The sequence below is a fragment of the Mobula birostris genome, chromosome 3, assembly GCF_030028105.1.
Source record: "Mobula birostris isolate sMobBir1 chromosome 3, sMobBir1.hap1, whole genome shotgun sequence".
In the NCBI taxonomy this organism is placed as follows: Eukaryota; Metazoa; Chordata; class Chondrichthyes; order Myliobatiformes; family Myliobatidae; genus Mobula; species Mobula birostris.
In genome coordinates, this window is record NC_092372.1 from 195,434,905 (window position 1) to 195,572,385 (window position 137,481).

At 41.1% G+C, this 137,481-nt stretch overlaps 1 protein-coding gene across 1 annotated transcript; it reads right to left on the reverse strand.

Moving 5' to 3' along the window:
* Positions 1-3,740: 3,740 nt before the first annotated feature.
* Positions 3,741-81,494, reverse strand: LOC140195520 (integrin beta-1-A-like). Its single transcript, XM_072253975.1, has 16 exons — positions 81,204-81,494; positions 33,990-34,059; positions 31,259-31,344; positions 27,242-27,458; positions 25,254-25,424; positions 24,926-25,164; positions 24,440-24,598; positions 23,400-23,495; positions 20,584-20,673; positions 20,352-20,492; positions 17,169-17,371; positions 14,923-15,161; positions 13,349-13,571; positions 12,290-12,516; positions 10,309-10,475; positions 3,741-4,889 (listed from the first exon to the last, which is right to left on the reverse strand). Exons 2-16 carry the CDS (start codon positions 34,057-34,059, stop codon positions 4,824-4,826), a joined length of 2,394 nt encoding a protein of 797 aa, XP_072110076.1. The 5' UTR covers positions 81,204-81,494; the 3' UTR covers positions 3,741-4,823.
* Positions 81,495-137,481: the final 55,987 nt, after the last annotated feature.

Genomic DNA, 137,481 nt, shown 5'->3' on the forward strand with positions numbered 1-137,481 from the left:
AGCAGAAGTGGTTGAGGCAGGTTCGATGTTCTAATTTAAAGTTAAATTGGACAGCTAAATGGGCAGGAAAGGAATGGAGGGTTATGGGCTGAGTGCAGGTTGGTGGGACTAGGTGAGAGTAAGAGTTCGGCATGGACTAGAAGGGCCGAGATGGCCTGTTTCCATGCTGTAATTGTTATGTGGTTATATGGTTATTGCGTTGTCTTCTGATCCCATAATCCTCTAATCTTTTTAACACTGTTCCTTGTTATCCTCACCGGTAACAATGATGTTATCCAGGTAACAGTGAGTGCCTGGGCAGGCTTGCAGCACCTGGTCTACAGCTTTTATCAGATAAAACCCTTTGTGTGTTTTAATGGTGAGAAACACTGGACTTTTCTTCCATCCCCATCTGTACGTAGGCCTCAGCAGTCCACTTTGCTCAAGTGTTTTCCTCTGAAAGGTTTGCAAAGATATCCTCTATCTTGGGCAGGGGGGTATTGATCTACTTTCAGTACTGAGTTGATGGTGAACTTAAAATTACCAAAGTACCTGACAGACCCGTTCTTCTTGGCTACTGGGACCACTGGTGCTGCCCAGGGGTTCCACTCAACTTTGGAAAGAATTCATTCAGCCTCCATGCAACCTAACCCACTGCTTACTTTATCATGGATGGTATAAGGAACCGGACAGTCTTTGAAAGACTTGGGTGTGGCATTTTCACTTAACGCTATTTTACCCTAGATATGTTTGAGTTTTCCAATGCCTTCCCTGAACACCGCTGTGACATCATCCAGACCCTTATTTCATTTACCTTCAATTGACTTTATTGCAGAGTATATGGCATGCAAATGGTGGATGGATCTCCAATCAATTTGTGATTATCTCAGCCAATCACGACCCTGCAATGCTGGCCCTTTAGTTTTTTTTTTACCACAAACAGGTGCAACGTGGCTTGTTGGTTGTTTTATTGCTCTGTTATGAATGTCATTCACACTGGAGTTTATTTTTCTCCAGTAAAAGCCTAGTTGGATATCTGCAGGCTTCAGTTCAGTATCTTAGAAATACTGTTCAAATTCATTTTGTGTAATGACTGAAACAACCAAACCAGTGTCCAATTTCATTTTAATTAACTTGCTGTTTGCTTTTGGTGTAAGACATATTGCTTGTCTATTGTTAGTCTTCACATAGTAAATCTCAAGGCTACACGGTCCTGTATCACTCTCTTCATCAGATTTTTCATCAATAGGATGCAGATTAGTGCTCCTTTTGAATCTGTAACTTGACTTTTTATTATCTTTTTCTCTTCCCTGGGCAGTCCATTTATTTTTGTCTGCCCAGCATGGTCTTTGTATGTGTCCTACTTTGTTTCATTTTCTGCAAGTTTCAGCTTTAAACTTTTATTGGTCTGTACATGTGAGCCCCTACCTCAATGGTAACACAATTATTTTGGTCAGGCCAGTTACTGTTTGGACATTGCAATTTTGTTCACACTCATTTTCATTTCTGACTGCAACTCAATTGCGTCTCTCTGCTGTTTCCATTGATACAGCAATTTCAACTGTTTTAAAGCTGTGCTTTAATTAGCTGTTTTTGAATGCTTTCTTGTAAGATTCCACATATTAAACAAACTGACAATGCTCAGACAACTTCATTACACTGAAACAGTCCTCTTCCTTTATGAAACCTATAATGTTGTGAAATCAACAATGGTTTTGGTTCTAAATGTTCCTGTATTACTTTCACGATATCAGTAAAGCTAATTTGGGCTGGTTTGGTTGGAGCAGGTAAACTTGTAAGCAAACTGTTTGCCTTTAAACCCAATGCGCTCAGCAAAACTGGTACTTGTTTCTCATTGGCTATTCTGTTTGCTTTAAAATATTACTCAATTCACTTAGTATACAATATCCAGCTATCTCTTGTTCAAATGAACACGTCTATCTTTCCAATGTAGCCAGCCATTTTGACTTTATTTATTTATGATGATTATCACCTGGTACTTACTGTTTATGAATGATGTCGTCCATTTTCTGCCTTTTTTTAAAACTTGACCGTCTCTGTCCCTTCCCAAAGAAGCATGCGCTGAACTTTTATTTCCAGTTGACTGTTTATCACTCTGCTTTTTTAAACACTTGAATGTCCCACTATACTTCAACAAATAGGTAGTTGCCTTGGGTTTGTTTAACACTTCATTATTCCAAAACATAACAACTAATTGAAAGGGAAAGGGAAACGGAAAAAAAAAACAAGATAGTCCAGAATGGTATCTAGTTTCATTTTCACTTTAAGCAAGGCTCATGCTTAAGACCATAAGACATAGAAGCAGAATTAGGCTATTCAGCTCATAGAGTCTGCTCTGCCATTCCACCATGGCTGATCCCGGATCCTGCTCAACCACATACACCTACCTTCTCGTCATATTCTTTGATGCCCTGAACGATCAGCAAACTATCAACTTCCGCCTTAAATATACCCAAGTATTTGGCCTACATTCCACAGATTCAATAGTCTCTGGCTAAAAGAATTCCTCCTTGCCCCTGTTCTAAAGGTCACCCCTCAATTTTCAGGCTGTGCCCTCTAGTTCTGGATACCCCAACCATAAGAAACACCCTCTCCACATCCACTTTATCTAGTCCTTTCAATATTTGGTAGGTTTCAATGAGATCTCCCCCCATTCTTCTAAATTCCAGTGATTACAGGCCCAAAGCTGTCAAATGCTCCTCATATGTTAACCCCTTCATTCTTGGAATCATCTGCTGGACTCTCCAATGACAACACATCCTTTCTGAGACATGGGATCCAAAGCTGGTGACAATACTCCAAGTGCAGCCTGACTAGTGTCTTATAAAGCCTCAGAATTATCTCGTTTTTATATTCTATTTCCTTTGAAACAAATGCCAACATTGCATTTGCCTTCTTTACCACAGACTCAACCTGTAAATTAACTTTCTGGGAGTCTTGCACAAGGACTTCCAAGTCCCTCTGCACCTTTGATGTTTGAAGCTTCTTCCCATCTAGATAATAGTCCGCACTATTGTTCCTTGTACCAAAATGTAATATCACACATTTCCCAACGCTGTATTCTATCTGCTACTTTTTCACCCATTCTTCCAATTTGTCTAGGTCCTGCTGCAATCGCATTGCTTCCTCAGCATTACCTACCCCTCCACCAATCTTTGTATCATCCGTAAACTCTGCCACAAAGCCATCAATTCCATAATCTAAATCACTGACAAACAATATGAAAAGTAGCGGTCCCAGTACTGAACCCTGAGGAATACCACTAAAAATGGGTAACTAACCAGAACAGGTCCCTTTTATTCCCACTCGCTGCCTCCTGCCCACTCAGCTATTCCACTATCCATGCCAGTATTTTTCCTGTAACACCATAGGATTTTATCTTGTTAAGCAACCTCATGTGTGGCACCTTATTAAATCTTATGAAAATCCAAGTAAATGACACTCACTGCCTCTCCTTTGTCCACCCTGCTTGTTACTTCCGCAAAGAACCTTAACAGATTAGTCAGGCAAGATTTCCTTTTACAGAAACCATGCTGACTTTGACTTATTTTATCATTAGTCTCCAAGTACCCTGAAACCTCATCCTTGATGATAGACTCCTCCTCCTATGCATTTTAACTCATGACGGCAAACATCCCATGGGCCTTTTACAGCTGATCTAGTTAGCACTAGTACATTTTAGTACACATCTGGTTGTGCCAAATATCATGCTGCAGTAAAACAGAGACTCTAAGCCAAAGTATTTTTATAAAGTTGTTTATTTAATAAATAAGTCAAGTGTATGCCAAGAGTGTAAATACTTAAAATAAAAAGGCACTTTAAATCAAGAAAGTGATCCAAGTGAAATCAGTCCATACCTGGAACGAATTAATGCATACAGCTATATCTAGCATGTCTCCAAGTTATTATTTGCTTGCAGCTTATTAGTATGTATAGCTATTGAACATAAAGGAACATTCTGAGTTTGAGCAGTTCCAAGAGAACCTGCTTAGAAATGAAAGATTTGCTCTTTGCATTGATACAAGTATCGAGGCCTATTGGTTACTACAAAATACCTTAAAAAATCTGCAATATTACAAACCAATGAATACTTGCATCCAAATTTTAAAAAAACACTAAGTTTGATCTGTCATGATTTGGCAAAGCCATTGACAATTAAATAAAAAGATTCCACATTTGGCAGAGTAGTGTACGCATATCAAATATTTCAGTTATATGTTTAACACAGTTGTATAATGCTTTAAAAATAAAAGAAACGTACTTTTGCTCAGTTGTCACGATCTAAAGGGGGTAACAAAATACACAGAATGCCAACTAAGAATTTCACAAGTCACAGTACGACCGTAAGATAAATGTGGATTAAAGAAAAGATGAGATTTTTTTTGGGTCTACAAAATTCTCTCAGGCACTCATGTAAATACCAGACATACAGTATATTCCAAATTATTTCTTTTGGCACATAAATTGAGTGGAGATTCTTTTGCTTTTCAAGTTGTTTTACCGGATTAGAATACTGCTCAGAGAATTTACATGATAGCAAGTCTAAATTCTGGAAGAATCTTAAAAAACAAAGCTAGACCAAGGGATAATATTCCATTCCAACACTGGCGTTTTGCACCTCTTCAAATTAAAATGCATTTAAAAAGCAACTAATTTTTGTTTACACTTACTGTACACATTGCAAAATCTGCATAGAAAAACTTACATTATTGGTTAGCAATCACTGCTGTGATCTAAAGCTAATTTGTGACTACAAAAGAAACCCAAACCCATTATCTATATTAAAATAAAAAAAAAACCCTCACAAAAATGAACAAACTCCATCATTTTCCCTCGTATTTTGGGTTGACAATAGTTGTCACCGCACTCTTGTAGATTGGATTTTCACCCTGGAGAGGAAAAAGATAAAATTAACTTTAAATTTCAAAATAGTATGTCATTGGCAAATATATATAAATTATATCATTGGTGATATTAAACCTGATTTTGATTCTGATATTTAGCAATTTAATTGACAAGTACAGCATCTCCCTGGGTTCACAAAGTTTTTACTTATTGGAAGGAAAACGTATTAGGCAGATAGTAGTTTGCCTCTCACTGGTCCCTACTTTTAAGACCTGGCTACTTTTATATTGTCACTTGTTATGGATTATAACAAAACCTAATCAGTAATTAACTCTTTCCATTTATAAGGCATCTATGGCTTCTTTAGTAGGGAAAACTTACTCTGGAATAACAAAAATTAAGCAATGTTAAGCAATCTCCTGACCTCAAATGTTTGTAAGTTTTAGAGGAAAGAAACAACAGAATACCACAGTCTTCAGAGTAAGGTAACTCCTTAAGCTTCCACACAACTGCAGAAGTTTTCAGTTTACTGATCAATTTTATGGCAGAGCAGTAATAGGTCATTTAGCTGAGCAAGCTATTTCAGACCGTGATCAACGAGTTAATCCCACTAACATGTCATTCTTTAACACTGTTGTTAACATTTACATTGCAACTTAGAGACCCTGAAATTCATCTTCTAATAATAGTTTGCATGAAGATGATACAAAAAGTTAGTATTTCAATGCATGTTCTTGCTCTACATCTTACTAGTAAAGGCCTCACTCTTGTTTGCTACGTCTTCTTCTTTCACTATTTATACATACATGTCTATCATGAATGAAACTGTATATTGTGAACTACAAGAGCAGGGGAACCGATCAATTGGATAACTCAAGAGGCAAAATGGTTTGAAAGCCTCCCCTAAGATATGCAACTTCATATTACATCAACATTTTCCGAAGTAAAAGTAAAATATACCGACTCTCATCACAATACAGCCCATTTATCTTGATTTCCAGGTGATCTGACATAGATTCTTCCAAGAACACCATGTCCAAAAGATCTACTGTGATGGTATTATCACTGTGTTCCACAACCATGTAAACTTGGCATCTATTAAGTTTAGTTTTAGCAACTTTGCTTCCAATAATAACAAGATTGAAATAATTTGCTTTACAGATCTGTTTAGTTAAAAAAAACCTTATTATATTAAACATTCTAGTCCTCAGAAAACACTTTGCATTCAAAATCACATATCTTGCCATTCCTAGTTATATCGATTGAGTGCTGTAATTTATTATGTATGCCCTATATACTCATTTGAAGACTGATTGTTTGCTGGCAAGCAGTTTTCGGAATGTTAAAATAATGAAATACCACATACTAATAGCTACAGTCATCTCAACTTTACAGGTGATGTTAGCATGACTCACAATTTAACCAGGAAGAATATTCTGTTCATAGCTGCTTAATTTTGAGAGCTCAATTCTTCTGTCAGTCACAAGTATACAAAATCGTAGTGGTTTCAAAACTACATTGTAACCAGCTTAATATAATTTTTGGCAACTTAACAGTAAGAAGGAATATTTTACATTTCAAACAATCATGTTAAAGCATACTTCAAAAGGTGCAAATTAAACTCCCATTGCAATTCAACTTCTGAAGTATCATTCAAAACCTAAATATATTACTGTAATAAAATCTGAAATCAAATTAACATACAACTTAAATTCACAGCACAGCAGTGACAGGTTAGTTTCAAAGCAAGTTCCTAAGTTCTGAAGCACACTTGAGCCAAGAATTAAATGCAAGTTCACAATATTCAAGTGCATAAAGCAGCATGAAACAAAACAGCAATTACTATAATCATACCATCTTCTACCAGCTTGCACTGAAAAGCACCATTTAAGTAGAAAACAACTTCAACGAACAGTGCCAAGAGACTATATCAGCAACAAAAATTTAGCTTTATGCTAAATTCTAAAGCAAGTGACTTTGGTTGTTGTAGGAGAGCCATCAAACATGGGGTGAAGAGAGAGGCATGCAAGAACAGTGTCAGAAGTACAGTATGCCATCAAGAATGGATAGATCACAAGTGTAATGGTTGGGGAAGACCGAGGATTTGAATAGTGTGCAAGATTTGGAGATTGGGAATCATGGGAAGTTAGTCAAGACTAAATTTTGTACTTCATTCTCCCTCCACCCCACCAAAACAATTTAAATATCCAAAAGCCAAGAGGGACATATATATATATCAATTTATGCTTTATTTTTATATATATATAAATAAATATAAATAAAGCATAAATTGAATGACCAAGTACAGGATGACGGGATGAGATACTAAGGAAGACTGAGAACCAGCTAGTCAGAAAGAAAAAAAATAGAGAATGAAGGTTCTAAAAGCAGAGGGGCTGCTGAAAGTACAGAAATGGAAGCTCAAATTCTGTGAGAGGTTGGATATGGTAGTATAAACTGTCTGGATCAGTGCACAATGGCTGACTAATGGTATAGAACCACAGGTGGAACTGCTCAAAAGTGTTGCAAATTATTCTGCTATCTAATAGAAATAGTTCTTTCTAAACTACATTAAGGTGTTTTAATAATATTTAATTTTACATTTATTCATTAGCACAGCTTTCTTTCTTTTCACTAAATGGTAAATCACACCTTGCCAAATCACATCTCTTGAATCTGAAACACTATTACTTTTTTAAAAAATTCTGGTTCCTCCAGGAATAAGGATGGAAGGAGCAAGGTTAGCATTTATCCCTCATCTGTCCTTGCTACAGAATGGACTATTTCAGACTCAGTTAACACACTTTACCCGAAAGCGGGAGTCCCCAACCTTTTCTATGCCACGGACCCTTACCATTAACTGAGAGGTCTGTGTACCCCAGGTTGGGAACCCCTGCCCTAAAGGATATGAGAACGAGATGACTGTCCCCCTTAGGAGCTGGTAGTTGCACCTGCTTTACTGTTGCTAGCATTTCATTTCAGATTCCGATTTAACTGAACTTAAGATGAAGTGGTAGGATTTTAATTAATTTCTGAACATTTGTTTGAGCCTTTTACCACTAGCCCAATAAGAATACTGCAATGCTTCTGTAACATAACAAATCTTTAATCATCTTTATTGCAGAATTACCAATACCATCATTAGAGAGACTGCAGGAATGTGCAACATTCAAGTTACTGATTAAATAAATGGGGTCTTTCTCACACCCTACAAATTAAGAACATATAGGAGTAGCACAGGCAAACTGCCATTATTACATTCATTTTGCTGTTAGGAGAGCAGATTGCTGAGGATACAGCTATTACATTTTTTTATCAGCAAAAATATTAAGATTGTGATTGAGGAGGAACTCACACCATCCAGCTTACTCTCTTTACCAATGTGTGGTAATTTTAATGCTACTCTCTCCAGGTATGGACAGTGAATCACAGGCTATTGAACCATATGTTTGACTGGTCTCTGTTCTAAAGAAGGTTCAAACATAACAACTAAAACAAACATTTTCAATCTTTTGACTGCATGAATCCTGTATCATTAGAGATTATCACCTACTGTGCCAAGAAAGATATGCTTACATAAATGGAACATTGCCAAAAGAGTAAAACCGTCTAATGGCAAAGCACGTTTAAGTCACACAAGTTATTTAGTTAGCAAAGTGCACAGACCATGCACACAAGGATTTCCGAAGAACCCAGCATTTCCAAAAAAACTAGTGTGAGCAGGTTTCTAAAGAGAATTATAATTCTATTATGTACATTGTAGGGTGAAGCTTGCCTAAGTCACTTATTTTGCTAATTTATTGCCTGTCTCAAGTAATTTGAATACAAGTATGCTCACTGTCTCTGGTTAAACACCACCAAAACCATGCATGTACAAAAAATTTGGGTTCATTTTCCCTTTTGAATATTTGTAGTTGTTTTAAAGGCAAGTCTTCTGTCACTATAACAGTTAAACAGGCAAATACAGAAAAGCAAAGACAAGAAATCATGCAAGAGAAGATGATACAAACAGGTTTAGAGAGAAGCAACTTTGCGCCCATAATTTGGATTCTTGAATTTGTGTATAGGACTCCTGTAAATAGGATTTTCTTGCTACAGAGAAAACAAATATGAAGAATCAGCAAAAAGAAAAAAAAAATTAAAGGTATAAATATTGATTTAGTTGTGCTTTTTACCCCCAAAATTATTTCAGCAGATCTTTCAGAATAACAGACAAGTCAGCAGCTTGTCCACTGCATCAGATAGTAGACCCTGTATTGGTTGAAAATGTGCACACTAAAGATGTGAATTCAAAACAATTCAATCACTTGGTGATGGGAGCATTAAACCAAATTAAATCCCGTAAGCTATTATCTACAGTAATGACAAATAAGCTAATTACATTACATGGAGATCTGAGATGGGGGTGGTTTTACTGATACCAAGTTTGATTTCCATTTGTCTTCACATCTGATACCTACACAGCTAAAATTCAGACCTATATTTAATATTTGAATTACAGAGATGATTTGTAGATTTTCATTTTTCTGTATCCAACAGCTGAAGAGCTAATTTCTGTTCTGTGCAACTCTATGGTCACTTATTTCCAGCACCCTTCAGCTTTCTTCACAGCAGTGAAATAGATGGTGAGGATAGGAAGGTCTCAATTTAAAGGCTACCATGACAGACTCGTTTGAAACATCACGACTGTAGCTCAGAATTTTTAGATATCAATTTCTATTGTTACATAGAGCATTACAACTCAGTACAGGTCCTTCATCCCAATATGTTGTGCTGACCTTTTAACCTGTCTAAGATCAATCTAACCCCATAGCTCTCTATTTTTTTTGTCCATATTTAGACATTATTACTTAAACTTCCTTTAACCTATTCAGAAAGAGAAGCTTTACAAGCTGAATTTATTTCTTAGGCAATTATTTTTCCAGTGTTCATTACTTAGAAAGAAAGGAATAATAGTGTTCCATTTTACAACTTCTTGGATATATTTCATGACCGTGCCTCAACTATCTTCTGTGGGTGAACACATTTCTCCACTCAGTTGTAAGGGGGCTACTTTCTATCCCAAAGCACTGACCACTTTTTCTGGACTTGCACACAATGGAAAGTTCAGCACATTACAAACAGTAACAAGATATCCACCTATCAAGCTGTGCTTTTTTTAAAGGCTGGTGTTGCAAAAGATATTGTGCAACCTAACACTCTAGGAAGTACAATTCTTAATCTTCATATACTGGTTTACACATGATTTTGTTATAAAAGGTAGGTAGTTTGGATAGTTATTAATTAGACATGGCTCAACAGCACATTGACAGATTGCAGCAATGAATTTATGTTCCTAAGAATGAGATCTTAAAAATGAACCAGATTGAGATATAAAAAAATGTCCCACCTTCAAGTGGATTATTCTAAATAGCTTTTTGGTTACTTTCTTAAATCCATGACAAGAACACAAAGTGGACTTACTGTATCCCACTTGGCATTCATTTTCTCTTTCTCGAATTTTGCAAATTCCCTTCGGTCATGAATGATCATCAGTAATTTCCAAATCAGCAACAAGGCAAGGCCTATCAAGACAATACCAGCAACTACTCCAGCTACAATTGGAATGATGTCAGGTGCTTGCGGACATTCTAGAAAAATAAATGAAAAACAAAATATAATGGACTTTATGATCTATATAACATTTATGTTGAGCAATATGGTTATTTGTCTTTACATTGATGACATATTGAAATAATTCACATATACAAGGAAATATAAGGACTGTGAGAAGTTAGGTTTTGGTTCCACTAATTGTAACTTATTTCTCATTCATGCAACAGTCATATCCTTTGGGAATGGAATTTTTTTGAAGATAGCAGAAATTATTGAACGTGGAGGCTAGTGTAGCTTGAAACCAAGGGCCACCACTTCCTTTGCTTTACCTGAAAGAGAGGGGAGAGAGAGCAGAGATGCATGAAATAGATTATATGTACTTGAGGGCTCTAACTATTACGACAGAAGGAAAGAAAAAGTTAAGAAAAATAAAGGGAGAGACCTCAGGAAGCATCCATGTGGAAAATCCTATCATTAGAACACATACTGCAGTAGGAAGAACTGGGAAAATGGAACAGATATTTTGCATGCACTACAATTGCAAGAAATACAGCTGTGAGAGCTGTAGGAGTCTGTCGTTTGGGAACCCTCCAACCTGACGGTAAACAAATTCCCCTTCCCCCTTCCTTTATTCACCACTTTGACCTTTTGCTTCTTCTCACCTGCCTATTTCTTCCCCCCAGTCCCCTCCTCCTTCCCTTTCTCCTATGGTCCACTCTCCTGTACTATCAGATTCTTTTTATTCCAGCCCTTGACCTTTTCCATCTATCGCCGTCCAGCTAGCCTCTTTTCTGTCACCGCCCCCACCTTTTGATTCTGGCGTCTTCCCCCTTCCTTTTCAGTCCTGAAGAAAGGTCTTGGCCTGAAACTTCGACTATTTATTTCCATAGATGCAGCCTGTCCTTCTAAGTCCCTCCAGCATTTTGTGTGTTACTTTGGATTTCCAGCATCTGCAGATTTTCTCGTGTTCACCAATATCAAAGCTCAAACTAAATTTATTATCAAAATACGTAAATGTCACTATACAACCTTGAGATTCATTTCAATATATCTGCTGAAAGAGACAGAAATCCAGAAAAGACCATGCAAAATTGAGAGCAGGTTGGAAATAGGCAGCAGAGGATTTGTCTTTTTTAATATAAAAAATCTCTAGGAGCAAAGGGCAGCCTGGTTCACATATCCCACAAGGACAAACACAACATGGGCCCATTCATGTTCCCATGATTACATTTCTAATCTGATCTGGAGAAAGAGTTGAATCAAAGGAGAAGCTGTTCAATATCGGAACTAAAATGAAGGGGTCAATTTATGGAAGGGATGAAGCTCTGTTCTAAGAAATAGCTTTGAGGCAAGAGTAGACTGAAACAATGGGAGTGCCCAGTTAGGCCTTCTGTGCATTTTAAGAAAGAGGCACCAGTGTGTTGTATGGGATTGAGGGACCACAAGGCTGGAAGCTGTGAGGGAAGATTATCCTAACAAACTGTTAAAGACTTGAAGGACCATTCTGTAGTTTTCTGATCTTTCAGGAGAATGCTGTTGCCTCTTCATTAGGAGTTAGAACAGTTGCTGTCTTATAAAACAGCTCCCAATGAGTGGAACACGAAAATGTCAGTATGTCCTTGATTACAAATATGCATCGATTTGGTGTACTTTCTGTAACTCGGACATTTGTGGGGGAAAAAGAAAACGTTAACAAAGCCTTAACCAACAGTTTCATAACAAATTTTGACTACTCGAAATACCAGATTTTGAATACTTTTTCATCGCTTTGCTAATAATATTTTTCATATATTTTGTGTATTGGAGCACTGAGTCACAGTTGAAAACTTCCAAAGCACACAAGTCTTACCTGGATTTTTGGTAACATGAACTTCTGGAACATTCTGGTCATTAACAGAATAGGAGAAGTAGAACCAGCAGTCATTCTCATCCTTCTCTTTACAGTGAGCAATTGATGGAACTGCTCCTGGTTGTGGCAACTCATCCTGCTTTTCCACCAAAATCACTTCAAACTCACACTGATCACAAGTATCTTTCTTGGGTCCTTTCTGGAAGGCTTTACACTGAACACAATCCCTATTGAACACAGAAATTTTGCAAGTTTATGCATACCCATTCTAGTTAGTCACAGAGATTCAATTCCAGATCAAGTACCTTGGGTAAAAAACTACAATAAAGTTCTACTGGAGAGTTCATAGACTGTTATCCTTAGTTTACCCGTAAATTTGAATTTTTTCCATAGACATTAACTAGCCAACATTCCAAGACATACCAGTTTTAGTGGGAACACAACATTTGGACAGAATGACAAATTGAATGAAATACAGATGAAAGTAATCATGCTTTTCTCCCTTGCATTTTAAAATGGATATTTATTAGGCATCTCTGAAGACATTGATAGCTTACCCTTAGCTCCAAAAATTCATATCGAGAATGCTTCTATTGATACAAACTTGGTTCTCAGACTGGAGTACAATATTTGTACTGTTGCATTCTAATATGCATATAATCCATAAGAGTGGCCCAGGATCATTAAATGTCTATTACAAACTTATCTAACCTTGAAGCAGCAGCCAAGAAAATAGAAAATAATTTGTGAACATGATTTTTTTTCCCCTTTTATTTTCAGTCTTAAAAGAAATATTGTCTTAAGGTTAATCATGAGACAAAGAAATCAAGACTGTAAACATTAAGATTAAATGAGATATGATGGGTATTCTGATTATTTCTGGATTAGTTTACCCCTTTTAATATATGATATTCAAGTGCAGAAGGATTAAGCACTTGTACTAAAATATGGAACAGTTTTACTTAAATGCCACAACTTTTATTTAATATAACACTTAACATGATATAATGCCGAGGCTTTAACACAACAAAAACAGGAATAAAATACCGGAATACCTACTTATGTTCTATACAGACTCCTGGGCAAGTTGGACACATTTCACAGGCCGACCCCTGGAATTTTGGATCAGTGCATTTGCAGCGACCACATTCACATGTACCTCTGCCATTACACATCTGTCCATTCTTTGAAATACATGTTGAATTGTCCACAGAGCAATCACAGGCATTGCCAGTGAAGTTGGGGTAACATTCACATACCCTACACTTACAGATTCCATTTCCTGCAGAGGCAGAGATAAATATTCCTGAATAATCGAGTTTGTGATTTCTGCACTCCCTACCACCTTACAACCCACTCACCCATCCCACCAAAAAACCATCAATTTACTTACGAAGCAGAACAATTAGAGCAGACAAAGTCATTAAGCCCGTCAAAGTCTGTACTGGTTTAATAGAAGAACAATTTGGCTGGTCATACTACTTGCCTGTGTTATAGGTATCAGCTTCACTAAAAATGAATTTAAATACAGTTGGAGATAACAGTAACAGAAAAAAATGGTAAAAGACTTATCATACAGATAAATAAGCATATAGTGCCCAGAGCTGCATACAAGAGCCTAGATGTGGAAAAGTGTTTTTTAAAGGTTCATCAAGGCTTCCTTATTCTTGAACTCTTTTAAAGTCCAGGACTTTATAATTTCTTTTTGGAATACTTTCGCAACTGCTCGCCTCTTTTAAATGAACTATTCATATGTGAAACCAAATCTGTTGTTCTTTTCCTTTTTACAAACTAGAGCGCAAAATAGTGAAATTATAAAATCAATTACTAAAATAAAAGCAATCTTCTGGATAACTGGCAACACAGGAAGTGAATATTTTCAATATAGGAAAAGAAAAAATTTAAAAGATTGTGTGGGATAATATAGTTGCAATCATTTATCTCAACATTCTTCTCAGTTATTCAATGTAATATCTGGTCCAAGATTGAAGCACCGGATGTCACAAGAGGTCATTAATCCCACAAAGTCACAGCATTCACATCAGCACCATGCCTTCAGTTAGTTCCCTGTAATCTATTCTCGCATCAAAAATGCTTGGTCCTTTTGCTTTTCATTTACACTTGTACGGGGGGTGGGTGGGTGGGTGGGTTAGAAGAGCATTTAAATGTTTTTGCAGTTCAGTTTTGAAACAAGGTTCAAGTCTCCAATCAATTAAAGATACTGAAAGAATGCCTTAGAGTGACCACTGCATGAAACAGAAGTACATGGTAAAGTGATACAGACCGTGTGCTGTCCGATGGGATTAGTTTAGATCAGCATCATGGTTGATGAAGACATGGTGGGCCGAAAATGACATTTACTTTCTTTCTCTTTGGCGTTAGGCATAGTTCTAATTCAACACGTGATGAGATTAGGTAGCACAAAAGCATGATGGAATTGACTCCTCTATGAATTGAGATGCTAAAATGGTTCGAGTGGGAAAGCAAATGCCTCATTTCCAAAATGAAAACAGAACTTTTTGCCACAGCAAGAGCATTTGTAACAATATTGTAAACAGAAGTATTCTGTGAAACCTCATTATGGAATGTGAAACATTAATTCATGTAGATCACTTCATGAACTGCATACTTGCCTCCACAAATCAAACCACCAGACCGGTCACAGTTGAAGTTATCACATTCACAATATTTGCCAGAGATGATTTCAGTAGGATTTTCCCTCTTTTTACAGACACATTCTCCACAGATGCAATCACCATTGTCACTGCAGATTTGAGATGTATTATCTTTCCTGCATGAAGCATCCATGTCCTCACTGTTTACCTCATCAGTGCTGCACTCACAGAAACGCCCAATGCGCCCTTTATTACACCTGAAAATTAAGCAGCCTATATTTTAAAAACTGCCGTGATATATTATAAATATTACAATATTTTCATGTATTTCTTCTAGCACCTTTAATGAAAAAAATCTGAACTCTTGCTGTTACATTGTGTGTTATTCAGTGGCACTCAACAAACAACCTACCAAATCTAGTGGTTAATATGGAGTCTGAGAGTGGTGCATGGGTGAGACCTTTGAGCCACCAAGTCAGCACTAACCATTAAGCATCTATCTTTACAATAATTGTGTGCTAAAATATTTTATTCACAAGTTCCGATCAACTACCCTGCCCAAACTCCCACACCTACATTCTACCACTCGTTTATATACTAGGGACAATATAAAGTGGCCATTTAACCTGCCAACCCAAACAGGAGAGGAAACAGGAGCATCTAGAAGAAACTAATGTGGGCACAGGAATAGACAAAGAATAGAGATATACAATTCCTGGGCAAGCACATGGAATTAGTTTAGATCAATATGTTGTGTGCATATATGGTGGACAGATAAACCATCTCCTGTGCTGTAGTTTCTATGACTGTACCTGGGTCGCTGGAAGTACAAAACAGCTTTACTTGCCACAGCACTGTGTATATTAAAATTATCTCACCACACTATTGCACAGCTCTGGTGGAAGGGAGTCACCACGACAGACAATACAAGTCAGCTTATCTGAATACTTTTTCAGACACACTGATATACTGGGGCTGGAATTTATTACGCCCGCAGTATGAGTCACCTTTCCAGATCCGTTGAGGGAAGTTATTAACGAGCCACAAAAGGAGAATTATTAGAAGTACCTCAAGCTTATTTTAGTGCAGGCCATGAGCAAAGATGCTGAAAACAGCATCTAAGAAAAGAGGAACAGAGTTAATATTTCAAGAGGAGGAAACACTTCGCCTTTCTACAGATGCTGGTTAACCTACTGATAAAGATTAGGTTTATTTATTACATGTATATAGAAACATACAGTGAAATGTAACTTGTGTCAAATCAAATCAGCAAGGATTGTGCCGGGCAGCTGCAAGTGGTGCTAACACAGCATGCTCACAACCCACTAACCCATATGTTTTCGGAATGTGCGAGGAAGCTGGAGCATCCAGATGAAGTGCACATAGTTACGGAGAGAACACAGAAACTTCCTATGGACAGTGGCAGGAATTAAACCCCGCTCTTACAAGTGGCATTATAATAGTGTTACACTAACTGCTGTGTGTCCATGCCACCCCACTGTAAAAGGAGTGTTTACAGTAATTTGTATTATTTCAAATTTCCAGTATCTGCAATTTTAAAAAATTTTCATGGGATAAGCTGGATTTCTCCAAAATTTAACTATCTCAGGATTGTGTTCAAATTTACCATGCACCAGATGCCAATGGCAGACATATAGGACATAAGTCTTTAGTACACAAGTGAAAACAGATCAGATTTTTTGCATGAATTGAGAATAAATGTCCCAGGGGAAATTACAGTAATAAGCAAAGAATCATTAGCATACCAAATAGTAATTAGTAACATAGTCACAATTCTATAAATTATAACACTGCACCAAAATTATTTCTTACAGACAAATTCTTGCCTTATTAAATGGATAAATGCAACCTGCATTGTCTGCATTAGCAGTTCCACCTTGAGAGAGATTAATGTTTTGGGTGTGATCCAACGAGCTTGAGCCCCTTCACTTTCTCCTCAGAGTGCATCTGTATTTTTGCTACATCATTAAAAGCTGTTCAAGTCTGCAGTGTGACCATTTTTCCCCTTGCACAGTTAAACAAGAAAAAACTCCCTCCAATATAAGCTGCCATAAACAAGCTTTTTTGTTAAATTCCTGCTTTGATTAACACTTAAAAAACTGAAACGTCTTGAATTTTGACAGTATGTCACATTACAAAATCAAACGTATCAATTAAAATGATTCAGTTGAACTTTTATTCATTAGTTTCTCCACATCAGGCATGCACTTAATTACAAACTCCTGAACAAATTGGTCACCTACCTGCAGGCTCCACATTCAAAGGTTCCATTACCCTGATGACATTCTGCGCTATTTGGCAATCCCTTTTTATGACATTCACATTCACAAATAAATTCCAGATTAACCTCTACTTTTTCATTAAATCCCAGAGGTTTGATTTGAAAACTTGTTTTTTTACCATTATTTGGACATTTTGTTGCTGTGATACTTATGTTGAAGCTGACCTAAAAGACAAACAAAAAAAAAAATGACTTTTCCTCTCTCACAGGGGCCTTTTATTCTTAGGTTTCCTTTAAACACACAGGTTCTGTTGGCTGTGCTCCCTTAAACTGAACAAAATCTAACGTTCCAAAAAATCAAATTAAATGTGCTAAGAAACCAATCAATGGTTCAATGGTTCCATTTAATATCAGGTAATATATACAATATACAACCCGTAATTCTCACTCTCCACGGACATCCTTAAAACAAGAAAAAACCCAAAGAATGACAGAAAACGAAAACTTGAGTCCCGAAGTCTCCTATTCCACTTCCATGCACAAGCAGCATTAACCCTCCCCTCCCCCCTCCCCTACCCCCATTTATTCTTGCATAAATTATCAGCATTCTACCACCCATCATAAACAATAACCTATAAACTAGAAAATCTGAGGATCCAGCACTAAAGTTTCAAATGTATCAGATTTAAGAGTTTTACTGTAGACAGGACTCGTGTCTTCTAAGTGTGAAGTGATGTACTTTGGGAGAACTAATAGGCTAGGACATATACAATGAATGGCACAGCTTCTGAGTTTTTGAGAACAGATTATTAAAGCTGGCCACACAGGCAGAAAAAGCAGTCAGGGAGGTAGCTTTGTTGGCACAGAATACTACCCAGGTTTGTCCTGTTCATCAGGAGGAGAACAAAAATTCAGCCAATTACCACCCATTAGTCTACTCTTGATCATTAGCAAGGTGATAGAAGGGACAATCAGCAGTCCAGTTTGGGTTTTGCCAATGTCAATCAGCTGATCAATTCATTACAGATTTTATCCAAACATGGACAAGAGAGCTGAGCTCCAGAGGTGAAGGGAAAGTAACTGCCCATAACATCAGGACAGGACTGTGTATGTGCATGGGTGGGTGGGTGGGTGGGTGGGAGGGAGGAGGAACGGGGCTGTTATTTTGTTGCCTGTTGTGTTCTACTGAACATTGCGGGCATGCTACAATGTGGCAACACTTCCAGGCTGCCCCCAGCACATCCTTTGGTTGTTAACACAAACAATGTATGTTTCTATGTACATGCGATTGATAAAATGAATCTAAAATCTGTTCTTTCATCAACACTAGGTTAAAATCATGGAACTCTCTCTATTATAACATACCCACACCTCAAGGACTACAGCTGTTCAAAAGGGGCAGTTTTCCACCACTTTCAAGGGCAAATAGGAGTGGGCTGTAAATGACCTACCTGGAATAAGTATAGCAGGATACAGCACCAACAACCTCCGCTATGCGGATGATACAGTACTGATAGCAAACAGTGAAGTAAATTTACAGAAACTAGTATCTACCATCAACAGAGAGCGAAAGATTTGGCCTAACCTTAAACAAAAAGAAAACGGAAGTAATGGTAATACCAAAGCAGCATGATATCCCAAGCTGTAGGACCGTATTGGGAAATGAAATCCTGAAACAAGTTCAAAAGTTCAAGTACCTTGGATCATGGGTAACATCTGATGGCAAGTGTAAAACAGACATAAAAGCAAGAATAGCAATGGCAAGAACAGCATTTACAGAAATGGGAAACATCCTAACGAACAAGAAAATAGCAATTGACATCTGCCTTAGAACTCTCAGCTGCTACATTCTTCCTATATTGATGTATGGCTGCCAGTCATGGACCATCACAAATGCAATGGAAAAAAGAATCAATGCAGTAGAGATGTGGTTCCTCAGAAGAATGCTATGCATATCATATACAGACAGGATAACCAATGAAGAAGTTTCTACAGAGAACGAAAACAAAACGTACATTACTTAAAAAAAATCAGAAAACAGCAATCAAAATTCTTTGGACACATCATGTGAAAAGAGACATCAGAACATTTAGTTGCAACTGGAAAGCTGGAAGGAAAAAGAAGCAGAGGCAGACAGAGAATGAAAATGATAGATGGAATAACATCATGGTTAGAAACGGGGGAGGCAGCAACTACAATTCGGAGGGTCAGGGACGGTGATGGATGGAGAGACATGATCGCCCATGCCGAACGGCAAGGCACCTGAATCATAAATGCTGGCTCAGCCTACCTTCCTTGAATTTCTAAGGACATAGGAGCAAAGATCTAATGGTACAACTTCATAATGAATTGGTTAGGCTATTTATGGAATACTAAGTGCAGCTCTGGTCACGTTACTTGAGGACAGACCAGCCGACAGTGGAGAGAATGTAGAGAAAAATTACCAGGATATTGTCTGGGATTGAGTGTTTCAGTTGTGGAGAGACTTGATAGGTTTGAGCAAAGGCAGCTAACAGCAGACCTAATAGAGGTATAAGAATTCTGAGGGGCACAGATAGGATAGAGAATAGGAAATTAAAATCAAGGATGGGAGGTGGACGGCTAAAAGTAGGAATCTAGAGTTCCCAGCTCATAGGGATGCTGGAATCAGAGGCACAAATGTAAGAATCTGTGCATTTGAATTGGCAGAACATAGGCGGCTACCCAAATGGGATTAGAATAAAAGAATACTCAACAGTCAAGACGGTCATGATGGCAAAAAAAATGTTTCTGCTGATGGAAGTATGCCATCCTTTTACCTGATCACAGAGATAGTAGAAGCAAACAGGAAAAGGACATGATTGGGAAGCAATGTTGATTTTGGTTATGACCTACCAGAATATTGTTTTAGATAATTAGACAAGATGGTAAGGTTGTATCCTCAAATGGCAACTTTTTATAGCTACTGAAAATGGAATATAGGCAGAGACTAACTAAATATATTTTTAGGGGAAGATTCAAACACTATAATCAGACATCATCTATGTGGTGCTTAGAGGAGAGAGGAAAAAAAACAATACGCTTCAAACTAACCTCAAATTAGCTGAGCAAAAAATGAGCTACTTGCTGATTCTCAACTTCTGCATAACTACAAATGTATAGATTTGGTCAGTGATCAAACCTTTTTAGAAAATATTAGCTTCAGTAATAATTAGCAAGACATTACCTCGTCATCAATCTGAATGCCCGAACACTTCCTGCCATCCTCCTTTGTATGAACAGTATTATTCTTACAGAAGGCTGTATATTGCAATGAAACGCCTTCTGGCAATTTATCATTCTCCAGGATAACTTCAGAAGACAAAGCCTGCTCAGACCAAAAAACAGAAGTGTTATATTGTTCTAAAGTACAGAAAAGGAAGGTAAACAAATTTTAAAATTTGTGTGTTAGTACTTACGTGATAAGCATCAAGGATTAACTTGATAACATTACTGGAGTTTGATGAAAGAACACCCACTTCAGATTTTGGAATGAGATTATGGAGTTCCTGTTGGAAATAATGTAACAAGGCTAACTGCAAGTTGTAGGATGACAATAATAAATCAAGAACAATAGTAATAAGAGTCTTAACTTTTTTTCCCCAAGGTAAGAAACACTGAGTTAAATGAATTCAGTTATTGCTTAGAAGAGCTAAATGCAGCAATACCATTCAGTTGGCATAGAAATTAAAAAGTTTATTCTTCAAATAGGTTAAGTCATAGAAAACTAGAAGAGATCCAGAAAAGGTACCATTTAGTAATTCATAACAGAACATAGCTGTAGCTAAAGACCACATCACATTAGTATTTCAGCAGTAGTGTAATGTTGTTTCCACTAGCTTTATTGTTTACACTAACTTTATCTTCTTGTGATTTCAAATATTTCAATTTTATCAAGCTTTAGTTCCAATAATTTGACCTTTTTTTTGCTCTTTAAGTGCATCGGCCAACTCTTTCCTTTGACATGTCTATGTATCTGGTTAACTTGTTAACCAATTAATAGCTGGGGCTCCATTTGCAGTTCCATGTTTTTGACTCATTATACTTGCTCTACATTGGAAATAAGTGCTCATTTCATTTCCATGTTTACTGTTAACTTTTCATATATTAATCCACCTTTTTTCCAAGATGATCACAATTCTGCCACTGCTGACAAGTTACTTTACACTGCATCTTTCTTAGATCTGCTTTAAAATGTAGTCTCTTTTCATGCAGTAACCCCAAGATCAATGTTGAATTTTTTTTACACTGTGGGTTCTGAGGTGGTCAGATACCAATGCTGGTATGGTAGACACTATAGGTGGGGCATAAGGCACATTAGGTATTTACATTGGCCTTCTACGTGTTCCTGATTATGGACACAAGGTTTTCATTTCATTGTGATGGTCCTCCACCACTTGAGAACTAAAATTCTCAAATAGTCAGCCAAAATGCCATATTTTTTCCAAGGTAACTTTAAGCATATCCTTGAATATTTTCTTCAGTCCATTTGATAATTACTTCCCCTACACACCTTGGAAAATAATGCCCATTTCAGAAAACCGTTGCCGTGTATCAGAATGATGAGGCCTGTCTAACTTGACTTACTCTTAAGTAAGGCATCATTATTGAGGATGTTGGGCTGGAGAGGAAAATAACATAGGTTAACTTATTGTTCAGAGAACTGGGAGGATGCTGTGGAGATGACATTGGTGGTATTTTTCTATAGTCTTGAGGTCTTTGCTGTAGGTAATTCATGTTTAGGCAATCTGATAGACCATGAGTTTCGCCTAACTCAGAGCTCCTAAACTTCAACTTTCCTTTTCTTCAATCAGCTAAAGACTGAGGTGACATAATATGGTTTGATTTCTGCCTGTGCAGTAAAATGCCTCTCCTGATTTCCAGATGTGCAATTTTGATAGGGGTTATTCAGTCTGAAATATTAACACTGACTGATTCTTTCCACAGATAATGCCTGACCTGCTGAGTGTTTCAATATTATGTTTTACTTCAGATTTCCAGCATCTGCAGTTTCCAGAATCTTGTGTCAAACCTTTATTACTGTTGCAATAGGGATCAGTTAATAAAGAATATTGGCCTTGGGGATTTTGACTGCAAGACTGACCCCATCTGTGCTTGGGTAAATGAGTCAACAATGACTGAGTTCAATCTCCCAGCACACATAAATGTGTGTATAATCTGCAACATTAGCTCTGAGTAACAGATGCTGTAGATTTAACAGATTCATTTTGAAGACTAGCTCCATTCCCATACTGATTTTAGCTGATTTAAATGATACATAGATCTGAAAATAGTTAGGGTAAAGAAACTATTTTCTCTGACAGAAAATCATTTGAAAATTGGAGTTGGACCATTTAGCAAAGAAACCAAAAGCCACTTTCTCCACATGAAGGATAATGAAAATATGCTGCACTCTCAAAATATTGATACAAGGTCAATTCAAAGGATCAAGGATATTTTTGTTTGTTAAAAGAGGTATAGAGTGAAGATGGGTACATGGAACTGAGGTACAACTCAGACTTGACTGGATTAAATGGCAGAAGGGGTTACTGTTGCTATATTCTGACAACTACAACTTCATTCTTTTTTTGATAAAAGAAACTATAAGTGGCTTTGTCTGCATGTTACAGCAGCACGAATGACTGAAAAATACCTATGGGTGTATGTCCATACCAATATTCCGGCATCAACCTTTCAAAATGGCCATCAGAGATCTCACTTGTAATTAATAGATCCACGAAAACTGCCTAAAGTACCACGCAACACACATAAAAATTGCCAGCAGCATCTCTAGGAAGAGGTACAGTCGATGTTTCAGGCCGAGACCCTTCGTCAGGACTAACTGAAAGAAAAGCTAGTAAGAGATTTGGAAGTGGGAGGGGGAGGGGGAGATCCGAAATGATAGGAGAAGACAGGAGGGGGAGGGATGGAGCCTAGAGCTGGACAGGTGATTGGCAAAAGGGATATGAGAGGATCACACGCCAAGTTGTATATTGTTTTAATATGATTAAAAGTGGCAAGTCACTAAAAAAATGCAAAATATTTCTTCTATAATTATACTTTTGAAGGGGAAATATTAGGTTATTAAAGCATCACGCTCGATTATCAAATTTTCCCTGTGATTAAATGATAATGATGAAAAGGATGCAAGAGTATTTTCACATCATACTCAAAGAATTATTTTGTATGAATGCATAAAATACCGTAGCTGAAAAATATATTTGGAAGCACTTACCTCGTATACACCCTTGAAATCATCAGTAACAGCAAAAATAGGCTGAATATTATTTTCACTAAGTTTCTGTACCAAATGAGCAATGGATGGATAATCCTGCACACAAAAATGTAAATCAGATTTACTTGAAGAGTGACACTTTTTTTTAAAAAGAAAGAATAATCTGTAAACAAGGTAGATAAATCTTCATGTCTTTCAAACATTACAATGATCAATACAAAGATTGGTGGCGTTATGGATCATGTAGAAGACTGTCAACAGATACAGAACAGTCCCAGATATGGGCAGAGAAGTAGCAAAAGGGATTTAAACAGGCCGCTGGTGAGGTGTTGCACTTTGGGAAATCAAATATAAAGGGACAGACAACTGTGATGACTGCACAAGTTGATAGCATATGGCAGGCTTACCTTTACTTATTGAGGCACTGAGTTAAACAGCCAGGAGGTATGATGCAGCATTATAAAACTCTGGTTAATCTGCAGCTGGAGTATTGCATTCATTTCTGGACATCCCATCAGAGAAAGGATGTGAAGGTTTTGGGAAGGATGCCGAAGAGGCTTACCAGGATTCTGCTTGGCTTAGAGGGCAAGTTCTTTAAGGAGAGGTTGGGCAAATTGGGATTCTCTTCCCTGGAGTGGCAGAAGCTGAAGATTATGAGAGATATAGGTAGACAAGTTGGCATTCGATTTCCTCCAGCATTTTTTATTCTGTGCATGTTATCTGTAACCACCACCGCCCCCGCACCAGGGTGACAAAGTCTAATGAATGTCTTGGTTTTAAAAAAGTGGTGTGTGCTTGGAATGCACTGCCAAGTGTGGTAGTGGAGGCAAATACTATAGAGGCATTTAAGAGGCTCCTCAATAGGGACATGAATATTCAGAGAATGAAGGGATACAGATATTGTATAGTCAGAAAGGGCTTTGTTTAGTTAAGGCATTTAACTTCTAGTTTAATTAGTTTGACATAACATTGCAGATAAAAGGGTCTATTCGTATATCGATCTATGATTCACAAGTTCCAGGATCAAAAAACAAACTTACATAGTAATCACTCATGGTGTAGAGACCTTCAGTATTGAGATGACATTTCCCGTCATTTGGTAGAACAATGCCACCCAGTTTACCATCTCCAGCAAAGTGAAATCCTGCATCTGTAGAAAATACCAGCAATCGAGTAACATTTCGCCAACCAATCTTGTCCTGCAAAGAAAATAAAAATGAAGTCCTGAATTCCTATAATTTTTACAATTCTATTTGGTTTATTTGAGGCACAGAGGATGGAAGGAAAGGAAGATTACAGGAGAAAGTAACGAGTACACTAAACAAAGGAGAAAACTACTTGGAAATGTTGGTGAAGTTCTATGACAAGCAGGAGTCAAAGGGAGATCTGTTGAAGTATGCCAAATAGTGATTATCTTTATAAAGAAAACTGAAAATAAAGATATATCATATAACTCGATAAAAATGAAGCAATCCGTAACACAAAATATTACTTTATAATAATCAGGGACAGTTATTATCACTTACCCCACAAACAGCAACCTGCATAATGGCATCAAAACCACCTTCTGGAGAGTCCAGATTTCCAGAAACAGTCTGGTTGCTTACAAGTTCGTTGAACTTTGATCCATCTTCTGTCAATGGTAGCACATTTTTGAAGCTAAATGGACTTGTGCATACATCAGCACCCGGACAAGGATTTTTTCGTTTGGCTGGGGTTGTGCTAATGTATGGCATCACAGTCTTATCCACAAAGGATCCAAACCCTAAATGAGAACAGGTTTAATACAAGATGAAGCATTGTAAGGCAGAAGGAAAGACTACGGCTCTGAAAATAAAGACTGATCATTCTTACCAATTTTGAAATCAGAAGTTATCTTCTGCATTTCATTTTTCAATTCTGTTCCTAACTTTTTAACCTTTTCCAAGTCATCCTTCATGGAAAAAGAGAGGTCCATAAGATAATAGAGATCAATAGGATAATCATCTGCTCTTTTAAAATACAGCGAGAAGGTCTGGGGCTCTCCTGAAGTAAAATTAAGGAATTCCAGTGTCAGAAATGGACATATGAAATTCAAATTCACAATTAATTTGTTTCATATCATATCAACAGCAAATGACAGGATATCAGAATGTCTTTATCCTTTGAAAACTGTACATGTGAAATTTGTCATATAAATTAGCATTTCATCTCAAGTTAGTTACACCTTTGTATTAAGCCCAATTTTGAAATGCATTTTTATTCTTGGACCATAGGTAACAGCATCTAACAAAATTCTACAAAGTTAACCTTGACATAAAGAGTAAAACATTAGGAACATCAGAATAACAATAAGTGGAGGCAAGCCAAGGTAGAAAAGGCATATGAGAATTGGAGTCATCGTGACATAGATAGAAGTTCACTCCAGACAAACGTTATCTATAGAACAAGAAGAGACTATAACATACACAACTATCATTGCAATTCAACAATAAAGGCCTTTGATTCAATTTGGAAAACAGAAATGGATATATTATTGCCTAGGTACTCAAAAGGCTGAGCTACTACCACAACCTTATTTTCAATGTGAAACAGTAAAAGGTGATGCTATGAAGTCCTATAACAGAAATTCAGCACAATCTAATTGAAAATGCAGATGGAATGCATACCATCTTTGGAATACAATCTTAAAACAAGATTTTGCCTGCTGGAGAGTCATTTTATGAAACTATTCAAACAGAAGCTTGCCTATGCTTGTTTTAAGAGGCACACTCTCATAACTTGCTTGGCCTAAATATGGACCAAATGCTGAATTCCAAAAATGAGGAAGTGAAGGGAAGCAAGCTACATATGACTTAATCGAAGAGGCCTGGCAAAAATAAAGTCAATGGGCTTCAAAAATGATTGGAGTCACAAATGAATAAATGAAATAGTTACAATTAACTTCCAACAGTCATCCCAAGACATCAAGTAGAAGCTTGCTAGGACAGTGTCCGAAGCCCAGTTACCTTTAGCTGTCTCGTTGATGACTTGCTTGTAAATGATAGGGTTAGAAATGCAAATATTTGATGGCTGCAGGATATTAAAAAAAAGTGAAGATTCAATGTTCATTCAGAAATTTGATGGCAGAGGGGAAGAAACTGTTCCTAAAATGTCGAGTGTGTGCCTTCATATTTCTCTATCAGCTCCTTGATGGTAGCAATGAGAAGAGGTCATGTCTTGAGTGATGGGGGTTGTTAATAGTGGACGCTGCCTTTTAGTGATATCCTCGATGCAGGGGAGGCTACTGCCCCGATGAAGTTGGCTGAGTCTGCAATTCTGTACAATGGCCCCTGCATACCAGACAATGATGTAACCAAAAAAAGCTAATCTACACACTGTGATGCAGTGTAAGGGAAAAGTCTCTTGCTCATCATAAATAAAGCAGTGAAGTCTTCAAAGAAGAGCTGGGCACACTGGAGCATCAGCCACAAAGCTGGACTGTAACTTTAACAAGTTAGGATGCTTTGAAAATTAAGTTCTACAAAATGTGGACAATACTACCATATATTGAGATATTTGCTGTAGTTACATTTCTCAGATCCGTGAGCCAGTCTGTTTGACAATAAATAGTCCTGTGGCAGGGCTGCACAATGTAGCATTATGCTAACTGTATTCTTGACAGTGATGAATTCTCTGCTGGGATAAAACCATTTCAAAGTCCAATAAATCCTAATATGCTCACCACTTTGCATCCCAAGATAGTGTGTCTTGGATGTATACCTGAATGGAACAGTGACTATCACCTGCAGCCATTTTTATTGAATTTGAAACATTTTCTAATTTATAGCAATTATTACTTTATGTATTTCTTATAGAAATACCTGATCGTAATTTCAGAGTTAGCTTCTGTGGTCGAATCTGTGTAATGTCTTTCACCTCTACCTTTGTACCGCTTGTGCGACCAGTAAGTTCTTTATTTGCGTCTATTTGTTGTGAACCTTTGGGATTTTCAATCTCATCCTCCGAACATCCTTTACTTTTTAAAGATTTAATATCATCACAGCGTGCAGAGTTTGGTTCCCCCTCTTGTAAGAAATCCTACAAAACAAAAATTCAAATCCTTGAGATGCAGATTATGCCTTAAGAGAACTTAAACACCTGTACACTTTGACCTTATTTGATAAAGCACTTCATAATATTTGATTCTATTATCTTGCTTCAACAACATGCATTGCTGAAACTTCAAGGTACATTTTCTTATCTAGATTGACACACATTTAGCCAAGCTTCTGACCAAGTTTCTGTCTCACTGAGATGCCAGCTACTCATGCCTCTTCACATTTTCTACATTCCATCCCACAATTTGTCCTCCAGCAGAAAAACTGCAGCAGCTATAAGCACTGCGTTTCTACACTAGACATTTAAATTACCCCAGCCTCTTCACTGGCGATGTAGAACAGTCCATGCTCCAAGCCTTCCCTGGTAACGTTCCCCGACTCTTGCTCGGTTACATCGATGACTGCATTTCATGCACCCATGCAGAACTCAATTTCATCAACTTTGCTTCTAACTTCTACCCTGCCCTTAAATTCACTTAGTCCACCTCTGACTCTGCCCTTCCCTTTCTTGATCTCCCTTTCCATCTCTGAAGACAAACTGTCGACAGACATCTCTTATAAGCCAACCGATTTCCTCAGTTATCTTGACTATACCTCCTCCTACCGGATTCTTGTAAATGCTATTCTCCTTTCTCAGTACCAAAAAACGGCAGAGATGTCCTCCTTCTTCAAATAGGGCTTCTTTTCCTCCACCATTGATGCTGCCCTCACCTGCATCGCCTCCATTTCCAGAATATCCACGCTCACCCCATCTTCCCGCCACCTTAACAGTGAGAGTTCCTCTTGTCCTTACCTACCAGCCCACGATCCAACATATCACCCTCCACAACTTCTGCCATTTCCAAAGGGATCCTACCATCAAACACATCTTATTTCCCCCTCCCCCCAACCCACTTTCTGCAAGGATCGCTCCCTCCGTGATTCCTTTGTCCATTCGTCCCTCCCCACTAATCTCCCTCCTAGAACCTATCCCTGCAGGCAGTCTATGTGCTACACCTGCCCCACCTGCCCATTCGCCTCCTCCTTCACCTCTAGTCAGGACCCTCTTCACCAGCAAACCTGCTAGTGTCCAGTGCTCCTGATATGCCTCCTCTAGATTAATGAGGGCCACTGTAAATTAAGGGATCACTTCACAGAGCACTCCCTGCTCCATCCACCAAAATGCAGAACTTCCTGATGGCCAAACATTTTAATTCCAATTCCCATTTCAGCTCTGACATTTTGGTTCATGGCCTCATCACTCAGTATGAAGGAGCAACACCTTATATTCTGTCTGGGTAGCCTCTAGCCTGATGTCATGAATATAGATTTCTACTTCCAATTTAAAAATATTTCCCTTTTCCTCTCCTCTTCTTCTATTCCCCTCTCTGACCTTTTATCTCTTTTGAGTTGCCTATCACCTCCCACTGTGTCCCTCCTCCTTTCCGATCAGATTCCTTCCTCTCCAACCCTTTATCTTTCCTCCCCACCCCACCTTTTAACTCTAGCATCTTCCCCCTTCCTTTCCAGTCCTGAAGAAGGGCCTTGATCCAAAACGTCAACTGCTTATTCATTGCTGCCTGATCCGCTAGGTTTCTCCAGCATATTGCTTTGGAGTTCAAGCACCTGCAGACTTTCTCATGTTCATAAATAGGCACGAGTTTAGATTTCTCCCCGACTGAATTTTGGCTCAGATATTCCAAAACCGAATAATAATCTGACTTAATATTACATAGTCAGAGTTCAGGCAATCCTATTTTTGGTTGGAATTGCACACCAGCTGACATATGGGAGATCCTGTTTCATTTTCTTCATTGTCTTTTTTTTCTTATCCAATGAGTTATAGTATTCTCTGCGAAGCATCCCATGTCCACTGAACAGGTGAAAATTACCCACAACTTTCTATTTCACTCTTTCAAATCATCAGATGGAAGCAACCACTCAAATTTATTTTAAAACCATTCATAATATTTCACGTGTCAGGTTCATATCTTAGTAGACAAATGAGAAATTTCAATATGCCAAAACCAGAGGTTTCAGATACAAGGAGAGACTGGATAGGCTGGGATTATTTAGTCTGTAGAGAAGGAAGCTGAGGTGTGGCCAACATGAAGGACATAGACAAGGTGGATAAACACAACCTTTTTCCAAGGCCAGGGGAGTTTAAAACTAGAGGGCATAGTTTTTAAGGTGAGGGGAAAGATTTATATGGGAGCTGAAGGACAGGATTCCCCCCACACCAAGGATTGTGGGTACATGAAATGAGATGCCATTGAAAGAGGCTGGTGCAATTACAAATGCTTAAAAGACAGTTGGCTAGGCTCATAGATGGGAATGGTTTAGAGATATGGGTCAAATGTACGTAGATAGGACAATCTCATCTTGGTCAGCATTGATGAGTCAGGTCAAAATACTGTACATTTCCAAGCAATATAACTGACTATGGCTGTGTATTTAAGCTACCTAACATTCAAAAGGATAGCTCTTCACAACTGCCAGAGTGATGCATGAATTGCAAATAGGACCTTGATATACAAATAATTGTTGTGGACATTGAAAAAAAAGTTTTGTTTGCTGCGCTAGGTGAATTTAATATTTGGAGAGATTTGTGCTTACAATTAGCACAAGTTATGATAGGCTCATTGTGTCACAGATACGTGCCTCGCTATAACACTTTCAGTTCTTTTATTCTCTGGAATTAGTTTCAGAAGCTTACACACATGTAATCAAATGTAGCTTACAGCAGACAACATAGCTTCTTCCAAAATTTATGCATGTCAGACTGAAAAATATTTGGATCAGACCCATTTTGTTTTAGTCCTTTTGTGCTCTATTTCGTCAGCTGATTACAGCATTTTTTTGAAATCCTAAACTTCATTTGATATTTGTTATACCTTCCAACTGTTTCTAATACTTAGGTCTTCTTCTATACATTTCCTTAGAACAAAATCTTGCTCCTTTGGAAATTAGTGTTTTTTTTTCCCATCTCCTGTCTTCACCTCTCCAAAACTGCTGTTTTATGAAGCAGTCTTTGGCACCCTCTCGGAGCAATCACATCTGCCATTACACCTCTCCTATTATCTGCCCTATTACAACTTTCTCTATACTCATCTTTCCCTGCAACTTAAAACTAATTTATCTCACTTCTAATGAAATTGCTTTGTCCTGAAACATTACTGTTTCTTGTTCTGCAAATGCTATGTGACCCGAATGTTTCCATCACTTTTCCTGCTATACATTTTTCCCTTGCTTATACCTTTATGGATTTCACAATTTTTTCCCATTCAGTACAGCTGTAGGTAGCCGTCTGAAAGCTATTGTGTTTGACTTCATCTACCCTTAGAATATATATTTTTAAAACTTTGCCATTATCAAAATTCTTTTAAATAAGCCATTCCTACAAGACACCTTCTGTTGTGGTAATAAAAAGACCCTGAAGGATCTAGTAACTTGGACAAATTTTCCTATTTAATCACAACTTAATCAAACCAAGATTAATTAAGAATACTCTCAATTTATTAATTCCAGTGGAAGATTACAGGATATACAAAATTTCTATAGTTGGTTTTAAAGTTGAATTAGTAAGCACACTGATGTTTAGTAAGTGTTTATTTTAGGAGACAAGTCCATAACCAAGCTGCCTACACTTACAATTGATTTGAGAAAGTTTAGCTGTGTGTGACTACTACCCAACTGTAAATACCCCGTGCCTGGATGATTTGCAGCTTTCTCCCTGCTCTCAAGGGAAATCAAAAGTCATGCAATAACTTCTTCAAAAACTTTTAAAAATGTAAAACTTACAATTTTGGTGCACCATCCACAATTTCTACCGGCTTGTATACATTCTCCACATGACTTTGCACTGGCTTTTAAACACTCACTGGTGTCTGTAAAACAGAAAGAAAGTTTAAGATTTTAATCTGTCTAGCTGTACACTGAAAGTACAACGGTTTATCAGAATCTCTCAGCTGTAGCTATCAAGCCAGATTAAAAACCACTGACAAATTAAACTGTACAAAATAAACATCAGGATTATTTCAGCAAAAACAGGCCCTGCCTCTCAAACTACTTCAACCCAAAATTCATGTCAGCACAGTATCATTAAGCATTCTTATTTACTGATTATCAATGGTTTATTTAAACTCTTTAAAATTTTGTCTCCTTGTTCAACATTCTATTAGACCCATTTTCCCCAGCTGGTTTGTCGTCTTCCTTCATTAATTTAAGCACTTCATTGGATTATCCCTCAAATAAGTTAAAATTTAGAGCCTGTTAAATTTAAATTTTCAGACAGACTCAATATTAATTTTTCTTTGAATTACAAGCTTCAGCCACTTCACAAATATTTGTCTAAAATACAACAATTTTTGAATTTTCTCCACAGATCTTGAAGCAGCTCAATATTAGGTCACATTTCTATCGCCTTACAAGATAGATATTTTATTGATCCCAAAGGAAATTTGTGTCACAGTAGCATTACAAGTGCCTTATAAGATTGTTTTTAAAAACAAATCTTTTATTAGAACCTTGTGATACTTTGATTCATCATCACTTAAAAAGAAAATGGCATAGCTGGAAGTTCTAGACTTGACCTCAGGTGCCGTTTGTATAGAGTTCACATGTTCTCCCCAAGACTACAGGCATAAGAACAAAAGAACATAAGAAATAGGAACAGAAGTAGGCCATCAGGCCCCCGCCATTCAATAAGGTCATGGCTGTTCTGTCCATAAACTCAGCACCATCTATCTGCCTTTTCCTCATAACCCTTAATTCCCCTACTATGTAAAAATCTATCCAACTGCAACTTAAATATATTTAGTGAAGAAGCCTCAACTGCTTCCCTGGGCAGAGAATTAAACAGATTCACCACTCCCTGGGAAAAACAGTTTCTCCTCATCTCCATCCTAAATCTTCTCCCCTGAATCTTGAGGCAATGTCCCCTAGTTCTAGTCTCACTTACCAATGGAAACAACTTTCCTACTTCTATCTTATCTATCCCTTTCAAAGTTTTGTATGTTTCTATAAGATCCCCTCTCATTCTTCTGAATTCCAGAGAGTATAGTCCCAGGCGGCTCAATTTCTCCTCATGGGTTAACCCCTTCATCTCTGGAATCAACCTGGTTAACCTCCTCTGCACTGCCTCCAAAGCCAGTATATCCTTCCTCAAGTATGGAGACCAGAACTGCACACAGTACTCCAGATGCAGCCTCACCGGTACCCTGTATAGTTGCAGTATGACCTCCCTGCTTTTGAATTCAATCCCTCTAGCAATGAAGGCCAACTTTCCGTTTGCCTTCTTAATAACCTGTTGTACCTGCAAGCCAACTTTTTGCGATTCATGAACAAGCACTCCCAAGTCCCTCTGCACAACAGCATGCTGCAATCTTTCACTGTTTAAGTAATAATCTGCTCTTCTATTATTCCTTCCAAAGTGGATGATCTCACATTTACCAATGTTGTATTCCATCTGCCAGACCTTGGCCCACTCACTTAATCTATCTATATCCCTCTGCAGACTCTCCACATCTTCTGTACAATTTGCATGACCCCAAGGTGCTCTGGATTTCTCCCACTTCCCAAAAGCATGGAGGTTGCCATGTTAATTGGCCATTATAAATTGCCCTTGGCTTTTAGATGACTTATAGAACTTAGGGGCAGATAGGAATGTAGGGAAAATAAAATTAATGTAGGATTCGTGTAAATGAGTGTTTGATAGTGCAGACTCAATGGGATGAGGGACCAGTTTCAGTGTTGCACGACTATGAAACTAAGCAAGGAAATGAGAAGAGAAGAGAAAATACAGGCAGAAGTGGTTTCTAGGAAGAGGCCCATTTCAACAAAAGCAGTGACAATGGACAATACAGTCAACAACAGTTAACAAATGGAGATTCTTTACATGGATTTTCAGAAGTTCTTTGATAAGGTGTTGCACACGAGACTGTTAAAGATATTATAGGAAAGATACTAGCACAGACAGAAGATTGGCTGACTGGCAGAAGGCAAAGAGTGGGAATAAAGAGGCTTTTTTTTCTGGTTCGCTGTTGATGACTAGCGGTGTTCCAATGGGTCAGTGTTGGGTTTCTTACTTTTCATGCTATAGGGATGATAGACAACGACTCTGTGGCCAAGTTTGTGGATGTTACAAAGAGAGGTGGAGGAGCAGGTATTGTTCAGGAAGCAGAGCATAGACTTAATAGGTCAAATATCGTCTTGGGCTGTACCTATTATATGGTTCTATAATGTGAGTTGCAGCAGTGCATAGATGTAGTGAAAGGGTTGAGAAAGGCAATGAGGTTGGATCATCAGCATGTATGAGAAGCAGATATTATCAATGACAGTATCCAGTGAACAATAATCAATTCTTGATGGACTTTTCTGAGAAGATGCCATTCAATATCTTAAATTGAGAAAAGCAGATGTAAGCAATAACCTTGTGGAATCACTTGTGTTTTTCGGAAAACTTATTCAGAAATTATTATTGATGTTTTATTGAATATATTAAACAGCAAATAACTAACACTATTTGTGTTACCTGATTGGGCAAGTGCATTCCAGCAGCAGCAGCAAAGCAGTACAGTATGTAGGATACATTTCAAATCCATCTGAAAGAGAAAGTCAGAATCAAAGATGCATTCTAAATCTTGCTTCTGCCTGAATTGTTACTTGAAGCTATTTAGGGAAAATGCCTGTGATAGCATTACCTCAAGTAATCAATTGTTCTGTTAATCAATAGAATGAGACCAGGTAATTGTTGGGAACAGAGGCTCTTCAGTAAAACTCCACTCTTCCATACCAATACAAATTAAGTTTTATTTTCACAATATTCACTTAGCCAAGAGTAATTTACAGGCCTTGTAGAGTTTCAAACTGCAACAGTTAGGTTCCCAAAATCGAATAGAAGGTTATTACTAAATCCAAAACACTTCCCTATTTCTCCAGTGAGAAATACCAACACCTTATCCCAACCGCCATGATTCCTCATGTGACAAGGTCAGCATTCCTGGAAACAAGTTGCAGCAAGGTACTTCTAAACCTCCACCAGTAAGCATCATTTTAAGGAGACATGTTCCTGTACCTCCTCCCTGACAGTAGTACTGGGAAGACACCAAGTTCTGAATAGCAAGGGTCCTTCCTGTGACACTGCCTTTTGAAGATATCCTTGCTGGTGGGGAAACTAGTGTCTATGATGGATTCCACAACTCCCTGCAGGACTCTGTGATTGGAACTGCCATACCAGGTGGTGATACAACCAGTCAGAATGCTCTCCAAGGTACATCTGCAGAAATTTACTAGAAGTCTTTGGTAACATACCAAAGTTCCTCAAAGTCTGAATGAAGTACAGTATAGCCATTGGCATGCCTTTGTGATTGCATCAAAATGCTGGGTCCAAGACAGATTCCTGGAGAGCTGATGTCCAGTTGTTGATACATTAAATACTATATTTCAATGAGGGATTATGCAGTTTTGTCAAATTAAGCTGTGCATTGCTTAGATAAGACAGAAATTAAAACTATACAATAAAAGTTCCTTCATTTTGCTTCAAAGTTATTCAGCTCAATATTATTTCACCTGTATGAACTTCAGTATATTTGACAACCAGTGACAAAATAGTTTCATGTAATTGATACTCATAATTAATTTGATTTTCAAAACTCTTTCCTCTTCAAATAAATCCATCACCAAAACACTTAGTGGATTAGACCTTGGATTCAGCAAGGCATTTGATAAGGTACCCCATGCAAGGCTTATCGAGAAAGTAAGGAGGCATGGGATTCACCAGACCGGCTTGCCCACAGAAGGCAAAGAGTGGTTGTAGACGGGTCATATTCTGCATGGAGGTCGGTCACCAGTGGGATCTGTTCTGGGACCCCTACTCTTCGTGATTTTTATAAATGACCTGGATGAGGAAGTGGAGGGATGGGTTAGTAAATTTGCTGATAACACAAAGGTTGGAGGTGTTGTGGATAGTGTGGAGGGCAGACAGAGGTTTCAGCGGGACATTGATAGGATGCAAAACTGGGCTGAGAAGTGGCAGATGGAGTTCAATCCAGATAAGCGTGAGGTGGTTCATTTTGGTAGGTCAAATCTGATGGCAGAATATAGTATTAATGGGTAAGTCTCTTGGCAGTGTGGAGGATCAGAGTGATTTTGGGGTGTGAGTCCACAGGACACTCAGAGCAGCTGCGCAGTTTGACTCTGTGGTTAATAAGGCATATGGTGCATTGGCCTTCATCAATCATGGGATTGAGTTTAGGAGCTGAGAGGTAATGTTGCAGCTATGTAGAACCCTGGTCAGACCCCACTTGGAGTACTGTACTCAGTTCTGGTCGCCTCACTACCAGAAGGATGTGGAACCCATAGAAAGGGTGCAGAGGAGATTTACAAGGATGTTGCCTGGATTGGGGAGCATGCCTTATGAGAATAGGTTGAGTGAATTTGGCCTTTACTCCTTGGAATGATGAAGAATGAGAAGTGACCTGATAGAGGCATACAAGATGATGAGAGGCTTTGATTGTGTGGATAGTCAGGCTTTTTCCCAGGGCTTAAATGGCTAGAATGAGAGCTCACAGTTTTAAGGTGCTTGGAAGCAGAGACAGGGGAGATGTCAGGGGTAAATTTTTTTTTATTACACAGAGTGGTGAGTGTGTGGAATCGGCTGCTGGTAACACTGGTGGAGGCAGATACGATAGGGTCTTTTAAGAGACTCCTGGATAGGTACATGGAGCTTAGAAAAATAGAGGGCTATGGGTAACCCTAGGTAATTTCTAAGGTAAGGACATGTTCGGCACAGCTTTGTGGGCCGAAGGGTCTGTCTAAGTTTCTATGCTTCTATGTTTGCTTGGATGTTCTGATCACTAGCTCACTATCATTTGTTGAACTATCACTGACTACTAATATCAATGCTGTTTCCCTGCCAACACAAAAACTCAAAGCTTAAGATCTTTATGCAAAATGTATCCAAAGCTGTTGACCTTCTGGAATGAGTTGATTACAGTTCTAAATTTATTTCTGTTCAGCATCTGACAGACTGGAAGAAAACTATAGACAGCATTTTGAGACACAACAGCTCCCATCTCTGGTAAGCTTCTTGGGGATTTTTAGGAGTTGGGTGCAATGTTTCATATTATAAGGCTATTTAGTTAGAAGGCTCAGAAATGTATACATAGATCAAAAAAAACATTCTCAGTCTACCAACTATTCCTGATGTCGTGTTGATAGCAGCCCCACAAAGTTTGCAGACCAGCACCAACTCCTAATAGTGAACCACTACATCATTAGGTGGATTGCATGTTTTATTTAGTGTGAACAAGCTTGGCTTTATATTCACAAAGATGGGCACTATTGCTGTAATGAGTATTTGAAGGATAAATGCGGAATAATTTTGCAATTATTTTCAGTTCGCAAACTGAAAATGAAACTAGGAAGCAGGTTATTAATACTGGACATTAAATCATTTACAGAACCAAAGGGTGGAATGCTGGTGTAACTGACACAGCAGCTTTAACAATCTAAAAAATACATCAAATCACAACTTCAGAGCAAGTTAATGGCAAAAATGGTTATTTTTTTTCCAAAGATTCTAAATACAAGATAAATTATAAAAGGCCAACCTAAATCAACAAACTAAAGAGGTAAATATCAAGTAACAATGTTTCAGAAAGAATTGCTTCTGGAGAAAGAAATAAATTCAATGCTTAATTTTGATCATCTTTCAGACAGAATACATTACAGTCGGCCCTCCTTATCCGCAAGTTCCGCATGTGCGAATTCAACCAACCATGAATCGAGAAAACCCGGAAGTGCTCTTCCAGCACTTGTTGTTCAAACATGTACAGACTTTTTTTTTTCTTGTCATTATTCCCTAAACAATGCAGTTTAACAACTATTTTACATAGCATTTACATTGTATTAGGTATTATAAGTAATCTAGAAATGACTTAAAGTATATGGGAGGATGTGCATAGGTTATCGTGGATCAGGATCGAAAAAAAGAAATGGAAGTTCTCTTATTAAGTAAGTCAGAACAGGTACATCCGGTATTATTTAGTGTCAGTTAGCCAAACGTTTGTCTTAGTATATAGTATATATTTTACCTTTCTAAGCATATAAAACACTTAAGAAAGGTATGTTTCAGCGCTGGGCTCGGGAACTGAAATTCCCAAGTTCGATCCAGTGACAGATCGCTCCTAAGCATGCTCTCCATCCGTGCCGGGTTGATGTGGAGGATCAAAAACCCAAAACCCCAAAACCCAATAATTAAACCACTGCGTTGCTTAGTAATAATTGTAGCTTTCATCGGGGCAGGGCATTTCTCACCTTATCCTTTAAAATTGTTCCAATAGTTGACGGACTGTAACCTAACGCTTTTCCAATGACCGATCGCGTTTCACCTCTTTCCGATCGCTTTATTATTTCCACTTTATTTTAAATCGTGATCGTGATTATTTTCGTGATCAGAAACACTGTGGATTCAGAGCTCCGCCGCCGGGTCCTAATGTCCACCGCACTGAGACAGGTTAAATAAGGACCGGGGTTCTGCTGGGTCCCAAGGTCCACCGCATCTAGACAGGCTGAATAAGGGACTTGAGCATCCACGTTTTTGGTATCCGCGAGGGGTCCCAGAACCAATCCCTCGCGGATAAGGAGGGCCAACTGCACTTACTTCCTTTGACCTATTCTGGTGGTGCAACTTAATAGTCAACTTGTCTTGACAGTGCTTGGTTGGGAGTTCCGGGTTAATGATCCTGCGATGCAAGGGGAAAGTACTGGGCTGGATCATCCAACTGGATGTCCAGATATGAATTAGCCAAAGATGGAAGCTGCAACTTACAGAACGTGCTGTTGATCAACTGACACAGCAAACCCTTTAGTTAGCATTACAGGCTCAAGCACAAGCTGATGTAACATATGGTTCATCCTCTCAAATGACTAAAAATGAAATGGTTGGAGATATTTTGCAATTGTTTTTCGAAACAGGAACAGCTTTGTTCCAAATCAGGAATGGGAGTAGGCCAGCCAGCCCATTCAGCCTGATGTCATTCAGCAAGATCAGAATGTAACCTCAACTAGATTCTATCCTCTCTTGGTAATATTTTGATTTACTGGTTATCACCAACTTTCTTACATTTGCCTTAAAAAAGAACATGAAGACCTTTGAGACAAGTAACCTCAAAACTTTTGCCCGATGTCTTCAATTGATAGCTGCTTATTTTTAAACACACGAATAACCATCCACTCCACAGAAAAAGAGTGCTGGCCTTTCCAGGGCTGTTTGGATTATTGGAAGTGGAAGCTATGTACCAATGCAGGTGCTTGGACATTCAAGTCCCAGTTATGTGGTAAGGAACTTTTGTTCACAAGTTAACTGATTGGAAGATAACATTGAGTTCTGTTGGAATTTGGTGATTGAACTTGAAAACAAATGTACTGGCTGTTACTTGAAAGATCAAGTTACTTTGTGCTCCACCAATTCATTTTGGAGGTAGATGTTGAAAGGTGTTTTGGCAAACTTGGTAATTCGCTGTGGTTTAGTGCCTGAAGTGCCAATTATAAACAGACTAACTTTGGAAGCAACTGTAAATTTTAAGAATCCACAGTACATCAAGCCTTCTACACAAGTGTTTCTGATGGATTTTCTACTCTACAAGATTAGCTGCCCCCTCCCCACGCCATACTTGCTCGGGTGAGGCCAAATGTAAACTACAACAGTAACTCATATTCCACCCAAAAAGTCTATAACCCAAAAGGTATGAACGCTGAATTTTCCAACTGCAGGTAACCTGCACCTAGCATTCCTGTCCCTTTGCTTCCAATCTGCCCAGGTTCTCTCATCCCTTTCTTTGCAACCTTTCAACTACCTGCCCCACCTCCTACCACCATTACCCAGTTTCTTTCCACACATTTCTGGTTTTCCTAACTTCTCCCCCACAGTCTTCATCTTTCTACCATCTCTATCTTAAAGATTAGCTTTATTTGTCACATGTATATTGAAACATACAGTGAAAATCATCATTCCCATCAAATCAGCGAGGATTGTGCTGTTCACCATTCCTCTGCCTCAGCATTTCCAGAATTTTACTTATTTCATAGAATACAGAACAGAACAGTGCAGTATGAGCCCACAATGTTGTGCTGATCTATCGAAACCAACTCCATGATCAATCTATGCCTTCCCTCCTTCACAGCTCATAGCCCTCGCCATTTATTTTTCAAACATCCATGTACCTATCCAACAGACTCTTAACTGTATTAGCCTCTATCATCAGCACCTAGTGCTGTGTAAAACCTAACCCTATCATCTACTCACTGTAGATTTTCTCCACTCACTGTAAAAACTCTGGTACTTACCACTGCTGCCCTAAATAAAAGGTGCTGACTGTCCACTCTATCCATGCCAAATTTTAAGATTCAGATTTCTGCACCTGTAACTTTACTTTTAGATCTGTTGAATTTTTGAATTTCTAGTATGCAACTGTAGACTTTTCAATTTTGTTTTACGATTCTTGCAGACTTTTATATGTTAATTTAAAATGAGTGTAACCAGTGCTGATTACAGTATTCTTTTTAAAACCTTCCCTTTGCACATTACTGCACCCTTTTTTCTCCAAACACACCTTTGCTCATTGCGGCCAAAATTCAGCATCAGAGGTTTGCAAAGGAACATGTAAACAAGCCTGATGCATTTTGGAAACAAGTGCTGTGGAATGAAGAAGTTAAAATAGAACATTTTGGCCGCAATGAGCAAAGGTGTGTTTGGAGAAAAAAGGGTGCAGAATTTCATGAAAAGAACCCCTCTCCAACTGTGGATCGTGGGTGGATCGATCATGCTTTGGGCTTGTGTTGCAGCCAGTGGCACGGGGAACATTTACTGGTAGAGGGAAGAATGAATTCAATTAAATACCAGCAAATTCTGTAAGCAAACTTCACACTGTCTGTGAAAAAAAAGCCGAAGATGAAAAGAGGATGGCTTCTACAACAGGATAATGATCCTAAACACACCTCGAGATCCACGATGGACTGCCTCAACAGGCACAAGCTGAAGGTTTTGCCATGGCCCTCACAGTCCCCTGACCTAAACATCATCAAGAATCTGTGGATAGACCTCAAAAGAGCAGTGTATGCAAGACGGCTCAAGAATCTTACAGAACTAGAAGGCTTTTACAAGGACGACTGGGCGAAAATCCCCCAAACAAGAATTGAAAGACTCTTAGCTGGCTACAAAAAGCGTTTACAAGCTGTGATACTTGCCAAAGGGGGTGTTACTAAGTACTGCCATGCAGGGTGCCCAAACTATTGCTTTGGGCCCTTTTCCTTTTTGGTTATTTTGAAACTGTAAAAGATGGAAATGAAGTTTTCTTGCTTAAAATATTAAAGAAATGTGTCATCTTTAACTTTATGCCCTTTGGAAATTAGTTCATCTTTTACTCGCTTAGCTATTCACAGTAACAGAAATTTTGACCGGGGTGCCCAAACTTTTGCATGCCACTGTATATATGGAGTGCTGTTGCAAGAAAGCAGCATCCATTATGAAGGACCCCCACCACCCAGGACATGCTTTTGTCTTGCTGCTGCCATCAGGAAATATAGAAGCCTCAGGACCCTCACCACCAGGCTCAGGAACAGTTATTATCCCTTAGCAATCAGGTTGTTGAACGACTGGGGATAACTTCATTCATGCCATCAATGAACTATTCCTACAGCCTATGGACTCACTTTCAAGGGCTCTTCATCTCAGGTTCTCGATATTTATTGCTTATTTATTAATTATTATTATTCTTTCTTTTTGTATTGCAGTTTGTTGTCTTTTCCACATTCGTTGTTTGTCCATCCTGTTCGGTGTGGTCTTTCATTGATCCTATTGTGTTTTTTGCATTTACTATGAATGCCCGCAAAGAAGAAATGAACCTTAGGGTTGTTTATGGTGATGTAGGCATTATGTACTTTGATAACAAACTTAATTTGAACTTTGAGTTTGTTCATTTCACAGAAGGCAACTAAAATGCTATCTCCCCAACTGGTGCAGCAATGCCAATCCGACTAATGAAAAATCAAAAACTAGAAATCTGAAAGGAAGGGGAAGGTAAACACTTAACGTGTCGAGGGCCCTCTGATGAAACGGTGGGGACAGCATTGTTGTAGTGATAAGTCTGCTCAAGAGATGAATTCAGGCAACTGGATAGAGAAAAATAATTAAGTTTATGAAATTAGAGCAACTAGACGATGAGTGTTGAAAAAAAGGAACATAAAATTGCATCTTCATTCTGTGACACACACCAGTGGGCTGTCCATATGGAGGTCCAGAAGATGACTTTTTTCTCCCCAGCTTGCTCATATAGACGCCTAGTTCATTGAGTTTTCCCCAGCATTCTGTTTTTAGTGCAGATTTCTAACATCTGCAGCAATTTTCTGATGATTTTTTTTTAAAAAGTGGAATTTGGATTTCTGTCACTGGTGGGAACAAATAGCCAATGTATTGTAATACTACAAAATATACAATTAATAATTGTCTAGGTAATAAAATCTACATACTCAATAGTCCAGGATACATCTGTGGAAAGAAAATGAATCTCAGAAGTATCTTTGATCCTTCAACAGATGCAGCCGGACGTGCTGAGAGCTTACAGGATTTTGCTTTCATTTTGGATTTTCAGTATCTACAGTTTCTTTTTATTTTTCATTTTAATGTTAAAAAAAAGAAAAATGCAACATTGCTTGATTAGTGATGGCATGGGAAAGAAAGATCAAAATGAAGCAGATGCAGTTATAAAACAGGAACAATACGATGGTAATAAAGACCTACGGACAAATTTTGTCTCAATGCTTCAGTTTGTTAATATTTACAATGTTGGCAGCCTAAATGTTAATTATAAGCATGAAACCAATACATTTCAAATTAAGAAATTAATTACGGTTTCCTCACTTGCAAACTCCAGTCAGTTTGGATTGGCAATATCTCCTCCAGGGTCTCCATCAACACAGGTGCACCACAAGTCTGTGAGCTTAGCCCCCCCGCCACCCATCAATTTACACTTACGACTATGTGGCTAAGCACAGCTCCAATACCATATTCAAGCTTGCTGACATCACCACTGTTGTAGGACAAAACAAAGGTGGGGACAGATCAGCGTATTGGAGGGAGACTGAAAATCTGGCTGAGTGCTTTCGTAACAACAACCTCTTACTCAATGTCAGGAAGACCAAGGAACTGATTATTAACTTTAGGAGGAGGAAACCACAGGTTCATGAGCCAGTCTTCAGAGGATCAGAGGTAGAGAGGGTCAGCAACTGCAAATTCCTCAGTGGCATTATTTCAGAGGACCTGCCCTGGGCCCAGCATACAAGTGCAATTAAGAAAGCAAGGCAGCAACTCTACTTCCTTCAGAGTTTGTGAAGTGCATGACAATGCATTTTCCAACATTGTATTTCATTTGCTATTCTCTTGTCCATTCTCCTAATCTTTCTAAGTCCTATTGCATCTTACTTGTTTCCTCAACACTACCTGCCCCTCCACCAATCTTCATATCATCTGCAAACTTGGCAACAAAGCCATCTATTACATCATCTAAACCATTTATATACAACATAAAAAGAAGCGGTCCCAACACCAACCACTCTGGAACACCACTAGTCACTGACAGCCAACCAGAAAAGGATCCTTTTATTCCCACTCGCTGCCTCCTACCAATCAGCCAATGTTCTAACCATGTTAGTGACTTTCCTGTAACACCATGGGCTACTAATGTGGTAAGCAGCTTCATGATGGGCAACATGTCAAAGGCCTTCTGTAAGTCCAAAAATACAACATCCACTGCATCCCCTTTATCTATACTACTTGTAATCTCCTCAAAGAATTCCAACAGGTTCGTCAGGCAAGATTTTCCCTGAAGGAAACCATGCTGACTTTGTACTATCTTGTCCTGTGTCACCAAGTACTTCATCACCTCATCCTTAACAATTGATTCCAACATGTTCCCAACCACTGAGGTCAGGCTAATTGGTCTATAATTTACTTTCTGCTGCCTTCCTGTTTTCTTAAAGAGTGAAGTAACATTTGCAATTTTCCAGTCCTCTAGCACCAAGCCAGAGCCCAATGATTTTTGAAATTTTTGATTTCTAACACCACCACAATCACTAATGCTACATCTTTCAGAACCTTAGAATGCAGTTTCTCTGGTCTGGGTGACCTATGTACCTTTAGGTCCTTCAGCTTTTTGAGCACCTTCTATCTTGTAATAGTAACTGCACCCACTTCTCTTCCTATACACACTACAACATGTAGGAAAAGGGAAGAGGTCCTGAAAAACGACTACAGGGAGTTGGGAAGGAAGTTGAGGAGGACCACAAGGGTAGTAATCTTGGGATTACTGCCTGTGCCACGCGACAGTGAGAATAGGAATAGAATGAGGTGGAGGATAAATGTATGGGCTGAGGGATTGGAGCAGGGGGCAGGGATTCAGATTTCTGGATCAATGGGACCTCTTTTGGGGCAGGTGTGACCTGTACAAAAAGGACGGGTTGCACTTGAATGCAAACACAAGGAAATTTGCAGATGCTGGAAATTCAAGCAACACACACAAAATGCTGGTGGAACACAGCAGGCCAGGTAGCATCTATAGGAAGAAGTACAGTTGACGTTTCGGGCCAAGACCCTTCGTCAGGAATAACTGAAAGAAGAGGTAGTAAGAGATTTGAAAGTGGGAAGGGGAGGGGGAGATCCGAAATGATAGGAGAAGGCAGGAGGGGGAGGGATGAAGCTAAGAGCTGGAAAGTTGATTGACAAAAAGGATACAAGGCTGGAGAAGGGAGAGGATCATGGGACAGGAGGTCTGGGGAGAAAAAAAGGGGGAGGAGAGCACCAGAGGAAGATGGAGAGCAGGCAAGGAGTGATTGTGAGAGGGACAGAGAGAGAAAAAAGATAGAGGGAAAAAAAAGGAAATAATATTAAATAAATAAGGGATGGAGTAAGAAGGGGAGGAGGGACATTAACGGAAGTTCGAGAAATCAATGATCATGTCATCAGGTTGGAGGCTACCCACACGGAATGTTGTTCCTCCAACCTGAGTGTGGCTTCATCTTGACATTAGGGGAGGCTATGGATTGACATATCAGAATGGGAATGGGGCGTGGAATTAAAATGTGCGGCCACTGGGAGATCCTGCTTTCTCTAGCGGACAGAGTGTAGGTGTTCAGCGAAACAGTCTCCCAGTCTGTGTCGGGTCTCGCCAATATATAGAAGGCCGCACCGGGAGCACCGGACACAGTATAACGCCCCAGCCGACTCACAGGTGAAGTGTCGCCTCACCTGGAAGGACTGTTTGGGGCCCTGAATGGTGGTGAGGGAGGAAGTGTAAGGGCACGTGTAACACTTGTTCCGCTTACAAGGATAAGTGCTGGGAGGGAAATTGGTGGGAAGGGATGGGGGGGGGAATGAATCGACAAGGGAGTCGCGTAGGGAGCGATCCCTGTAGAAAGCAGGGGGGGGGGGGAGGGAAAGATGTGCTTGGTGGTGGGATCCCGCTGGAGGTGGCAGAAGTTATGGAGAATTATATGTTGGACCCTGAGGCTGGTGGGGTGGTAGGTGAGGACAAGGGGAACCCTATCCCCAGTGGGGTGGTGGGAGGGTGGGGTGAGAGCAGATATGCATGAAATGGGAGATGCGAATGAGAGCAGAGTTGATGGTGGAGGAAAGGAAGCCCCTTTCTTCAAAAAAGGAAGGCATCTCCTTTGTCCTGGAATGAAAAGCCTCATCCTGAGAGCAGATGCAGCAGAGACAGAGGAATTGCGAGAAGGGGATGGCATTTTTGCAAGAGGCAGGGTCGGAAAAGGAATAGTCCAGGTAGCTGTGAGAGTCCGTAGGCTTACAGTAGACATCAATAGATAAGCTGTCTCCAGAGACAGAGACAGACAGAAGGATCAAGAAAGGGGAGGGAGGTGTTGGAAATGGACCAGGTAAACTTGAGGGCAGGGTGAAAGTTGGAGGCAAAGTTAATGAAGTCAACAAGCTCAGCATGCGTGCAGGAAGCAGCGCCAATGCAATCATCGATGTAGCGAAGGAAAAGTGGGGGACAGATACCTGTATAGGCTTGGAACATGGACTGTTCCACAAAGCCAACAAGGCAGGCAGGCAAAACTGGGACCCATAAGGGTGCCCATGGCTACACCTTTAGTTTGGAGGAAGTGGGAGGAGACAAAGGAGAAATTATTAAGAGTAAGGACTAATTCCGCTAGATGGAGGAGAGAGGTGGTAAAGGGGAACTGGTTAGGTCTGGAATGGAAGTATATTGGGACTGGACATCCATGGTGAGAATAAGGCAGTGGGGGCCAGGGAACTTAAAATCACTGAAAAAGTTCAGAGCATGAAAAGTGTCATGACCATAGGTGGGAAGGGATTGAACAAGGGGAGATAAAACAGTGTCGAGGTATGCGGAAATGAGTTCGATGGGGCAGGAGCAAGCTGAGACAGCATCTTCTTCCTATAGATGCTGCCTGGCCCATTGTGTTCCACCAGCATTTTGTGTGGGTTGCACTTAAATCCCAAGGGGACCAATAGCCTGGCAGGGAGGTTTGCTAAGGCTACTGGGGAGAGTTTAAACTAGAATTGTTGTGGGGTGGGAACCGAACTGAAGAGACTGGGGAAGAGGAGGTTGGCTCACAAATAGAGAAAGCTTGTAGACAGTATGAGAGGGAGGATAGGCAGGTGATAGAGAAGGGACTTGCACAGACTGAATGTTTAAGATGTGTCTATTTTAATGCAAGGAGTGTTGTGAACAAAGCGGATGAGCTTACAGCGTGGATCAGTACTTCTAGAGATATGATGTGGTGGCCATTACAGAGACTTGGATGGCTCACGGACAGGAATGGTTACTCCAAGTGCCGGGTTTTAGATGTTTCAGAAAGTACAGGGCGGGAGGCAAAAGAGGTGGGGGCATGGCACTGTTGATCAGAGATAGTGTCACGGCTGCAGAAAAAGTGGACGCCATGGAGGGATTGTCTATGGAGTCTCTGTGGGTGGAGGTTAGGAACAGGAAGAGGTCTATAACTTTACTGGGTATTTTTTATAGGCTGCCAAATAGGGATATCGAAGAGCAGATAAGGAAACAGATCCTGGAAAGGTGTAATAATAACAGAGTTGTCATGATGGGAGATTTTAATTTCCCAAATGTCGATTGGCATCTCCCTAGAGCAAGGGGTTTAGATGGGGTGGAGCTTGTTAGGTGTGTTCAGAAAGGTTTCTTGACACAATATGAAGATAAGCCTACAAGAGGAGAGGCTGTACTTGATTTGGTATTGGGAAATGAACCTGGTCAGGTGTCAGATCTCTCAGTGGGAGAGCATTTTGGAGATAGTGATCATAATTCTATCTCCTTTACAACAGCATTGGAGAGATATAGGAGCAGACAAGTTAGAAAAGCATTTAATTGGAGTAAGGGGAATTATGAGGCTATCAGGCAGAAAACTGGAAGCTTAAATTGGAAACAGATGTTCTCAGGGAAAGGTACAGAAGAAATGTGGCAAATGTTCAGGGGATATTTGTGTGGAGATCTGCATAGGTACGTTCCAATGAGACAGGGAAGTTATGGTAGGGTACAGGAACTGTGGTGTACAAAGGCTGTAATAAATCTAGTCAAGAAGAAAAGAAAAGCTTACAAAAGGTTCAGAGAGCTAGATAATGTTAGAGATCTAGAAGATTATAAGGCTAATAGGAAGGAGCTTAAGAAGGAAATTATGGTGCCTTCTGGCTCTCCTGAGAAGGCCTTGGCGGGCAGGATTAAAGAAAACCCCAAGGCATTCTACAAGTATGTGAAGAGCAAGAGGATGTGGGGGTAGAAGGGTGGGTTGGCAAGTTTGAAGACGACACAAAGGTTGGTGGTGTTGTGGATAGTGTAGAGGATTGTGGAAGATTGCAGACAGACATTGATAGGTTGTAGAAGTGGGCTGAGAAGTGGCAGATGGAGTTCAACCTGGAGAAGTGTGAGGTGGTACACTTTGGAAGGACAAACTCCAAGGTGGAGTACAAAGTAAATGGCAGGATACTTGGTAGTGTGGAGGAGCAGAGGGATCTGGGGGTACATGTCCACAGATCCCTGAAAGTTGCCTCACCAGGTAGATAGGGTAATTAAGAAAGCTTATGGGGTGTTAGCTTTCATAAGTCGAGGGATAGAGTTTAAGAGTCGTGAGGTAATGATGCAGCTCTATAAAACTCTGGTTAGGCCACACTTGGAGTACTGTGTCCAGTTCTGGTCACCTCACTATAGGAAGGATGTGGAAGCATTGGAAAAGGTAGAGGAGATTTACCAGGATGCTGTCTGGTTTAGAGAGTATGCATTATGATCAGAGATTAAGGGAGTTAGGGCTTTACTCTTTGGAGAGGAGGATGATGAGAGGAGACGAGATAGGGGTATACAAGATATTAAGAGGAATAGATAGAGTGGACAGCCAGTGCCTATTCCCCAGGACACCACTGCTCAATACAAGAGGACATGGCTTTAAGGTAAGGGGTGGGAAGTTCAAGGGGGATATTAGAGGAAGGTTCTTTACTTAGAGAGTGGTTGGTGTGTGGAATGCACTGCCTAAGTCAGTGGTGGAGGCAGATACACTAGTGAAATTTAAGAGACTACTAAACAGGAATATGAAGGAATTTAAGGTGGGGGGTTATATGGGAGGCAGGGTTTGAGGGTCAGCACAACATTGTGGGCCAAAGGGCCTGTACTGTGCTGTATTATTCTATAAGACATGAAAGAATAGACCTATCAAGTGTGACAGTGAGAAAGTGTGTATGGAAACGGAGGAAATAGCAGAGGTACTTAATGAATACTTTACTTCAGTATTCACTGTGGAAAAGGATCTTAGTGATTGTAGTGATGACTTGCAGCAGACTGAAAAGCTTGAGCATGTAGATATTAAGAAAGAGGATGTGCTGGAGCTTTTGGAAAGCATCAAGTTGGATAAGTCGCCGGGACTGGAGGAGATGTACCCCAGTCTACTGTGGGAGGTGAGGGAGGAGTTCGCTGAGCCTCTGGTGATGATCCTTGCATCATCAATGGGGATGGGAGAGATTCCAGAGGATTGGAGGTTTGCGGATGCTGTTCCTTTATTCAAGAAAGGGAGTCGAGATAGTCCAGGAAATTATAGACCATTGAGTCTTACCTCAGTGGTTTGTATGTTGATGGAGAAGATCCTGAGAGGCAGGATTTATGAACATTTGGAGAGGTATAATATGATTAGGAATAGTCAGCATGGCTTTGTTAAGGGCAGGTAGTGCCTTACGAGCCTGATTGAATTTTTTGAGGATGTGACTAAACGCATTGATGAAGGAAGAGCAGTAGGTGTAGTGTATATGGATTTCAGCAAGGCATTTGATAAGGTATCCATGCAAGGCTTATTGAGAAAGTAAGGAGGCAAGGGATCCAAGGGGACACTGCTTTGTGGATCCAGAACTGGCTTGCCCACAGAAGGCAAAGAGTGGTTGTAGACGGGTCAAATTCTGCATGGAGGTTGGTTACCAGTGGAGTTCCTCAGGGATCTGTTCTGGGACCCTTACTCTTCGTGATTTTTATAAATGACCTGGATGAGGAAGTGGAGGGATAGGCTAGTAGGTTTGCTGATAACACAAAAGTTGGAGGTGTTGTGGATAGTGTGGAGGGCTGTCAGAGGTTACAGCAGGACATTGATAGGATGCAAAACTGGGCTGAGAAGTGGCAGATGGAGTTCAACCCAGATAAGTGTGAAGTGGTTCATTCTGGTAAGTCAAATATGATGGCAGAATATAGTATTAATGGTAAGACTCCTGGCAGTGTGGAGGATCAGGGGGATCTTGGAGTCCGAGTCCATAGGACGCTCAAAGCAGCTGTGCAGGTTGACTCTGTGGTTAAGAAGGCATATGGTGTATTGGCCATCAATCGTGGAATTGAATTTAGGAGCCGAGAGGTAATGTTGCAGCTCTATAGGACATTGGTCAGACCCTACTTACAAGTACAGTGCTCAGTTCTGGTCACCTCACTACAGGAAGGATGTGGAATCCATAGAAAGGGTGCAGAGGAGATTTACAAGGACGTTGCCTGGATTGGGGAGCATGCCTTATGAGAATAGGTTGAGTGAACTCGGCCTTTTCTCCTTGGAGCGACGGAGGATGAGAGGTGACCTGATAGAGGTGTATAAGATGATGAGAGGCATTGATCGTGTGGATAGTCGGAGGTTTTTTCCCAGGGCTGAAATGGTTGCCACAAGAGGACACAAGTTTAAGGTGCTGGGGAGTAGGTACAGAGGAGATGTCAGGAGTAAGTTTTTTTACTCAGAGAGTGGTGAGTGCATGGAATGGGCTGCCGGCAACGGTGGTGGAGACGGATAAGATAGGGTCTTTTAAGAGACTTTTGGATAGATACATGGAGCTTAGAAAAATAGAGGGCTATAGATAAGTCTAGTAATTTCTAAGGTAGGGCCATATTCGGTACAACTTTGTGCTATAGGTTTTCAATGTTCTATGTTCTAACATCAGGCATCTTTAACAGTGAAGACTGATGTAATATACTCATTTAATTCATCAGCCATCTCTTTGTCCCCCGTTATTATTTCTCCTGTCTCATTTTCTAGCGGTCGTATATCCACTCTCATTTCTCCTATTTTTAACATACTTAAAAAAAACTTCCACTATCCACTTTGATATTATTTGCTAGCTTGCTTTCATATTTCATCTGTTTCCTTCTAATGATATTTTTATTTGCTTTCTGTAGGTTTTTAAAAACCCCAATCCTCTATCTTCCCAGTAATTTTAGCTTTTATAATAGCTTTGACCTCCCTTGTCAGCCACTGTTGTACTATTTTACCATTTGAGTATTTCTTCACTTTTAGAACACACATGTCCTGCACCTTCCCCCTTACCCGCCCCCGCCCCCCCCAGAAATGCACACCATTGCTGCTCTGCTGACATGCCTGCCAGCAGCTCCTTCCAATTTACTTTGGCCAACTCTTCTCTCATCCTACTGTGACTTCCCTTACTCCACTGAAATACTGCTATATCAGACTTTACTTTCTCCCTATCAAATTTCAAGTTGAACACAATCATATTGTGATCACTGGTTCCTAAGGGTTCTTTTACCTTAAGCTCCCGAATCACCTCCAGTCCATTACATAACACCCAATCCAGTATAGCTGATCCCTTAGTACGCTCAAAGACAAACTGCTCTAAAAAGCTATCTCTTAAGCATTCAGTAAACTCACTGTCTTGAGATCCATTACCAACCTGATTTTCCCAATTGACCTGCATGTTAAAATCTCCCATGACTATCATAACTTTGCCCTTTTGACCTGCCTTTTCTATTTCCTATTGTAACCTGTGGTCCACCTCCCAGCCACTGTTGGTAGGCCTGTATATAACTACCAAAGCCCTTTTGCTCTTGCAGTTTCTTAACACAACCCACAAGGATTCAACATCTTCCAATCCTGTGTCACATCTTTCTACTGATTTGATGTCATTCTTTACCAGTAGAGCCACACCCACCCCGCTGCCTACCTTCCTATCCCTCTGATATAACATGTAACCTTGGACATCCAGCTCCCAACTACAACCATCCTTCAGCCATGATTCAGTGATGGCCACAACATACTTGGCAATCTGTAATATTGCAACAAGATCATCCACCTTATTTCTTATACTACATGCATTTAGATACAACACCTTGAATACCGTATCTGCTATCCTTTCTGACTCTGCATCCCTAATGATTTGATACTCAGTCTGTTGGATGCCACCAAGTCCATCACCTGCCTGTCCTTCCTGACAATCTGACTGCAGGCTATCTTTACTTTTTTACCATCCGTGCTTTCCTGAGTCCCTTCACTCCGGTTCCCACCTCCAGGCCAAGTTAGTTTAAACACTCCTCAACAGCTCTAATAAACCTGCCCATGAGAATATTGGTCCCCCTTGGGTTCAGGTGCAACCCATCACTTTTGAACACTTCATGCCTCCCCCAGAAGAGATCCCAATGATCTAAGAACCTGAAGTTCCGCCCCCTGCACCAGCTTCTCAGCCACGCATTTATCTACCAAATCATCCTGTTTCTACCCTCACTGGTGTGTGGTACAGGCAGCAATCCAGCAACCCAGGAGGTCCTGCTTCTCAGCTTTCTACCTAGCTCTCCAAGTTCTCTTTTCAGGACCTCACTGCTTTTCTTTCCTATGTCATTGGTACCAATATGTACCAAGACATCTGGCTGCTCCCCCTCCCTCTCCAAAATGTTGTGGATGCGATCCGAGACATCCCTGACCCTGGCACCTAGAAGGCAACATACCATCCGGGTGTCCCGTTCACATCCACAGAATCTCCCATCTGTTCCCCTCACTATTGAGTCCCCTATCATTACCCTTCCTTCTTCTCTCTTTCCCTTCTGCACCACCGACCCATGCTCAGTGTCTGTAACCCAGTTGCCGTGGCATTCTCCTGGGAGGTCATCCCCCACAAAAATATCCAAAGCGGTATACTTGTTTTTGAGGGGAATGGCCACAGGGGTGCTCCGATCTAACTACCTATTTGCATTTCTCCTGAGAGTCACCCAGCCACTCGTCTCCTGCAACTTCCGGGTGACTACTTCCCTGCAACTTTGATCAGTTATACTGCACCAAATCCCTAACACAGTCTTCAAGGAGCTGCAGCTGGTTCACTTCATGCAGATGTAGTTTCCTGGGAGATTCTGGGTCTCCCAGTTCTCCAACATCCAGCACGAAGAGCACACCACAACCATTTAAATGTTACAGTAAGGGGGGGGGGGGGGGAGAAGAGAGAATAAAAAAAAGGAAGTCCTAACAGACACTTTACACAGAGCCGACACCTCTTCCGAGCTGAAGCCGAAGCCTGGTTTGAGCCAAAGCCTATCGCTTCTACTCTTGCCACTGGTCTACTCCTGACGATGGCTGATCTGCTTATCCCATCTGTTCTTTTATATAGTTCATAGAGCTCTGTTGCCGCCGCTGATAGGCCATGTACAATGGACCAACACTCTCAAAGCTCACTTTTTAAATAAGCACTGCTGACCTGCAAGAAATCCCTCTTGGTAGAGCTTTGTTGAAGCTGCTGACAGGCCACGGACATGCTCTCTTCTCACTTGAGCCAGCAGGAAGGTGGCCCAGGAGCCTCAAGTCTCACACCACCAGGTCTGGGAACTGTTATTATCTCTCAACCATCAGGCTTTTGAACCGTGGATAACTTCACTTCATCATTAGTCCCACAACCTATGGACTCACTTTCAAAGACTCTTATCCCATGTCCTCAGCATTTATTGTTGTTTTATTATTTCTTTCTCTTTGCACACCAATTGAATGCCCAAGTTGGTGTGGTCACTCATTGATTCTATTATGGATTTATTGAGTATGCCCACAAAAAAATGAACCTCAGGGTTGTATATGGTGACATACATATACTTTGATAATAAATTTACTTTGAAATGTGTTCAATAATGCACGCTTCAGATACAAAATAGAGGTATCCCTTGCAAAGACTTGAAGTAGCACAATGTGTGTGAATGCAATTTGCTGATACATGTTGCATTAATTTTGATAATCACAATTTAATTAACAAGTATATCATAAAGTTAGAAATGTTCTTCCTTTAGAACTGGCATACAGCATTTGAAAGGGAAGCAGAAATTCAAGTAACACTATAAACCATCTCCACTTCTACTATATACACTTGGGTTTGTGCAGAAAAATGGTAAAAGATCAGCTATAACCTTACAGAATGGCAAAACAGGAATGAGAGGCCAAGAGGCTTCCATTTTTTATGTCCTTAAAGCTTGCTGAAAATTACAAGGCAGATGCAGCATTTACCTTCTATAGATGCAGTGGAGAGTATCCTGACCACTTACATCATTGCTGGTATGGAAACATCAATATCCAAGAATGGAAAAGTCTACAAATAATGGTAGAAATCAGCCCAGTCCATCACAGCAAAGGTCTCCCTAGCATTGAGAACATTTACAAGAAAGCAGCATCCATCATCCAGGCCATGCTCTCTTCTTACTATCACCATTGTGCAGGAGCCTTGGATTTCGTACCACTGGGTTCAGGAACAGTCATTACCCTACAACCATCAGGCTGCTGAAGCAGTTTGGATAACTTCACTCACCTCAATGCCGAACTAATTCCTCAACCTATAGAATCACTCTCAAGGACTCCACAACTCACGTTCAGTGTTATTTATTTATTTTTTAAAAATTATTTGCACAATTTGTCTTTTGCACCTTGGTTTTGTCAGTCTTTCTTATTTATATGTTTTTCATAAATGATGTTGTATTCTTTTCCCTGCAAATGCCTGTAAGAAAATGAATCTCAAAGTAGTATAGGATGACATGAATACCTTGATAATAAATTTACTAACCATTTCATTGACAGCATCCAGTAAATATCTACAATCATGGTTGCTAATAAAAGAGATAGACTTCTGTAAGACAAACTGCATAACAGACATAGAAAGGCAAATCTATATGAACACACTCCTTTCCTAATATGCCTCCTGTTAATAGGTGGCAGTATCATTTTTCTGAATCACCTTTATACCGACTTGAAAAAACAAATTTGTAAAGGTTCCTTCAAAAATTGAGTGTATTTATAATTGAGCCCTTAAAAAAAGAGCTGCTTTTTATAATTTATTGACCTTCTTATTGTCCAAATCTACTTTAGATGTACAGCAAGTCTCGTGTAGTTGAACTTTTTTCAGTCCTTACGCAGGGTCACGACCTGAAGTGCTGACCATATCTTTGCCTCCATGGATGCTACTTAAGCTGCTGAGTTCTGCTATAGGTTTGGTACATGTTGTCTGCATGGAAATTAGTAAAAGATCTGACTATGTCCCTTATGGTAGAATCATGTAGAAAATTAAGCTGTATTGTTACTTGTGAGATTAAATTCAACATTGGCTTGGCCATAGCATAGTGGTGATAAGTTAATCTGATTGGAGGTCTGTGACCAGTGGTGTTCCACAGGGATGAGTACTGAGAACTGTTGCTTGTGATACATGCACGTGAATTGGACAAATATGTAAAAACTTCAAATTGTAAAGTAAATGTATTATCAAAGTACACGTGTCACCATATACTACCCTGAGATTCATTTTCTTGTGGGTATTCACAGTAAATACAAAGAAACACAACAGTATCAAGAAAAAAAAACACATAAGATGGACAATGTGCAAAAAACAAACTGACAAAATACAAAAAGAAAAAACAAAATAAGAAAAAAATTAGAGATAAATATGCAATAAATGTTGAAAATATGAGACGAGTCCTTGAAGGCGAGTCCATAGGTTGTGGGAACAATTCAGTGATGGGGGTGAGTGAAGTTATCCCCTCTGGTTCAAGAGCCTGATGGTTGAAGGGTAACAACTATTCCTGAACCTGGTGCTGCAGGTCCTGAGACTACTGTACCTTCTTCCCATTCAAGGGGACTGGTGTTTCCATACCAGGCTATGAGGCAACCAGTGAGTATACTCTTCACTACACATCTATAGAAGTTTGTCAAAGTTTTAGATGACATGCCAAATCTTCACAGATTTCTAAGAAAGTAGAGGTGCTGCTGTGCCTTCTTTGTATTGGCACATGCATTCTGGATCCAGGACAAATCCTCTGAAATAAAAGCGAGGAATTTAAAGTTGCTGACCCTCTCCACCTCTGATCCCCTCTTGACAACTAGCTCATGAACCTCTGGATTCCTCTTCCTGCAGTAGATAATTAGCTCCTTGGTTTTGCTGATATTGAGGGGTTATTGCTGCAGGACTATTCGGCTAGATTTTCAATCCCCCTCCTATATACTGAGTCGTTACTACCTTTGATTTGGCCAATAGCAGTGGTGTTGTCAGCAAACTTAAATTTGGCATTGGAGCTACGCTTAGCTACAGTTATGAGGCGAAGCACACAGTCTTGTGGTGTATCTGTGCTGATGCTCCACCTTTATATTCCACTTTACATTCACATATCAGGTCATGAAATTACGGAAAATGAATATTAAACAGAACAAAAACAGTATGCAGAGCACAGCCAGAGCAAAAGCAAATTGTAATGGTTTCAGAAAAGTTGCTGATGCTGGAGATCTGAAATAAAATTGAATGCCAAAAACACTCATTCAGTGTGGAACAGAAACTGTTCAAGTGCTTCATGTCTAGACCTCTAGAACCTAGAACTCTTGCTCTTTACATAATTTTCACTGCTTGTTCTTTTTGCTAACATTTCCAGATATTAACATGCACTGTGGCTGTGGGAAATGCCATAATTCTGCCACTGTCCTATGACAATTACAAGAAGCAGGTAATCAGGACAATGGATAAAAGACATCATAGAAACACAGAAAACCTACAGCACAATACAGGCCCTTTGGCCCACAATACTGTGCCGAACATGTACTTACTTTAAAAATTACCTATGGTTACCCATAGCCCTCTATTTTTCTAAGCTCCATGTACCTATCCAGGAGCCTCTTAAAATACCATATTGTATCTGCCTCCACCACTGTCGCCGGCAGCCCATTCTACGCACTCACCACTCCCTGCGTAAAAAAAAACTTACCCCTGACATTTCCTCTCTACCTACTTCCAAGCACCTTAAAATTGTGCCCTCTCACGTTAGCTATTTCATGGTCTACAATCATTTTAATCTTCACGACACATTTACTAAAGGCGTAATAATATATAATACTTAATAAATCATACTTATTGAAACTAACTTGAGGTGAAATTTGTTTTGCAGTAGCAGTACAAGTAAAAAAATACTATAAATTACAAAATAAATAAATAGTGCGAAGAACGGAATAACAAAGTATTCTTCATGGGTTTGCTGACATTCAGCAATCCGATGGCAGAGGGAAGGAAGATATTCCTATAATCGCTGAATGTGGGTATTGAGGCTCCTGTACAGTATTTCCTTCCTGATGGTAGTAATAAGAAGACTGCACGTCCCAGGTAGCACACAAATTTTGGATGCAATGGTTGAAGTATTAACTTGTTTTATATGCATACAAAATTATACCCCTTATACAAGAAAAGTTTTGTGTCAAATGGAAGTATTAATATTGTTGAATAAATAAAAGTTGCAATGCTGACAATTTTCAGGTTAAAATTTGCCATTTCTTTTTCATTCATCAAGAAATATTTCTATTAAAGCAAAATTACTAATTGCTGACCAAGCTTCCATTCAAGTTAAGACTACGCCAGCAGAGGATTGCACACAAAGAACACAGGATGTGACTCTATATACAGATTTAGATCTGTTCTAATCAGAATATCATACACATGAAAAAGATCTGGATTAATAGATTCAAATCCTGGTCAGAGTATCCAGAACAACAAAAATACTGAAGTTTAAAAAGATCCCCAAGTGTTTAACAGCTTTGCAAGCAAATTCAATAAATTAACAGCCAGCACAGTACTACACCCTTTGAGCATACCAGAACCGTACATAATGCTCCAAATGTGGCCTAAACAAAGTTCGATACAGGTATGTCATATTCAGCAAACTAACGACTTGAAACCCAACATCCCCTGGTGTTTGTACATCCTTCTGCTCTGAAAGGTTGTATCAAGTACTGTATAGATTTTATAAAAGTCTTCTCTATGATAATGTTTGCACTAAAGTTTCTCTCAAATACAGAATTGCATGATGTTATTTCAGTGAGCCAGCATCTCTTCGTTGTCCACAACTGCAACTTCACCAGAGTTTTGTCAGCTGGCTGCAGAGTACTGCAAGATATTGTATGGTCACAGATGGCATCAAAAAAGTTAAGACTACATCTCAAGAACACTGATACAATATTAGTTAATATTAGGTCAAACAGAAATTTAACAGAGATGCATATTGCAGAAAACAAACCAGCATGGTCAATAAACAGAAGAGCTCAACCTTTAGCTTAAAATACTTACTGATTATTAAATTCAAGACAAAACTATGATGGGTATAATGAACAAAAGTAATGTAGTTCATCCTTCGCAACCTGCAATTAGCTTTCAAACACTCTACCAAATAAAATTTGTTAAGATAAAATATATTCTTGATATTTAATAACAAACTTGGAGATGTGATGTTAAACAACAATGCCTTGATTTTCTACCTCCATACAACTGGGTTTGTTAATCTGACAAAGTCATGGATGAGTAACAATTTCCTTCAATTGTATCAGTCTCAGGTCACACCAACTCCACACCTTTTATTCAGGCTGAATTAAATTTAAAGGCTTGGCATCCTCTGAACCCAATATCCTGCCAGTAATTATTGTCATTTCCAGTTTCACTGCAGAAAAACATCTGAGCTTTTGACAAATCTACATTTTTGGTATTTGCACACTTGCCACGCTACTAAATTCTGGCTAGCACAGAATAAGCAGTCGTGCATTCTCTTATTCCACATTCTAGTCATCCATCAGGTCTAACTCAATGCCTCTACTATTTGCTTTCATGCACCTCACTCCTATTTCACAGCATTTACTGATGGCAAATAATTTAATTGCCTCAGTCCTCTCTGGAATTACCCACAGCTGTAACTGCACCAACCTAACAACCACTCACTTTGTCTTGCTTTAACCTGTTAATGTTGCAGTCTGTTGACATTAGAAGTGGAAATACAACTGCCAGCTGAGAGTTCAGCACAGCTGAGTAAGCAAGTTAAAGTGACTGAACAGAGCAGCATTTTCACGTACTAAGAGGGCAATGAGGATGCAGGCATACAGAACCTCTGTCTTAAACTGAAAAGTGAAATTACAGATTCCTCAAAATAAAAAAAAAGATCTACAGGTAACTGCAGCCAACTCTAATTATATCATTGGTGACGTGTGGATTAAATTGTGTTTGCAAACTACCTAATCTGTTAATACTTTGAAGACTTATTTGTGTGATTATCTACAAAAGCACTGTGAAGAGAACTGGTAACAAACTGAGGATATTAAACAAAGAGAAATCAGCTGATTGCAGGAAATTTTGCTTATGCAGATGGCAAAATGACATGCCAAGTGAAATAACTGGGGAACAGATGGGAAGGAACGAGGGGAAGTCAAGCACTTTGGGTAAAATTAATAGGTAGCAGAGGTCTCAGGAAGTGCAGCAAAGAGTGAAGGTCCTGATCTGAAACACGTCACTGAAACCTATAACTCTGGGGGAGCCCAAAATGATGAGTGACCAAAACTGATCGATTTAGATTAATCTCATTAATATCTGGAATCATAACCTTGTTAATTATGACTTTTGAAATATGATGAAAGCTTCTACTAGAGTTCCAGACACCCAGCTACAACTGGACAAAACAATTCCTCAACTTCCTGTAATCCTGTCAGCAGACTCCATGCCCCCAGTTATTGACCGCTCCGCTCAAGCACACAAATTTTCCAAGTGTTGAAGTCTCTTAATTGTATACATTTAACTTATTTCTCCTGTTACAGTGATACAGACCCTTCAATCCAACCAGCCCATGTTGACCATGGTGCCCATCTAACAAGTCTGAATTTCCTGTGTTTGACCCATAGCCCTCCAAATCCTGCTGCTGTACTCATCCAAGTGCTTCTTAAAAGGACTAGTTCTTGTGAACGCTGCTTATCTAATGCTCTGTGCCTGTAATGCTGTTACAAATTAATTTTTCCATTGCAAACGTGTATACATGCACTTGTTTTTGACTCTACCTGCCCAAGATGAGTTCCTGCAGCAGCTCCTTCCATATACTCACATACCTCAGCATGAAAAATTTTCCCCTTGGGTTCTTTTATAAACTTTCCCCTTCCACTCCAAATCTTTGCCCAAAGTTTTGGTCTCCTTACCCTGGGGAAAAGACTATTATACACCTTAATTATGCCTCACCTAATTTTAAGCATTTCTATAAAGGTCATAACTAATGAGACAGTACTCCAATGTGCCCATACAAAAAGATCTTTAATGAGAACATTAAATGAGAGGAAACTTAAATTCCTGGGCCATGTCATCAGAACGGGAGAAATAGAATGCCTTACATTACAAGGCCATATGCCTGGGAAACGTGGAAGAGGAAGGTAAAGAATATATGGATATTGTGAAAGAAATAACAGATCTAAACGTGTGAGATGTCACTGACGCTGCGAGGGATCGTTCAATGTGGAGAACCATGATCGCCCAAGCGTGTAATGCGCGAGGCACATTGAAGAAGATAAAAAGTCACCCAGCCTGGCCAATCTTTTCCAATAACTCAGGCCTTTTAGTCCTGACATCAGTCTGACATATTTTCTCTGCACTTTTTCCAATTTAACATCTTTTTCTAAAACAGTGACTGAAACTGTACATAGTACAACCTCACACACAGCTCTAACATAATACCCCAATTCCAATAGTTAATGTTCTAACTGATTAAATCCAGCGTGCCAAGTGTCTTTTTTCACCACCCTTTCTAAGCACAATGCCACATTCAATTAAATATGCATCTGTACTTCTAGGCCCTTCTATTCCTTTACCTGCCCCAGTATGCCAACATTCATAGCACAAATCTTAAACTGGATTGACTTTCGAAAATGCAGCACCTCATATCTATGTATATTCAAATTGCCTGTCCTCCACCCACTTTTGTAAGTGATCAGCATCTCCTGTAATCTAGATTCTGCACTATCCCTCACAATCACCAATGCCTCAAATTTCATGTCAGCTGTCAGTCTTGCCTTTCTCTCAGCAATGTTTCTGTTTTGGCTATAACTTCCCAGACCCCAGAGCCTACCTTAAGTGTCCTTCATTCCAAAGCAAACAAAACCCAGCCCTCAATTATATAATCTGCCCTCAATTATATTTTCCAGATATTTTCACATCTGCTTTGTTCTCGAGTACAATAACATCTTCCTCTCACAGTGTGGTGACCAGAACTACATACAATAAACAGTATAAAACACTGTACAAATATTAACTAGTTCTCAAATACTAGATCCTTGACAAAAAAAAATCTTCCAAACAACTTTATCAACTGTCATGAATGCCACAAAAATAGGCACTCAGCAGTAAAATATTCTAGATATAGCTCTGATAACCAGAAATGATTTAACTCAAAATTGATGAAACTTTTGTTAAGACTGCTGATCTGATCTAATGAACAGATGTCATTAAATTTATAGAACCACCCTTTGTACTGCTTCCAATAACAGTAGATACTTCCAAATGTAAAAAGAGTACATAGTACTCCAGCTGTGGTCTCACCAAACCCCTGTAAAGTTTTACTAAAGCTTCCCAGTTTTTGTATCCTGGTACCTTATGCAAAGAATGGGATTATGGGACAGAAAATAATAGTATAAAAATAGGCTTTAACACATACAGTGGTGCTGGAAGGTTTGTGAACCCTTTACAATTGTCTCTCTGTCTACTTTAGAATTCTCTTTATTTCTACTTAAGTATGACCTAAAATGTGATCAGATCTTCACACAGTCCAAAACCTAGATAAAGAGAACCCAATTAAATAACATGAAACATTATACTTGTTTATTTATTGTGAAAAATGCTTTGATATTACATGTATTGGCTGGAAAAAGTATGTGAACCTTGGTTTCAGTAGTTGGTGTAACCCCTTTGTACAAGCAATAACTTCAACCAAACATTTCTGGTAACTGTTGATCAGTCCTGTACATCAGCTTGGAGGAATTTTAGGCCATTCCTCAATTCTTCCAAAACTGCTTCAACTCTGGGATGTTGGTGGGCTTCCTGGCAAAAACTGCTTGCTTCAAGTCCTTCCACAACATTTTATAGGATTAAGGTCAGGATTTTGATTTGGCCATTCCAAAACACTTTTCCTCTTTGTGTTGTTGATTTATTTCCAATCATTGTCTTGTTCCATTATCCAACTTCAATTAAGCTTCATGTGACAGACTGCTACCCTGACATTCTCCTGTAGAATGTCTTGATACAATTTTGAATTCATTGTTCACTCAAGGATTGCATGCTGTCCAGAGCCCTGAGGCAGCAAAGTAGCCCCAAACCATGATGCTCCTTTCACCATGCTTCACAGTTGGGATGAGGTTTTAGTTTGGTGTGCAGTACCCTTTTCCCACCAAACTTAATGGTGTGCATTTCTGCTGAAAAGTCCAATTTCCATCTCCTCTGTCCACAGCACATTGTCCCAGAAGTGTTGTAGAACACCCAGGTGGCATTTTGCAAACTTGAAATGTGCAGCAACGTTGTTATTTTGGACAGTAGTGGTTTCCTCTGTGGTGTCCTTCCATGAACACTATTTTTATTCAGTGTTTTTCTCGTACTTAACGCAAGAACAGAGACTCAAGCAAGTTCAAGAGATTTCTGCAGGTTGTTTTGCTGTTACCCTTGTTTTTTTTCCACCTCCTTCAGCATTGCACATTGTGCTCTTGATGTGATCATCGCAGGTTGTGCACTCTTAGGGAGAACAGCAACACTACTGAGTTTCCTCCATTTATAGGCAATTTCTCCTACTGTGGACTGATTAACACTTGTCTTTTAAAAAGCTTTTTAAAAATATTTTCCAGCTTCATGCATCTCTACATTTCTTCTTCTAAAGTGCTCTGACACATTTTGCTCGCATCATGGAACACAAACAGATCTTACTTGAGGAGAGCAGGCTCTGTCAGTAACCTGACTGTGTCTTTTTTATAGGGCAGGGCACCTCAACAACCCACACCTCCAATCTCATTTCATTGATCGGAGCATCTGACTCCAAATAACTTTTGTAGAAGGCATTACCTCAGAGGTTTCTTTTTCCAACAAATACATGTGATATGGGCTTTTTCCTAAATAAATGAACAAGTACAATGTTTTTGTGTTATTTATTCAATTGGGTTCCTTGTCTAGTTTTAGGACTTGCTTGAAAATCTGATCACAATTTTAGGTCTTATTTATGCAAAAGTAGAGAAAATTCTACAGGGTTTACAATCTTTCTAGTACCACTGTATGTAGAAGTAACAAAAGTATTGTTCTATGAGATGCTGAGACAAGGAAATTATGGACTAAGAAAATAGAATGGAATATGAAACAAAATTGAAAAATAGAAAAGAGACAAAATAAAAGAATCAACATGAAGAAAATAACCAATTTAAGGGGAAAGGTGCTAGGTAGACCAACAGGATTAAAGTTGGAGAAGTCTCCTAGACCCGATAAACTGCATCACAAGAACTTGAAAGTAGTGTCAGATTTTGCAAATTCATTGGTTGCAATATTCCAAAATTCCTTGGATTCTGTGGAGGTAATCTATAGATGAATAGGTCTGATGTTTTTTGGGGAATGGCTGGAAACCATTAAATAGCAACATGACATTTTCAGAATAATAATTAATTAAAGAATCAACATGATTCAAGAGAAGAGAAATGCCTGGCGCAGATCTATAGGAAGAATGTAAAAACCAAGATGGATAAAGATCAAAAGGTGCGGTCTGTATTTGGAGCTTCGAACGCATTTCATTAAGTGTCATAAAAGGTTGATGTCTTAAAAAAAAGCTTTATGTATTAGCAATGATAGAAAAATGGATAATAAAATAAGCATTTTGATGTTGGCAAACTAATTGGTGAGGTCAAAAAACTGCACATTTTGAAGTCTGGAGTTATACTAAATGCTTGGTTAACTCAGTAGTCAGACAGCCACTTAACCTACAGAGTTCCTCCGTATAGTAAGTAGTGGGTTGTGCTAGGGAACAGTGCTAGGTCTCAACCTTTTATAAGCTTGTACTAAATTACTTATAAGTAAAAACACGGTAGCAAAATCTGTTGAAAAAACAAAGATATGTGGGACTAGCACTTTATGAAGAGGACATGGTATGCATACATCCAATGTATGCTCCTAAAAATATTCTGGTTTAATGTTATAATATCTATCCACTTATTACTACAGAAGGTAGGTCGACATGAGGAAATCTGCGGATGCTGGAAATTCAAGCAACACACACAAAATGCTGGTAGAAGGCAGCAGGCCAGACAGCATCCATAGGAAGAAGCACAGTCGACACTTTGGCCGAGACCCTTCGTCAGGACTAACTGAAAGAAGAGCTAGTAACAGATTTGAAAGTGGGAGGGGGAGGGGGAGATCCGAAATGATAGGAGGAGACAGGAGGGGGAGGAATGAAGCTAAGAGCTGGAAAGTTGATTGGCAAAAGGGATACAAGGCTGGAGAAGGGAGAGGATCATGGGACGAGAGGCCTCAGGAGAAAGAAAGGGGGAGTGGAGCACCAGAGGAAGACAGAGAGCAGGCAAGGAGTTATCGTGAGAGGGACAGAGAGAGGAAAGAGAGAGAGAAAAAAGGAAAAAGTAATAAATAAGGGATGGGGTAAGAAGGGAGGAGAGGCATTAATGGAAGTTACAGAAGTCAATGTTCATGCCATCAGGTTGGAGACTACCCAGACGGAATATAAGGTGTTGTTCCTCCAACCTGAGTGCGGCTTCACCTTGACAGTAGAGGAGGCCGTGGATAGACATATCAGAATGGGAATGGAATGTGGAATTAAAATGTGTGGCCACTGGGAGATCCTGCTTTCTCTGGCGGACAGAGCGTAGGTGTTCAGCGAAACGGTCTCCCAGTCTGCGTCGGGTCTCACCAATGTATAGAAGGCCACATCGGGAGAACCAGACGCAGTATATCACCACAGCCGACTCACAGGTGAAGTGTCGCCTCACCTGGAAGGACTGTCTGGGGCCCTGAATGGTGCTGAGGGAGGAAGTGTAAGGGCACCTGTAGCAACCGTTCCGCTTACAAGGACAAGTGCTGGGAGAGAGAGATCAGTGGGAAGGGATGAGGGGGACGAATGGACAAGGGAGTCGCGTCGGGAGCAATCCCTGCAGAAAGCAGAAGGGGTGGGGGGGAGGGAAAGATGTGCTTGGTGGAGGGATCCCGTTGGAGGTGGCGGAAGTTATGGAGAATTATATGTTGGACCCTGAGGCTGGTGGGGTGGTAGGTGAGGAAAAGGGGAACCCTATCCCTAATGGGGTAGCGGGAGGATGGGGTGAGAGCAGATGCGCGTGAAATGCGTTTGAGAGCAGAGTTGATGGTGGAGGAAGGGAAGCCCTTTCCTTAAAAAGGAAGACATCTCCTTCGTCCTGGAATGAAAGGCCTCATCCTGAGAGCAGATGTGGCGGAGACAGAGCAATTGCGAGAAGGGGATGGCATCTTTCCTTTTTTTTTTTTAAGGCTGCTTTATTTTCCTCCTGAATACTAGGTTCATTACAGAGATGTTAAACATGGGAATTAAGACAGCCATATTCAATATTTCACAGCTGTCTTGAGTAACATTTTCCAAGTAACAAGGAGTGGTGTTTTTTACCCCTGCAGGAAAGTAATGCTAAAGTAAGAGGAATTAAGTCCTAAAATAACCATTGTAGTCCTTATATTTAATTGATAGATATCTAGAGTACACCAGCTATACATTTGAGATGAGGACAAACAACTAAGTAACCATATACAGTCGACCTTCACTAATCTGACTACCTGTAATCCAGCTCCTTCGATAATCTGGCACTGATCACGCTTAATGTGATCCTTCTGTAATTCGGCATTTTCACTAATCTAGCACTCCTCAGGTCCCAATGGTGCCGGATTAGTGAAGGTTGACCTATATTTTCATTTTCAAGATTCAAGATTCAAAAAACTTTATTGTCATTCTAACCATACATCAGCTCTGCAGAGCAGAATGAGACAGCGTTTCTCAGGGGCAGTGCAATCATAACATAACAAGTGCAACACTAAATAATAAACATAACAATAAATAGTAAAACACAACAGCCACATGTCAGTTAAGTGTCCAGTGCAAGTTAAAAGTGTCCAAAGCAGAGTCAGGTAGAGCAGCTATTTAGCAGTCTGACTGCCTGTGGGAGGAAGCTATTCAGTAGCCTTGTGGTTTTAGTTTTGATGCTCCTGTAACGTTTGCCTGATGGCAAAAGAACAAACAGTTCATGGAGAGGGTGTGAGGGGTCTTTAATGATGTACCGTGTCTTCTGGAGGCATCGACTCTGAAAGAGGTCTTGGACAGAAGGTAGGGAGACCCCAATAACCTTCTCTGCTCCCCTAACCACCCTCTGCAAGGCTTTTTTGTTGACAGCACTGCAGCTGGAGTACGAGGTTGTGATGCAAAAGGTCAGCACACTCTCAACCGCGCCTCTGTAGAATGTAGTTAAGATGTTAGTGGGGAGTGATGCTTGTTTAAGCTTCCTCAGAAAGTGCAATCTCTGCTGGGCCCGTTTCACAATCCCAGTGGTGTTCCTGGACCAGGTGAGATTTTCCGAGATCTGCACCCCAAGGAACTTGATGTTTTCCACTCTCTCCACTGTGGAGCCGCTGATGCTGAGGGGTGTGTGCTCAAGCTGAGACCGTCTGAAATTGACGATCATCTCCTTGGTTTTGGTGACATTAAGCATCAAGTTGTTATCCCTGCACCAGCTCTCTAGGTGTTTTGATCTCCTCCCTGTACATAGTTTCATCATTTTTGCTGATGAGCCCTGCCACCGTGGTATCATCTGCAAATTTAATGATCAGGTTCTCCTTGAATCTGGCTGCACAGTCATGTGTTAGCAGTGTAAACAGCAATGGGCTAAGCACACAGCCTTGTGGGGATCCAATGCTCAGTGTGATAGAGTCAGAGATGTTCCTGCCAAAAAGGACTGACAGTGGTCTCTCTGTCAAGAAATCCAGAATCCAGCGACACATGGCAGTGCTGAGGCCAAGCAGCGACAGTTTCTCCACTAGTCTCTGCGGGATGATGGTATTGAACGCTGAACTGAAATCAATGTACAGGATTCTGGCATAAGTGTCTTTGTTGTCCAAGTGAGAGAGAACTGTGTGCAGTGTGGTGGATACTGCGTCCTCCGTAGAGCGATTTGGACGATAAGCAAACTGTAGAGGATCCAGTGATGCGGGGAGGCTGGCTGTGATATGAGGTTTGACGAGCCGTTTGAAACATTTCATCACTATGGGGGTCAGGGCAACGAGATGGTAATCATTCAGACAGGCTACAACTGATTTCTTTGCTACAGGGATGATTGTGGAGGTTTTGAAGCATCTGGGGACAATAGCTTGACTAAGGGAGATGTTGAAAATGTCTGTCAGGACATCTGCTAATACATCAGCACATTCCTTGAGCACATGTCCAGGGATGTTGTCGGAACCTCCCGCTTTTCGTGGGTTGACCCTGGGAAGGGTCCTCCATGTTTGCTCTGGATCAATGATTGGAGCCGGCTGGTCAGATGGTAAAAAGGGACTGGCTCTCCCCCTTGCTGTAGTGTTTGATGCTTCGAAGCGGGCAAAGAAACTGTCAAGCCTGTCTGGTAGAGAGGCATAGCTGTCATCAGTTTTCTGCCTGATCTTGTAGTCTGTCAGAGCTTTAATTCCCTGCCACATCCGTCTGGTGTCACCTGTGTCACAGAAATGTCCATGTATTTTGCCCGCGTAGGCCCTTTTCGCTTTCCTGATCCCTAGTGAAAGCGCAGACCTGGCTGAACGAAGCGCACTCCTGTCCCCCGATCTGTAGGCTGTCACGGGCCTTCAGTAGTGAATGCACCTCTGTTGTCATCCATGGCTTTTTATAGCCACGTGTGGTTAAACATGTGGTTAAGGTTTTCATCACAGTGTCATCCTCCGTGCATTTGGCTATGTAGCTGATTACTGCCTCCGCATACTCCTCAATGTCTGTATGGTCATCATAGGAGGCTGCTGTTTTGAATATGTCCCAGTCTGTGCGCAAAAAAACAGTCTTGTAGTGCTGAGGCTGCTCCTTTTGGCCAGACCCTTGTCTCTCTTTTCTCTGCTCTCACATGTTTAAGCAGTGGTTTATATGCTGGGGTTAGCATGACAGATATGTGGTCAGAGTGGCCAAGATGGGGACGGGGGGCTGCTTTGTATGCCTGTGGTGTGTTGGTATAAACCAAGTCCAGTGTGCTGTCTCCCCTGGTTTTGAAATCCACATATTGCCGGAATTTGGGGAACAGTCTTTAAGCTGGTGTGGTTAAAGTCCCCAGCAATCACCACAAATCTGTCAGGATGTGTAGTCAGTAGCTCACTGATGGCTTCATGTGGGCCTCCCAGTGCTCTGTTAGCATTAGCCTTAGCATTGGCATTGGGAGCTACGTAAACAGCTGCCACAAACATGATGGTGAATTCCCTCGGCAGATAGAACGGCTGGCATTTCACAATGAGAAATTCAGCCAGTGGTGAGCAGTGTTTAGCAGCTACTGTAGCGTTCACACACCAGTCTTCGTTTATATAAACACACAGACCTCCTCCTCAGCTCTTACCAGAGCTAGCTGCCCCTCTGTCCGCACGAAACGATGTCATTCCCTCTAGCTGTATCGCCGCGTCCGGTAAGTTGTCATGGAGCCAGGATTCCATTAAGACATACACACAGCAGTCTTTAAATTCCTTGCCTGTCTCTCTCAGCAGACACAGCTCATCCAGCTTGTTGTCGATGATTAAAAATCAAATGACAACTTTATAGCACCTGATACAGTTCATTGCATGTTATGGTTTCTATAAAAACAAAACACAGCAACATAACAATCCCAATCTTTTGTGGTCAGATCTAGCTGCAGAGCCAGTACATTTTGCAGTTAACACCATCCTGACTCTACAGAAATCCCTAAAAGGGCTTTGAGTTATCATAACATCAAGTTTAATAAAACTGACAATATGACAACTCAGAGTCCTGGGGAAGGGTGTTTGATGTTGAAAGGCCCGAAACACCTGATGACCCCAGGTTACATCACTGATGATGTGCCCCAGCGCATCTGCAGGATGTACCTCAGCATCAATGGAGCCCATTTTCAATTACTAATTTTACTTCCACAGTATCCATCTTACATTCACCACTGGTTTTATTATACAACATTTAATTGCAAAAAACAGGGCAGGCAGTGCAAACGTACAATATGCACAGCCTTTTAAAGGTTATTCAGCATACAGAAATCAGATTTCCTTCCACCCTTTGAAAGGTAAATAGATTTCATTTTAAACCTCTGCATCCTCTCCAAAGACTCCACATCCTTCCTGTCTTGGGGTGATCAAACCTGAATGCAACACTCCAGATGCAACCTACCTGGAGCTGCAACATTACCTCCTGACCATGAACACAGTTCCTTGACCAATAAAGGCAAGGATGCCATATGCTTTATTAAGACACTGTCACCCTGTCAAGTTGATAGGTGGATGCAAATGTGTGTGGGGGGGCAGGGTGATGGTCATATGTGAAAAGTGTAATATGCTCTCAAATGTTTACGTGTCACCTTTCACTTCAGGTAAAGTTTAGTGTCTTCTTGCATCAACTGTTAGTAATTTTACTGTTTAAAATATAATGACGGTCTGACTTCACTTGTCATGCTTCATTACACAGCAGCATATGCCAGCTCTCAATACTGGGTCCATATTTTGCTGATATCAGCTCTTTACAGCTACTTGCTTCACAAGTTCAGTTTTACACATTGTGATCTCAGTTTGAATTTTAATTCTTTAACTCAGGGGGGGGGGAATCAGCACAGGTAATATCAGCATAGGTAATATTGGAAAGAATACAAACACAGGTTTGTTTTGACTTATGGTTCTGAGTATGCAGAGAGAAACATATCTGATAGACCCATTTGACAAAGCTGGTTCTACATATTGTTATGCTTACGTTACCCAGTCCAACCAAACCAATTAAACTGACTGGAGTTCATGCATAGTAAAAAGCTACAATGTTTCAAATGGAGGACCATGGAGCTTTCCCCTTACTTGTGATCCACGAAAATGTTGCTCCTATTGATCCTGTCTAAACCCTCATCTTTAAATTCACCGAAGTTAACAACATACATTTTTAGTACACACCTTTGGTTGCCATGAAACAGTATTATTTATATGGTGAAACAGACATTCTCTATTCATGCCCACAAAAATGTGCAGACCAAACTGCATTCTTAGAGAATTTGAATTAAACTCATGATGCACCAAGTTTTTCCACATTCATTCACAGGATGTGATCATTACTGGAAAAGTTTAACCCCAAACTGAGAAAGTGATTAGAGTCTTTTACACCACTTGCTCTGGGGCCAGACCAAACAAAGATAGCAGATTTCCTTCTGTAAAAAGGCCTAAGTGAACCTGAAGGGATTTCACAACAATCTGCAGTTTCAGTTACTATACTGAAACTCGCTTCGAAGTAGACTTAATTATTTGAATTTATATTCTCCAACTGGCATTGTGAGAACTGAATTTACTATACATATTGGGATCAACAATGCAGAACTCTGATTCTTAAGCCAGTGAAATTAGCTATAACACTCACACTCTCAAGATGAATTGAAAATATATTTTTCATAAAGTAAAAGTTGCCCTTCATAAAGTTTTGTTACAGACTTGGAAATTTAAGTTTTGCAAAAATCAAAGGCTATGACCCAATGTTTTCTGATAGACCCCCATCATTATCCACCATTAATGTTGCAAAATGAAAGACTGAAATACAATCGCAAACTCTCCACATCACATGAATATCTAAAAGAACATGGCAACATGAAAACAAAATCCAAAAAATTTGCATGGCATTATTTCCACTTCAGTGTTGCATAAACCACATAAACTTATGTCTGAAAACATGAAGTCTGACAGTAACAGACTCAACACAAGCTTATCACCTGAAAAAAAGCCAATGGGCATTATGGGACCTCACAGCACACATATTACACTTAATTAGTTGTTTTCCATCTGGGTAGTTGGGGCTGAAAAAATATGGGGTTGGCAGGAAAACTCTGATCTCAAACCTCCAATGCCTTGTGGCTATAACCACTCATGGGAAAGGCTTCTGGAGTAAATCCCAAGGGGGAAAAAAAACTGAGTTGGAGTCCATTGAGTTCAATGCTGACTGGCAATTCCTGCGGTGCTGCTGGTGCCAAACTGTATCAGCCTCTGCAGTTCCTCTGGATCAGGGGTTCCCAACCTTGCTTGGTCCATGGCATTAAAAAAAGTTTGCAACCCCTGCTTTAGATTCATCAGCTGTATTGAGAGGGAGAGCTTACAGCTTGGCAACAGCTTGCTCTTCACATGGTACTGTTCTGGCTTGCATATTGACTTAGACAGTTAAGATGCTACACCCAGGGTCAACCATGACCAATGGAGGGCCTCATTTCATTTATAGTATACTTCACTTTATCAAGCTGTTTCATATTTTAGCACTACAGAATAACTTCAGAGCAACCTGGGCTACGCACAGCTGCCCCAGTTGTAACAGTGACTTCACACGGCTAGCTGTCCATGTCAGCAGGAGATTCCTAGAGATGAAAAATCAGAACTATTGAAAATGCTACACTGAAACTTAGGTTGCACAATGTTGTACTGTCCAAGTAACGTAATTAGAGAAGCACTGCAAATAAATAGTTTACACCAAGTTACCTATTTTAAATAGGTACTGCATAAATCATTACTCTCAATAAAAACAATCTGGGACAGGGTTGAGAGGGATAATAAATCACGCAGGATTTATGTATTATGTATTTATTTATTTATTTAGAGATACAGCATGGAACAGGCGCTTCCATCAACACACTGACTTAACCTAGCCTAATCACAATACTCGAAGGGAATTGTAAAAGTAGAACACTGGAAATTCAGATTTCTAGATTGACTTTCCAAGGTGTTCAAGGCCAAGACTTATCACCACCTTACTGCTCAGAGTAACTAAAAATGGACAAAAGGGATTTGCACGATTTACAAATCAACAAAAAACTGATATAACTCAGTTGATTTAAGAAATGTAATGGGCTTAAGTACTTCAGAAAAAGAGTTCCTGATAGCAAGACTTTCCATTGATGATTCTACCAGTAGAGCACAGAAACATGGTCACTTACAATTAAAGGAATGGACAATGCTGAGGTAGTAATCAATGAATTTGGAAAAGGATACAAGTAACAGTTATTTTCCCAGTGTCTCATTGAAAAAGCTAATGGACACTAGACAAGATCCAAGCCTCAGGCAATATAATCCATAGGAATATTGCCAATTGCTTTTGTACTTTACTATGAAACAAACTTACACCAATATGAGAAACTATGGGTTTATTCCCTGCCCATTAAATTTAAATATACAACTTATGTTGACCCATCAATATAGAACTATAAGTATAGCATAAAGCCAAAGCCTATATGATGGAAGCAAATTCCAGTGAGATTACTGAAAGAGTTGATCTGGTGTAATTGCTAACACTTTCCCCTCAGATCAACAACAAAGAAAGAAGAACCCAGTTATTTCCCTGATGGCTGTACTGCATACAAATTGCTAAATGTGCACCCCCCCCCCAAAAAAAAGAAACACTTATTTGGCTTCCATGAGGTGCCCTGTGGCCATGAACACTTGCATAATTGCAGGTTCACAGTTCTTGCATTGCAATCCCAACATACTGCAGAATGGACTAGTGGTGCTAGAAAACAATCAAAAAAAAGTTACACTTCAGGATATCCCAATGAAGATTAATTGGCTCCTTAAAGATGCCTTAAGGCCATGAAAACTACTTCTCTCAAAACCGAGGAAGTACATTTTTCTTGAAATAGTCATCGCTACAGAGACATGCAGCAGCCAATCTGTACACAGCAAAGTTTTGGTCAGTTATGCAAAGAATAACTAAATTATTTTTCTTTATTTTGTTTAATGCACAAATTTTGACCTGGACATCAAGAAAACTGCCCTGATCATGTTTGATTAATACCATTGTACTTTCTTTGTGAGAGAGATCCACTCTTGATGTCTCATTAAAAACATTGCACAATAGACATCAGGCACACTTCCTTAGAAATTTCAACACAGTCCACTTGTCAGGACATAGTATTAAAACAATGTCAACTAATGCTAGTTGGCACGGAAGAAAAACAAAAATCATTCATATTTTAAATCATTAATTTTGGGTTTAGCTCTGCGCATATCGATTTAAAGAGTTGTTGTGTTTTCAGTCATTTCACAAACCTGTTACATAAACTACTAAGAGTACAAAACGCTATTATGATCTTAGTATGCAAATTTGCAATTCCCAAAATCACAACAAATAACTAAGAAAGCTCATTGGTGCAACAACTAATCTTACCTAAAACTGTAAAATGGATGGTCAAATTTTGCCTTTTAAATTGATATCATATTCTACACAATTTAAGATTACTAATTTACCAACTAAACCCATATATAATGATTCCACAGCTAACACATGCCAAATTTATATGCAGAAAATAATCCAGGCATATAAACGATCTTATAGTTGCAATGTCCTGCATCCAAGATGTGCGCAGCTAACCAAAGTACTACGAAATATACTTTTTCCGGACCATGATCACTGCAATCCACAGCCCATAATTTCCCTTTGGGAGCTGTGCATTTGAACCTTCTGAATGAAATGACATTTCTGCAGTATCATGAAGGATTAGGTAGACTCTCAAGAACGCAGGTATGGCCGCATCGGCCATTGCTGGAGCAGACTGCCAGCTTGATGGAAACTTCGGGGCTCGGGTCCGAAAGCAAAAAACAAACTGATCGAGGTCGAGGGCAGAGGACGACCCAGTATTAAACCCACTACTCTGAGTCAGCCAGGATCTGAGCCTGCCTCCCTGCATTTGACCGATCTCCCTCTCTTCTCACTACTATCACTGGGTGAGAGGTGCAGGTGTCCTGACCAGCTGCACTCGCCTCAGTACTGAATGACTCCGTAGCTGTGCTCTCACGTTTGAGAAATTTGTAGTTCATGTTCTGTGCATTATTTGTTTACATTTTCATTGTTTGCATGATATGTTCATTTTTTTCCCCACAATGGATGTGACAGTCTTTGTTCTGTGGTGTTTTTCATGGACTCTACTGTGTTCCTTTGTTTTATGGCTGCCGTCTGCAATAAGGTTGTATATCTTATACAAACTTTGAACTTTGCAAAGATATTGCCAGATTCAAACTTGCTCTGTACTTTCTAATGCTATCACATCTTTCCTGTCATGTGCTGACCAAAATTCTGCACAGTATTCTGTGGCCTATGTAACTGCAGAGTTAAATTCCTGTTACATTGTAAAGTTCAAAAATTAGTGGTCATCCACATCCCTGTACACTTCACAATGCACTCCCAGGGCGGAGGAGGCGCGGCAGGTGAAGCTAATTACTCAAATTATCAGCTAATATAAACAAGGTTTGCTCTAAGGGAGCGGCCTTGTTGAGGGAAGTGCCTTGTGAGAAAAGTGCGAGTCCTTGGCTCGAGAGTCTTTGGCAAGGAGGCTAAGGGAGGAGACTACGCCACAGTTGAAGAGGTGAAGAGATGACCACTAGGCTGATTCAGTGTGCTACATGCATGATGTGGCAGGTCAGGGACACTGATAGTGCCTCTGGCTCCTAAACCAGTGGAAAATGTGTCCAGATTCAGCTTCTGAAGGACCGTGTTGCAGCACTGGAGAGGCAACTGGATGACCTTAGGTTAATCCGGGAGAACAAGAGTTTTCTGGACAGGACCTACAGTGAGATCATTACACCCAGGATATAGGAAGAGAGAAGGAGGACCACGATGAGCAAGGAAAGGATGCTTGAAGTACAGGAGACCCCAGGGGATGTGCCTCTCATAAACAGGTTCACCCTCTTGGAAGCTGTCGGGACAGAAGATGATGCCAGCCTGAGAGGCGGTCAGGTCTGCGAGTCAACAATGGGCGCTGAAGCAAAGCCGAGGAGACAAACGTCAGGTAGAGCCGTGGTAGTAGGGGACTCCATAGTGAGAGGTACAGAAAGGGGTTTCTGTGGCAACAGGCGAGATTTAAGGATGGTGTGCTGCCTCCCTGGTGCCGGGATCCAGGATGTCATGGACCGATTGGAGGGAATCCTCAAGAGTGAAGGTGAACATCCGGAAGTGGTGGTGCATGTCGGCACAAATGACGTGGGGAAGAAGAGGAAAGACATTCTACAGCGCGACTTCAGAGAACTCGGAAGAAGGCTGAAAAGCAGGACTTCCAGGGTGGTCATCTCTGGTTTGCTTCCAGTTCCTCGTGCTGGAGTGGGCAAGAACAGGGAGATAATGGATCTGAATGTGTGGCTGAGGAACTGGCGCAGGAAGCAAGGATTTACATTCTTGGACCACTGGGGTATGTTTCGGGGTAAGGATGAATTGTACAAAAGGGACAGGTTGCACCTTAATAAGTGGGGCACCAGCATTCTGGCAGGCAGGTGTGTTTAAACTAAGTAGTGGGGAGGAGGGGATGAACTGGAAATATAAGGATGGAAATAAAGGGAAAGTGAGAATAATGGAAGTTAAGAAAGACAGCAGAATCAACAGAGCAGAAAGCTCAAGAAGGGATCGTACAGTATGGCCAAGTGAAATAGGAACTGATATGGGAGGTGAGGGGAGTAAGGAATTAAAAGTATTGTATATGAATGCACGAAGTATAAGAAATAAAGTGGATGAGCTTGAGGCACAGTTGGAAATTGGTAAGTATGATGTTGTGGGAATAACAGAGACATGGCTTCAAGTGGACAGCGCCTGGGAAATGAATATTCATAAGGTACGAAGGTAAACTAGCCAACAATATAAAGGAGGATAGTAAAAGCTTCTTTAGGTATGTGAAAAGGAAAAAAGTGGTTAAGACCAAAATTGGGCCCTGGCAGATGGCAGATTGGGAAATGGCAGACGAGTTGACAGGTACTTTGGATCTGTCTTCACAAGGGAAGACAGAAACAATCTCCCAGATATAATAGTGGCCAAAGGACCTAGGGTAATGGATGAACTGAAGGAAATTTATATTAGGCAGGAAATGGTGTTGGATAGACTGTTGGGTCTGAAGGCTGATAGTCTGCATCCCAGGGTACTTAAGGAGGTGGCTTTAGAAATCGTGGACGCATTGGTAATCCTTTTCCAATATCCTATAGATTCAGGATCAGTTCCTGTGGATTGGAGGGTGGCTAATGTTGTCCCTCTCTTCAAGAAGGGAGGAAGAGAAAAAGCAGGGAATTATAGACCGGTTAGCCTGACGTCTGTGCTGGGAAAGATGCTGGAGTCAATTATAAAAGATGAAATTACGACACATCTGGATAGCAGTAACAGGATCGGTCTGAGTCAGCATGGATTTACGAAGGGGAAACCGTGCTTGACTAACCTTCTGGAATTTTTTGAGGATGTAACTATGAAAATGGACAAGGGACAGCCAGTGGATATAGTGTACCTGGACTTTCAGAAAGCCTTTGATAAAGTCCCACATAGGAGATTAGTGGGCAAAATTAGGGCACATGGTACTGGGGGCAGAGTACTGACATGGATTTAAAATTGGCTGGCTGATAGAAAACAAAGAGTAGCCATTAATGGCTCCCTCTCGGAATGGCAGGTGGTGACCAGTACCGCAGGGTTCAGTGCTGGGACCGCTGCTGTTTACAATATATATTAATGATTTAGATGAGGGAATTAAAAGTAACATTAGCAAATTTGCCAATGACACAAAGCTGGGTGGCAGTGTGAAATGTGAGGAGGATGTTATGAGAATGCAGGGTGACTTGGTCAGGCTGGGTGAGTGGGCAGATGCAGTTTAATGTGGATAAATGTGAGGTTATCCACTTTGGTGGTAAGAACAGGAAGGTAGATTATTATCTAAATGGAGTCAAGTTAGGAAAAGGGGAAGTACAATGAGATCTAGGTGTTCTTGTACATCAGTCACTGAAAGCAAGCATGTAAGTACAGCAAGCAGTGAAGAAAGCTAATGGCATGCTGGCCTTCATAACAAGGAGAATTGAGGATAAGAGCAAAGAGGTCCTTCTGCAGTTGTACAGGGCCCTGGTGAGACCACACCTGGAGTACTGTGTGCAGTTTTGGTCTCCAAATTTGAGGAAGGACATCCTTGCTATTGAGGGAGTGCAGCGTAGGTCCACAAGGTTAATTCCCGGGATGGCGGGACTGTCATATGTTGAAAAATTGGAGCAACTGGGCTTGTATACTCTGGAATTTAGAAGGCTGAGAGGGGATCTTATTGAAACATACAAGATTATTAAGGGATTGGACACGCTGGAGGCAGGAAGCATGTTCCTGCTGATGGGTGAGTCCAGAACCAGAGGTCACAGTTTAAGAATAAGGGGTAGGCCATTTAGAACAGAGTTGAGGAAAAACTTTTTCACCCAGAGAGTGGTGGATATATGGAATGCTCTGCCCCAGAAGGCTGTGGAGGCAAAGTCTCTGGATGCTTTCAAGAAAGAGATGGATAGAGCTCTTAAAGATAGTGGAATCAAAGGTTATAGGGATAAGGCAGGAGGAACTGGATACTGATTGTGGATGATCAGCCATGATCACAGTGAAAGGCGGTGTTGGCTCGAAGGGCCGAATGGCCTACTCCTGCACCTATTGTCTATTATTGAATATTTCCCCCTTCACTTCCAAATTTATCACCTCACACCAATTTAATTTCATTTTCCACTTTATTGCCTGACTGGTCAGATCTTCTATATCCTCCTGGAATCAAAAGCTTTCCTCTTTTTTGAACAATTTTACCACTACTAACTTTTCTATCATACCCTCTACATCCAAGGCAGAATCATCAATAGTTATTTGGGAGAAATTGAGACGAGCACATTTTAGCCCAATTATACAAACTGACCAAAGTAGTCAAAGATTCATTGAAATAGTTAAAAAGGCCTATAAAAGACAAACTGCTGTTTAACTGAGTAACAAACTACGCACTTAAATGAAATACAGAACAGATAAGAACACTACCAATACTGGTGGCCCATCATGTCCGACGATGACAGAAACCTGTGCAGCAGAGTTTTCAAAAGGAGAAAAGCTATGCAGTGAGGCAGTTCTACTCTCTTGACCTCAGAAGTCTGGGTCTAGTGGTACGAACAAGTATCACAAACTGGGTTCTTCCTTGGTTGCAGTGGATAACCATGACACCTTAAGCAAATAAGATATAGGAGCGGAATTAGGCCATTTGGTCCATTAAGTCTGCTCTGCCATTTCATCATGACAGATCCATTTTCCACTTCAGCCCTAATTTTCCGGCCTTCTCCCCATATCCCTTCATGCCTTTCTACTTCCTCAAAATTACCTGCCACTCCTTCTATTCCTCGTCATGCCCTTTGCTCTCCACAGCAATTTGTAGTACCGCCTTTGTAGCAGCTGAAACTCACCAAAGATCTCATCTGCCCAGTCCCCCGGAGATGGCTTTGACTGCCTGTAGAGGCATGTCCTTATCTCACTTGGGTACGAGGCTGCTGGTTACTCCTAGCTGGTTTAGCAAGCCTGTCGAAGTGGTGTACGGGGGTCTGGCCACTGTCGCATGTAAACAGCTACCTGGAGCCACAGGTGAGAGCTAAGTGCTTGGTGGGACCAAAGGTGAGTGAACTTCTCTGGAATGGACATGACGAGCTCCTTCATCAGAGATGCTACCTCTCCCTGTTCATCCCATACCAATACTACTGCAGTACTATAAAACTTTGTATTAGTTCCTAATCGTTATCAATGGATGAATTTATCAAGTGTATGCTGCCATGTACTTTTGATTGACTGCAAATGATCAAAATTAGCGAAGGCACCTACTGCAGATAATGGACTGCCTTCACACAATGCTTTCAACAATTGCATCTTCCAAATCTTCATTTTCATTGTAACATTCAAAATGACTGTTGACACCCTCAAATTCTTTGTAGTTCCTAACGAAGTATTAAAATCATTTTATTTTCACTCATGGTTATTTCTGGCACCTCCAAGCCTGAATGCCTGAAATCGCAGTGAGCAAAACAGTTCTGAATTGTCCTACTGCTTCTTTCTCACCAATTATCAGCGACAAAAATCACTGACTTTTGAACACAAAAGCAGATATCTGATACTATGTAAAAACTATTCGTTCTAAGCATGCAAACATGAGGAAATCTACAGACGCTGGAATTTCAAGCAACACACATAAAAGTTGCTGAACGCAGACCAAGCTGCATCTCTAGGAAGAGGTACATTCGACGTTTCGGGCCGAGACCCTTCGCCAGGACTAACCAAAAGAAAAGCTAGTAAGATTTGAAATCTCTTACTAGCTCTTCTTTCAGTTAGTCCTGACGAAGAGTCTTGGCCCGAAACGTCGACTGTACCTCTTCCTAGAGATGCTGCCTGTTCTAAGCATAGTGTAGTGTCTAACAGCTTTGCAGGTGCACACGACTGATGCTAGTTAGAAACAATTCGGCAACAGTTTCTGTCCCAATTAAGCTGCGTAGTGTCCCAAATAAATGAAGGGAATTATTAGATTTTCTTTCAGAGTTGTCCCAAATAACTAGCTGCCCTGATTAACCAATGGTCCAATTAACCGGAATCCACTGCACATTCAATGAGACAAAGCCCTGAAGAAAGCCAATGATAACGGTCAAAGAATTGCCACTTAACCAATTTTGCATTCAATTTGTAATTCTCTCTTGAATTACTCCTACCTTTCTAACTAGTCTTAATGCAAGTCTTTCTAATTGCTCAAACCAATCTAGGTTAATTCAGTTAGTTTAACATAACCTCTCATTAAGCAAATAAAACTTGTGTTCCAGTCTTAAACACAAGATTCTGCAGAGCAAAACACACAAACTCTGCAGGTCAGGCAGCATCTACGGGAAGGAATAAAAAGTCAATGTTTCTAGCTGAGACCTCATCAGGTCCTGGTGTGAAACGACGCCTGTTTATTCATTTCCATAGATGCGGCCTAACTCACCAGCATTTTGTGTGAGCTTTCCAGTCTTCTGGGGTTTCTTCCGAGCCTAATGATTTTTTTGTAGCTTACACACGATTTATTAATAAAATTTAAGGCATCCGTTAGTCTTGTGAGACCATGGATCTGCGCCTGGAAAATCTTCACTCTCCAGGGTGCGGGCCTGGGCAAGGTTGTATGGAAGACTGGCAGTTGCCCATGCTGCAAGTCTCCCCTCTCCATGACACCGATGTTGTCCAAGGGAAGGGCAAGGGCTGATACAGCTTGGCGCCAGTGTCGTCGCAGAGCACTGTGTGGTTAAGTGCCTTGCTCAAGGACACAACACGCTGCCTCAGCTGGGGCTCGAACTCACGACCTTCAGGTCGCTAGTCAAATGCCTTAACCACTTGGCCACATGTCCGCTATTATTAATAAAATAGATAAAATATATCAATTCTGTCAGCAGTGTCCATATCAATCAATAAACATGTTCCAATGACATCCTCTGAAACTGTATTTTAACTATTGTAACTCATCTACTAAATATACTGGAGATACTAATCAGAAAAGGTCCATCATATCCAGGCCCCAGGTGATACATATGTAATTACAAGTCATTGTTTCGTCTGGCATGAAGTGTGGTCTGGGAGAGGCAGACGCAAGTCTGTCTGTTTGGCAGCTGGGGTTGGATTAATCTGGCATCTCATCTTCAGCTGCTTCAACCTGAGTTGGCATCGCCTGATGGAGTCCTTGAAGCACACAAGCCTCCACACAACAGGTAAGGGAAAATAATGTCATCACTGGTGTCCTTGCTATTCCAATGAGATGAACTAATTGAAAAGGGGACTACGCTTTCTCCAATGTTTCATCTTGGATGGTGCTCAGCCACAGTACTGAGAGAACACCACAGTGTCAGAAGAACCATGATTCGGAATTAGCCCTTACATCAAGGCCGTCTGCAAAAGCTCCCAAATAAATATATCAGTGGACAGGGCTATTTCTGGCACATTGATTTATTTATAATGACATTAGAATAACTAAGCCAAATTACACACACACTTTCACATTATGAGAATGTCGTTGTTTTCCCCTTAAAGAAAAACTGAATACATTAACCATCAGGACACTTTGGATTTGTATGTGCATATCTTTGTCCTGTAAGACCAATATACTTTACAGCATAACATCTGCAGAATAGCTGCAGAACTGACGCTCAAGTCCTGGGCAGGAAGTCAGAGGGAGAGCGAAGTTCCGTTATTTTTAGTTTCTGATTCGTTGTGTGAGATACTTTTTTCTTAAAATGTAGTAAGGAGAACCTAATCTATCAAGTCAAATTAATTTCTTAAACGGAATTACTAATATTCTTCAACACCTTAGGCCGTTGAAATCCTTTTCCATATTTGTCCATTTGCGAAATAAAAATAGGTCACGTCATCGCTCGCACAAAGCCTTGCTTGGCAATTTCTTTTTTTGTTTAAAGTTATTGTATCACAAAAATACATCTGCAAAATAGGGTGTTCCACGGTTAATCTTTTACAGTTGTAAAAAAAACCTTCAAAGTGGAACTACTTTTGTTTGAATTTAAAGCTGAGATACTTAAAGAGTCAAAGAGCAGTCATTTTTATAAAACAAAAGCAAATAAAATGCACACTCAAGACCACTAAAAGGGAAAGCTAGATAGCTTTCGTCGGGTGTTTAACTACTACTGCGAATACTTAAAGTTAGACATAAAGACATCCTCACATAATAGAAACAAGTGATCATATTAAAACTCTTTCACATGGACCTTCGAAGTTTCAACTAAGCAAGAAAAAAAATGGTGTTGTGGATGGGAAAACAAAAGAGTAAAAACTCGAACCGGCCTGACCATACAATGCTCAAATTCTCGCAAGAATGTCCACAAAAAAATCTCGCTCAGTGTGGAGAAAACAGCCCCGACAAGACTTGGAACTATACCCTTCATCATACTTGTGTATATAAATACGAAAAGATGTATATTTCAGTGGCTGTACGTCCCCCACCCATAAATAGGACATGTGTCACATTTCCGTCCTTTCTATGGTAGGAGGGAGAGATATCATATTGATAATGACCATATGGACAACTTGTACCCCGAGAAAAGCGCCGACGGACCCCGATCGGTCGGCGGTGCCTTGTGCAAGGAGAGAATGAGCGGCCCACTTACCTTAAATGTGCAGGTCAACCGGAGTTAGCAGATTCCCAGCTACTCAAATGACTTCTAGCCCCGGCTACACTCCTCGGTGGATTGATATGCACACAATGGATGTCTTCGCCCGCTCATTTACGATCTCTGCTTTCTTTTTTTTTGAAAAACAAAGCTATCCCCACCCTGTCACCGACGCACAATTTCTCTAGGGCCGCGGCTGCGCCCGCGACTACTCCTTACTTTTGCGATCACCCCTGCGTCTCCCTACTGCTCCCCGAGCACTGCCGACGGCTTCCGAGTTCAGCCGAGCGGCGGCAGTGCCCGCCGGAAACGAATTCCTGAGCAGACGCGTCACTGTGTGGGCGTAGGGCTGAGGGAAGGGTGATGTCATCGCCGGGAGAGTGGCTGACGCATGGAAGGGTGGGGGACGGTGGAGCCGAGGGCTGTGGGAGAAAGATCGTGTGAAGTAAACTTGAATGCCAACGAGAATCAGTTTGTTAGACGGCTTCAGTGGTGGGGGAAAAACAGTTAACGTTTTCAGGTGAATGACAAATGGCAGACAGTTGGATAGGAAAGGTTTCAAGGGATGCAGAACAGCACGGTGTGGGGGCCCATGATGTTGCGCTTGACATATGTAAACCTACACCACGTCCAATTTAACCTACCGAGCCCATAACCATCATTTTCTTACATCCATGTGCTTATCTAAGAGTATCTTAAAACTCTTATCAACTCTGCCACCAGCCAGGTAGAGTTGAAGGAAACCAGGTAGACTCGATGTGAGGAGGATGTGACTTCTGACGGATTAATGTATTAATGGAGGGACCCCCCCCCTCCGTTTTGGGTTCAATGCCGACAAGTGGAACTAGCTTAGTTGGGAATTTTGGTGAGTATGGATTAGTTGGTCTGAGGGGCCTGTTTCTGGGCTGTAATTGTAGATATCAGACTCAGAGAATGGTTACTGCACAGGTGACGGCCCAGTTCACTGAGTTCTTACTGGCTTCATGTAAGAGGATTTTTGATTGGCCTTCTCTGCCCATAGTCCAAGCAAGCCATTTTTTTTCAGATGCAACCCTTTTGAATGTTACGGTTCAGTTACCTGTGGAACAGTTGTTCAGCTGTTGGTGCTACTGTTTCACAGGTCCTTGGACCAAGGTTCAATCCTAACCATGCATGCTGCCAGATTGGAGTGTGGTTGTGTGGGTTTCCTTAGTGTGCTGTCTTTTCTGCCCAAGCTACATAGACATGATAATAGGTTAATTTGCCACTGTAAATTTCATCTAGTGTAGGTAAGTGACAAAAACAATAAAGATGATGGGCATAGAATATTGTATTCACAGGGTGGGCCTTGGGTCCATGGTGTCTGTTTTGACTATGATGTCCATCTTCCTACATATGATGTGTGTATCCCTCCATCCCATGCCTATTCATGTGTATGTCTACCTCTTTTAAAATTTATTATTGTGTCCACGGCCACTGCTCCCCTGACAGAACATTCCAGGTATCTACCTCTAAAAACAAAACATGCCTGAAAAATATCCTTTAAATTCTCCCTGTTCTACCTTTATGGTATTCTTCTAATTATTTGACATTTTCTGAATGAAAAGAATATGATTATTTAGCTGACAGTCCTGAAGAAGGGTCTCGGCCTGAAACGTCGACTGCACCTCTTCCTAGAGATGCTGCCTGGCCTGCTACGTTCACCAGCAACTTTGATGTGTGTTGCTTAAATTTCCAGCATCTGCAGAATTCCTGTTGTTTGATTATTTAGCAATCAAAATAATCCAAATAAGCTCAACTTCTCTTGATCTAAATACTGTACTCTGTAATTTCACATTCTTCCTCTATTCTGCTGACCAGAACACCACATAATACTCCAGATGAGGCTTACCTAAAGGTTTTTGCAACCACAATATGATTTCCTTACCTATACTCAACAATCTGTATGCTGTATGCCCTTTTTACTACATAATCTACTTGTGTTGCCACTTATAGGGAGCTGTACACTTGCACCCCACAAACCCTTTGTGCATCAATACTCTTAAGGGTCCTGTCATTTACTGTATTCTTTCTCCTAACGTTTGATCTCCCGAAGTGTGGCACCTCACACTCGGCTGGATTAAACACCATTTGCCATTTCTCTACCCACATCTCCCACTGGACTAGAACCTTCTTCAATATCCACAACTTCAGCAATTTATGTGTCGTCTGCAAGCATGTTAATCAGCAATATTTTCATCCCAGCACTGACCCTTGTGGAAGACCAGTGGTCACAGACTTCCAGTCAGAAAGTAGCCCTCCACCCCTACCATTCGTCTTCTGTAGCTAAGCCAATTTTGAATCCAATGTACTAAGTCTCCATGGATCCTACATGCCTTAATGAGAAACAATAAATTGTGGAAATACAGACCAATTAAAAGGGGGAATGGGACTAATGGGATTACTATGCTACAAGCTGACACAGACCCACAGAGATAAATGCTTTCTTGTATTTTAATAAATAAATCTATCCGTATAACTAAAGATCCTCTTCCTTAGAATTACTTCAGTAGATCCCTTCTGAATTGTAAAATTATTTAGATCCAGTGGGGCTGCAACTAGATGCATTCTCCATTTGTGGCTACATCATTTTATCAGGACTTGCTTTCTCTTGTGTGTTAAAGACCTTGCAAGTGAGATAAGAGGACAAGTATCCGAAAGGACAAATCTGCAAGACCAAGGGAAGTGAAGGTGAGATTGGATTACTCTTGTGTAGAGCCATTATGAATTCATCAGGCCAAAAATGTTCTTCTTTGCTGCGCCCACTCTGTGTCTTTGTGAAGTCTTGGTTTACATTAATTACAGCTTCAGAACAGAGAGAGTATTTTCTTCCTGCCTAATAACACCTACCACACCCCTATACATACATTTTATAAGAGGAGTTATTTATAATTATTGGGTGAATATACCATAACTTCCTTTGATAGACATGTCATTGTTCTTCAAGTACAAATTCATTATTTTTCAAATGTGTTGGGAGTTGGCACCAAAGGCAGTTGAGATTCAGGTCTCATCTTGTGGATGGGAAAAAAAGTAATTTTATCTAACAGGTATTTTAAATCTATGCCCCTTGATTTTTGATCCCTCAGCTAAAGGAAATACAGTATATCCTTTGTATTTTTCTTTGATTTTGTAGTCTTGGCATTGCGGACATTAATTAATTGCCCTTGAGAAATTTCTGATGAGTTGATTAGATTAGCTTTATTTGTCATGTGTACATTGAAACAAAGGAACATACATTTACATCAACAGTTGACATATTCCGAGGATGTAGTGGGGGCAGCCCACAAGTGTTGCCAAGTTTCCGGTGCCAAGAAGTGAGCACGGTATACTTTTAGGTCACGATGAGGAGAACCAGTGTAGATGGTGGGTTTTTCATGTGCTGCCGCCTTGCTCCATCTCAGTGGCGAGAGTTTTTGAGTCTGGGACCTTAGAAATAGCATAGGTGAATAAATGCAATGCAATTTGTTCATAGTATGACAGCAGGCACTGTGCTCTGATCTTCCTATTTGATTGCTATTGGAGCTGCACTCATCTAAAAATCAGAGTATTCTGTCAGCTTTTGATGTCACTTGTGGATAACAGAAAGGCTATGGTGTTGGAAATAAGTCATTTGCTGCCTCTGACTTGCTCTTGTACCCAACGTATTTGTGTGACTGGTCAAAATGAGTTTCTAGTTTGTGATTACCTTTAGGATATTGGAGTTGCAGGACTTGAATGCTGGTGATAACTGCTGAATGTCAAGATTACGTGTCATTGTCTGGAACATATGTGATGTGGATATTGTTTAACTCTTGTCAGCCCATGCCTAATTTTGTGTAGACTTACCTGTGTACAGTTGTGAACAGCTTCCTTTGCAGAGAGTTGGAAATGGAATCAATATTATGCAATTATCTCCAAATAATCTAATTTTTGGTCGTATAATGGAATGATGCAACTGAGGGTGTTTCGGCCTAGGACACTGCTCAGAGAAGCTCCCAAGACTGGGACAGCTGCAATCATTTTTCTTTTTGCAGGGTACAACTTCAGCCATGACAGTGCTTTCACTTTCATATCTTTTGAATTCATAGCTGGTTGATGCCACAGAAGGCCAATGAGTCTTGATATCAAGGACAGTCACTTTCCCCTTGCCTTTGGAATTCATCTTTTTTAATCCATGTTTCGATCAAGGCTGAGATAAGTGATGCTATGCTCATTGCAGTGTCCCGTACCCCGTGACGGGTTAAAGAACCAGCAGAAATGGAAAACACTTTGGCTTCCAGTATTGCTATTAACTGATGGTATTTATAGTAACTACGCAGTACAGTAATATAAATGCAGATATATCAAACAGGTTAGCAATGACTATATATACATATATATATAGTGGAAATATATGAAAATCAAGCTTCAAGTCTAGAGGTAAATAGATACAGTCTTACGATGATGAATAAAGTTCAGTTCAGTTCATGGTATTGAGTTGAATTGTGATGGAGAGAGAGAGATAGCTAATTCTTCAGGTTAATTAATGCGAGATGTTTGTAATTCAAAGGCAAATGTTGTGAGAAGGCAATTATGTCGATATTCCACAGATTCCATGACAGCAATACAGAATAACAATAGTGGTAGGTTTTATCTCCGAAGTTGTTCTACTCCACACATGAAGTATCACTGACAGTGATCTTCAACGAATATCCTTCCAACACAAGTGGTACCACACCCGAATTCAGCTACAGGTCATCCCAAGGTGGTGGCCACAGGATACTCCAACAGAATCCACGTAGGGATTATCACCAACAGTAGTCTATCGCTAAGGGGACCCGCTTCAAGTGGTAAAATTACCAACCCAGGCAAGGATAATCACACACAGGTAGTTTCCACACAAGGTTACCCCGAACACACAACCGTGATAGCCACTTATCCAGTTCCACAACATACGAAATAACTCCAACAGTGATTTGCCGCAGGGGTGTCTTTCTTCAGTGAACAACCACACCCAAACAAGGGTAACACACAAGTGGTACTCACAAGGTACTCCCCTCCCCAGAGTACCCACTCCTGTGGATTAACGATGTGACAACCACACTTTCGTATTGGAATGAAATCAAACTCACCCTTACAGGCTACTTATAGAGAGAGTCCAAACAGTGACCTCTTTGTCACTAGGTTTCTTCTGTTTCAAACCTTCTCTCCTCTCTTCTCTTCCATTAAAGTCACCAAATGTGACCACAACAAAAGGGGAAACAACAGGAATTCTGCAGATGCTGGACATTCAAGCAACACACATCAAAGTTGCTGGTGAATGCAGCAGGCCAGGCAGCATCTCTAGGAAGAGGTACAGTCGACGTTTCAGGCTGAGACCCTTCGTCAGGACTAACTGAAGGAAGAGTTAGTAAGAGATTTGAAAGTGGGAGGGGGAGGGGAAGATCCAAAATGATAGGAGAAGACGGGGGGGGGGGGGAGGGATGGAGCCAAGAGCTGGACAGGTGATTGGCAAAGGGGATACGAGAGGATCATGGGACAGGAGGTCCGGGAAGAAAGACAAGGTGGGGGGAACCAGAGGATGGGCAAGGGGTATAGTCAGAGGGACAGAGGGAGAAAAAGGAGAGTGAGAAAAAGAATGTGTGTATAAAAATAAATAACAGATGGGGTACGAGGGGAAGGTGGGGCATTAGCGGAAGTTAGAGAAGTCGATGGTATCTGTCCCCCACTTTTTCTTTGCTACATCGACGACTGCATTGGCGCTGCTTCCTGCACGCATGCTGAGCTCGTTGACTTTATTAACTTTGCCTCCAACTTTCACCCTGCCCTCAAGTTTACCTGGTCCATTTCCAACACCTCCCTCCCCTTTCTAGATCTTTCTGTCTCTGTCTCTGGAGACAGCTTATCCACTGATGTCTACTATAAGCCTACTGACTCTCACAGATATCTGGACTATTCCTCTTCTCACCCTGTCTGTTGCAAAAACGCCATCCCCTTCTCGCAATTCCTCCGTCTCCGCCGCATCTGCTCTCAGGATGAGGCTTTTCATTCTAGGACGAGGGAGATGTCCTCCTTTTTTAAAGAAAGGGGCTTCCCTTCCTCCACTATCAACTCTGCTCTCAAATGCATCTCCCCCATTTCACGTACATCTGCTCTCACTCTATCCTCCCGCCACCCCACTAGGAATAGGGTTCCCCTAGTCCTCACCTACCACCCCACCAGCCTCTGGGTCCAACATATTATTCTCCGTAACTTCTGCCACCTCCAGCGGGATCCCACCGCTAAGCACATCTTTCCCTCCCCGCCCCTCTCTGCTTTCCGCAGGGATTGCTCCCTACGCGACTCCCTTGTCCATTAGTTCCCCCCATCCCTCCCCACTGATCTCCCTCCTGGCACTTATCCTTGTAAGCGGAACAAGTGCTACACATGCCCTTACACTTCCTCCCTTACTACTATTCAGGGCCCCAAACAGTCCTTCCAGGTGAGGCGTCACTTCACCTGTGAGTCGGCTGGGGTGATATACTGCGTCTGGTGCTCCTGATGTGGCCTTCTATATATTGACGAGACCCGACGCAGACTGGGAGACCGCTTTGCTGAACACCTATGCTCTGTCCGCCAGAGAAAACAGGATCTCCCAGTGGCCACATATTTTAATTCCACATCCCATTCCCATTCTGACATGTCTATCCACGGCCTCCTCTACTGTAAAGATGAAGCCACACTCAGATTGGAGGAACAACACCTTATATTCCGTCTAGGTAGCCTCCAACCTGATGGCATGAACATCGACTTATCTAACTTCCGCTAATGCCCCACTTCCCCCTCGTACCCCATCTGTTATTTATTTTTATACACACGTTCTTTCTCTCGCTCTCCTTTTTCTCCCTCTGTCCCTCTGAATATACCTCTTGCCCATCCTCCGGGTCCCCCCCCCTTGTCTTTCTTCCTGGGCCTCCTGTCCCATGATCCTCTCGTATCCCCTTTGCCAATCACCTGTGCAGCTCTTGGCTCCATCCCTCCCCCTCCTGTCTTCTTCTATCATTTTGGATCTCCCCCTCCCCGTCCCACTTTCAAATCTCTTACTCACTCTTCTTTCAGTTAGTCCTGACGAAGGGTCTCAGCCTGAAACGTCGACAGTACCTCTTCCTAGAGATGCTGCCTGGCCTGCTGCGTTCACCAGCAACTTTGATGTGTGTTACAACAAAGGGGGACCGTTCTTCTGTGGTGGAATTATCAACCCAGGTGAGGGTTGGATTCATGAATAACTCCCCACCAGTCACACCTTCTCCACACTGCGAGAGCCACTGATCGATTCTCCTTACCGATCCTCCAAAAACCCACCTTTCTGCGGGCACAACAAAGCTCATCCAGTGTCCAAAACCATGTGTCTGTCAATCTATCAGCTGACCTTCCATTAATCTCACCATGCTGAACACCAGCTGTTCATCAAGTAGCTCCTTCCTTCTCTCTCCCTGCAAACTCGTTCCAGATGCAGGAAACTTGTAAGAGTCATTTATCAATACTCAGGATCGATCTCAACTCACCCCTTTTCGGGCTATTGAAAGTTTAAACCAGGACCTCACTCACTGGTGTCTTTCATTGATCGAATCTATCTTGACTCCAAGCATGTGTTTCTCTGTGTCTCTAACTGTCCTTGTAAAAAGTTAACACGCTGCAGAGAAACCATAACATCATCTCAAAGCAGTATTCGCCTCTCTCTCTCTTAGTAACAAGGTGTTTGTGTTGTACAACTCTCTCTCTCTCCTTTTTAAAGGTATAGTCCATAAAAAAAAAATGACCCCTAGGAGTACGTAACAGCAGTGATAGCATCTGATGCAACTGATTTCACCAGTGAACCTTAGACTCAGTTTTGTAGCCTTAAACTTTGCAGTGCCATTTTGACCACGGATTGTAGCTACACTAGTTAATTGTGGAGGATGAAATTCTCTAGGATTCTTGAATGCCACTTCCATCAACTTAACAATTCTATGTGCAACAAGTTGCACAGTAAAAGCCTTAATCAGGATTTTAGCAGATTTTCCAGACTTTTGGGTGTTATTCCAACATACCTTTAATGATCATCATCATTATGTGCCGTGTCACACCTTTAATACACTATTTTAACTGCTACACGGTAGTATAAGAAATTTTACAATGAGCCTGTGAAGTTTGAAGAGAGTATGGGAAATTGGATTTTGATAGGTTTAAAGGGAGAACAGGAAATAGAGCTTTTGTGTGTTAAAGGATCCTTGGTAAGTAAAGTTATGATGAGTCAGAGGTTGAATTATCAGGATTTTTGAATGAGTGGATAGTGTGCTGAACATAATTCAGTTTTAGGACAGTAATGGAAAAAGACAAATATAAAATAAGATTAAAGCTTTTGAATTTAAGGCTAATTTTACTAGGCAGTGATGATTTTTTAGCTAGAATAAACTGTAAATAGCTAATAGAGGCTATGTCAGAGTGGTAAGAGACAATAAAGAAAGAGATTTAAACACTTAAGATAAATGTATCATCACAAAGAAGTTGGGTGCAATTGCTAAATCTAGAACCCCCGAAGGATGAGGGATCGTGAAAAAATGAAAAGTGTTTTTTCAACCAGAAGCTTAATACTACATAAAGCACAGAAAAGTACAGAAAGCTTAATAGTGAAATTAAAAGAGAGTTTGAAAGGTAAAAGGGGGAAAAAAAACAAACAATACTAGCAAGTAAACTATAAACTGCAGAGTTTTGTTGACATAGCTCAGCACACCATGGAAAGCAACCACCCTCCATTGAGTTTATCTACACTTCTCTTTGTCTCGGTAAAGCATATATTGAAAGACCCCATCCACCCTGGGCATTGCCTTCTCCCCACTCCCATCAGGTAGAAGATATAAAAGCCTTAAAGCATGTGCCACAAGGCTTAAGGACAGCTTCTACACTGCTGTGATAAGATTATTGAACAGACCTCTTAAACAATAAAATCAGAATCAGATTTATTAATAGTGGCATATGTCATGAAATTTGTTGTTTCTGTGGCAGCAGTACACTGCAAAACATATATAAAAATTACTCTTGATCTCCCAAGCTATGGTCTTGTATTGGTATGTTCTATGGTATGTTGTATTGAGAGCATCCTGACCTGCTGCATCAGTGCCTTTTTCAGAAATTGCACCATCTCGGATCGCAAGACCCTGCAGCGGATAGTGAGGTCAGCTGAGAAGATCATTGGGGTCTCTCTTCCCACTATTACAGACATTTACACCATTTGCAGACATTTGCATCCATAAAGCAAACAGCATTATGAAGGACCCCATGCACTCCTCATACAAACTCTACTCCCTCCTGCATCTGGCAAAAGGCACTGAAGCATTTGGGCTCTCACGACCAGACTATGTAACAGTTTCTTTCCCCAAGCCACCAGACTCCTCAATACCCAGAGCCTGGACTGACACCAACTTACTGCCCTCTACTGTGCCTATTGTCTTGTTTGTTATTTACTGTAATGCCTGCACTGTTTTGTGCACTTTATGTCTGTAGGTCTGTAGTCTAGTGTAGTTTTTGTGTTGTTTTACATAGTTCAGTGTAGTTTTTGTATTGTTTCATGTAGCACCATGGTCCTGATAAACATTGTTTTGTTTTTACTGTGTACTGTACCAGCAGTTATGGTCGAAATGACAATATAAAGTTACTTGACTTGTACCTTATTGTATTCCTGCACTGAACTTTCTCTGTAACTGTAATACTTTATTCTGCATTCTGTTATTGTTTTCCCTTATGCTACCTGAATGCACTGATGTATTGAAATAATAGCATGCAAAACCACGTTTTTTTTAACTGTTCCAGTAAGAACTAGTAGTAAGCTGTTGCACGTCTTCGGTAGCGCCATCTTGGTACATGTGATAGCAATAAGTCAATTCAAATAAATGCAAAAATAACAGCTAGGTATATATGAAGAGCAAAATCATAACTAAGGAAAGAGTAGGGCAATGGACCATAAAGATAGCCAAATAGAGCTAGCTGGAGAATATGGTTAATATTCTTCTGATAAGACAGCTGCAAACTATTAGCTATGAGTACAATGCCAATGTTACAGTTAAGGAATAATATTCAAACATATAAACTCATAGGGAACTTGACAGGGTAGATACTGAGATGTTTTCATTCATGAGAGAATCACAAACAAGGGAACATAGCTACAAAATAAGGGACCTTTCACTTAAAATTGAGATGTGTAGAGATTTCTCACAGAAGGTACTGAATTATTGGACTTCTCTGCCTAGAGGATACACAATCTGCATCTACTTAAGGTGGAGATAGGTTATTATTTGAAAGATCAAAGAATTGAGGGTTATGGGGAACTGGCATAGAAGAGTTGAGGCCACGTTGATCAGGTATGATCATACTGAATGGCAGAGCAGTGTTGGGGGGGCCTGGCAGCCTACTCCTGCTCCTATTTGCTTGTGTTCTTGGGAAGAAGAGCGTAAATAGATAGTGTGATAAACACAGTATGAAAGGAAATATTAATAGGCTTAACATCTTAGACAGTAAATAAATTGCTAGGCTCGGATTAAATTTTGCCCAGACTAGTAAAAGAAGCAAGTGAGGAAATTGTAGGGGTAGGGAAATCCTGTACACAATAAGTGGAAAGATACTGAGAGCTATGGAGCAACAGAGAAATCTTGGAGCCTGCATTCACAGATCCTTAAAGGTATTAGGACGGAATGAAAAGGTGGCTAATAAATCCTGTGGAGTGGTTTCCTTTATTAGCAGAGGTTATGAGAAGAAGGCAGGACAATGGGGTTGAGAGGGATAATGAATCAACCATGATTGAATTGCGGAGCAGACTCTATGGGCCAAATTGCTTAATTATGCTCCTATATCTTATGAAATAAAAAAAGAAGGGAAATTAGGTTGGACTGCACATTGGCGCTGGTAGCCGAGGAGCTGTCTCTCAGTGCCAGATACACGGGTTCGGTTCTGAACTCAGGTGCTGTCTGCGTTGATTTTGGGCATTACCTCTGTGATGGTGAGGATTTTCTGCAGTTCCCTCCATGTCCCAAATATGCGCTTGTGTCAGTAGGTTAATTGGCCCCTGAGGATTGCTCCTAGTATGTGCACCAGTAGTAGAATCTGGAGAGAGTGTTGAAAATGTGAGAAGAATAAGCACAAATGTAAATTTGTGGTTAATGGTTGGGTCCGATTTGGTGGACAGAAGATTGTTTCCATTTTGTATCTTTCTTTGACCATGTAGAGCTAGTCAGCCTACAGATTCAGCTTTGTTCGTAGTTCCGGTTACCACATTGCAAGATGTGGTTATACTGAGAAATTGCAGAGGAGATGTACCAAAAAAGGAAAATTTTAGTAATGACAAGAGATTGGAGAGACTTTCTATGGAACAGAGAAGAATGAGATGATTTAAAGAAAAATGAGATAATAAAATCATGAAGAACCCAAATAGAATAAAGAGAAAGGCATTTTTTTTAAGGGGCAGATGACAAATCGAGGGCCAATGATTTAAAGTAACTATTATAAGGGAAGTAGGTAGGATGACAGTGATGATGATGATGATAGGCAAAACACCTAACACATTTTTTTAAAAACTTGGATTCTTACTTGAGGAGATATGACCTATAAGACTATCAACCTGATTTTGGAAAGTGCTAGAGGGTGGGATTAGTCTGAATTTTGAAGATGAACTCTTTGTAATTTGTAATTTGCATGTCAGATTTTGCATGGACAACTAAACTTGTTCATCTATGACAAGCCTGTCCTGAGAGGGATATTGTGAAAGGGAGGCAAGTATTAGTTCTTTAATGAAACATTGCGCAGACTATTTGTTTCACAAGAGATACTGCAAATGCTGGAAATTTGTAGCAACATACATCATCAAATCTTGGAACAACACTCAAAATCAAAACCTGTAACAACATATAAAATGAAATATTATTTCATCCTGCTTCTGAATCCTTGTCTCAAACATGTAGCTGCCATGGCTTTGTGTTAAAGTGATTTTATAATTTTGTTTGCACAATATCTCAAAATGGCATTCCTGGCTTTGCATCTGAAGAGAGATTGCGATTTGTCAGTGTTTCATGCTTCTGGTGCAGTTCTTGTCAGAAATATGGTATTTTTATTCTTGTATTTCATATTGTTTTGAAGAATTCTACAACTGGACATCTGTAAAGAATAATTCTATTCATTTCTGTATTTGAGCTGAAAAAAATTTGAGCTTAGCCATTGAAGCACCTTCAATAACTCCAAAAGACTGAGGTTCGATAAAATACTGAAAGGCTTTTATTCGCTGTACAATACGACCTCCACGGTAAGTGCCCGCCCCCGAACTGAGGGGGAGGGGCAAGGTGAACACCTTTATACAGGATTCTGTGGGAGGAGGCAGAGGGGCGTGTCCAGACAGTTAACCCAGTTACAACACATATATATAGTTTACCACATTCACCCCTCCTTTTTTAAAAAAGAGTCCTGCGGGGTGAAGTGACTAACAATATTTACAACAAGTATATTTACAGGTTAAGTCTATCAGGCGGTCGAGTCCGTCGCTGTGATCTACGTAGCACCAGTGGTGATTGCGTCGGTGATAGCAGTTGTGCTGGCTCCGGCCTGACTTGAGGTGCCAGCATGTTAGGCGTTGTTAATCCCTTGTGCGTGTGCGTCGCGCCCGGTATGGGAGTGTTGTGTGGTGTCTGGGTAGGGTTTGGAGGTGCGGTGTCTCGTGGGTACATAGATCGGTGGGTACGGGGTCAATAGTCACCACGGAGTGTTCAGGGTAGGGGCCCGGAGTTCCTGCGGGTGCCAGGTTGCGGATGGAGACCGTGTCCTCCCACCCATCAGGTAAAACCATGTAGGCATACTGAGGGTTCGCATGAAGTAAGTGAACCTTCTCGACCATCGGGGAGTATTTATTGCTCCTCGCATGTTTCTGGAGCAGCACTGGCCCCGGGAATGTCAGCCAAGTTGGTAGGGTGGTCCCAGTGGTCGACTTTCTGGGAAAAGAAAAGAGCCGCTCATGAGGGGTGGCATTGGTGGCTGTGCATAACAGGGAGCGGATGGAGTGGAGTGCCTCGGGAAGAACCTCCTGCCAGCGGGAGACCGGCAGTCCCTTTGACCTGAGGGCTAAGAGTGTGGCTTTCCACACTGTGCCATTCTCCTTCTCTACCTGCCCATTCCCCTGGGGATTATAGCTCGTGGTCCTACTAGTTGCAATTCCCCTAGCCAGTAGATATTGGCGCAGCTCGTCACTCATAAACGAGGACCCTCTGTCACTGTGGATATAGCATGGATATCTGAACAGAGTGAAGAGCTTGCGCAGGGCTTTTATAACTGAAGTGATAGTGTGTCGGGGCAGGGGATGGCGAAGGGGAACCGCGAGTACTCGTCGATAACGTTAAGAAAGTACACATTGCAGTCGGTGGAGGGAAGGGGGCCCTTAAAATCAACACTCAGTCGCTCAAAAGGGCGGGTGGCCTTGATGAGTTGTGCCTTTTCGGGTCGGTAGAAGTGTGGTTTGCACTCTGCACAGACTTGGCAGTCCCTGGTCATCGTCCTGATCTCCTCAAGGGAGTAGGGCAGGTTCCGGGCTTTCACAAAGTGGAAAAGCCAGGTGACCCCCGGGTGGCAAGGGTCTACATGTAGGGCGTATAGCTGGTCGATCTGCGCGCTGACGCATGTCCCCGGGATAGGGCATTGGAGGGCTCGTTGAGCTTCCCAGGCCTGTATATGATGTCATAGTTGTAGGTGGAGAGTTCGATTCTCCACCTCAGAATTTTATCATTTTTGATTTTGCTCCACTGCTGATTATTAAACATGAATGCAACTGAGCGCTGGTCAGTTAGCAGGGTGAACCTTTTGCCAGCAAGATAGTGCCTCCTAATAGCTTCCACTATGGACTGGGCCTCTTTCTCTACCGCAGAGTGCCGAATTCCAGGGCCTTGAAGGGTACGGGAGAAGAACACCACTGGTCTTCCCACCTGGTTGAGGGTAGCAGCCAGCGCAAAGTCAGAGGCGTCACTCTCTACTTGGAAGGGAATGGCCTCATCCACTGCATGCATTGCTGCTTTGGCAATGTCCCCTTTTATGCGGTTGAAGGCCGCGTGGGCCTCGGCCGAGAGGGGGAATGTGGTGGACTTGACCAGGGGGTGGGTCTTGTCTGCATAGTTAGAGACCCATTGGGCATAATATGAAAAGAAGCCCAGGCACCTTTCGAGGGCTCTGAGGGTATTGGGAAGAGGGAGTTCCAACAGGGGATGCATACGGTCGGGGTCAGGGCCAATGACTCCATTCTCCACGACACACCCAAGGATAGCAAGTCGGGTGGTCCCGAATACACACTTGTCCTTGTTATAGGTGAGGTTGAAAGCTTTGGCCGCTTGGAGAAATTTTTGGAGGTTGTTGTCGTGATCCTGCCGGTCGTGACCGCAGATGGTGATGTTATCCAGATATGGGAACGTGGCCTTCAGTTGGCACTAGTCCACCATCCGGTCCGTTGCCCTCTGGAAGACAGATACACCATTTGTGACACCGAAGGGGATGCGCAGGAATTGATAAAGCCTGCTGTCCGCCTCGAAGGCGGTGTAAGGGCAGTCCTCCCGGCGGATGGGGAGCTGATGGTAAGCGGATTTTAGGTCTATGGTCGAGTACACCTTGTACTGTGCTATCTGATTGACCATATCCGCGATGCGGGGTAGAGGGTACGCGTCAAGCTGTGTGAACCTATTGATGGTCTGGCTATAGTCCACGACCATCCTATTCTCCCCGTTCCGAACAACGACCACCTGCGCCCTCCAAGGACTTGTGCTCACCTCAATGACCCCCTCCCTGAGCAGCCGCTGCACCTCAGACTTAATGAAAGCTCTGTCCCCCGCGCTGTACCTCCTGCTTTTAGTTGCCACAGGTTTACAGTCGGGGGTCAGGTTGGCGAACAGCGGTGGGGGAGGGATCCTGAGGGTGGAGAGGCTGCAAGTGGCGTCGGTAGTGCGGGATTTGGCATTGTGTTGGGTGGGATGTGCGGGTCGGTGTGTGTGTGTGGTCAGTAGTGGGGTACGTGACAAGGAAGAGGAGGGCAGTTGTGATAGGGGACTCGATAGGGGGTCAGATAGGCGATTCTGTGGACGCAGTCCAGAGACCCGGATGGTAGTTTGCCTCCCTGGTGCCAGGGTCCGGGATATTTCTGATCGTGTCCAAGATATCCTGAAGTGGGAGGGTGAGGAGCCAGAGGTCGTGGTACATATAGGTACCAATGACATAGGTAGGAAAAGGGATGAGGTCCTGAAAGGAGAATATAGGGAGCTTGGAAGGGAGTTGAGAAAAAGGACCGCAAAGGTAGTAATCTCGGGATTACTGCCTGTGCCACGCGACAGTGAGAGTAGGAATGCGATGAGGTGGAGGATAAATGCGTGGCTGAGGGATTGGAGCAGGGGGCAGGGATTCAAGTTTTTGGATCATTGGGACCTCTTTTGGCGCAGGCGTGACCTGTACAAAAAGGACGGGTTGCACTTGAATCCTAGGGGGACCAATATCTTGGCAGGGAGATCAGCGGGGGCTACTGAGGTGACTTTAAACTAGAATGGTTGGGGGGTGGGAATCAAATTAAAGAGGCTAGGCGTGAGGAGGTTAGTTCACTACAGGGGGATGGGAACCAGTGCAGAGAGGCAGAGGGGTGTAAAGTGAGGGTAGAAACAAAAAGTACTATGGAGAAAAGTAAAAGTGGCAGGCCGACAAATCCAGGGCAAGCATTAAAAAGGGCCACTTTTCAGCATAATTGTATAAGGGCTAAGAGAGTTGTAAAAGAGCGCCTGAAGGCTTTGTGTGTCAATGCAAGGAGCATTCGTAATAAGGTGGATGAATTGAAAGTGCAGATTGTTATTAATGATTATGATATAGTTGGGATCACAGAGACATGGCTCCAGGGTGACCAGGGATGGGAGCTCAACGTTCAGGGATATTCAATATTCAGGAGGGATAGACATGAAGGAAGGGGAGGTGGGGTGGCGTTGCTGGTTAAAGAAGAGATTAATGCAATAGAAAGGAAGGACATAAGCCGGGAAGATGTGGAATCGATATGGGTAGAGCTGCGTAACACTAAGGGGCAGAAGACGCTGGTGGGAGTTGTGTACAGGCCACCTAACAGTAGTAGTGAGGTCGGAGATGGTATTAAACAGGAAATTAGAAATGTGTGCAATAAAGGAACAGCAGTTATAATGGGTGACTTCAATCTACATGTAGATTGGGTGAACCAAATTGGTAAAGGTGCTGAGGAAGAGGATTTCTTGGAATGTATGCGGGATGGTTTTTTGAACCAACATGTCGAGGAACCGACTAGAGAGCAGGCTATTCTGGACTGGGCTTTGAGCAATGAGGAAGGGTTAATTAGCAATCTTGTCGTGAGAGGCCCCTTGGGTAAGAGTGACCATAATATGGTGGAATTCTTCATTAAGATGGAGAGTGACATAGTTAATTCAGAAACAAAGGTTGTGAACTTAAAGAGGGGTAACTTTGAAGGTATGAGACGTGAATTAGCTAAGATAGACTGGCAAATGACACTTAAAGGATTGACGGTGGATATGCAATGGCAAGCATTTAAAGGTTGCATGGATGAACTGCAACAAATGTTCATCCCAGTTTGGCAAAAGAATAAATCAAGGAAGGTAGTGCACCCGTGGCTGACAAGAGAAATTAGGGATAGTATCAATTCCAAAGAAGCAGCATACAAATTAGCCAGAGAAAGTGGCTCACCTGAGGACTGGGAGAAATTCAGAGTTCAGCAGAGGAGGACAAAGGGCTTAATTAGGAAGGGGAAAAAAGATTATGAGAGAAAACTGGCAGGCAACATAAAAATGGACTGTAAAAGCTTTTATAGATATGTAAAAAGGAAAAGACTGGTAAAGACAAATGTAGGTCCCCTGCAGGCAGAAACAGGTGAGTTGATTATGGGGAGCAAGGACATGGCAGACCAATTGAATAATTACTTTGGTTCTGTCTTCACTAAGGAGGACATAAATAATCTTCCAGAAATAGTAGGGGACAGAGGGTCCAGTGAGATGGAGGAACTGAGCGAAATACATGTTAGTAGGGAAGTGGTGTTAGGTAAATTGAAGGGATTGAAGGCAGATAAATCCCCAGGGCCAGATGGTCTGCATCCCAGGGTGCTTAAGGAAGTAGCCCAAGAAATAGTGGATGCATTAGTGATAATTTTTCAAAACTCGTTAGATTCTGGACTAGTTCCTGAGGATTGGAGGGTGGCTAATGTAACTCCACTTTTTAAAAAAGGAGGGAGAGAGAAACCGGGGAATTATAGACCGGTTAGACTAACGTCGGTGGTGGGGAAACTGCTGGAGTCAGTTATCAAGGATGTGATAACAGCGCATTTGGAAAGTGGTGAAATGATCGGACAAAGTCAGCATGGATTTGTGAAAGGAAAATCATGTCTGACGAATCTCATAGAATTTTTTGAGGATGTAACTAGTAGAGTGGATAGGGGAGAACCAGTGGATGTGGTATATTTGGATCTTCAGAAGGCTTTTGACAAGGTCCCACACAGGAGATTAGTGTGCAAACTTAAAGCACACGGTATTGGGGGTAAGGTATTGGTGTGGGTGGAGAGTTGGTTAGCAGACAGGAAGCAAAGAGTGGGAATAAACGGGGCCTTTTCAGAATGGCAGGCGGTGACTAGTGGGGTACCGCAAGGCTCAGTGCTGGGACCCCAGTTGTTTACAATATATATTAATGACTTGGATGAGGGAATTAAATGCAGCATCTCCAAGTTTGCGAATGACACGAAGCTGGGTGGCAGTGTTAGCTGTGAGGAGGATGCTAAGAGGATGCAGGGTGACTTGGATAGGTTGGGTGAGTGGGCAAATTCATGGCAGATGCAATTTAATGTGGATAAATGTGAAGTTATCCACTTTGGTGGCAAAAATAGGAAAACAGATTATTATCTGAATGGTGGCCGATTAGGAAAAGGGGAGGTGCAACGTGACCTGGGTGTCATTATACACCAGTCATTGAAAGTGGGCATGCAGGTACAGCAGGCGGTGAAAAAGGCGAATGGTATGCTGGCATTTATAGCGAGAGGATTTGAGTACAGGAGCAGGGAGGTACTACTGCAGTTGTACAAGGCCTTGGTGAGACCGCACCTGGAGTATTGTGTGCAGTTTTGGTCCCCTAATCTGAGGAAAGACATCCTTGCCATAGAGGGAGTACAGAGAAGGTTCACCAGATTGATTCCTGGGATGGCAGGACTTTCATATGAAGAAAGAATGGATGAACTGGGCTTGTACTCATTGGAATTTAGAAGATTGAGGGGGGATCTGATTGAAACGTATAAGATCCTAAAGGGATTGGACAGGCTAGATGCAGGAAGATTGTTCCCGATGTTGGGGAAGTCCAGAACGAGGGGTCACAGTTTGAGGATAGAGGGGAAGCCTTTTAGGACTGAGATTAGGAAAAACTTCTTCACACAGAGAGTGGTGAATCTGTGGAATTCTCTGCCACAGGAAACAGTTGAGGCCAGTTCATTGGCTATATTTAAGAGGGAGTTAGATATGGCCCTTGTGGCTACGGGGGTCAGGGGGTATGGAGGGAAGGCTGGGGCGGTGTTCTGCGTTGGATGATCAGCCATGATCATAATAAATGGCGGTGCAGGCTCGAAGGGCCGAATGGCCTACTCCTGCACCTATTTTCTATGTTTCTATATCTCTACAAAACTGGGGATTTATGACAGTAATTGGTGGGAGGGGCCCATCATACTTCATTGTCACGCTCTTCAGGTGGCTCTGGAAGTCCAGCCCCAATAGCACAGGGGCACACAGTTGAGGCATGACCAGTAATGTAAAGTCTCGATATTCTGTGCCCTGCACCACTAGTGTCACTACACAACCCCACCGGATGTCTGTTGTATGCGACGTGGAGGCCATGGTGACCCTCCGACTTACCGGCCGTATCATGAGTCCACAATGCTGCACCGTGTCCGGGTGGATAAAACTCTCCGTGCTGCCTGTGTCAAACAGGCAGCTTGTCCTGTGCCCCTCCACCAGGATGTCCATCATTGACCTTGCGAGCTGGTGGGGAGCGCTTTGGTCGAGGGTCACGGAAGCCAGGGTGGGGTCGCTGTCTTGGCCCGGCGTGGTGGGGTGCCCCGTGAGCACCCGTTGGTCGTAGGTGGTGGGAGGTGGCGCCGACCAAGATGGCCGCCCCCATGTCTCGCAGGCGGCGATGCTCAATCCCGCTCGCGGTTTTGACTTACAGACCTTGGCGAAGTGGCCCTTCTTTCAGCAGCTGGGGCAGGTAGCTTGTCGGGCCGGGCAGCATTTCCGGGGGTGCTTCTCCAGTCAGCAGAAGTAGCACTTCGCGGACTCACGACTGGCAGCAGCCGAGATCGATTCGCCGGCGGGTTGCAGGGTCTGCGGCACCTACGAGGTCATCGGGGGATCGCGTGCCTGGAGAGCCTCAGAGTTGTCCAGAGCAGCCTCCAACGTATCAGCCAGCTCGATCGCCGAACTTATGGTAAGATCGGCTTTTTACAGCAGCCGCTGGCGCACGTACACTGACCTGGTCCCCGTGACGAAGGCGTATCTCACTAGGAGCTCTGCATGCTGCGTGCCGTCAGCTCCTGGCAATTGCAGGCTCGCACGAGCGTCTGTAGGGCCCGGACAAACTCAGCACTCGATTCCCCGGGCCACTGTTGCCGTGTCGCTAAGTGGTGCTGAGCATATACGCTGTTTATTGGCCGCAGGTATTGTCCTGTGAGTGCGCTCATCGTGCCGTCGTAGCTCGGCTGGTCTCTAATCAGCGAATAGACCCATGGACTGAACCTGGAGAGTAGAACTCTGCGCTTTGCTACGGGGTCGGTCACTTTAATCTCCTCTAGATACGCTTCGAAGCAGGCCAGCCAGAGTTCAAAAGCGTTTTCAGCTTCAGGTGTTTGCGGATCGAGGTCTAACTTGTCTGGTCTCAGTGCCTGTTCCATGTTTTAAAATGTACAGCGAATAAAATTGAAGCACCTTCAATAACTCCAAAAGACTGAGGTTTGGTAAAATACTGAAAGGCCTTTATTCGCTGTACAATACGACCTCCACGACCTCCACGGTGAGTGTCTGCCCTGGACTGAGGGGGAGGGGCAAGGCGAACACCTTTATACAGGACTCTGTGGGAGGAGCCACAGGGGCAGTCAGCAGAGGGGCGTGTCCAGACAGTTAACCCAGTTACAACATATATATATATATATGGTTTACCACAGCCATCAACACTACAGCTCCCAATATGGCCATTCTGAACATTCATGTTTTCATTTAAAATTGATATGGCTAAACTTGGTGCGTGCCTTTTTCAGTGATAACTCATCACTGCCATTCCTTGGCTCTGTGGTTTGATGTGCTATGCAGATTTGTTGCTACATGAAGCTGTCTTAGTCAAATGAGATTCCATTTGATTAGTCTTAAAAGCAGCAGGAAATATCTAATGGTTTTATGCAACATACCCAAAGCTTGCATGAGAATTCCAAAGAAAAACTTCATCTTTCTCATTGTCAATTTATAATATCTTCATGAATGTTTTGAGATTCAATGTGTTGGTTCAGGAGTGGGTATCAGACTTAAGCTATGTATAGACTGAGTCTTTCAGCTGTCGGTTTGAAATGAATGTTCCACATAAAGTTATGTTGTTGCAAAGCAAACACACCATGTGACTCCTGCTCAGAGTTACAGTACAGTATTAACACACAACTGGATATAGAGAGTGCAGCATGCACATAGAATGTTTATAAAAGGCAACACTTTACCATTTCTTTAATCACAGCAGAATCAGCAGTTATTGCTCATACCCGGCTGTCTTTAAAATGTAGTATTGCATGTGTCATGACTGATGTGCAAACACCAATGCCCAAGAATGGAAAAGCCTGTAAATATGTAGTGGTTGCTGCCTTGTCCATCACAGGAAAAACCCTCCCCACCATTAAGAACACTTACAAGGAGCACCGCCACGAGAAAACAAGGACCATCATCAACGACCCCCGCCCCCCCCCCCCCCCAGCACCGAGGCAGTACTCTCCTCTTGCTGCTGCCATTGGGAAGGAGATATGGAATCCTTGGGTCCCACACTAACAGGTTCAGGAACAGATAGTACCCTTCAAGCAGTTGGCTCCTGAACTCGCGTGGATAACTGCACTCATCTCAACGTTGAACTGATTCTACAACCTGCAGATTCACTTTCAAGGACTCTACAACTCATGTTCTCAGTATTATTTACTTATTTATTATTATTTTTGTATTTGAAACAATGTGTCTTTTGTACGTTGGTTGTTTGTCAGACATGTAGTTTTTCATTGATTTCTTCGTTCTACTGTGAATGATTGCAGGAAAATGAGTCTTGGGACAGTATATGGTGACATGTGCATACTTTGATAATAAATTTGCTTTGAACTTTGAGTGTTCTTGGAGAATTACGGTTTGGTAAAAGCGACAGGCAACATTCACACTATAACACTATTACAGAGGGAACTCCAGAATTTGGACTCGGATCAGAATAGTGTGTGATTTGGATCAGAACTCAAAAGTGTTGGAGTCCCCTTGTTTCTGGGGTCCTTGTGCTAGACAGAGAAGAACATGGGTTCAATAAGTGCTTTGAAGTGATAGAATTACACAAACCCTGTTGACTAAGAGAAATGGTACTTGACATCGATCATTTGGCTAAACAAGAGGTTCTTCACTTACAAGCTGGTATGCGAGTGAAGTGGCCATGAAGAAGGCCATGTTGGGCGAGTAAAACCACAGGTATGAGAGCAAGGTGGCTACCTGTGTTGAGTTTATGAATGTAACCTACACTAGAGACTACCTAGAATTTCCCTCGTGCATAGCCCTCTATTTTTCTAAGCTCCATGTACCTATCTAAGAGGTTCTTAAAAGACCCTATTGTATCCGCTTCCACCACTGCCGCTGGCAGTACATTCCGCGCACCCACCACTCTCTGTGTGAAAAACTTACCCCTGACATCCTCTCGGTATCTATTTCCAAGCACCTAAAACTATGCCCCCTCATGTTAGCCATTTTAGCCCCGGGAAAAAGCCTCTGGCTATCCACATGATCAATGCTCCTCATCATCTTATACACCTCTATCAGGTCACCTCTCATCCTCCATCGCTCCAGGGAGAAAAGGCCAAGTATACTCAACCTCTTCTCATAAGGTATGCCCTTCAATCCAGGCAACATCCTTGTAAATCTCCTCTGCACGCTCTCTATAGTATCCACATCCTTCCTGTAGTAAGATAGTAGAAATGAACATAGTACTCCAAGTGGGGTCTGACCAAGGTCCTATATAGCTGTAACATTACCTCACGGCTCTTGAACTCAATCCCACGGCTGATGAATGCCAACACACCATATGCCTTTTTAACAACACTGTCAATCTACGCAGCAACTTTGAGTGTCCTATTGACATGGATCCCAAGATCCCTCAGATCCTCCACGCTGCCAAGAGTCTTACTATTTATATTATATTCTAAATGACAGGCCAGGCAGAGTTATTAAAAGAACCCCAGAGATCAGGCTTTTTCCTACTTTTGGAATCAAATAACCACATGGCAGCCTGGGTATGTTGCCTCTCCGTATTCAAAATGTAGTCAAATGTAGAACTATATGTACAGAAAAGCAACAGTATTGTACCATTGCTCCAACTTTTGGACATCACCAGGATCATGTGAAAAAACAAGGTACCAATAAAAATATTCCCAGCCACACCTCAGATCCAGAAAGGAGAATGTGAATGAAAAATACCACAGATCATTTTATTAGTCCTGTGTCCTTGATTGGTTATTTCTGAAGTCAGAGCTCTGATTGAATCCACACTTGTGGGATTTGGATTATCTTTTGAATGCTGTACTGCGCCGAGACACATCATCAGCGATGTAACCGGGGTTCATCGGGTGTTTTGAGTCTTTCAACATCAGACAGGTGATTCAGGCAGGGTTGAGGGTGTCTCACGCAACCCCACTCAGATTCTTAAGATAATGCAATATCTTCAAGTAAATAAAACAGAAAATGCTGGAAGTACTCAGCAGGTTAGACAGAATGTGTGCAGAGAGACATTTAACCTTATTTACCCATCAGCGTGGAAGTAGAGGCAAGTATTAGGGTTTTGTATGCCTTAATCAAGATTCTTGTTTTTTTTATGTGGGCTTGAACTTAGGTTCCTTATTATCAATAATGTGAGTAATGTGATGAATTTAATACTTGTATAGTATTCCATACAGAGGGTGGTGCGGACAGCCTAGCACATCTGTAGATGTGAACTTCCCACTATTCAGGATACTTACAGAGACAGGTGCATAAAAAGGGCCCGAAGGATCATTGGGGACCTGAGTCCCCCCAAACACAAACTGTTCTAGCTGCCACCATCCGGGAAATGGTACCATAGCATAAAAGCAAGGACCTACAGGCTCCAGGACAGTTTCTTCCACCAGGTCATCAGACTGATTCATTCACGCTGATACAATTGTATTTCTATGCTATATTGACTGTCATGTTGTACATACTATTTATTGTAAATTGCACATTGCACATTTAGATGGAGACATAACGCAAAGATTTTTACTGCTCATGTATGTGAAGGATGTAAGAAATAAAGTCAATTCAATACAATTCACTGCAATGAAAACTCATTTTGTGAAGGTTATTTGAGATTATCTAGTTTCTACTTTGTAAACTGTGAATAAGGTTAGAGCATATGGAGATAAGGATAATCTACTATCATGTATTAAGGGTTAGTTAATTGATAGAATACAAAGAGTGGCAATGAACTGGCTAGTCTCTGGCTAACAGACTGTGACTGGCCACATAATATTATATGCAAAGCACTCAACATGTCAGACAGCATATGTGGTTAATATTCTGAAGAAGTGTCCCGGTGCTACACATTAAATGCTTCCTATTCTGCAGAAACCGCCTGACCTAGTGAGATTTTCCAGCAATATTTGTTTTTATTTCAGATTTACATCAGTGGTTTTTATGATTCCATGATTTTGGCGTACAAGAGTAAGGAAATCTTACTGCAACACTTCGTGGCTTTGGTGAGTTCACGGTAACTGTGGATTGACTAGACTGATCTCTGGGAGAGGATAGTGTCCTAAGAGAAGAGGATGAATTTATATTTATTAAAAGTTCAGAAGAATGAGTGGATCTTCTTGATTGACAGAGTGTTTAGGACATGAGGGTGGAGTCTCTATCAGCTATTTATAGTTACAATGAAGAAAAATGTCTTTGTTTGAAAAGCAGTGAATCATTAGAAGACTCATCCCAGAGGGCTATTGATGTTGAGCTGTTGAGCATGCTCAAAGTTGTAATTGATAGACTTGAATACTAAAGAAATCAAGTGGGATTATGAGTCGGTTTTTATTAGCAGAGGAGTAGGCTTAGGCGGCATTATGGCCTACTATTTCTTTTGTTGAAAATAAGGCACCATGCATTCTGACATGGATGTGAAAGATTCTGTGACACAACTTCGAAGGAAAAAAAACAGAAAGTTATCTTTGTAGTCCAGGCCAATAGTTATCTTTCAATCGACAACACAAAAACTGATTATCTGATCATTATCATATTTCTTTTTAATGGCTTGTACAAATCAGCTGCTGTGTCTCTTTCATTACATTGGTGATTATACTTCTGAAGATTTTTTGCTGTAAACTGCTCTGAGATAACATGAGGGCATGCAAACCTCCGTATAAATACTGTACAAGCCTTATTTCCAACTGAGATGTCTTCATTTTAATTTTAATCTAATTACCTGCAAATTACAAGCAAGATAAAATACTAAATTCACATAGATAACATTATGAAAAACAAACTCGAGAAAATCTGCAGATGCTGGAAATTCAAGGCAAAGCACACAAAATGCTGGAGAAACTCAGCAGGCCAGGCAGCATCTATGGAGATGAATGGACAGTTGATGTTCTGGGCCAAGATCCTTCATCAGTACATTATGAAAAAGGTGGCCACAGAAATGATGGATACTCTAATTATCAACTATAATTCTACAGAGTCAAGAGTGGTTCCTTCAAATCAGAGAGAAGCAAATGTGACCCCCAATATATAAAGAAATGAGAGAGAAAAGGTTAACTAGGAACCTGCTACACTGATATTGGTAGTAGAAAACATGTTTGAATCTATAATAAATGACTTATAATAATGAATAATATGAGATATGACTGAGTAGATGTGGATTTATGAAGAGCTTTGGTTAAGTTCCCATACAGGAGTTTGATGGATATAGTTAGAGTACATATAATTGGAGTTAATATACTAGTGTGGACTGAGAGTCAATTAACTGAGGCAGGAATAAACAATTTCTCAGATTGGCAAGTTATGATTAGTGGGGTACCAGAAGGATCAGTGCTTTTGTCCTAAAGATGCACAATTTTTTCTGAGGGGACCAAGTAATATATTTCCAATGGGAAGACACAAGACTTCTTAGGGCTGCATGCTCAGAAGAGGTGAGGTTGGAGTGGCCCTCGGGACCTGCTGAATTCCTCCAGCATATTGTCGGTATAATATTTCCAGCTTTTCTAATAATAATAAAAACCTAAGTGGGATTGTGAAGAGTGATTATATAAAGAATCGTCAGTGGGATATAGATAAGGTAAGTGAATGGGCAACATTGCAGGTGGAGTGCATTGTGGGAAGTTGTGAAGTTGTCTATCTTTGGTACAAAATCAGAAATGCTATTATAAATGGGGCAACATTGGAAAATGCTGATACTCCAAAATCAACATTTGATATAAGCCTTAGAAATCTATTGATCACTTTATAGAACACAATCAATGGTTGATTACTGATAGCCAGATCAAAGGGATCTGACTGTTCCTGTGTATTAATCACTGAAAGCAAACATGGAGGTACAGAAGGTAATGCAGTACAAAGGTAAAAAATCTTTTACAATAATCATTCTGTTAGATCATTATAATCATTTATTTGGACTATTGCACACAAGTTTGGTCTCTTACCTAAAAAAGAGGATACACTTATTTAGAGGGCGTGCAATAAAGATTCTTCAGACCAATGGCAAGTCTATTGTATGCAGAGAGACCATGTTGGCTAGTCTCCCATTCTCTAGAATTTAAAGAATGAGAAGGGACCTCGCTGAAAACTACAGCATTCTTACAGGGATTAACAGGGTAATTGAGGGATTTATGGTTTCCCTGGCTAAGAAGTCTGGAACGAGAGCTCAGGCTCTTAAATTTGGGGCAGTCAACTTAAACAAAAACGAGAAAAAGTTGTGTAATGTTGAGAGTGGTGGATCTTAGAAATTTTATGGATTGATGGTGTTCAATAAAGAGAGTGATAAATCTCTAGATATTAAAAGAACTATAGCAATGTGGAGAGGAGGCAAGGAAGTGGTGGTTGAGGTAGAGATCAGCATGATTTTGTTGAAATAGTTGAACAAGTTATCCATGTGTAGTCTGTGTTCCAAACTGTGGAGAAGGCTGTGGTACTGAATTCCTCCCTGGTCAGTGATTTGCTCATCACCTTTTAGTAAAATTGGCAGCTATGTCTTCTCCTTGGAATGCAAGTTTAAAGGGAATATATGCCTTGTCAACCTGAACATGAATGGCTGTCCTCCTAGTCAAAGATCCCGGGGAAAAGAAGTGATCTTCATTAAATCACTTTGGAGTAAATTGTGACTTGTGGCATACCACAAATTGGCCTATCTGGCTTCAATGCACAGATTCCTGCAACCTATTGTATCTTGTAGCTTGTGGACTTGATTGTATTTTAAAGCACAACTTTTAAATGTAACTGAACCATAAAGAAATCATTATTACTGTATGGAGAAAAACTTGATCTATGCCAGTGACTCTACTCATTGGGTTGCATGTACTAAATTTATTGAGTCAATTCCTGCACCACTGGTGCTTTGCAGCCTTTACTTCTGATTAGCCAGTGTTGAGTGAACCATTCTTTCCTGAATAGGGACATTTAAATTTTATGCCTCACTGCAGAGACTTGAACACATAATCTAGGTCATTGGCTCTAGCGTACTGCTGAGGAAGTGTTGTATTGTCAGAGATGCCAGCCTTGATTTAGGGGCTTTCAGACAATATTGCGTGGTAAGCAAGTTCTGACTTCCAAATGCTAGTATGGTTTTGATCCTTTAATGCAACTGTTACTAACCAGCAGTGCTGGATTATGATGGATAATGAGTCTTCTGATTTTTTTTTTGGACTAATAGCTTGCTTTGGCATAATCCTTTTCACTGTATAATTTTATGTATGATTTATATTCTCTGTGTTGTTAGTGATGTGCAGCAAGTTTTCTATTGTACAGTAGCTTGTGTACTTGTATACATGAGAGTGGACGTGACTTGACTTGATGAAGTGCATCAATAGTCTTTCCTAAGCAATGATAGGCAGCTCCCAATACTGACCTGAACAGTGGCAACCTTAGGATCAACCGATTGAAGGGAAAAGGGCAGCAGATAACTAATACTGGTGCAAACTGTACTGAGTGTTGTCAGGTGAAGAAATTCTATAGACAGCCTCGGAAGAGGGAATTAGAGAGGCTGGATAGGTATACAAACTGCAAGGAAGTGAGAAACTTCCGGGAGGATAGGAAAACAAACTGAAATGGCGAGTGAGAGTTTGCTGCTGATTCTCGAGTCGTCAAACTCGAAATAAAAAGTGACAGATTGTGACTATAACATTGAAACAGCGACTGTCAGTGGCTGTTTGTCTCCCCTCTCACTGTGGAAGAAGTGATATCTGTCTCTCCCTTGTTAGTGAGTGAGAGAGAGGGGGATGTTGAATTGTTGGAATAATCAGTTACTTTATGATCAACATACACAAAATACTGGAGGAACTCAGCAGGCCAGGTAGCATCTATGGAAAAGATACTGCCTGGCCTGCTGAGTTCCTCCAGCATTTTGTGTGTGTTGCTTGGATTTCCAGCATCTGCAGATTTTCTCTTGTTTGAGTTAGTTTTTGATGTACATAGACTATGGTCTCTCTTTGGGGGCTTTGTTGTTGTGTGCACAGTGGGTAGTGGGAATGGTGATGCTTTATGCTAGAATAATTTGGGGGGGAGGTTTTATGGTGTTTGCTGTTGCTTGTGTGTGGGAAGGGGAACAGGGGCTTTGGGGTTCTTACATTTTTTTCTGTTCATTCTTTGGCATTTTTTGAGGATGTCCGTGGAGAATAAGAATTTCAGGTTGTATATTGTATACATTCTCTGATATTAAATGGAGCCATTGAAAGGGAGTGAGAGACTTGCTATTGTTATAGACACATGCTCGCAGGTGGAGGCTATTCGGAGGTGTCCTCTAACAATATGTTAGCAAATACTTGAAAATGTTGGCAAATCCTTATGTCTCATTCTCCTGGATGAAGAAGTGTGTATGAAGTCATCCTTCCTTTGGTTTGTATGACTTTTGCAATGCAGCAGTGAAAAGCAGTCTGAAGAGTATCATAGATCAGTGGCAGCAGCTTGGAGTGATCTTGAGGCTGGGATGTTGGGAATGGTTTTGATTATGAGAGCAGTTTAGGCACATGTGTAGTACTTATGAGAGGCTGAAATAAGCATCAGGTCTCAGTGAAGACTGTCTCTTACTATTCTTTTTGCTTTGTAAAGTGTAGTAAACTTTTTAATGTCTTTCATTGTTCAGTACTACCATGACAGTCAACGAATTTCATGACATACATCAGTGATAATAAACCTGGTTCTTATTCACGGGTATGAGATCATGTCCCTGTAAGCCCTGGGGTATTAAGATCTTCAGTGTTGAGTCCTTCTATAAAGTACAAACTACAAAGTAAGTTTATTATCGAAGTACATATATGTCACCATATAGAATCCTGAGATTTGTTTTCTTGCGGGCATACTCAGTAAGTCCAAGAACCATAATGGAATCAATCAAAAACCACACCCAACAGGATGGACAAACAACCAGTGTGCAAAAGACAACAAACTGTGCAAATACGAAAGAAAAAAATAAGCAATAAATATTGAGAAGAGTCATTAAAAGTGAGTCCATTGGTTGTGGGAACAGTTCAGTGATGGGCGAGTGAAGCTGAGTGAAGTTATCTGCATTGGTTCAAGAGTCTGATGGTTGAGGGGTAGTAACAGTTCCTGAACCTGGTGGAGTAGGTCCTGAGGCTCCTGTACCTCCTTTCTGATGGCAGCAGCGAGAAGCGAGCATGACCTGGGTGGCGGGGTCCCTGATGATGGATGCAACAGCACTCTCATGTAGATGTGCTCAATGGTGGGGAGGGCTTTACCTGTGATGGGCTGGGCTGTATCCACTACTTTTTGTAGGATTTTCCATCCAAGGTCTTCTTCCACAAATGTCCCCACAGCTGACTGTGATGCTTCAGACATCAGCATTCCATATCTACGCTATCTAGTAAAGGGATTGTTAACCCATTAGGTGCTAGGGTTTAATATAGAAATGCATTTGATGGTGCAAGGAAGGATCAATCTTCAGTGTATATCGTTTACAGGATAAGCAATGAGATCGCAGAATGCAGGGAGTGTATTGGCTATGAATGTAGTTTGAATATGATAAGTCCTGGTTTCAGGGGAATTCGCACTATTAAAAGCTTGTTCTGTGAGTAAATGAGGAAGGCAATTCTTGACATCAATGAGGATGAAAGTCACTAGGAAGGCAAAAAGAAAAGATTGTTCTATTACTGACATCATCAGGGAGAACTTGAAACTGGAATTGTGTTTCTAGCTCTAACAACAGAAAATGGAAAGTCAAAGGTCAAATTTCCCTTTGAGTGCCAGGAGGCCTGGAAATGTGTGCAATTCTGCGCCACTCTGGATTAATTTATCTTCAACTACATGCTTAGTTGTTCATTGATTTGGGAATAAATTTCTGGGTTATCTTCTCGTTGCATGAATCAGAACTAGAATTCAGATTTATTCTCAAGAATGGTTGAAAAGAGATGGATATTTAGTGAATATGCTACTGGTGGCTGGCAGGGGGACTCTTGCCAGGAAATGGTTGTCACAGGAGAGCCCAACTTTGGATGCATGGATGGAAATTACAATGGACATTTGCAGGATGGAGAAAATAACAGCATCTGTTAGTCATGGGTTGGAACAATTTGATTCATACTGGGTGGAATAGTTTGGCTACATAAAACCTCATAGGCCTGATTTTATTCTCATAGATCAATGAATATGTTGTTTAAAAAAAAAAGATCACTCCCTACCTTTACATAGTTTTCTCCTTTTGCTTGTTCTTTCTTTCCTCTCTTTTCTATAAGTGTATACCTCAGATGAAAATTATGTGGTGATTTGTGGCATATATGACTATGTAATATATATGTTCAATATCTGAAATACATCTTATGGAAATGTTTGATGATGAACTTCAATAAAAAATAAATTACAAAAAAAATTCAGATTTATTATGAGTGACTTATGACGTGAAATATGTTTTGCGGCAGCAGCAAAGTGTAAAGAAATAAAATTACTATAAATTGCTTAAATAAATAGTGCAAAAAAAAGGAATAATGAGGTAGTGTTCATGGGTTTGTGGACTGTTCTGAATCTCATAGCAGAGTGGAAGAAGCTGTTTCTGAATTGTTGAGTGTGGGTCCTCAGGCCCCTGTACCTCCTCCCCATGGGTAGTAACAAGAAAAAGGCATGGGCCAGATGGTGAGGGTCCTCAATGATGGGTGCCACATTTTTGAGGCACCACCTCTTGAAGATGTTCTTGATGGTGGGGAGGATGGTGCCCATGATGGAACTTGTTGAGTCTAGAATCCCCTACAGTCTCTCACGATCCTGTGCATTGGAGAACTCCATACCAGTCCGTAATTCAACCGGTCAGAATGCTTTCCCTCTAAAAACATAGATCCCCTCTGTTCTCTCTGATGCAAGATATCTCATGGTACTTCTGGAAATTCTCACCTATCCAAAATTAAACCTTCAACCAAATTCACTTGAAACAGTTATCAAGAAATTATTGTCTTTGTTATTTGTGGAAGCGTGTGAAGGAAAATTAGTTACCACATTTTCTCACAAAACTCTGGAAGGACTCAGTTGGTCAGGAGGTACCTGTGGAAAGAAATAGGCAGTCAATGTTTAAAGGTAAATCCCTTCACCTACACTGAAAGGTAGAGGGCTGGTAGCTGGTATAAAAAGATGGAGAGGACAGAATGGAGCTTCAAGTTCCAGCCCCCTGCATCTATCCTTCCTAAAGAAGTAATTGAGTAGCAGTAAAATACTCGTAAGAGATAAAGATTAGCTTTATTTGTCACATGTATATCAAAACATACAGTGAAATGTGAGGATGTGCTGGAGGCTCCATTGAAATGTCGCCATGCTCCAAGCACCAACATAGCACGGGCTCAACTTACTCCTATGCCTTTGGAGTGTGGTAAGAAACCGGAGCACCCAGAGGAAACCCAGGTGGTCACAGGAAGAACTTACAAATTCCTTACAAACAGTCGTGGGAGTTGAACCTGGTGCTGTAAAGCGTAACGCTAATCACTACGATACCATGCCGCCTTTTCTTTTGCTGTAATTCAAGTCTGTCTTTCTTTTGGCTGCCGGGTGTTAAACCATTTCAAATATAAGAGTGATTTATTTTAATGGTAGTGATTGAATTTATGTAAAGTTACTGAGATTCAAAAAACACTGTCTCTATAATATTTAAAAAGGTTTCAAGGTCACTGCATTACAGGAATAAATTCTGCGCCAACTATTTGAATGGAGTCAGAGAGCTGTATCATTTGAACAGAGGCTGAGGAATGCTGCAATTCAGATCAGTCAATTTGGGGAAGAAATTCTTTTGGGGAAAAAAAAAGATAAAAGAATTTCCTTTAATGTCACAACAGCAATTGGAGATGATTACTTAAGAACAAACTCAGAGCATGAAAGGTTGTCAAACAAAGACATTCTCCATTTTTGACTAATAACTTTCAAGGATTTCTGTAGGATTTTTATATGTATACCTTTTAAACATGAGACTTTAATTACTCAGGAGATTGATCATAAAGTGAAATTCAAAATAGTCTCTACTTAATTCACCGTACAAACACAATTAGATATGCAAATATATTACTAAGGGAAGCCAAGAGTTTAGGACAGAAATGGTGAACTTGTTTTTTTTAAACTTTGGAACAAAACTAAGAATGATTACCATGGTAATGGAATACTCTCTAGTTAACCGGATACGATCAGTTGGTTGAAACTGTCGTTTAAAGTTGGCCCTCATCCCCTCAATTACACTGTAGTTTTATATTGTCCCACAGACCAAAAATAAAAGAAACATTCTGACATATCAGCAGATTCCAATCCTTGAAGAAAGAGCTTTTTATTGAATGCAGCCATTGACAAGATATTTAAATTGAATTTTAACTTGCATGAAAGCTGAATGCGCCTATCAGTCGCAATGGCAATCCATGCCCTAATTGAACATTTGTTTTTGAACTGCTATGAATGATTCAAAACTATATATACATATAGTTTAAGAACATATGTACATATAATTTTGTTTTATTTTAAAATAAAATTAACAAAATACACTCAGTGTTTTTGAAATAGGAATTTAATCCCCTTGTTTGCAGAGACGTTAAGGGAAAATTCTGTAGGGTAATTTATAAAAGGATCATCATAAATCTGAAGAATTTTGATTGAGGGGATGTACAGAGAATGTGTTTAAAAATTTATCTAGAGCCCAACATTATAAAGGTAGTCATCAAGAATCCAACATGGAATTCAGAAGAAACTTCTGAGCAGTATGAATATGAAGCTCTCCACTGCAGGGAGTGGTTGAAGTGAATGGTGTAGATGAATTTAGTGGGGGCTGGGGGAAGGTGAGGGTGAATGGAGTTAGCTGCATTTAGGTGTATGTGAAGGTTCAGTGCAAGTGAATATGAAGCTGCCAGATTATTGAAAACACTTGTTTGTCCTTTAGAGAAGCAATGAAAATCCTCAAGTCCATGCATTAGACCTAATGGGACCCTAGTCCTCAAACTGCCTTCTGAAGTACCTTTGCACCATCAACTTTTCTGTAAAACTTGGAATGGATACTGATGAGTCTATAGTTGCTGTGATTCTATTGTTGCACATCAGTGTTTTGTCATCTTTTTTAAATAGATGAGATATATTTTGTGTTCTAATTTACTGGCATTTAAGTGCCCAGTGACTCACTCAAATTGATTATCAGTGCTTTAAAAGTCACTTTATGCAATGTAGTGTTTCAAGTAGATCTCCATCATCTCAAGGATAGTTAGGGGTTAAAATGAAAGTCATCCATGCTGGGGAAATCCACAAATCAGTAATAAATTAAATTCAGATACAGTATACCTCTGAGGTTTATTGATTTCTATTTTACCTGATTATCCTTACATTGAAGACAAATATTAACTTCACGTGCCTCTGTTGGAAAGAAGCAGTCATTAGGAAGGTGAAGACCATTTTCTCCTCTTATTTTTCCAGTCCTAATTTTTTTCCCCAAGTTCTGATCAAAGGCCTCAGATCCAGCATCTGAAATGTTAACTTTGTTTTCCTTCCTGCAGATGCTGCCTAACCTGCTGAGTTTTTCAAAGTCAATTTTATTGTCATATGCACAAGTAGATGTAAGCTCAGATGCAATGAAAAACTTACTTGCAGCAGCATCAAAGGCAGATATGTAGTATTGACAAGAAAAGCATAAGTTATACCATTAGAAAGAATGCCATTAAAGAAGGCCATTAAAGTGCAGTGATCAAAATAGTCATAGTGCAGTGGTTATGGTTGGCTCAAGAACCATATGGTTGAAGAGCAGTAACTGTTTTTGAAACTGCTTTCCAGCATTTTCTGTTAATATTTAAGATTTTCAGAACCTGCAGTTTTTAAAAATTTTTACTTAAACACTGCTTTGATTTTTCTGACTGATTGTAGTGAACTGCCATAGCTGCTTTTAGTCAAGCTGCTTGTAATATCACAGTGCATTATGAAGGCTGTTCCTCGACACACCCAAATGTTTATTGCTTACATTACTTAGAATTCCTTATTGCTGAATATGTCCTTTATGTACTTTACATACTTATCACAGAACTAATGTAACTACAAAATAGCGAGTGCAATGAATTATAACAAAACAATTCAAACTTGTTTGAATTTTAATGCCCGTGTTGCAAGGTCAAGCAAATTATTAATAATAGTTTATAACACTAAGTTAGTAAATTTGTCCTTTGGTATACCCCTAATCCACAAAGATGGACACTTGATCTCACAGTCTGCCGTGTTGTGATCTTATACTTTATTGTATTTGTGAACTGCACTTTCTCTATAGCTGTTACATTTTATTGTGATTCTGATTTTGTTTTACCTTGTCTCTGCAGGTATCTAATGAATTGATCTGTATGAACAGTATGTAAGACAGGCTTTTCACTGTATCTTGGTACATGTGGCAACAATAAACTAATGGCAATTCCAATTCCAGATAGACGGGGATTTATATATCCTGTGCCTTCTGAATTGCTTCCAGAAATTCTACCCATTGCTGCTGTGCCGTCATCCCTGCCAGTGTTTTTTTTTAAATCAATTCTAGCCAACTCCTCTCATGCCTCTATAATTCTCTTTACTCTACTGTACCACTATTACATCTGATCTTGGCTTCTCCTTCTCAAATTTCAGGGTGAATTTGATCATATTATGATCACTTCCCCTAAGGGTTCTTTAACCTTAAATTCTCTGATCCATTCTGGTTCATTACACAACACCCAATCCAGAATAGCTGATCCTCTAGTGGGCTCAACCTGCTGCTCTAAAAAGCCATCTCATAGGCAATCTAGAAATTCCCTTCCTGTAATCCAGTATCAACCTGATTTTCCCAATCTAACTGCATATTGAAATCCCCCATGAATGTGAATCAGAATCAGGTTTGTTATCTTCGGCATGTGACGTGAAATTTGTTAACTTAGCAGCAACAGTTCAATGCGATACATAACCTAGCAGAGAGGAAGAAAAAATAATAAATAAACAAGTAAATCAATTACATATAATCGAATAGATTTAAAAACGTGCAAAAGCAGAAATACTGTATACTTTAAAAAAGTGAGGTAGTGTCCAAAGATTCAATGTCCATTTGGGAATCAGATGGCAGAGGGGAAGAAGCTGTTCCTGAATCGCCGAGTGTGTGCCTTCAGGCTTCTGTACCTCCTACCTGATGGTAACAGTGAGAAAAGGGCATGCCCTGGGTACCGGAGGTCCTTAATAATGGATGCTACCTTTCTGAGACACCGCTCCCAGAAGCTGTCCTGGGTACTTTGTAGGCTAGTACCCAAGGTGGAGCTGACAAGATTTACAACCTTCTGCATCTTCTTTCGGTCCTGTGCAGTAGCTCCTCCATATCAGACAGTGATGCAGCCTGTCAGAATGCTCTCCACAGTACAACTATAGAAATTTTTGAGTGTATTTGTTTACATGCCATATCTCTTCAAACTCCTAATAAAGTATAGCTGCTATCTTGCCTTCTTTATAACTACATCAATATGTTGGCACCAGGTTAGATCCTCAGAGATCTTGACACCCAGGAACTTGAAACTGCTCACTCTCTCCACTTCTGATCCCTCTATGAGGATTGGTATGTGTTCCTTCATCTTACCCTTCCTGAAGTCCACAATCAGCTCTTTCGTCTTACTGATGTTGAGTGCCAGGTTGTTGCTGCGGCACCACTCCACTAGTTGGCATATCTCACTCTTGTACGCCCTCTTGTCACCACCTGAGATTCTACCAAGAATGGTTGTATTGTCAGCAAATTTATAGATGGTATTTGAACTATGCCTAGCCACACAGTCATAAAGAGTAGAGCAGTGGGCTAAGCACACACCCCTGAGGTGCACCAGTGTTGATAGTCAGTGAGGAGGATATGTTATCACCAATCTGCACAGATTGTGGTCTTCTGGTGAGGAAGTTGAGGATCCAATTGCTGAGGGAGGTACAGAGGCCCAGGTTCTACAACTTCTCAATCAGGATTGTGGGAACGATGGTATTAAATGCAGAGCTATAGCCGATGGACAGCATCCTGACATGGGTGTTTGTGTTGTCCAGGTGGTCTAAAGCCATGTGGAGAGCCATTGAGATTGTGTCTGTCGTTGACCTATTGTGGCGATAGGCAAATTGCAATGGGTCCAGGTCCTTGCTGAGGCAGGAGTTCAGTCTAGTCTTGACCAACCTCTCAAAGCATTTCATCACTGTCGGTATGAGTGTTACCGGGTGATAGTCATTAAGACAGCCCACATTATTCTTCTTAGGCACTGGTATAATTGTTGCTTTTTTGAAGCAGTGAGAGGTTGAAAATGCCCTTGAATACTCCCACTAGTTGGTTGGCACAGTTTTCCAGAGCCTTACCAGGTAATCCATTAGGACAGCCTAACATTGGCCTCGGAACCATTCATGCTATTGGGTTTTGCTTTGTAGGAAGTAATGTACGTTGTAACATGACCATTGTAACATTGTCCTTTTGGCATGCATTTTCTATCTCCCATTGTAGTTTGTAGGCCACAACCTTACTATTGTTTGGGAGTCTGTATACAAATACCATCAGGGTCTTCTTATACTTGCAGTTCCTTAGCTCTATCCACAATGACTGAAGGACTTCCAACCCTATGTCATCTCTTTCTGCTGATTTGATTTCATTTCTTACCAACAGAGAAAAGCTGCCTCTCTGCCTTCCTGCCCCTTCTTTCGATTCATTGGACATTAAGCTCCCAATATTTCACCCATGTTTCCGTGATGCCTACAGCACCATACCTGCCCATCTGCAACTGTGCTGCAAGTTCATCTACCTATTCCTTATACTGCGTGTGTTCAGATACAGCACCTGCAGTCCTGTATTCACCCTTTTCGATTTTGTCGCACCCCACTCAACCTTTTGATTCTTAACTTTGTCTGAGGTCTTACCAACATCTGCCTCCGTAAACTCTCCACTAACTACTCTGGCACTCTGGTTCCTATCCCCTTGCAACTCTAGTTTAAACCCCACTCTGCATCATTAATAAACCCTCCCACTGGGATATTAGACCCTCTCCAGTTCAGGTGCAAACCGTCCCTTCTGTACAGGTTCCACCTTTCCTGGAAGACAGATCAATGATCCAAAAATCTTATGCCCTCCCTCCTACACCAACTCCTTAGCCACGTATTAAACTGTATAATCTTCCTAGTTCTAGCCTCACTGGCTGCACATGGCACAAGTAGCAATCCTGAGATCACAACCCTGGAGGTCGTGCCCTTTAACCTAGCACCTAACTCCCTGAATTCTCTGTGCGGAACCTCGTCACTCATCCTACGACTTCTGGCTGTTCACCCTTCTACTTAAGAATGCTGAGGACTTGATCCAAGATATCCCAGACCCTGGCACCCAGGAGGCAACTTACCATCCGAAAATCTCATTCTTGCCCACAGAACCTCCTGTCTGTTCCCCTAAATAATGAATCTCCTATCACCACAGCATGCCTCTTCTTCTCCCTTCCCTTCTCAGTCACGGAGCTGGACTCAGTGCCAGGGACCCGAACACTGTGACTTTCCTCTGTTGGGTCATGTACCCTGACCGTATCCAAAGTGATACCTGTTGTTGAGAGGGATGTCTCACGGGTACTCTGCATTAACCCCTTTCCCCATCCTGTCTGCCACCCAGTTTTCTATGTCCTGTATCTTGGGTGTAAAATACCCTTCTATCACCCCTTCAGCCTCCCAAATGATCCAGAATTCATCCAGTTCCAGCCCCAACTCCTTAATGCAGTTTGTTAGAAGCTGCAGCTGGATGCACTTCTTACAGTTGTAGTGGTCAGGGATACTGGAGATCTCCCTGCCTTCCCACATCCCACAAGAGGAGCACTGCAGCATCCTGCCTGTCATCTCTACCTAGCTGAACAGATATCAAAAAAGAGGAAAAAAAATTGAGCTGTTCTTTCCTTTGCTTTCTCTGAGTTAAGCCTCTCTTCAATGAAGCCTCGAAGAGCCTCAAGACCACCACTCTGACTATGTTCACTCGGACGATGGCCGCTGCGCTTGCCCCACCTTCCTTTAATTTGGTTTTATTAATTAATCCCAAATGCCGTTTGGCTGCTGGTCAAAGCTGCTGCGAACCGCTCCTACCCTTTATCCTTGGGTGGTGGACCTGATTGAAGTCCCCTCCTCTTCGAGTTTCCGATGTCCGGAATGGCGTAACATGCATTGTTCCCTTTGTCTCTGTGAAGTGCCTTTAGATTCTTTCTCTATGTTTAAAAATAAAATTTTTATTAAAGTGATTCTAATGAATGGGAAAAAAAACATAATCAAGGAAAGGAGTACAAATCTCATCATTTCACTATTGTTGTTTTTAGTTTTTTTACATTAATTTGCGATAGCCAGTATTTATTCTCATCCTTGTGAACATAATAGTGGACCACATATTTGGACCGCAGCAGTTGTGAACATACTTAACTGATTTGAACAGTGACAATAATTATGACTTTATTGAAGAGTTTTCTGTATTTCGTTATGTCTTATATATCTGTTCCCTGTAAGTGGAAATGACATCATGAATGACTGTGCTCTAACTTTGTTATCAGCCTGCCCTCGGCAGGAGCTGGCATCTGCACAGTAACAGATCTTGCCCTCGTGACAAAATCAAACAAAAAGCAAAATGATTGCAATAGTGAGTGCATGCCCTTGGACACACCCTGACAACATTTGAGTTATCCCACAGAAGAAAGTGAACAGTCGCATGTCTTATCTCAGGTCTGGTACAAATGGGTGTACCAGACACAACCCAGATGCCTCCAGTCTCAGTCGTCTTCTTTCAGCCGCAGTAGGTTAAAAATGAGAGCTGAATTGCTATTAACTAGAAGAGAGCCATTTTGTATTAGTCACACATACTTGCTGGAACACATAATTCTAAAGCATGTTGGCAGCTTTCCAAGATATGGAGTGAAACATATGTCTAAGGCTCTCTTACTCATCTGGAATTGTAGCAGAAATATTCTGCCTGGGTAATATGTTAAATTATGTCCCATGTTTTTCAGGGAACACAGTTGCTGCTGTAAGGTTAACTTATGGGAGTAATGTTTGACAAATGGATTAATTGAAGCAGATGACAGACTGCTGCACCCTATAGAGCAGACATATTTGCAGTGCCTTTAAAAGCTGGACTTGCTGACACATGCCAGGCCTGTGTTGGCCACAAAAGGAAAATTATAAGGTGAGTCAAAAGATGACACAGTTGAACACAAGCTTCCTGTGTAAATGAATGACTGATCCAACTCAGACCAAACAGCGTTGTTCTTATCTAAAGCTGCCAAATAAATATAAGGTACCATCAATTCTGAAGCTGGTACTGAAGTGTGATTAACTACTTAAAAGTTGTTCTTTTGGGATAGGCAATGCTAAATGTAGTGGAATTTCATATCCTACCTGCCCTGGAAAAGTAATGAATTTTCTCTTTAATGATAAAAACATTATCAGAAGCATTGACAGAGTAGACAGAATCAGAATCAAATTTATTATCACTGACGTATGTTGTGAAATTTGTCATTTTGCAGTAGCAGTACATAAAAATGCTATAAATTACAATTAGAATAAATAAATAGAGCAATACATGGAGCTCAGAAGAATAGAGGGCTGTGGGTAGCCCTAGGTAATTTCTAAGGTAAGGACATGTTCGGCACAGCATTGTGGGCCGAAGGGCCTCTATTATACTATAGGTTTTCTCTGTTTCTGTATTCTCGATAGAGCAGAGGCGAGTGCCTGTGATGGAGCTGGCTGAGTTTACAACCCTGTGAAGCTTTTTGCAATCCTCTGTATTGAAATGTGTACAATTAAAGTTTTTTTTAATACAGTGAGTTGTAGGTGTCTGGTTTGGGCTGCTAGGGGGAATGGTAGATACAGTAGAGGTGTTACAAGGCTGTTGGACAGATACAGTACGTGAATTTGCAGGGAAAGGAATTAGTTTAATTCAGCATCATGTTTGACACAGGCATAGTGGGCTGTAGAGCTTATTCCAGTGCAGTATGGATCTAGAAAGCTGAAGTCAAAGTAAAATTTATTACTGTATCATGTCTCCATGTACTACATTGAGGATTGATTTTCTTGCAGGCATTTACAGAAATATAAAGAAATACAACAGAATTTATGAAAGCAATACATAAACAATGACTGACAAACAACCAATGTGCAAAAGAAGACAAGTTGTGCAAATATAAAAAATGATGAGTTGTTGAGCTCTTGAAAATGAGTCTGTAGGTTGTGGAATCAGTTCAGAGTTGTGGTGAGTGAAGTTCTCTATGCCGGTATACACTCTGCAATAGAATCTTCAGGCTGGTATTAGGCTGGGATTTCCGGGAATTTGATACATCAATAGAGATGAGTGACAGTGTCTGTCCAAGGTCGGCTGGTGTGTAACTTGCTGGAAAGTTTACAAGGCTAGTTTTTTTTTACACAAAGTGGCACGTGCTTGGAGCATGCAGCTGGTAGAGATGATAGAAACAGGTACAATAGTAAATTTTATGAGTTATTTAGACAGGTACATGACTAGTCAGGGGATTGAAGAATACAGATATATGCAGGCAAATGGGATTAGTTAAACTGGCATCATGGTTGGCGTAGACAATGGGTTAATCTTGTGCTGGACTTTTCCATGTCTCTCTGCTCAATAAACTGAAGCAAAGTACTTGTGTTCATATTTGTGGTTTTCAATTTACACCCTCCCTTGTTAAGCTTGGTAATTGTTAACAAGAATCATTGCAGGAATGACTTCAGTGGATGCAAACCTTGGAAGCTGTACACAATGTTACAGCCATTGCTACATCGCACAGTTTGCAAAGGGACTGATCTCTAACCCTTACTGTTTGCTGATGCTAATTCAGAAAACCGCAGGTCAACTTTTCTCTTCATTAACTTTCTTCCATGAACACTGTGACTCACCAAGTAGTTGGAAGGTTATTAAGAACAACTTAGCGTTATGAAGAATGGTCTGGAATCTTTATGACGGATTTCAGAGGATTCAGAGGGCTTCACAATGTCTCCAGGGCAATAAATGTTGGGTTTGCTGGCATTATTCATATCTACTTCTAACAACAGCAAATCCTAATATTATCTTTACTATCAGTGTGGAAATCCTGGATTCCCTGAGGATTTGTGCCCCTGAGCACTTCCTGGAAAATTATTGTCACGTACTGCATTTAACATTTTAAAAAAACACTGATGCTCCATCTGTTGTTCAAGTGGGGGAACTGTATCTAGAGTTTTAGCAATTGCACTAATGTGTGTGTGCACCACCACTAGGCAGAATTTACAGGAATCTTTGACATGAAAGATTATTAGCATATGAATAGCATTCTAACACGCAACTGTTTGGCTGTCTAAGTCTATGCTTCATAAACCTGAGGTCACTGAGAACTCTGATAACTGCTGCTTGTCTTGTTCACTCATCTCCTGCTCACTCTTGGTTGATTTAAAGTTTTTTGTCCTTGTTTATCCAAATGCCCCAGGGCCTTGCTCCTCCTTAATTACATAATCTCTTTCAGCTATGCAGCGTTTCTTTGTATCTGGCCTTCAGATCATTTTATCACTCCACCATTGTTGGCTGTGCCTTCAGCTGCCAGGTTCTGAAATTTCCTCCTCATAACTCCCTACTTTAAAATTAAACGTTCACCTTTGCCTGCCTGCCCGAACATCTTTAATTTGGCTCAGTGAAGACTGCTGTGAAATACCTTGGGAGGATTTTGCTTATTCAAGTGCATATAAACACAAGCTGTAATCAGAAGTTGCTGTTGAAACAAGGGCAAGGATTATAAAGAAACCAAAAGAGTACCAGGTGATGGGGAGGGCTGGGTGAGAAGGGATGAGCTGACTAGGGAATTTCTAAGACAGGGAAGATGTAATGAGTGGTGGGTTTACATTGAAGCTGATGAAAATGGTGAAGGATGATATGTTGAATGCGGAGGCTGGTTGGGTGAGAACCAAGAGATCAATTACTGCTCTGGGAGGAGGGAGATGAGATATGATGTGTAAAACATGGAGGAAGGGCCTGTGAAGGGTCCATCAACTATGACAGAGGGAAAGTCATGTTTCTAGAAGAGCAGCATTTCAGAAATGCTGGAGCAGAAGGCCCTATTTTGAGAACAGGTGTGGTAGAGACAGTGAAATTGAAGAAAAGAGGTAGCCTCCTACAGGAGGCGAGGTGAGAGGGGGTAGCGAAGGTTGCTGTGGAAGGTATGTCAGAGAAGGTCTAGGTGAGCTTGAGTGCAAGGGGGAAGATCAGTAGCAAACATAATGAAGCTGAAGAGTTCTGCACGAACCCAGGAAGCAGAATCACCACAAGCGTCAGCCATGTGTCAAAGTAAGACTTTTCTGAGGGGGAGAGGTTGAGAGTGTGGTGGAATAGGCTTAGAACAAGTGTTATTCTGGTAGACAGCAAAAAGGTAGGCAGAGCTGTGCACATGACTACAGCTTTGATCTGCAGAAAGTGGGAGGAATTGAAAGCGAAGTCGTTGACGGTACAGCAAGACCTGCCAAGCAGATGAGAGTGTTCATGAAGAGGATCATCTTGGGTCTTTTTAGAAGAAGGTTACAGAGTCAGGGATGTGGGCGGAGTTAATATGGCGCCAAGTGGCTGCCTCTTTGAGCTCATCTGCGGAAACAGCTTAAACTCCTGTCTTTAAATCTCTTTTATTCCCTTTTCATGGTGGCTGGGGTTTTATCAAGGTTCTGATCTTCAATGACACTCAAACTGTGGTTATTTTATGGTGGATGAATTCCCACTCCTGGAGCTCACCGGCCGACCGTTTTCCGGCATTCTCCAGGTGCGGCTTGGAAGAAGGTGCCTCTGGGGTGCGGGGATGACAGATCCCAGGCCGGTGTTGCTGATTGAGGCACCGTGGGAGAAGGAACATCAGGATTTTGCTGCAGTGGATGTACAGACGGAGATCTCTGTAGTCAAGCAATCACACTTTCTCTCTCTTTCTTGCGCTGGTGGGGAGAGTTTGCTGCTGATTCTCGAGTCAGAGAATCTCGGAATAAAAAGTGACACAGCAGACTGTAATGCTGTAATATTATAGTGGTTGTTAGTCCCCCCTTTTGCTGTGAAATGGGTAACATCTCTCTGTCGCTTGTTAGTGAGAGAGAGAGCCTATGGCATGTCAAACTGTCAGGTAAGCTATAGCAACACACACAAAATGCTGGTGGAATGCAGCAGACCAGGCAGCATCTATAGGAAGAGGTACAGTCGACGTTTCAGGTCGAGACCCTTCGTCAGGACTAATGGAAAAAAGAGATAGTAAGAGATTTGAAAGTGGGAGTGGGAGGGGGGGACCCGAAATGATAGGAGAAGACAGGAGGGGGAGGGATGAAGCCAAGAGCTGGGAAGTTGATTGGCAAAAGGGATACAAGGCTGGAGAAGGGAGAAGATCATGGGATGGAAGGCCTTGGAAGAAAGAACTGGGGAGGGGAGCACCAGAGGAAGATGGAGAACAAGCAAGGAGTTATTGTGAGAGGGAAAGAGAGAAAAATAAATAAATAAATAAATTAGGGATGGGGTAAGAATGGGAAGAGGTAAGCAATAGTTTTGTTGACTGCAGATCATGGTCTTTCTTTGGATGCTTTGCTGTTGCTTGGTAGGTGGTGGGGGCTAATGCTTTTTCGCTGAAACGGGTTGGGGGGGAGGTTGATGCCTTGATGTTTGCTTGTGCTTGTGCGGTAGAGGGGGGAGAGGGGGCTTTGGGGTTCTAAAGTTCTTCTGTCGTTCATTCTTTTAGGGATCTTCTGTTTTTCATGGATGTCCATTCTCTGACAATAAACAGAACCATTTGAAGACCACCTTGGTTGAGAGAGACTTGACATTCACGTTAAAGATGAGTTGGTTGGGAATTATGCAAGCATAGCGTCATAGAGTAACACAGCATCGAACCAGGCCCTTCAGCCTAACTCATCTCTGATGAACATGATGCCCTATGTTAGCTCCATTTGTCTACATTTGGCCCATATTCCTTTAAGTCTTCCCTACACATTTGTGGAAGGAAATTATTAAGGAACTAAGGGAAAAAAACAAACAAGGAGATGGATCTAAAATAATATAACACAGTACATGCTTTTATATGGCTGGTAGTATTGTTACAATACTTATGAACTCAAATTCAAAATTTCACTGCTTAATTCTACATCCTCAACACTGACTGCTTTCTCCCTTGTCTTAGTCATAGAATCTTACAGCATGGAAACCGGCCCTTCAACCCACCAAGTCCATGCTATCCTTATAACCATATAACAATTACAGCCCAGAAACAGGCCATCTCGGCCCTTCTAGTCCATGCCGAACGCTTACTCCCACCTGGTCTCATCTACCTGCACTCAGTCCATAACCCTCTATTCCTTTCCTGTACATATACCTATCCAATTTTTTTTTAAATGACAAAATCGAACCTGCCTCTACCACTTCTACTGGAAGCTCGTTCCACACAGCTACCACTCTCTGAGTAAAGAAGTTCCCCCTCGTGTTACCTGTAAACTTTTGCCCCTTAACTCTCAGCTCATGTCCTCTTGTTTGAATCTCACCTACTCTTAATGGAAAAAGCCTATCCACGTCAACTCTGTCTATCCCCCTCATAATTTTAAACACCTCTGTCAAGTCCCCCCTCAACCGTCTATGCTCCAAAGAATGAAGACCCAACTTGTTCAACCTTTCTCTGTAACTTAGGTGCTGAACCCCAGGTAAAATTCTAGTAAACCTCCTCTGTACTCTCACTATTTTGTTGACATCTTTCCTATAATTTGGTGACCAGAACTGTACACAATACTCCAAATTTGGCCTCACCAATGCCTTGTACAATTTCAACATTACATCCCAACTCCTATACTCAATGCTCTGATTTATAAAGGCCAGCATACCAAAAACTTTCTTCACCACCCTATCCACATGAGATTCCACCTTCAGGGAACTATGCACCATTATTCCTAGATCACTTTGTTCCACCGCATTCCTCAATGCCCTACCATTTACCATGTATGTCCTACTTTGATTAGTCCTGCCAAAATGTAGCACCTCACACTTATCAGCATTAAACTCCATCTGCCATCTTTCAGCTCACTCTTCTAACTGGCCTAAATCTCTCTGCGAGCTTTGAAAACCTACTTCATTATCCACAACGCCACCTATCTTAGTATCATCTGCATACTTACTAATCCAATTTACCACTCCATCATCCAGATCTTTAATGTATATGACAAGCAACATTGGACCCAATACAGGACACTGAGGCACACCACTAGTCACCGGTCTCCAACCTGACAAACAGTTATCCACCACTACTCTCTGGCATCTCCCATCCAGCCACTGTTGAATCCATTTTACTACTTCAATATTAATACCTAACGATTGATTAGATTAGATTATGAGGACACACAGTCCTCCTTTATTGTCATTTAGTAATGCATGCATTAAGAAATGATACAATGGTTTTCCAGAATGATATCACAGAAACACATGACAAACCGACTTAAAAACTTGACAAAAACCACATAATTATAACATATATTTACAACAGTGCAAAGCAATACAGTAATTTGATAAGAACAGACCATGGGCACGGTAAAAGTCTCAAAGTCCCTCGAAAGTCCCATCATCTCACGCAGACGGTGAACCTCCAGCGCCGCAAACTTGCCGATGCAGCATCCTGGAAGCATCCGACCACAGTCCGACTCCGAGTCCGTCCGAAAACTCCGAGCCTCCGACACCGAGCACCATCTCTGCCAAGTGCTTTGACCGAGCATGGATTTGTGAAAGGAAAATCATGTCTGACGAATCTCATAGAATTTTTTGAGGATGTAACTAGTAGAGTGGATAGGGGAGAACCAGTGGATGTGGTATATTTGGATTTTCAAAAGGCTTTTGACAAGGTCCCACACAGGAGATTAGTGTGCAAACTTAAAGCACACGGTATTGGGGGTAAGGTATTGGTGTGGGTGGAGAATTGATTAGCAGACAGGAAGCAAAGAGTGGGAATAAACGGGACCTTTTCAGAATGGCAGGCGGTGACTAGTGGGGTACCGCAAGGCTCAGTGCTGGGACCCCAGTTGTTTACAATATATATTAATGACTTGGATGAGGGAATTAAATGCAGCATCTCCAGGTTTGCGGATGACACGAAGCTGGGTGGCAGTGTTAGCTGTGAGGAGGATGCTAAGAGGATGCAGGGTGACTTGGATAGGTTGGGTGAGTGGGCAAATTCATGGCAGATGCAATTTAATGTGGATAAATGTGAAGTTGTCCACTTTGGTGGCAAAAATAGGAAAACAGATTATTATCTGAATGGTGGCCGATTAGGAAAAGGGGAGGTGCAACGAGACCTGGGTGTCATTATACACCAATCATTGAAAGTGGGCATGCAGGTACAGCAGGCGGTGAAAAAGGCGAATGGTATGCTGGCATTTATAGCGAGAGGATTCGAGTACAGGAGCAGGGAGGTACTATTGCAGTTGTACAAGGCCTTGGTGAGACCACACCTGGAGTATTGTGTGCAGTTTTGGTCCCCTAATCTGAGGAAAGACATCCTTGCCATAGAGGGAGTACAAAGAAGGTTCACCAGATTGATTCCTGGGATGGCAGGACTTTCATATGAAGAAAGACTGGATGAACTGGGCTTGTACTTGTTGGAATTTAGAAGATTGAGGGGGGATCTGATTGAAACGTATAAGATCCTAAAGGGATTGGACAGGCTAGATGCAGGAAGATTGTTCCCGATGTTGGGGAAGTCCAGAACGAGGGGCCACAGTTTGAGGATAGAGGGGAAGCCTTTTAGGACCGAGATTAGGAAAAACTTCACACAGAGAGTGGTGAATCTGTGGAATTCTCTGCCACAGGAAACAGTTGAGGCCAGTTCATTGGCTATATTTAAGAGGGAGTTAGATATGGCCCTTGTGGCTACGGGGGTCAGGGGGTATGGAGGGAAGGCTTGAGGCGGTGTTCTGAGTTGGATGATCAGCCATGATCATAATAAATGGCGGTGCAGGTTCGAAGGGCCGAATGGCCTACTCCTGCACCTATTTTCTATGTTTCTATGTTTCTATGACCCCGGCCCCTGCAACAGGCAGTAGGCAAAGCCGAGGATTTGGGGCCTTCCCCTCCGGAGATTCTCGATCGCACAGTAGCAGCAGCAGCGAAGTGGGCATTTCAGAAGTTTCTCCAGGTGTTCCTCTGTGCTTCTCACGGCTGTCTCCATCAAATCAGGATTGTGCACAGCCCCATAGTTAACACATATCGATATCATTTGGAACGGCCGCACGCGCTGCGTCGTGCCGCCATCTTCTCCTCCCTCCTTATTGATTGAAACTTCCTAACTAACCTTCTGTGTGGAACCTTGTCAAAGGCCTTACTGAAGTCCATATAGACAGCATCCATGGCTTTACCCTCATCAATTTTCCTAGCAACCTCTTCAAAAAATTCAATAAGATTTGTCAAAAATGACCTTCCACGCACAAATCCATGTTGACTGTTCCTAATCAGACTCTGTCTATCCAGATAATTATATATACCATCTCTAAGAATACTTTCCATTAACTTACCCACCACTGACATCAAACTTACAGGCCAATAATTGCTAGGTTTACTCTTAGAACCCTTTTTAAACAATGGAACCACATGAGCAGTATGCCAATCCTCTGGCACCATCCCTGTTTCTAATGACATTAGAAATATTTCTGTCAGAGCCCCTGCTATTTCTATACTAACTTCCCTCAAGGTCCTAGGGAATATCCTGTAAGGACCCAGAGACTTATCCACTTTTGTATTCCTTAAAAGCACCAGTACTTCCTCTTCATTAATCATCATAGTTTCCATATCTACCCTACTTGTTTCCCTTACCTTACACAATTCAATATCGTTCTCCTTAGTGAATACCGAAGAAAATAAATTGTTCAAAATCTCCATCTCTTTTATCTATCTCTGCACATAGCCATCCACTCTGATTTTCTAAGGGACCAATTTTATCCCTCACTATCCTTTTGCTATTAATATAACTGTAGAAACCTTCTGGATTTATTTTCACCTTGCTTGCCAAAGCAACCTCATATCTTCTTTTAGCTTTTCTAATTTCTTTCTTAAGATTCTTTTTACATTCTTTATATTACTCGAGCACCTCATTCACTCCAAGCTGTCTATATTTATTGTAGATCTCTCTCTTTTTCCAAACCAAGTTTCCAATATCCCTTGAAAACCATGGCTCTCTCAAACTTTTAACTTTTCCTTTCAACCTAACAGGAACATAAAGATTCTGTACCCTCAGAATTTCACCTTTAAATGACCTCCATTTCTTTATTACATCCTTCCCATAAAACAAATTGTCCCAATCCACTCCTTCTAAATCCTTTCACATCTCCTCAAAGTTAGCCTTTCTCCAATCAAAAATCTCAACCCTGGGTCCAGACCTATCCTTCTCCACGTTTATAGTGAAACTAATGGCATTGTGATCACTGGACCCATAGTGCTCCCCAACACATACCTCTGTCACCTGACCTATCTCATTCCCTAACAGGAGTGTGACAGGGTCCTGAATTACCCCTATGAACTGTGCTTTTGACGAGAGAGAGAGTTATCTAACACCAACATGTCGTTTTGAAAAGAGAGAGAGTTATTTAACACTGACATGTCGTTTTGAAAAGAGGGAGAGGAAGAAAGAGAGAGAGAGAGACGAAGACTAACTTTTGGACTGTCACTTTAAGGCACTGGGAGTAACTTTTGGATTTCTGCTGAGTTGGAGAGAGACAGCACCGAGCAGCTTGTAAGTTGCTATGGTGACCGAGGGCGGCGTTATTTGATGGACAATCGATGTTATGATTTTTCGGCAGCGTGTTTACACTTCCCAAGGACTTGGCATGCTAATGCATTTCTTACACAGTCAAAGGAAGGAGGAGTTATTTGAATGACAGTTGGTACCCAGTACAGTGAGATAAATATCAGATGATATAGACCTCAGACACATGCTTTGGGACACTGAATGAGCTTTGTTGTGCCCAAAGAAAAAATGGGTGTTTGGAGGATCGCTTAGTCGCTCTTGCAGTGAGAAAAGGGATTGACTAGTGGGGAGTTGTCCATGTGTCCACCCTTGCCTGGGTTGATAGCTCCACCACAGAGAACCGGTCCCCTTTGTTGTGGTCACAGTCAATGACTTCCGAAGTTTTTCGGAGGACAACGAGAAGATCGATGGCGTCAGCTCACCTGAAAACTCAAATCTCTCCCTCTCTCTCTCTCTCCATCACTAATCAACTCAACACCACAAACTGAACTGAACTTTACTCATCATCGTAAGATTGTATCTTTTACCCCTAGACTTGAAGAAGCTTGATTTTCATATATTTTTCCACACTCACTTATATGTAATCATTGCTAACCTGTTTGATTTATCTACATTTATATTACTGTATTGTGTAGTTACTACAGTAATAAATATTATTATTTGTTAGCAATACCGGACTCCACAGTGTTTTTTATTTCTGCTGGTTCTTTATTCCCGTCACGGGGTACGTGACAGGAGATCCAACACTGCCCCTTCTCTATTTGGTACCTCTATGTATTGCTGCAAAAAACTATCCTGCACATATTTTACAAACTCCAAACCATCCAGCCCTTTTACAGAGTGGGCTTCCCAGTCTATGTGTGGAAAATTAAAATCTCCCACAATCACAACCTAGTGCTTACTACAAATATCTGCTATCTCCTTACAAATTTGCTCCTCCAATTCTCGCTCCCCATTAGGTGGTTTATAATACACCACTATAAATGTTACTACACCTTTCCCATTCTTCAATTCCACCCAAATGCCCTCCCTAGATGAGCCCTCTAATCTATCCTGCCAAAGCACTGCTGTAATATTTTCTCTGACAAGCAATGTAACATTTCCCCCTCTTGTCCCTCCGATTCTATCACACCTGAAGCAATGAAATCCAGGAATAATTAGTTGCCAATCACACCCCTCCTGCAACCATGTTTCACTAATAGCTACAACATCATATTTCCAGGTATCAATCCATGCTCTAAGCTCATCCACCTTTCTTACAATGCTCCTAGCATTAAAATAGATGCATTTAAGAAACTCTCCACCTCTTACTCTCTGTTTATCCTGAATGGTGCAAACAACTTTATTATCTTTTTCTTCCTTCTCCCCTACAACTTCAGTCTGAGCGCTCCCCTTCTCTGTCACCTGCCTATCCTCCCTCACACACTGTCTACTAGCTTTCTCTATTTGTGAACTAACCTCCTCTGTCCTAGTCTCTTCAATTTGATTCCCACCCCCCCAACCATTCTAGTTTAAAGTCTCCCCAGTAGCCTTTGCAAATCTCCCCGCCTTGGAGAATCTATTTATAATAATCCAATATTATTCTTTCCACACTCCCATCAGCTCTACTCAGATTCTATCCTTCACTTATATATTATTAGCAATGGATAGTAACCAATTAACCTACCAACCTGCATGTCTTTGGGATGTGGGAAGAAACTAAAAGAGACACAGGATGAACTCCACATGAAAAGTCAGGATCAAACGCTGGTCCCTGGAGTGTGAATCAGAATTAGAATCAGGTTTATTATCACTGGCATGTGATGTGAAATTTGTTAACTTAGCAGCAGTTTAATGCAATGCATAATCTAGCAGAGAAAGGAAAAAAATAAATAAAATAAAAAAATAATAAATAAACAAGTAATTCAATTACATATATTGAATAGATTAAAAAAACATGCAAAAATCAGAAATACTGTATATTAAAAAAAGTGAGGTAGTGTCCAAAGATTCAATGTCCATTTAGGAATCAGATGACATAGGGCAGGAAGCTGTTCCTGAATTGCTGAGTGTGTGCCTTCAGGTTTCTGTACCTTCTACCTGACGGTAACAGTGAGAAAAAGGCATGCCCTGGGTGCTGGAGGTCCTTAATAATGAACGCTGACTTTCTGAGACACCGCTCACGTGCGTGACTGCCGAATTCTTTCAGCTGCTTGCCTGCAAGAGCACCCTGACTCTGCGCCAGTGTCCGTGGTTGTGACGTATGTATTGATTGATAATTAGCATATTCATAATAATACAATATGAGAAGGGATTTTGTGAAGGACATATCTTAAACTGAGGAGAAGAACACAAGAAATTAATGCAAGACTTAACATTTCTCTGTGATGGCTAGAAAAGTAAACAGAAAATTAGTAATCGATGAGTAATATTGTTAATAGGAAATTGAGAAACATAGAAAATCATAAATCCTAAGATTCTCATGGGAAATTAAAATAATTAGCAGAAAAGTATTTGTAAGTTTTTGTGCTTTTGATAAAATGTTAAAATTTTACTTTCCTGTGATTAACTGCAAAACTGATAGTGATAATGTTACGCATGGTCTGAGAGGCAAAAGAGCCTAAAAGTAGCCAAGTCACTTCTGTACTAAGGACTCTCTATCAATAGTTCATAAATAAATATTTCTATCAGATCCATTATTATATTGCTGTTCTGTTTGCCAATGAAAAGTGCAGCATGAAGTCAGAATCAAATATTTGATAAGTATTTCATATTCAGTTACAGTGTTGAAAAGGAAACTGGGTCTGTCAGAGAGTCTGTGTAGCGGGGCTGCCTGTGGGGCCTGGTATTGGATGGGAAGGTTGAGGTGGGAGATGTTGGGCTCACTGCTGCTTCCTGGCTGGCAGACTGAGTGCTGGCCTTTGCTGGGGTCTGATAGTATTTGTCTGTGTTTTGACAAACCACACTGACTCTCTTATTCTCTCATCCTGTTGGATGTGTTGGAACCTGCTGCCTTGCCTCCTGTTGCTTGGCTGCACAGACCTCCCCACACCCAGTGATGTCTATACTAACAAGATTTACAGTGATCATTGTTGATAGATTGTGTTACCATCAAGATATGTCTCAGCCAGGAAGGGACGTGCAGCTTCTTACAGCTCCAAAAGGCCCGTGGTCACCGTGCCAGCTTACTGCATGAACCCTTGGCCCCTCACCTTGGAACACATAACAGCAGCCTTCACAGAGAGAAAAAAGAGGCTCCCGATGCTGGAATCTGGAACAATAATCCATCAGCTGGAGGAAATCCACAGATCAAGCAGCATCTGTGGAGAAAAAGGAATTATCAACATTTCCGGTTGAAACAGTGCATCAGGGACTGAGAGTGGAGGGTGGAGGTAGCCAGTATAAAGTGGAGAGGTGGAGCATTGAGGCAGCAGCCCAAGGTGATTGGTGGACTGAGGACCAGTGAATTATGATGGACAGGCAAAGGGGAGAGGGTGTGTTTGGTTCTGGGAGACAGAGGCATGTGGATGTTATATGGAGACAGTCAAAGGGAGAGAGAGAAAAAAAATGAAACGAGGTGGTTCGACCCGAAATGCTAACAATTCTTTCCCCCACAAATGCAGCTCCACGTGCTGAGTTCCTCCAGTGGTTTGACTGTTGTTTTGCAGAGAGCCTCTCTGCGTCAGAGCACAGAAAATTATTTGCTTTGTGATAGTTAACAGAGGGCAGGGGTTCTCACCAGAGTCCTGACACAGTAGCTCACAGGAAGAGCTGTCATCTAAGTAAAGTACATAACTGTGTAGTGGAGTGGAGGACTAAGGGCATTGCAACAACCCAGCAGTCTGTGGAGTAGAGCTTAGGCGAGCCCCAATATATACATATAACAAACTGAGCCTAGGAAGTTAAATTAATTAAAATAAGACATTAATGAAAAATGAAAGGAGAATTAAAGACATACAGAGGGAATTTTACATTTAAAAATGTTAAAATGATTGCTTTGAATAAAATGAAAGGGGGGAAAATAAAAGATAACTTGATGTAGAAAGGAATAAAACATGATCTATCTGTATAAGAGAAAAACCAGACGAGCTGTTGCCTGAGATGTACTTCAGATTAATTACCTATGATGCTTCAGAATCCTCTAATTGGTTATCATCGTAAGAAAGTCTCTTGGATTTGCAAATCTGATCTGATCAGTGAGCCCACCATCTAGTGGCCAAATCATGACACCGCATGGCAAACACATTTCACTGAGAGGCAACATTTATTTGTCTTTTGTGTTTTTAAAGACTTTTCTTTTGGCTGGATCCTTAACCTTCCAAATAGGATGCTGAAATATGACTTTGAAAAAAATGATAGAGTATTTATATTAGGAAAATATTCAGAGGATAATTGCTTCAAGCTACTTGCAAAGATCAGACACATACAGAGGCCCTTTAAATAACAGACTGTAAGATGTGAAGTTTTTCCAGATTTGGCAACTGTACTGGTAAAGAATGTCTTTGAGATCATGGAGAAAGCAACAGTAATCCATCATATGGTGATTTCAAAACTAAAGGCTACACTGTAGATTCATAAGATACTTGCATTAGCTGGAATGTAACTAATCTTACGAATGAAGTGGAGACAGATGTGGGAAAACTGACTGACATTAGCAGTTCAGTGGCTGGAGGTGAGCCTGGAATGTTTTGTGCAATGTTAGACAGTATTATTGCCTTGGGTCTGGTGTCCAGGTCCAGGATGAAAGCAGATCTTTCGCTAAGTGTCCCAAGTTAACAACTTCATCATGCATGCTAGCTGAGCCAACTTGGACGGTCAGTGTGGTTAATCTAGAGACAGCACTGAGAACAAAGAAGACAGAGAAAAATAAAGTTTTGAATAACTTCAAAAGCATTTCCTCACCACCACCTGTTATTTGGCTATTTCATAAAACATTGGCATAGTCTGTGCTATCAAAATAACAGTGCACTCTTAAAACATGCTATTATTAAATCAAATATCAACAGTGCAACAATATTTTGACTTCAACCCCACATGCTCTTATATATTTTGACTTCAACCCCACATGCTCTTATCTTGTGCAGTAATCTTTTATGTGGCTCCTTACTGAATGCCTTTAGGAAATCTAAATACACTATATTTACTGGATCCCCTATGCCCACCATGTTGCATACTCAAAGAACTCCAGCAAATTAAAAAAAAAATTTTCATTCTTTAGAACCATGTTGATTTTGTTTAGTTACTTTATGGTTTTCTAAGTATTCTGTCTCTTCCTTAATAATAGATGCAGGATTTCCCCAAAGATGGAAAGGAATGAAGGCATGCTTGATCCATGAAATCTAATAACATTAGGTTAGAGACAGGTAAATGATATCCTGCATATTGTTTGGACGTCTAGTATCCTCACAGCTCCATTTCACCTCATCTCTATAGCCTAGAGATGGAGTATTCTCATAAAGTCACCTTTCCCAACATTAGGATGTACTATTCCTCCGATCTTACCACCTCCTCTTCCAGATGTTCTTCCAAGTCTGGTGACACCAGACTAGGCCACGTCTGCAACCAGCTGCCCATCCACATTTAAGATGGGAAATACAACGTAATGTAGAGTAGAATGGTTCAGTATCTAAGCAGGAACAATGCTAGTCAATGACTCATGGCCTCTTTAAACTTTTTGTGCAGTTTGATTTAGATATTGATTTAAATGGAGATGTTAGGACATGTTGGATTCCATTAGAGAGAAGGATTGTGACAGACAGTATCTATGGAGAGGAATATTGCAGAGTTCCTCCAGCATTTTGTGTGTGTTGCTCAAGATTTGCAACATTGCAGAATTCTCTTGTGTTTCTGACAGGTAGTGCCGATTTGTTGCATATCGGAAACCAATTCTTCAGGGATGTCATGTCACATAATCAGACCTCAGGAGCTCTATGTTGCACTCTATAAAGATACACTGCCCAAATAGTAACCATTTCCTGCTCTAAGATAGAAGAAGATGGACAGTCAAAGTTTTGCAATGGAGAAGCAGGAAGAGGTGGCCTGCAGTACAGATACACTGAGCAGGACTTCACCAGAGCTTCTATATCTTGCTCAATCCTAGATCCGGGCACAATGTAGGAACAGGGTCTGATTTTGGGCAGTCAGCACAGCTTTGTGCATGGGAAGTCCTGTCTGTTAAGTTCCTTTGAATTATTCAAAGAGGTAACCAGGAGGGTAGATGGGGGTAGGGGGTTGATGTTGTCTATGTGGACTTTAGCAAGGTCTTTGATAAGGTCCCTCATGGTAGGCTAGTCTGGAAGGTTTGATCGCATGGGGTCCAGTGGGAGATACCAGATTGGATTCATTATTGGCTCAGTGGTAGGAAGCAGAGGGTTGTTTCTCAGACTGGAGGTTCTGTGTCTATTGGTGTGCCACAGGGGTCAGTGCTGAGGCCTTTGTTGTTTGCAACTTGGATAAACAATTTGGATGTGAATGTACAAGTCATGGTTTGTACATTTGTGGGTGAAACTAAAATAGAGGATGTTGTAGGCAATGTAGAAAGTTATGAAATATTAGAGGTTGACCTTGATCAGCTAGAGATGTGGACTGAAGATTTGCAAGTGGCATTCAATCCAGATATATGTGAGGTATTGCAGTTTGAGAGATCAAGTAAGGATAGGACTTATGCAGTGAATGGTAGGACCCTAGGGAGTAGTTTGAAACAGAGGGACCAAGGAGTGCCAGTGCATAGTTTGCTGAAAGTGATGTCACAGGTAGATAGATGGTGAAATGGGTGTTTACTATGCTGATCTTCATCCCTTGGGGCCATTGAGTGTAGGAATTAGGAGGTCATGTTGCAGTTATATAAAACTTTGTTGAGACCTGACTTGGAGTACTGTTGGTGGGGGGGGGGGGGGGTCACCCTTTTATAGGAAAGATCTTAATAAACTAGAAAGAGTGCAGAATTCACTTATCAGGCTAATGCCTGGACTTGAGAGCCCAAGTTGCAAGGAAAAGTTATGCAGATTAGAGCGTTATGCCTTGGAACACCGGAGATTGAGGGATGATCTGAAAGAGGTATATAATACCATAGACAGAGTGAAAGCACGTAGTCTTTTTCTCAGTGAGGTGTGTTAAAAACAAGGTCAGTGGTGGGAGGTTTAAAAGGAACATCAGGGGCAGCTTCTTTGCACAAAGGTTGATACATATTTGGAATGAGCTGCCAGAAATAGTGGTTGAGGTGAGAATATTAGTAACATTTCAAAGTCATTTAGTTAAGTACATGGATAGGAATGGTTTAGAGGGCTATGGTCCAAATGCAGGCAGATATGACTAGTTTACTGGGCGACATATGAACAAATTTTGCAGAATGGCCTGTTTTCATACTGTGTGACTCTATATTTATTATATATCAGAGAAAAATGCATTGGGTGGCCTCATGGTGGATCCAGGCTAGCTATTCCTGAGACCTTGATCTTTAATGAATTTTGCTAGTGTTGGATGACAAGTACATAGTGAACAGACGTCGCACGAATATTTTAAGCAAATGCTTGTCTGTGCTCTTTAATAAAGACCAATCTCTCCTCTCATGCAGAG

Coding starts and splice junctions, on each gene's coding strand:
- LOC140195520 (XM_072253975.1), bottom strand. CDS start 34,059: ATGGATTTGAAATGTATCCTACATACTGTACTGCTTTGCTGCTGCTGC. Junction 27,459..31,258: donor GTGGATGGTGCACCAAAATT/GTAAGTTTTACA, acceptor TTTGTTTTGTAG/GATTTCTTACAAGAGGGGGA. Junction 25,165..25,253: donor AACTTCTGATTTCAAAATTG/GTAAGAATGATC, acceptor GTTCTCATTTAG/GGTTTGGATCCTTTGTGGAT.